The sequence below is a fragment of the Battus philenor genome, unplaced genomic scaffold, assembly GCF_028537555.1.
Source record: "Battus philenor isolate CCGP_79_NKW_IND1 unplaced genomic scaffold, ilBatPhil1.0.hap1 SCAF_27, whole genome shotgun sequence".
NCBI lineage: Eukaryota > Metazoa > Arthropoda > Insecta > Lepidoptera > Papilionidae > Battus > Battus philenor.
Genome location: NW_027181690.1, coordinates 10,219,334 through 10,341,229, shown reverse-complemented (window position 1 = coordinate 10,341,229; position 121,896 = coordinate 10,219,334). Strand labels below are relative to the sequence as shown.

General features: G+C 34.0%; 7 protein-coding genes across 7 annotated transcripts; 4 read left to right on the top strand and 3 right to left on the bottom strand.

Annotated features, from left to right (window-relative positions):
• The first annotated feature begins 2,960 nt into the window (after window positions 1–2,960).
• blo (bloated) lies at window positions 2,961–71,708 on the top strand. The gene is made up of 9 exons (XM_068769229.1): window positions 2,961–3,195; window positions 33,598–36,365; window positions 36,434–36,564; window positions 37,095–37,256; window positions 38,880–39,051; window positions 66,699–66,869; window positions 68,359–68,921; window positions 70,316–70,419; window positions 71,161–71,708. Exons 1-9 carry the CDS (start codon window positions 3,045–3,047, stop codon window positions 71,706–71,708), a joined length of 4,770 nt encoding a protein of 1,589 aa, XP_068625330.1. The 5' UTR covers window positions 2,961–3,044.
• A 3,081-nt stretch (window positions 71,709–74,789) lies between these two features.
• On the bottom strand, window positions 74,790–75,534 carry LOC137925576 (protein lethal(2)essential for life-like). The gene has a single exon (XM_068769037.1). The coding sequence runs from the start codon at window positions 75,466–75,468 to the stop codon at window positions 74,884–74,886; it is 585 nt and encodes a 194-aa protein (XP_068625138.1). The 5' UTR covers window positions 75,469–75,534; the 3' UTR covers window positions 74,790–74,883.
• Window positions 75,535–84,470: 8,936 nt separating this feature from the next.
• LOC137925359 (NF-X1-type zinc finger protein NFXL1) lies at window positions 84,471–87,374 on the top strand. The gene has a single exon (XM_068768787.1). It carries the CDS (start codon window positions 84,575–84,577, stop codon window positions 87,047–87,049), a length of 2,475 nt encoding a protein of 824 aa, XP_068624888.1. The 5' UTR covers window positions 84,471–84,574; the 3' UTR covers window positions 87,050–87,374.
• A 3,219-nt stretch (window positions 87,375–90,593) lies between these two features.
• On the top strand, window positions 90,594–99,966 carry LOC137925361 (transmembrane protein 234 homolog). Its single transcript, XM_068768790.1, has 4 exons — window positions 90,594–90,688; window positions 96,783–96,925; window positions 98,463–98,625; window positions 99,800–99,966. Exons 1-4 carry the CDS (start codon window positions 90,673–90,675, stop codon window positions 99,865–99,867), a joined length of 390 nt encoding a protein of 129 aa, XP_068624891.1. The 5' UTR covers window positions 90,594–90,672; the 3' UTR covers window positions 99,868–99,966.
• On the top strand, window positions 90,596–92,832 carry LOC137925360 (three prime repair exonuclease 2-like). The gene has a single exon (XM_068768788.1). It carries the CDS (start codon window positions 90,722–90,724, stop codon window positions 91,601–91,603), a length of 882 nt encoding a protein of 293 aa, XP_068624889.1. The 5' UTR covers window positions 90,596–90,721; the 3' UTR covers window positions 91,604–92,832.
• A 7,453-nt stretch (window positions 99,967–107,419) lies between the features above and the next one.
• LOC137925760 (kinesin-related protein 4-like) lies at window positions 107,420–117,895 on the bottom strand. Its single transcript, XM_068769228.1, has 5 exons — window positions 117,865–117,895; window positions 111,676–114,069; window positions 110,186–110,437; window positions 108,757–109,392; window positions 107,420–107,625 (listed from the first exon to the last, which is right to left on the bottom strand). The coding sequence occupies exons 1-5, from the start codon at window positions 117,893–117,895 to the stop codon at window positions 107,420–107,422; spliced, it is 3,519 nt and encodes a 1,172-aa protein (XP_068625329.1).
• A 668-nt stretch (window positions 117,896–118,563) lies between these two features.
• Window positions 118,564–118,953, bottom strand: LOC137925759 (FUN14 domain-containing protein 1-like). The gene has a single exon (XM_068769227.1). It carries the CDS (start codon window positions 118,951–118,953, stop codon window positions 118,564–118,566), a length of 390 nt encoding a protein of 129 aa, XP_068625328.1.
• Between the last annotated feature and the right edge of the window lie 2,943 nt (window positions 118,954–121,896).

The window sequence follows — 121,896 nt, the reverse complement described above, 5'->3', positions numbered from 1 at the left end:
CCATGCCATCAAAACTCGGGGATTTTTTTTCTAACTAAAAATCAACGCAATTTGAACACAGTTTTATTTTCAATTTGTTTTGCTAATCTTAAGTGGTGTGTTGTGCTTTTTTTTAAAAGAGAATAATAAATTTATATAAATTTTTACGTGTTGTTTCTGGTTACAAAAGCTAAATATTATTCCAATTTATTTATTGGCTGAGTTATAATATTTTTGTTTCTTAAATGTTTACTTTATTCAATTTTATTTTTAGAATAGTAGTATTTTCGTGACCCTGGAACCTATCTTCGATTTTTACATGGTTTGCTATAGAAAATCTTAATTCACTTTGCGGCGTTTCAATTTGCATCGTATTTTTTGGAACGTAACCACGACGCAAAGTGAGGTATTGGTGTACTAACAATTTAACAGGATTCAGGGTAAAAATGGCACAAGATCATATTTTTATTAAATAGTATTCACATAGACGCAGCGGAGGTTGGCTACCTACTAGTTGGACCGACGATATAAGGTCGAGGGAAATCGATGAATGCTGGCAGCGCAGAAACGGTCATCCTGACGATCTTTGTAAAAGGCCTTTTTTGGTTTCGTGGGGTAAATTTTTCGGATGCTCAAGATGCCCTGCCTCAGGGTTGTTGTATGTTGGATTCCTGTCCACTAAAACCTTCTCGGTGATCACCCCATGGGGACCGCGGTATCTCCCGATCAGGTATCGCCAGGCAGTCTTCCCTCAAGCTGTGCTATTCTAGATAACCCGTCCCGGAGAAGGCGTGTATGGTTCACGCTACCCCCGAAACCTCATGGTGCTGTCACGATAGCTCGAGACCATATCGACCCATCGTCCATCCTCAGATTCGCTGAAGTTAAAGGGAGTTTAGACCTTCTAGCACCTCTAGGGTGAGGTCTATGACTTGAAGTGAGGTCCATCGGCTGATAAAAAGAATAGAAGAATATTCATAGATTTTCACCATAGCTTGCATTGCAATAATTTTATTCTTTATTATTTTTGACAGCTATAACATGTGATATGATATTCTTAATGGTATCGTTATAAATAACAAATTGTTATTTGGACATTATAAATAATGAAATACAGATAAAAAAGTGAGCGAATGTCAATAAAAAAACCTAAAATTATTCGATCGAATATTAACATTAGCAATCTATTAAAGCTTCAAGATTAACATCTCGATTGCATTGCAGAAACCACGCTATGCAGTCGTTTAGGTAACAGCGCAATGAAATTTGATTAATGTGTTATTTCCATCGCTAATAAAACCTAGTTGGATGGAACAAAAAGATAATTAATACGATTTATAATCTATGTTACTTGCAACACCATAGTTGTTATTTATCTGTGACGTTCAAGGCCGATTTGTAAATTGACTTATTGTTACGAATAGCGTATTATATTTTAATTTTACGTGTGAAAAATCGCTTTATATACAGGATGATTGATTGAAGAAATTAATGTATAGTGTACCATATCCAAAAATCATCGTCAAAAATAATAAACATGAAAGATATTTCCCATATTAATCATATTAATTTTGGGATTATAAATAGGTGTAAAACACTTTAAAATTTTTTGCCATTTGAACCCTGCATATAATAACTAGGAATAAATTCATTGTGAGTTTGAGGTGAAGGACCTCAACTTTTGATAAATATAGGCCTATCAAAAGGAAACACTTCTTTATTCATATGTTCTTAAACCAATATGGATAGGGTCTTTTAAAGTTTATTTTGGTTTAGATTTGTTAAGCAAATGTGCATTGTATTGCAGCGACACATCACAAAGGAGAAAATATTACCCACCACACCACACGATCAGTATTGTGGGCGAACAGCGTGGATGAACCAGGGAAGGATCCGGATCCCTCCTTGGTTCGCCATTACACTACTCACCTCTACTCGGGTAGAGCGGTCTTCTACGTGCAAACGTCATTGTTCATCTACACTACTGCCTAGGCAGAAATCTTTTGTAGTTCACAGACTCTTCCATTCCGTGAACTTAGTTCCGATAAAACTGTAAAAGCCCCTGGACTAACAGCATCAAAATCAACAGAAACTAATGTTAATTTTCATTCCGTTCTCTACTATACTATTAAATCTATAAATACATTTAAAAAAACTTTTAAGTTTAACGGTTTTTTTGATACCCATATAGTGGTGGTTGTGGAAAAATATGTACCTAGTCCGCCATATTGGAACAGCGTCCATCTTGAATTTTAAATTTTGACATAATCGTCGTGTTTTACTAGTGTAGCCCTTTCATTTGATACCCATATTGAGGGGGTTAAGGAAAAATATGTAATCCGCCATTTTGTATCGGCGGCCATCTTAGATTTATAATGTTATTGATTTTATTATATTGTATTGTCATCTAAATTAAATGTGTGTACCAAATTTCGGATCAATCTGACAACGGGAAGGTGCTTAAATTTCAATTTCAAATTTTGACCCAAATAAACAAATTCCGTACGGGTCGAACTAAATAAAACCGTTTAATAACCTTCAACTGTTTTTCTATTTGTTTCAGAACAAAATGCAGCCTGGTCGACGTCAGTATTAAAATCAACTTCACAAACAAACAAATGTTTATAAACAGCGTAAGGAGGTCAGTAAATCAACTCTAAATATCTCGATGCATTGCTTCTGAGAATAATAAGAGGATATTGTTGTACCGGTTCATAGTTTGATAAGATCAGTGGTCATTAAAATGCCGGCACACGAACCAGACACTTCCTAGTAATCACTTTAGCGCTGCTGAAATTGTTACCGAGGAGAACAATGGGCGATATTAATGTCTCAGTCTTTCGTACATTGTTATACAATTAGCATTTTGATATAAAAAAAAAACAATCGTTTCATAGATTAAATATCGATATTAGTTTTAATTCATAGTACCGTTTAGGCTTCTGTACTGATGTGACTCAGTCGAAACTATTTCCAGATAAACGATTCCATGATACCGAAACAGCCGAGTTGACTGTGCAAAACGAGAAACACGAGGTACCAACAATTGGGTACCTCACCATCCGATGTCAGATGAAATTGGTACGAAGGCAGACAACGCCACGGACGGCGACAAAGTAAATAAAGACGAGACGGACGATAACGAAACGAAGGAGCCGAAACAGACTAAACAGAGATCTGTTTCTTTTAACAGAGACGTACATGTGAAGCGATTCGGTGAGTTAGCTCGGTGTGGACGGAGAAATAACGATAATTGTAGACAATAAACAAAAATCACAAATAACATTAGCAAATGTAACATTAACACGTTTACTGCGGACCCAATTTTGAAGAACTTTCAGCTGGTGCGGCTGAGGTCGAATCAGCCTCAAGCTGAACTTCCTAGTAGTGCGGTTAAGGCCTTTTCTACCTCATGTTTCAATAATTTTTTTACAATATTGAGTCAATGCTTCGCAGACATAAAGAAAGCTATATTTGTCTTTGTCATACCTCATACGGTTGAGTGTAAACAGCCGCCGCACTAGAGAAAAAACACGAGTTTTACGCGCCGCACCAGTGCAAAGTCTACCATGAGGCTGAATCGGCCTCAAGCCGCAGTGAACTTGTTAAATGTAAATATGCTAAACATAATGATTATAGATACAAACGAAACAAACGAAACAGTGTTTTATAATCTACAAGAATTTCAATTTATTACAATTGTAGATTTTTCATATGTATCAATAACTCACTGATTTAATTATTTTAAATTCATACAATAAATCATAAGAATATGATATGTAAATTATCAAATTTATTTCTAAAACGAAAATAAAGTTTAAATGCTAGAATTATTGTCTACGATTGTATTCAAATAACTAAAATTTCACGTCCTAACCGTAGCTTTATTTTGGGTTATACAACTAAAAAGCATTGGACTCAAAATAACCAGTTCTTCGCTACACAACCAAAAAAAACAATATAATAAATATATTAAAAATGGTTGTTACGTAACTAACATATCTTCACGTACGGACAAATTCGTTCCAGTGGTTTATGCAAGTGTTTTTTGTTGATTTAACAGCCGTTCGTACAGTAGTTAACAACTTCTAGGTACCTTCAATTAATCACTTGTAATGACTAACTCTGACTGATGTGTATTGTCTAATTCTAACATAGAAATCTGTCTGTTTCTTACGTTTTCAATGTCACTTATGTATCGTGTTACGTGTGTGGCTGGCCGTGACCGAAATGTTGCCAATGCGTTTCTTTCTTCAGTTTCTATTTCCTCATTTAATGATGTTTTTATACCTTTTTTTTCTGCTTCATTGTCTATAGCTTGTGTATTTAGTTTAGTTAGAATGAAAATAATTTTATTTCTAGAAATTTCTAGCTCAAATGGTAACAATACGCAAATAATGTGTTTATAATCACAGCAATCGACATTTAGATGGAGACAATCGACTAATTTCGGCTTCGTAGAGCATTATCTCTGTCGCACGAAATACAACGACTGACAAAACGTCACATAGGTAGTGTGGGATAGAGATAGTGCTCTACGAAGCCGAAATTAACCGTTTTCTCTTTCCAAAGATCGATGTGCAATATTTATATCGCCGGGTACTGTAACAAGAAATATAAATACATAAAAGCGTTATACAGGCTGATTGAAAATTGGTATTAAAGCTATCAACGACTGAACGTATTCAAGATGGAAAAAAAAAAAAACCTTTTTATACTACATATTAAAATGAATATTCACTGTCATATTACAAAAAAATTTAACGTATTTAAAAATGTTCATTTTGGATCGAAATAATGTATCAAATTTTTTATTTATTTACGTGCATCTTATGTAAAATTACCCACGTGTTCTATTGCATAGAATTACATATGACAATAAACAAATGCTTCAACCAAAGGTCAAGATGGACACGATTCGATGAATGGTGGCATACAATAATAAAAAAAAAAAAAAAAAAAAACTATCATAAAAGTCGACTCCGAGCATTGTAGAAGGGATCAATGCCAACTTCTGATTGAAAGATTGATTCTATATATGGAGGCCATTGTTGTTATACGAAAGAGGTCCGAATCTTGAATTACAATTGAAGGAGAAAGAGTCCAAGGCACATCGCATACAGGTTTAATCTTGAATTTATTTTGAGTTTTTTCTCAGATCACTGTTTCGAATCTTCATGGCTTTAGCTTGTGATCGTAGGTCGTAAAAATAATCTAATATATAAAATTCTCGTGTCACGGTTTTCAAACTTGAACTCCTTCGAAACGGCTTGACCGATTTTTACCAAATTTTACATGCGTATTCAGTATGTCTGAGAATCGGCTACTATCTATTTTCCATACCCCTAAGTGATAAGGGTGGTCCACCCCTAAATTTTATTCTTAATTTTTTAGACAATTTTTTTGGTTTTTATTTTATTATTATACAGCATACAAAAATACATACAAACCTAAATTTTCACCCTCTACGATCAACCCTTATCTTTAATTTGTTAATTAAAAACTTTAATTTTTTTTGCAAAACAACGTTTGCGGGATCGGCTAGTTTATATCTAGAAATTTCTAGCTGCAATGGTAATAATACGCAAATCATGTCTTTATAATCACATTTGTACGTACAGTACCCGCAAATGTAAATATTGCACATCGACTTTTAGAAAGAGATAATCGGCTAATTTCGGCTTAGTAGAGCATTATCTCTGTCGCACGAAATACAACGACTGACAAAACGTCACATAGATGGACAGAGATAGGCAGAGAACTGTCTTCTGCGTACCAAAATACCACACTGCGACCGTCAACCTACCTGCAAAACGTGGCGATTCTGGTATATCTCCTTATATCTTTGGGAAAGGCCTATGACAACAATTATAGGGAAGATCTATTTGATTTTAGTTTCTACCAAATTTGACACGTTTGGCATTCTTTTTCATGACATATTCAAATAAATAACATCTCATTATTTACCAAAAATATGTTTTACTATACATATGTACATTCAAGAAGGTAAATCACCTATTACGCTTTTTATATTATATATAGTCGCCATTCTCTACATTAAAACGGTAGATACCTTGTACTACCTTACAGTTTTCTTTCTTTCTTTACTTCTTATATACTATATCAAATTACTTTACTCTAGCTCTCATGATTGTTTTATGTAGATCGTAATTTTAATATTATAATTACGCGTGCTAATAAATAGTATTTAGCGTGATGGTATAGCTTTGTTTGTTTTTTTTACTATTACCACACCTAACAACATCTATCAAAGTAGAAGATACTATTGCGCAATTGAGTACTCTTTTATAATAGACTATTTCGTTAAATCATTGAATTGTTATGCGATAAATTAAAAAAACAAGTTTCCTGAAGATGGATATGCCTTTCAGATGGCGTCCATCGGCTGAAAAGAAGCAAAAGGATTATAATATTGAAATAAGTGTTTTTTACATTCATTTAAGGGTTAAAATGTTGAAATAAATGCTCATTTGCCTTTATTTAAGGATTATAATATTGAAATAAATATTTTTTACATTCATTTAAAGATTATGATATTTAAATTAATGTTTTTTTACATTGATATAGGTATTATAATATTAAAATAAATATTTTTTTTCATTCATTTAAGGTTTATAATATAGAAATAAATGTTTTTAACGTTTATACGAAATGCTGAAGCAAACGAATTGAACTAAGAATTATTAGATCAAAATTAAGACATACATACGTTTTTTTTTGGACCGGACTGTCACCGCTGATCAAATGGCATTTGCAGATTACGTGGGTTTAAAAGGTCATGGGGCAAAGAGCGCCTTGCCTGAGACCTATTTTAAAGTAGCGAAACTCAAGATCTCTTGGGGGAGCATCAACCCAGGCTTTGGCGCTTTCGACGGACGCTTCATGGAGTGTCCATGTCTTTGTACTTCCACGAGGGTACATCGGCTTGAGCGTTTGAGATAAAGATATAATAGGTTATATAGAAATCGAACATATTGTATATTGTTGGCACATAAAATTTCATCATTGCAAATGTCTATTTTTACTATTAAGCCGCGAAGCCAAGTAATTTAAAAAAAAATTGAGGTCAATATCACTCAACGCACGCTAATCGATTTCGGGACAACGAAATTTAGCGAAACAAATTATAATGATTCTTACACCACTTATATATCGATTTGAAATCAAACACTAGTGGCGTTTGATATTGTATTTATTCGTAAGATGAAAACGAGATAAATTAATTCGAATTTACAATTCTGTGATATTGAAAAAATTATACATACAAATTGCGCAAAGAACAGAATACCAGCCATAGAGAGAGTTTATATATCTAAGTAAGAAAAGGACCAATATTTAGCCACTTCCGCACATGCAGTGGTAGTCGTGCAACAAATGTACCGCCCGCCAGCCCGCTGATAAATGCGTATGCGGCAAACAATACGAATCACACAACCGCCACCGCCAAATCACTCAACAAGTGTTTCACCCCTCCACGAGGCATCTTCAGGAGTTATGTTACACCGATTAGTGCCATACACAAACTTTCTGGTAAATATTGGTCCTTTTCTTACTTAAGATGGACTTCCGCAAGATAACGCCTGATTCCATTAAATAGTTTATATATCCCAAATGAAATTAAAGATCTTTATGTCAAGTAAATCAGATGACTATCTCATACGGAATCATTTATTTTCATAATAACACGGCTATTTATACATCTAAAGAATGAATAACAAGAAGAATTCCCACATATCAGCCAAGCACACCACCAACAAGCCACCTTGTGATGACGTTTATCAGCTCAAGCTCATGGACTAGAGCCGCCTCGATGAGCTGTGTACTTAGCTCACCTTCATCTGTCCAGCTAAGCAAGTCCAAATTTGAGAAAGATATCACCTGACGAATGCAACTCGAATGAGCAGCGTTTGGGAAACTCCGATACCTCATCTTGTCCAAAATACTGCAATATCTGAAGACGAAGGTCTGTGATCGATATGCGTTTCCAGTGATGATATACGGATCCGAGACGTGGTCACTTACGACAAGCCTCATAAAAAGGCGCAAAGTTTTCTAGAGACCAATAGAGAGTAAGTGTTGTCACTCTGTGTTTGGCACTAATCGGTGTAACATAACTCCTGAAGATGCCCCGTGGAGGGGTGAAACACGTGTTGAGTAATTCGGCGGTGGCGGTTGTGTGATTCGCATTGTTTGCCGCATACGCATTTATCAGCGGACAGGCGGGCGGTGCATTTGTTGCACGACTACCACTGCACGTGCGGAAGTGGCTAAATATTGGTCCTTTTCTTACTTAGGATGGACTTCCGCAAGGTAACGCCTGATTTCATTAAATAACCAATAGAATGGCTATACTCGGAGTTTCTACGAGATCGAATCAGAAATGAGAGGATTCACCAAAGAACCAAGATCACTGACATAGCTCCAAGAATTGTTCATCTGAAGGAGCAGTGGGCGGAGCAAATCGCTCGTGGAACCGGTTGCCGTTGGAACCGAAAGGTTTTCAAGTGGCAGCCACGTGCCGGTAGACGCGGTGTGGGTACGCCCCCCACTAGGTAGACTGTCGACTTGATGCGGGCAGCGCAGGGTCGGTCATCGTGACGACCTCAGAGCCTTTGAGAGTTTTTGAGACCTCTAGTTCCCTCAATCATGTATTTAGGACAAAGGCAGAGATTACAATTTTTTTTTATCTTTAGCATTTAATACACACTCCCTTTAGTCCATTACAGTTTCTTCGTTTTTCCTTCTTTCATCCTTCATATTTTTTATCATTCTCACAGCATTTGTTTGCATTTCATTCACGCATTGCATGTAAAATTGCAAGAAGTGTGGCAAAGCTATCCTTTGCCACACTTCTAGCAATTTTACATTTTTGACGTACTTTCTTTGTTTTTATTTTTATTTACATTCCGTCTAATCTTAAATCTAGTATTACTTCATATAATAAAATTTATATATGACACTTGGAGTCTTCTCCTTACTCTATTTTGTTTTATGGCGCTTTATTTCGTCGCTTACCACGTTGGTACAAAACCACAAGAAAATGCAACGGCTCTCATCTTCTAAGATGGACTGTTGTACTAGGCATTACCTGAAATGCATTGTCTGTGAAGACAATTATTATCTCTTTACTTAAAGTGTGGCAGGGACTCGCGGGTTAACATGTGTGGCTGCCACAACCTATTAGGTTTAAATCGAAAGTAAGACTGTGTTCTGATGGCTACTATACTAAACTTCAAGATAAATGATTTGACACAATAGAAATTGAAAATGATATATTCGTTTCCAGACAATTTTAATGTTTATATTTAAATTATATATTGTTCTGATGAATTTATCTCGCCTGTTCTATTTATTTCAACATCAAATGATGCGATCTATCCTATTCGATATCAGTTTAGCAACAAAGATTTTGAATATAAATTTGAAATATCAAAGAAATGTCTTCTAATTCACCCAAATGAACTTGATATATGTATTAATTAATACTAAATATATATGTTACAAAACTTTAAAACTGGTAACATCTAATATATGCGGTTGTAAATGAAACAAAATAGTCGTAAACTAGAAAACATGTTTATATTAAATACAGCAGGTTTTCCAGCGAAACGAAGGGGAAATCGCATAAAGATTAGATCATGGTTAGTGGAATATCTTCTCGCTGTTTATATAAACAGGGTCTGTTACTGTTTATATAGGTTGTTCAGCTTACCATAGTGCCGCGCTGTGTGCTTTAAGCTTGTACAGACACAATGGCTTCGTGTGCGTGTCTTTTGATTGTTGATCTGGCTTACACTGTTGTCAAAAAGGATTTTTCAGATTCCGCAGGTTCAGAGGGTGCTTAGAAGAAAGCCTCTGTTTACGAAGTAAAACTCAAGAGTTTTCCCAGAAATTGAAAATAATAAAACGGCAAAACTGTAAAATATAGAAAGATGGCATAATTTTTAACAAAACATAAGAATAATTAAAGTTAAATCGGATACCAACTGTGATAATATCTACAAATTAAATTAGTAAATATGTTTTAAGCACTAAATAGATTTTGATAAAAAATGATAATAAACTCAATACCTGTGATATTTTAGAAGTGAGATGAAGGATGAAAGGTGATGAAAAGGAGGAAACAATCATGTGAAGTATGCTAGAAGACCGAATGAATGATCATAAAAAGTCTTAAAGAGGAGTAAAGGTATAAAAAAAGGATGTAAAATATATATTTTAAAATTGTAAGTTTCCTGTCACTAAACGAGATAGGGGAGACTAAAATAAAAGAAAAAAAAAGACTTCCTAAACAGCTTTCACTGGGGTCGTTACATACTACAGTTACACCGAATCGGAAGACGGCAAAGCACAATCAAAACACACATATCGATCGAAAAACACACTTTGGAATGACTAGACTCATGGGGCCACTTAAAGGGGACCTTTTGTAGGGCCATCACTCATCGATAATACCCATAAGTGACATTAGGTATAGTCGAAGTACCCGCAAAACGAGCACGTGTTTCACAGACTACTTACATAATGAAAATATGTAAACTTACAGCACACATGGACCTGTGTTCAAAGATGATTTGACATATTTATTTGATTATTTATGTAATATTCTTTATTGTACATACTAGGTTACATTTAAATAATTTCATAATTATAATAAAAAAAGTACAATAAGCAGTGTTATCACACGAGGCAATATCTCACAGACGCTTGTCTGTCGGTGATGTTGACTGTACTTTTCTTGTCAAATAAATAAGTAAAAAACCATATTTAAATCACTTGACATAATAAATGAACTATTAAAAATGTAAGAAATTGAGGCATTTTTATCAGTATATAATATATTAAATGCTAAATATAACCTAGAGGCATAATTTAAAACAAATATACTTTCGTAACACTATTAACATTTGGTTAATGGATCATGGAAATCCACACCTAATTTAAAGTAGTGGATCAAGGTCAAACACCCTGAGGTAGGCTTTTGATATTCCTAAAAGACAGATGCAAAGGCGAGTCGATTTCAATCAGACGGTCAGACAATTCTAAAACGGATGTCGAGGGCGAATCTTAGCACATATATATGGATTCGGCAATGACCTGTGCGTCCATATTTGATAGACACTTTCAAATAATTTAGATCTGAACCACACCTATATCTATATTAGTTATATATGTAATTAATTGCTAATTTTCTGCCTATTATTGTAAAGATACACTCAATATAAAAATTAATAATGTCAGATTATAATAAAATTATAATAATATAACAAAAATTGTTCTCATAATTCAAATTAAGACGTATTGAAATTAATTATATTTCACTTTCTGTCTCTATCTGAATATCTGCACTAAAAGAAATATTTACCATATTTCAGAGTGATCACATTAAACACAGTGATTGAAAATATATATAAATTCTGTAAAGCTCATTACCTACAATTTCAATCAATATATATGTTAATAAGAAATGTTTGTGTGTATGTTTGTTCGATATACAAATAACATGTTGCTCATTTAAAACGATTATAGATGGTGACAATACGGTTATTGTAGAATTATACAACTTATAACGTTTTTCACTTGCCTTTTATACTCTATAAAGGTATACTATACATATATATATAAATATATATAAATATATATATATATATATACATAACAACTAGCGCCATCTGTCTACGCCAGTCGAAAGTACAGAGCCCCGACGTAGGTATATTTATACATATATGGAGCCCGAAAAGTAATGTATCTGTCGACATATTTTACAGAAAAACCGATTGATTTCTTACCGCTCCGGCATTGATTTGTATCACTAGATGGCGAAAGGTTGTTAATAACGAAGGTGATTATATTGTTGATTAGAAATAAAAACTTGTTAAAAATGTAGTCGTGTGAATTTAACTTAAGAAAGCGACATTACTGTCCGGTCCCCCTAATGTATATGTATAATATATGTATATCGGGACTCTGTACTTTCAGTCGGCGTCGACAGATGGCGCTAGTTGCTCGTAAACGTATAAAAGGGGCACCGCAGGGTAAAATCGTCATTAACAAAGAAGACTCGACAACGACATGACGTATATAATCATTATTATCCACACGTGAACGTCATGACCAGAATGTCAGAAGAGCTAAATTTTATTCAAACTGCAATCAGGGGAGTTTCCTTTCAACTATATAATAAACATAGACATCAAAATATACTACACATATGTATATACACATGTACATATCTATATATATTTTTACGTGGAAAAGGTATTACAATAAATACGAATAAACACAAATGCATACAAATGCTACACAATATCTTGTTTTAGAAGCCAAGGATCTTTGATCATCTTTGTAAAAGCTGACAGCGATTTAGCGCATCTTATTGCTTTTGGCAAATCATTCCATAACCTGTCAGTGACAACAGAGAAATATTTCACTATAAATATAACAGAATAAACAATATAATATATATATAGTAACCGTGATAAGAATAATACGATACGTAACAGCGTGGCTATACCGTTAAAAAATTGATAGCAAAAGAGTTAAAAGATTAACACTTAAACACGCCGCTAAAACACGATTTGCATTACTTTGTACAAATTATTGTGAAACATAATTGGCTTTACAGTAACATGTATATAGGCCAACATATCGATTCCTATAAAATGTCTTCGAAAGAAAAAATCACATTTTTCTCCAAGATCCGAATAGATGTCATACAATACGTCAAGCGACGCATCTGACGTAATTTTTTTTTTAATTTATTAGCTTTTGTATTTTGGATGCCCGAGCCCCGAGTTAAAAGAAGCTGTAAAAGCCAGAACAGCTGAATGCATCCAGCACCAATCGAATATACCCTGTAACCCAGAGGATTGACAATTTCTTTTATGGTCTCCAACTTTGAAGACCTCTTGTATTGACCTTTGTTTTTGAGATAGGGACTTTATTATACATGGTTTAAGTTTACTATTTTTAAAATCTATTTTTTTTTCATTCTCTATATATTCTTTTACACTTCTTCTTTTTTTTTCCTTCATAACATCTGTCATTCTTGATACATCTTTATATTTCTTTCAAACATCGCTTTACATGCCTCACCTTCGTCTCTGATCCCTCTCCGTTGCTCCTCGCCTTCTTATGAGGCCCGTCGTAAGTGACCACGTCTCGGAGCTGTATATCATCACCGACAACACACATTAGTCAAAGATCATCGTCTTCAAAGAAAGCCCTCTCAATTGCTTTCTGGGCGACCGTGAGCCTTCTTATAAGGCCCGTCGTAGTGACCGTGTTTTGAACCCGTATATCATCACCGGCATCACACATTGGTCAAATATCTTCTCCTATAAAAAAGCCCTCTCAATTGCTTTCCATTGCTCCTCGCCTTCTTGTGAGGTCCATCGTGAGTCACTACGTCTCGGATCCATACATCATCACTGGCAACACACAATGGTCAAAGATCTTCGTCTTCAAAAAACCCTCACAATTGCTTTCTGGGCAACCGTGTGATTATTAGGCCCGTCGTAAGCGACATCTCGGATCTGTATGTCAATGTATTTAATGTTAACACTAAAAATAGATATAAGCTATTTAGCTTATTATTTCATTCTCTAGGCTTCAGACGAGCGAATCTACTAGTTACGTGGTTGATGAATTAATAAATAAGAATCAATGAATTTACTTAAGTTATATAATATGTTAAACCCGATGTTGGCTAAAATTTAGTTGAATTATTGCCCTAAAAATATAAAATCAAGTCAAGTAATTAAACATGTTTTATTAACTCGATTCCAAGAAACGTAATAAAATCACATTTGTTTTCTGATGTTTTTATATAAGGAAAATCACTGACGATAGTAGCAATAGACTGATTATACAGGTTTATTGATTATATATGTAACAGTTATAAACGGGTAAATATATGTCATATGCTGTTAATTAATGTATTGTATATCTTATCTTAAAATTAATAGATTAAGAAATAAGAAATAACGTAATGATAATAATGAAAACGACTACTATATGCTAAAATTAAATATTATTTACTATTTATCTCTGCGGTACTCGTAGTGTAAGAAGTCATTGTGAAATCAATATAGTATATTTCAGAGTATTAATATTATACAGGATGTTAATTTTTATTTAATACTATTGCCCAAATCTTATTTTTGGGACAGGGATATATACCTTCATATTTTCACTCTGTCTCTCTCATCCTTCACAATTTCTCTCCTTCTTGCATCTTTCATACTTCATATCTTCTATCATTCGTACATCATTCACTCACATTACATTCACGCATCGCCTCCCATTCCTTGCCTCATTTATTTTTACACGATTTTGTTACGCTTATTTACATCACCCTACAACAAAACCACAAGAAAGTTTGATATACAGGGCGATTGGGATTAGCTTTAAAAGTTAACCCTTGTAAAGATTTTATACTTATAATCAATCACCCTGTTTATACGTGGCGTTAGGGCTATAAAATTCAAGTTAAATTTTCTATAACTGTCAGATAGAATTGTTAACAGGCGCTCGAATACGGAAATAAATTGTTTATGCCTTTACACAGTTACTTAGACCTAATACCTGAAATTATATTTATTTATCTATTATGTCTTTTGTAGTGACAGTGAAAAGGCTACGTAGTACGCAGAAGGACTAGCCGCTAAACTAGAAAATAAGTTTACTTTGATAATGTTATTATAATAGTATATAAAAAAACCGAATGTGCAATGTTTTTGTCAAAACTAAGAAATGGGGGAAAAGGATGAGGCGATGAACGAATGACAATTAGAAAGAGAAAGACAGATTGAATTATGGTATGAAAGAATAGAACGATAGACTTTGTGAAGGATGACAGATGAGAGTGAAGATAAAAAGACTGAAAAATTAGTAAAGTTAAAAAACAACCAAGTCCCAGATAGGAGTGGAAACATAGGTCCCCAATTATGGGAGAAATTATAAAAAATAAAGCAACTAGCCGCTGAACCCTTGAGGTCATGTGAAGACCACTGACTGCCAACAGGAGGCGGCCCCCTTATGGTCGTTGAAAGACGTTGTACACCGCGTCGGACCGATCGTATTGAAAATGCAGGTGACTTTAGTACAGCAGTGTACGTAACCACGACTAAAATGTTGATGACAACGACACTAATTGTCACAAAACGTACTATTTACTTCAAATAAAGTCGTATAATTTCAAGAAATTCATTTCGTCATCGGATTATTTTTTTATTTGTGCCTATGTTAAAGTCATTATCTTCATAGAGCCAAATTAATCGATTACAGACTTTAAATGCTATTGATATCGATACAATTTTTATTTTACATAAGAGAATTGTTATTTCAATCTATATATGAAAACTGAAGAATCTTTTAGAGAATAATTTTGCCGAATAAACTAAGAATATACGTATTTCACATACAACTATGTAAAGTTGCATATAAAATATGACAGTGCATATATGATAAACTCGTGTATACGTATAATATTAAGAAATACAATTCAAATAGCGATATATATAAGGTTAGCAAAAGAAATAGAGATAAGTATTATTATACATTTTTCTTAAGGCTTTATAAAATTGTAACTTTTTTGTGAACAATAGTGCAGTTTTACAGTACTCCTTTCTTATGTACGACCTCTGTTTTGGGACCTCTTGTTCACCTATCACTTTTTGGTACAGTCACTTTGATTTCACATAGTTTTTCAGTACAATTTTATGTATTTTTCTTCTTTCGTCCGTCACAATATTCAGCATTCTATTTTCTTCCTTCTTTCACATTTTCTTTCATTTTTACTGTTTTTATTTACATGCCTCTTATCCATCGCCTTCCATTCTTCGCCATATTTTTAACAATATATTTTATTTTATATCCTTATTTACATTTTCTTTTACAATTCTCATTTGATTTTATTTAAAAGCATTTATTTAAAATTATAATTTCCTTGAAATGTCTCAATTTTAATAAGTATATATATACATAAAACGCATAAAATGTAAATCACTGTGATCCTTTCACATTGTGAAAGTTGAAGTTATATCAGATCGAGCAGCTTTTGGAACCCTGGATGATATGGTAGTATGGGAGCTTAGTTTTATTGTAGTTTCCGATGATGTAAATTATTTTTAAAAAAATGAGACGTACGAAAAAAATAACGATTAAAATATTTAATAAAAAATCAACTCTATATATATGTATATATATAGAGTTGTAATTGCCAAATTTTACACTTTTAAAAACAAAAAAGGTTTAATAACTTTCAATTAAAATCTTAATCTTATTTTGATTTAAAAAACAAACTTGTTTTTGAAAACGTCACATATTTACATACAACAAATGCAATCTCGTGACTGACAGGAACGATAAATGTTGCCTTACATACGGTACAGTAAAGAAAGATTTATTCTGCGTCTCTATTTGCATATAATAGACCTCTCGTCCACATCTCAGAGTACAGTTTGTTATCTTAAATACGCAAATTGTTTATGAAATGTATATTATAAAATTACATTCGTTGTTCCGTATATTTATATTTATTTTAATATAATTTATGACTTTTTTCGATTTTAATAGTATTTCTTTTCGAACAAATATATTTTATTTCTTTTGGCCCCCCTATTGGGGACCTGTCGTTCCGGCCCCTAATTTGTTCGGAACAGCGTTTTGTTGGGGCAATAGTTTTTCAATTCTCTTTTTATTTTACAGTTTTTTTTCTTTTCTTCCGCTCTTTAACATTTGCTCTATTACATTTTCATTTATATTTATTCATTTTATTCATCACCTTCCATCCTAACCTCAGTCACTAAACTCTAGTTCTATTTTATTGTTACAATGTATTACATTTTTACTTAGATTATTTATATATACAATTCTACAGTTTTATCTTCAGTTTCTTTCATTTAGTATTTTATTTACATTTTGTTTTGTTTCCTTATTTTATTATTTATTCATATTTACATTAATATTGTTACACATATATTAGGAAGCGCATACGACGCATACGACATACGATATACATTTTCAGTATAGTGCTACCGAAACAGCTGTACCGCGCCTTAGGTAAGCGCGCATCGAGCTAGGGGAGTATCAGCCGCTTCGTTCCGACAGTTCGTCTTCAACAGTACAGTGGTGTCAATTTTCTTCTTTCTCAACCCCCACCTCGTGGCGCTTTCATTGGGAACGGTACAGCGGATTCGGTCATACCTCAGTTGACAAGGCTCGCATTTTTTTTTATTTTGATCTCCCGTTACATCAGTTCCAGTCCTTTATCTCTACTCATAAACTAAGTCCCTTATCTCTACTCATAAATTGAGGGCGGGAACTCCCCGCATGTTGTATTAAAGTGAGTTAGCGGCCAACGACGTTCATTACTTATTTTGACAACAAAAAGAGAAGTGAAGAATTAAATGTTCATCGTATATATCAATACGCCTGTTTAATTATCGCAGTATACATAATGTCCCATAAATCAACGTCAATTTTTTGTCAAACCAAATGTTGAAAATTATTACTATATCCAACCTTTAAATGACAGTGTTCAAAATATTTTTAACTTCAACTACACTTTGGATTTATGTTGATTTAAATACTGACAAACAAATGATTGTCGGCACGATGTCTACCGAGACGTAAGGTATTCTTATAATCTTTTAAAAACTGCATATCTCTAAACGTTTGCAACAGTGTTTGATGGCATTATGATATGACAATAATCCCACACGGAGGAATCCTTCACATTGACCTTTACAACTGGTTTTAATCTCGAACTAACAAACAACGTGTTATTTCTCATCAGAACAATACGACAGTAAAGTTTTTCCATCTTTACGAAAACATTGAATCGAATATGATTCTTACAGCTTCGGGTATAAGTGTCAAATTACTGTTTGAAATATCTAATGTTTTTTAGTACCTGTTACACGTTGTATTAGATCATAATGCAACATTAATTAGTTATGTTTTGTCTGTACAGTCGCGAACGAAAGTGTTATAGTTAAATGTTCACTTTTTTAACATTTCTGTAGTTTATTTTTTCATAACATTCATCTCAATATTATCAAACTTATTTTCATTCAAGGTACTCGATGACAATTATTATTTTTTTTTATTATTTTAGAACCTTCATGGTTTTAAAATAGTTTATTTTTTAGCAAAATATTCTCTATTCATTCATAAACATATACAATTTATTTAAGGTGACTAGACAATCTCAGAATTTTTGGGTCTCACGTAATAAAATACAGTGGCCAAAAAGTAAATTGAATTTATTCATAAAATGTAAATTCTTTATTTATTCTTCCGAATCATTTTCATACCCTGGAACATAAAACCCGTCCCATAAAACACACTTTTGCTAAAGCTTTTTCTAGACCGCAAAGATTCGGTTTTTACATACTCAATCGTGTCAAATGACATGTGTCACATAAAGCCGAATCAGGCGAATACGGTGGTTGAAGAACAATGTCAGTCGAGTTTTTGACGCTTTTTTAAACAAAAAATGAGCGATTTGGCCGAGTCTTCACACATTCGAGACACAAAACATCCTTCAAAATGATTTGAGCTGACGAAAATGATATTCAAACTTTTGACAAACAGACGCTTAGTAAATGTTATAGACACTCTGCCTGTCTTCATAATGCCCGGGAGATTAAAATGACAAATACACCGTAATTATTAATCACAGAAGAATGAGTGTCAGTTTTACTTACATACCTACTGATTCTATCTGAATTTAATTCCTAAATATAATATTTTGTAAGAGGTATACAGTATTAGTTTGGATATAAAAATTATTATTACCTTTCTTAAGGTTGACCTGACCTTAGCAATAAACTATTCTGGGCGTTTATTCACCTTCCTTAGCACTTTTGTTAAGCAAAAATCTTTTTTTTTTAATAAATGAATAAATGGTGTAACATAACAACGTTGTACGTGACTGTACGTAATTCTGAAATATTCGGCCACGAGTGTCCGCAGCTTCCGAATTACGGAAGCAGCCAAGGTTCTCCGGCGCTAACGAGAGAGTAACGTTTCATCTCCTGAACCGAGTTCCAGTTAGCGCTTCCCGAACTGTTTACATGCGGAGAATACAAGAAAGCTTTGTGCTGTAAGATCATTGACTGGGTAAAGGTGTGGTCACACTAATGCGTTTGCGCATCCCAACCGTTACTTTTATTTATTGAAAATATAATAATAGAAATGCCAATGAGGAATGAAAATGAAAAACAATACTCACTCTCATACTACTGTCCCTTTAATATATAGCAAGGATCCGAGGGCTTCCATGGTTTCCACTCTACATTTATTTACTTATCGACTACTAGAGTCATCTATTGGTGCTGTTTTTATCGCTTTAAATCATACCTTATAGCTCCCATCGAACACACTTCAATCACGCAATATAAAATATGACTAAATCAAGTTTTTTTATTTATCTATTTAGAATAGTCAACAGATAATATAATATCAACTACAAATATATTCAACTTTAACTTATGTTCTCTCTTTTCTTGCAATATCATGGGCTGGTTTCTGTAACCAAGGGTCTCTGTGTTCATTTTGCGTCGAGTTTAGCTTGAATCTGGTCATTCCAACTCAAGTAATCCCAGCAAACTCTTGATGTCGCTGATGACCTTGGGGAAGCCCCTGTATACTGAAGTAGTACGCTAGCAGCAGTTTTCTCTTCTCTACGCATAACTCTCGAAGTAAACAGATGTTTGTTAAGAAACCATGATCAGTTAAGATTCCTAGATCCAAATAAGATCCAAGGTCTTGGTCGTTTCAACCAGATATTGGAGAGCCGATTGCTTATGATAGAAATTGCTTCTTTAGCTCGACGTCATTCCTCGTATTTAGACGATTAGTTAGAAGACATGCTCACATTTTCTTCCCAACTGAAATCAAATATATAAAAAATATTAAATTATATTTAAATTAAGATATTCCATCTCGGTGTATAGAGTATGCAGTATAAATTTTAGTCAATACATATAAGTTAGGGCGTCGTTAAAAACAAACAAGACACCAATGATTTAAAAAATAGCACTTATAATTAGTTAACTTCAACTTAGATTTAAATAATTTACGATTTAAATTAGTTAACTTAGAAAACACTAAAATACAAATGCGTGAGCAAAAAAAAATTTTTTTTTCGGAAATAGAAAATGTAATAGTAAAACCAAACGTCTAAGGACTAAAGGTCCCACTTGAATAATAATCAATAAGTAAAAGCCTTCCAATTTATTGACAAGTAAGATCAAATAGAGACACATAAATTTAAAATTCAACAGTGTAGGACTTAATATTTTTTAAAAGTAAATTAATGGATAATCAATCGCCCCGCTGACACTCGCGCCCCACCCCATAGCCGATACATTATCCGTCAATAGACCGGAATACTGATCGGTTCGCGCCGACGTCACCGTTTCACAAGTCTCGTTTGCACAAGTGTGGTAATGCCTTAATTGTACGAGCGGTGCCTGATTCTGTCGCAAATATTCTGTTTTTGTCCCCGACTGTACATATACGTGCTCGTGTAATTGCTCTTCATATTTACGTAAGTGACTGTACCTTCAGTTTATTTTACTATATTTTTATCTTATTTCGTTAACTCGTCTTATTTGTAGTGTGTGTTTAGTGTTGTGTACGCTTCCTATCTTGATTATTTGTGCATGTGTGTGAGTTTGTATACAGAGTGATTGTTTATAGGTATAAACGTTTTAAAAGGGTGAATGAATATACACCTCTTTTTTCAACAAAAAAGGTTTACATAACACAATTTTTACACTTTTTAAAAATCAACCTGTATGAAGTGATCACTCTGAAATATTTCATATTTATTTGTTTTTCTATTAGAATACGACAGGCTAATGGCTTTTGACTGTACAAAATCTGCAGAGACATAAAGTAAACATTAATAAAATTTAATATAAGACAATTCTGTAAACCCTTTTTTCTTACCATACTAGTTTTATTTACTTTTTTTTTGTAACCTTTCAATTTTGGATAGTGTGTACCATCTTTTTAGCCCATAGAAGCCTGCGCATAGCATAGGTTTCCTCCGAAGATATGGGGTGATATATAATCTTGACGTTTGGCAGACGAATTGGCGATGGCAGTGTGGTATTACTGTTTGCAAAAGTCACTGCTGTCTATCATCTGGAAACTGTATTGTGAGCAGTGGCAATCCATTATAATTATTGCAAAATGTGTGAATTTTTATTAAACGGTTTTATTTAGTTCGACCCGTACGGAATTTATTTGTTTATTTGGGCCAAAATTAGAAATTGAAATTTAAGCTCCTTCCCGTTGTCAGATTGATCTGAAATTTGGTACACACATTTAATTTTGATGACAATACAATATAATAAAATCAATAACATTATAAATCTAAGATGGCCGCCGATACAATATGGCGGATTACATATTTTTCCTTAACCCCCTCAATATGGGTATCAAATGAAAGGGCTACACTAGTAAAACACGATGATTATGTCAAAATTTAAAATTCAAGATGAACGCCGTTCCAATATGGCGGACTAGGTACATATTTTTCCACAACTGAATTGAACTCGCGACCTACGATCAGAAGTCCCAGCCCTCTGCCGCTAGGTTGCCAATGCTCAAAAAAACTAATTAAATTCAGTAATAAGGGTATTGACCACTAAATCTGTTATATCGTATGGCCTAAACATATCACATAGTGTCACCCAACCGGATCCTAACTGTACCAGTGATTCATGTCACGTCATAGCGTCTGTGAATAATATTTACGTAATATGTTAATGATGTTAATATTTCTTTGAAATCTGAATTAATTAGTCGTTTATTTTTCATTTAAACACCTAACAACACCAAAAATATTAAAATCTTTTATATATATTAATTCTAGCACATATCTTTAGCGAGCGGGATATAAAAGTTATATTTGTATAGAATCCAAATATCACATTTATATATATATATATATATATATATATACGAGTATATATATATTAATATAATGGAATAGACGTTTATCTTCCATCTCACCTGATGGAAAGTGTAGATGAATACGTAGGTGGTACATGCCCATCTAAAAGAAATCTGTTCACTCTACTCGCCTCTACTTCAGAGTTCAAGTAATCAGAAAAAATAGATCCAGGCAGATCGTTCCAAATCTTAGCGACTCGCACCAAAAACGAGCTGCCAAACCGTTTAGTTCAACTTTTGGGTATATATATATATAAATTATGGAAGGGGTTTTAGGCGTAGTAAAAAAATTATTGACAGTTATATGTTTCATTTACGATTTTTTTTTCGACTAATTAGAAGAATATACAAGTAAAACACGACCAAAACTATATGTTTGTTTCTTATTTATTAACTTAAGTTAAACTTCTTTTTGGATCATTTATAGCGATCTTCTACGTCTTTGTTTCAGTCTATAGACGACCATTGCAAGGCAGAGGTCTACCCCATAGATATCTTTAGATAAATTTACAATAATCGCCACACTTGGTATGCGGGTTGGCCACTACATTTTCAGTTTCACCGGATTGGGAGACCACAAAGCTCTTAGATCGCGTATGTGCATCCTTTATGGAATATATAGACTCAAGGGACCATTCGAAAGAACCTATGCTAAGGCCATCGCTAATCGATAATACCCAAGTGACATTAGGTATAGTCGAAGTACCCAACAAAACAAACACGTTTCTCAGACGACGACTACTCACACAATGAAAACTAGCATATTTGCAATACACGCACACATAGTATTCTACATATACTAATATAAAAACCTGTCATATGGGAGATTATATTCGAAACTCCAGATCTATTACCTAATTCGTCGTCGTTTTAACTCATAGACGCCCAGATAAACATTGGCTCTCCCAAAGATATCTATGGGGGTATACCGTAATCACTAAGTTTGGCTTGCGGACCATCACAGTTTTGTAACTTTATTGTAAGATGTGACAATCCTATATAACCAACGCGTAAAGTGTGAATTATATAGGATTATATCTACAGGAATGACCTGACACCCAGGATCCCAAGTTTTAGTCATATACCGCTGAGCTACCATTGCTTGAATTATATTCACAGTGATCATCCTAATATAAAAAATTCAAATGAGAATAAAACTAGCATCAATTTAAGCTATCCTATAAAGGCATATTTAAACTTATAGGTAGTAGTGTTCCTAACGAGCCCTCATCACCGTTACAGATATACTTAATCATTCCCAGATATCATTACAGACATAAGATTTATTAACAAGTTTTTGTTTAAAAATCTTTTTAAATTCATCACCAAATATTGCATTTCACCTGATGATAGCAACAAGTGGCGTGTACAATGATGAAGGGTAAACTTCGTGTTTAATGGATCACGACCATCAATAAAGAGGATTGGAAACGAATGCTATATTTAGTCCAAAATTTTCAATGATTTTTAATCTATATAGTACTGTGATCAAAAAGTAAGATGAATTTATTTATAAAAATTAAATTCTTTATTTATTCTTACAAATTAATTTCATCCCCTTCAAAGTTCGTTCGATAAGAAGTAATTTTGTCAAAGCTTTTTCGAGTCCTCGAAACAGTCGAAATAGTCTTTTTCTGGTATAGCCTTTAAGACCTTCGATTTGGTTTTTATCTCCTGAATATAAAAAGGCACGGAGCCAAATCAGGCAAATTTGCTGGTTATGGAACGAATAGAAATCCAGTTTTTGAAACCAATGCAGTAGATCGACTTGACGCTTTTGAGATACAAAACATCCTACAAAATGGTTTGTGCTGACCCAAATGATATTCCGTCTTATGACAAACAGACACTTGGCAAATGTTATAAACAGTACTACCAACCTAAAAAAATTACCTGGCTTATTAATGCCTGGGAATTTTAAATGACAATTTCACATAACTTTTTGATCACAATACACCTATCCCCCGATTTACACGGTACTTGTTTTACACGTTTTCGCTTTTACACGGTTTTCAAAACAAGTTTTTTTTTTGGTTTTTATCGCACTCTACTAAATTCTACTGTGATTGAACACGTGTGCTGTGTAAACATATTACGGGGAATCCTGAGCTTATGTGCTGACTTGGCTCAATATGGAGAAGTTTACAAAGATCTTACAAAAAATTCAAAGCATTCGAAGAAAGAAATCACAACTGTTAAATAGCAAAATTATGCATTTTCTGCAAGCTTTTCGATTTACACGTTTTTCTCAGGAACGTATCTACCGTGTAAATCGGGGGTTAGGTGTATATAATATTAGGGGGACCGGAAAGTAATATTTCTGTCGACATATACTACAGAAAAATCGATTGATTTTTACCATTTTAGCATTGATATTGATGAATGAAATTTGTATATTGGATAGCAAAAGGTTGTTGATAACGAAGGTGAATTTATTAATAAGAAATATAAATACGTCTTGTGAATTTAACTTAAGAAAGCGACATTACTTTCCGGTGCCACAAATATAATTAATTACCTGTAGGTACTATTTTTGATAAGCAATAAATAATAAAAAATTTTAGACATTAAGTATGACGGAATGGCGGTGAATCAAGCAAGTGCTTACTCGTATCGGATGATCTCATGTCTGTGTCTTGACAATGACATTGCAAGAAGTATCTCTATTTATACCTATATCTAGATTACTTGTGTCGCGAAACCAGATAAGATCTGTAACGATGCTTTTAATGTTACTATATATATACTGTTACATCTGGCCTATTATACTGTACGGATGTGAGGCCTGGACCATAAAGGAAGTCCTTCGTAAGCGTATAGAGGCTTTCGAAATGTGGACATATAGACGCATGCTGTCCATAAGCTGGACTCAGAAGGTGACCAACGTCGAAGTTCTGAAACGAATCGGCCATATACACGCACTAATGCTCACAGTAAAACGAAGGAAATTCGCTTACTTGGGACACGTTCTTCGACACCAACGATACAATCTTCTTCAACTTATCATGATGGGAAAGTTCGCTGGTAAAAGGAAGGTTGGTAGGAGAAAGAAGTCGTGGCTTCGTAACATTAGAGAGTGGACCGGAATCGCCAGCGCTGCTGAGCTATAACGCAGAACCAAAAATAAGGAAGAGAGCAGGAAGCTGATAGCCAACCTCCACTAGTTGGAGAAGCACTTCAAGAAGAAGAAGATATATATACTGAGTGATAGCTTATAAGTGTAAAAGCTATAAAGGTCTTATGTAGCCCAATATATAATACAAACTATACATAAGTCGATAAATAACGTAATGATATATCTAATATATAAAATTTCCATGTCATAATGTTAGTTACCGTGCTCCTCCGAAACGACTTGACCGATTTTTACCAAATTTTATATGCGTATTCAGTAGGTCTGAGAATCGGCTATTATCTATTTTCCATACCCCTAAGTGATAAGGATTGTTCACCCTTAAATATTTTTTTAATTTTTGACGAAATTATTAGTTTTTATTTTTTTTATAATGTGGCATTAAAAAATACATACAACCCTTAATTTTTCATCCATCTACAGTCAGCTCTTATTTTTTATTTGTTAATTAAAAACTTTAATTTTTTTGCAAAACAACGTTTGCGGGTTCAGCTAGTGATATATATTAAGAAAAAGCGTTTTAAAAATTGGAATAAACTTAGATTATACTTTCGTTTAATTATTACTTTTTATCCTCTATCCCTTTCAGTTATTGTAAAATATATATAGAAACATTATATATCGTTTTTTATATATGCGTACGTTTTAAAAGATACAAGTATAACTCATATGCTACCCACTAACCCAAATGTAAAAATTAGAATAACTACATATTAAAATTAATTATTTTTTACCATCCGTCCTTGCAGACTTTATACTGCCAGAAGTTTTTATCCTGTTGCATTTCAACAGAAAAAATATTTTAATATAAAAATATTTTAATAATTATTTTAATGTAACACATTTCAGAGTGATTAATTTATTTTTTTGGTTTATCATAAATAATTGTAAAAGTTTTAGAGTTTTTCCTGACAAATGAGCATTCATTCCTTTGAATTCAAATTCAAAATATATTTATTCAAGTATGTAACATGCACTTTTCAATCGTCAATTATTTTAACATTATAAGTAATAACCTACCATGCGCTTGAAACGCTGATTTGTTGAGAAGATCCGGCCAGAAACTCAACAGTCGTTGCTCATATAAATGAAATTTAACAATTTTTCATATATACATTATAATGTCATGTAAATGAGGCAGCCTTCGCACGGCTCCATTCTGTATTGCAATCACGGAAACTGACTAGGAGAGTTAAGCTCAAAATATTCCGGTCCAATGTGAAAACTGTGTTGCTATATCGATGCGAGACGTGGAAGGTCATCAAAGATATATCGCGTCGGCTCCAAGTCTTCATTAACAACTGTCTTCGACGTATTCTTGGTATATACTGGCCTGAGAAATTCTCCAACGTCAACTGTCATCATCTCTGGAAACGTTGAGGTGAGATGTCGATCGATCAGCAGATCAAACGCCACAAGTGGAACTGGATAGGCCACACGCTCCGGAGGGACCCTGATCACATACCGAGTCAAGGACTATAATGGAATCTTCAAAACGAAGGCGTGGCCGCCCAAAGCAAACGTGGCGGCGGACGATCACTGCGGAAGTGAAGGCAGTTGGAATGACGTGGAGCGAAGTAAAGCGCCAGGCTCAAGACCGCACGTGATTGCGACGTAATGTGGACGCCCTCTGCCCCATCTTGGGGACATAGGAATAAATGAATGATGAAATGAGTCAACTAACCGAGTTCAGCAAATTTTAATCAACTGAAAACTCTTGAATGTTATAATCAGATTTAACAATATACTTTAAATTTTAGATTTAACACTAAGAAAAAGAAGGTTTAAGATACTATTTGAAACTGTTTTATATATATGTACACCAAGACACTTGAAGTAATTATAGCTTTTAAACCTATAATCAATCACCCTGTACATTTGTAGAAATCATTGAGAACGAAATCATGATTTTAAATTCAATGATACATCAGCTACTGTCCTCAGAACTAAGCTATCATTGCTTGTACTTCTGTTATAATATTATAATGAACAGGTTATAAATTGAAAAACAAAAAATGTTTCTTTCCTCCATCTAGAGGTCCAAAAAATACGAGAAAACAGTCAAAAAAAGTCCCCTAACGAGCTCAGTTTTCGAACATAACGAGGCAGCGTATTAAATCCAAATGGCACTAATTCCGAAAGGATCCTTAAAAAACTTGTAAGATGAGACAAAAAAAGAATGAAAACATCAACAAAAAATCTGGTTTCCGTCGAAACGCTGTGCCAAAAATAAAGTTGATTGAATAACAGTGACGTTTGCGTCGTGCTTTCACAGTATTGAGAGATTGTTTGTATGTAATGTTTACAAATATGATGCCATTAAAATGTATGATATCATTAAAATCTTTCAATGCATACGCGCTTGTCCTAATAACCTGTAATTGCTCGACTTAAACTTTCATTTATTTATTACTATTTGTCCCCCCATCCCCTTCTCTTATCGTAAAATATAGAGAGAAACATTACATTTTGTTTATATATGTGTAAAAGATTTAGAGGGATAAATGTAAAGATCACTTGCTGTCATTTAATGTATGGTACAGTCAACCGAAATTCAAAATTCGAATAACTACATATTAAAATTAATTATTGTTTATTATCTGTAACGGGCCTGTCGTATTCCAACAGAAAAAAAAATAATGCAACATATTTCCGAGTGACCACTTTACAGGAGTATGTGTTAAAGTTTTTTACTGACAAACAAGACATACATATCATTAAATATTTTACACCCGTGAGATATCATCCTGTATCTGTATACAGGTGACATCTTACGGGTTATCTTATTCAATTTTGTCGCAATATCATCTTAATTATTCAAACTCTGCCTATTATTGCAGTCGCTATTCGTTTTTTTGTAAAATTCCTTCTTTGTAATTTTTAACATACGAAAATAATGTATAGGCAAAGTTATAATCTAAAAAAACTAGCTGCTTCAAACCCCCCCCCCTGTGGATGGAATTTTATAAAATCTTTTCTTAGCTAACTTCCACACGACAAAAGAAAAAATTCTGCGAAATTTCAAGTTATTAAATCTTATGATTTTGAAGATATCGTGATGAGTCAGTGCGTAGCCACCATCGCACTGATATATCTGATATATCTGAACAACCATGATCATATCGTTGGACGGTACTTCTTACTCCATCTATCTCTCTAACTCTGCTAGGTATTTCAGATTCAGCGACGATTCCATGAGGAATCTTACCAGAACTCCTACCAGGTCTATTCGTCGCAAACCTGGAAACCGTACCATGGACATGTTTATCCATACCGTCTTTTTCCTTCTATCATATCAGAATGTAAGTTTCTTTTCTAGCATAAACAAAGTATGTGTGGTTGAGTGGTAACCTAATGAACCAATCTTTTTTTGATCCTTTTCTGGAGTCTCTCTTACCCCCTATCTTACACTACCAGGGTCTTTTTCTTTCAATTTTCTTTCATGTTTTATGAAATAGCTCTCATCTCAATTTCCTGTATATACTACTTACTCTCACGGCTTGCACTTGCATAATATTTATGCATAGTCTTACATCCATCGCCACATTTTTAGAGGGCGACCGCTCGCTCTATAACAGCGAACGCCGTGGGTAAAACCGAGGTCGAATCCGAATCCTTGTCGCCTGTGGTGCACGCTGCCAATTCGGGTAGAGCGGTTTACTACGTGCGAATCACTTCGTGCTACTAGGTCGCACCCGACCAACTTTCGTTTATTTTTAAATTTTTAAGTTCACGAACCCTTCCGCTCCGTGAACTCAGTTCCGATGAAGCTATAAAAGCCTCCGGGCTAACAGCATCAACTTCAACTCAGAATAAATAAGTCGCCACATTTCTCGCAATTTTAATTCAATTGATGAGATTCGTAACCGACACAGGTCAACCGGTTGGCATGTTGAAATGACAGTGGGCAAGCCCCACGCGTGGAGTACATGTGCCCGCTGGGTTATGAATGTTCTGGAATGAAGACCACGAACCAATAAACACAAGGTAAGACGCTCTCAAGAGGGACAGATGAGTTTATTAAGACTCGATACAGGCCGCTTCCAACCAGTCATGTTGGAAATCCATGCCTCTCCAGTAAGATGGAGACGAAGGCATATATTAAAATCAGGTTATATACATGAAATGGGATATATTAAACCTGTGTCCTTGTAATAGAAAGAAATTAGTTAATGATACATCTATGGTTAAAGAACTCTTTAAATTCTATTTATATGTTATTTCTTTATAATCAATTTTGTAAGTGAATGGGCATATAATATTAGTATCACGTACAGATGCAACGTGGTCAGTTCGATTGCGAATATTCTGGCAGCCATCTCGAACGCTGTTTCGACTTGCGTCAACCCGGAATCGGGCTTACGAAATAACTTAACCAGTGCATTAATTGAAATCTAGATCGAGCCTTCGAACTGTTTAAGCATGTTAATAGCTTGATATATGAATACAGGTTGTAGCTAAAAACCATAAGAAATCATTATAAAGTCAATAAAACGAAAACTATATAATCTGTGATAGAATGTAAAATAAATTTAATGTGATAGTAAGGAACGAGGTGAATAAAGTGAGGAGATAAATGAACGGTGAAAAGTGAATAAAAGAAAGATAGAAATTGTAGAATGTAAGTAGAAGAAAGATAGATCGTGTGAAGTATGACAGAAGAGCATGGAAAAAGAAAAGAAAAGAAAGTGAATCATTAAAAGATCAAAACGTCACTGTTCCATAAATAAGATGGGGGAATGAAAGGGAAAGAAAAATAGATTGATATACATGCTGCTATTAATATGGTTGAACTGAACTAGATATACATTATAGAGAAATGTTTTTTTTTAATTAATTTCATATGGAGATGAGACCATTGGTTGAAGAATTATACCTATATTTCTTACACCATAGTACGAAATATAAAACGCGTTTTGTATGATCATAAGAAAGAAAAGTGAAGTTTTGTTATAAGTGTAACATATTTAAAGAGGTGAATGTATGGCTCATTTACTCCAGTGTATGAGATATCACGAAAAAAGGTGTTCAAAATTCTGATTACTACATATTGTGACAACCGTGAGTTGGGGATATGGAAACGCAGACTTAACAAAAATACGCCTTTTTAAACGGTTTTATTTAGTTCGACCCGTACGGAATTTGTTTATTTATTTGTGTCAAAATTATAACTAATAAAACACGATGATTATGTCAAAATTTAAAATTCAAGATGGACGCCGTTCCAATATGGCGGACTAGGTACACATTTTTCCACAACCACCACAATATGGGTATCAAAAAACCGTTTAACTTAAAAGTTTTTTAAATGTATTTATAATGTTCAAAACTTCAGGTAACGAAACTGGCAGCGATTCTGCCCACAGCTGCACTTTCCCTGCGAATCCCACTATTATGAGGCTTCTTGTTTTTTCACTTCTCTTCAGGATGTAGACTGACCTATGCCTCCAGTATCAGCTTTTAGAGTCGTCAGCTATGTTAAATCGGGTGTTCTAGTATGTAATAATTTTGACATTTGAAAGTTTGAAATTGTCAATTTTCTTGCGAGCCAGCTGCAGTGTAAAACCACTGCAGTTACAAAACTATAATTTGGATACCCGTTCTAATGGATTTTAATCACACCAACTTCTTAAATCTTTTCTTAACATTTGAGTGACAACTATATTGACGTTTCCTGCTTTTGTGTCAATATTAAAATTAATTTTACAATCTCTCTCTGCAGACTTTGTACTACTAGAAGTAACCTATCCGGCGCTTTTCAATAAAAAAATAATTCATGTAAAACTTGCATAGTGATCTCTTTATACAGAATGATTGTAAATAGTTATAAACGCTTTAAAGATTTTTGATAATAATTGTGCTATGTATTCACCTCATTATCGATTTTACACCTATTGACAAACATCCTATATATACATAGTGTAATTTCTATGTTTCTATTAAACTTAAAAAAATTTTCTCTATTTTGACGAAATTCGTTCATTTATAAATGATCTAGTGGATATCACGTACCGACAATTGCAAAGAAGAACTTAAAGGTAAATAGACGATCTACGGGTGAGGCTCAAGCCCAGCTGTGGCCATCCTATCTGAATTGATGACTCTTAATAATCCTGGGAATGAATGATTGAACGATTGAATGATTGAATGACACCTGGAGTGTAAATTAAAGAACGAACGAACGACAGTTAAAAAAAAACATAGTGTACACAAAAAACGTTTGAAAAAAGTTTGGTAATCATCATCTCATGGCATTATGATTAATGTATCTTCACGAATTGTATCTTGTATGTACATTTTAATAATTCTCTATGCTTATGTTTTTTATATTTACAATGACGCAACGAGGTCATTGACCTGTATACACGGGATTTATTTATTTATTTTCGAAGCATCTGAACAAAATAAACAGTTACATTAGATTTATTTATATTAATAACTACCAATATCCGCGACTTTGCGTGTAATTTAACTAAAAAATTAAGTAGTTTTTTTTAAAGAATTTTTCAAAAATAAAAGCAGTTTAAGTTACTCCTTATTACATTAACTATCTGCCGGCGTATATCTCGTTTAGACTAATTCAACGATTTCAGATATTAAAATCTAAAAAGCCGGAACAAACGAACAGACAAAAATTTTAAAAAATGTAATTTTGATACGTACGTACGTACGTCATATATATTCACATACATGTAGTAAAAATTGGGTGTTTTAATATTACAAACAGGCACAGGCAAATGAAGAAAATTGGTTATTTATTTGTATAGATATACATGCACAACATTAGTATGAGTTTATTATCATTTGTAGTAATAAATATCAAAGGTTAACCACTTCCTCGTTACAATACATGGAAGCCCACTGCAAAGCATGAGAGTTTCACTTCCTTATTGACAAAATTTATACACAAACTCTTATAGACTCTTTTAGTAGTAAGTTTCGAGAAGAAAATTTTAACAGTATATAGTGTATATGAGCCGTGGTTGTTCATTGATAAATACCCGTACTAAGTGTTACGCCACTATTTTTCCAGTATAAACAGCCTAGGAGTTAAATAACCTATAGCTTTCGTTGTTTCCAGCCAACTATAACATTTTTTTAAATACTCTTTCCCCTTATCTTATTTTCAGGACAGGTATACACACCCCCCTACTTTCACCTTCTCTCTCACCCTTTACAATTTCTCTTTTTATTCCCTCTTTCGTCACATACATCATTCACCCACATTTACGCATCGCCTCACATACCTCCCCACACTTTGTATAACACGGTTTTGTTTTGCCTAATTACGTACATCACCCTGCAACAAAACCGCAATATAGGGTATCGGCTCTCAACTTCCATAAGCGAAGCTATGTTGTCGCAGCAATACTCCGACACATTTCCACTTTACAAGCCACTCTAAGCTGTCCAAATATGGGACAGCAAGTAATTGAATGCACCATGATCTGCTGCCAATTATAACTTGGGAGTCTTCAAATTAATAGTAAATAGGTTTCTTCTAGGCAATCTTGTAGTATCGTAGACCTCATCGCTTAACATTAGGCGAGACAAAGGTTAAATGTGTTGATTATAAACTATAGAAAAAACCTACGAAGTCTGAGAGGACACGTAACGTACATTAAAGTCATTAAAAATCGACTACATTTTTTGCATACACTTCAAAATAAAACAAGTAAAAATCATTGTTAATTTCATATCCGTTCAATGCACAAAACATTAAAAATATGAAACTAAATAGGAATATGATATTGTATTATTGTTTATCTATTTTTGATTTCTCTTACGTAAAACATTTACTTTGTCTGAGCTTAGAAGTGGCATCGTCTTAAATATGACTATGAGAGTTTCGTTATGAGTAACATACGTATTTGTCAAGATCACTTACTATCACACGCACTCTATTGCTACCACTTATATGTGCATACAGATTAGCCTCCTAGAGCCTTATAGTGCAAAACTATCACTTGAGAACTTATCTCCACTTTTAGTCTTTGTTCAACCTATATTTAACATATGTAATTAACGTTTCGTACAATTTAAAACTAATTATTAATGTTTAATCCTTATTTTAAGTACATTTATTGTTAAAAGCTTTTCCGTGGTTTCTAGATTTTTTTTAAAAATGTTGATTGTTTTAATTAAAGCTTTTTTTTCTAACTTTTAATTAATACTTCATATCATCAGTCTAATTAAAAATAATATTTTTTAATGTACGTACTGTAATACTAATTATTAAAATTTTGTCATGAAAAAGAAGTAAATAAACAGATGATTTAAAAATATGTTATTAAAATCGATTACCGTTATTCAAATTAAATCATATTTAACATTGATATTCAATGAATGATTAAATTATGTGACAAAATTTTAAGCAAACCTGATCGACTTCATCCAAAAAGTTTTAATACCATAAAACATAGTGTACCGCTAAAAACATTTATTCCAGAATAAAAAAGCACTATTTTAAAAGTAACATTTTTTTACAGGTAAACCCCGAGAACGGGGTACCTCTTCTGAACATCAACAACCATCTATACGAAAAGAACCATTTACTCATCTATCTGAACAAGAGTTGATAGAGGAAGCCAACAAAGTACTCGCACAAGCTAAAAGCGTCACTTGCACTGCCGATCATCCTCCAGAAAAATTCTTCTCTCTACCTCACAGAAGAAAGTTCAAAGAAGACAAATCAGGTAGGCGGAACAGTGACGATACAGGGTCGCCTGAAGGTACGATTAAATCACCTTTAGGTAGATCCACCAGTGATGTGACAGCTAAGAAAAGAAAAGAACGGACCTCTCTTTCTACACTGTTTAGGAGAGCTCAAAGAAATAAAAGTCCCGATGTGCCCGTAGTCGTCTCTAGAAAGCCCGTGGTCGTAGTGAAACGTAGTAAAAGTGACGTTTCAGATTTAAAATCAAATACAACTTTGAGTAGCCAAAACAAACCGATCCGAAAAAGGTCCGGAAGTGAAACTGAAGAATTCCTTAAATCTCTTAGAAATAAGAAGTCACAGTTATCACCCATTATTGAAAGTTCACCAAGAGAGGATTATTTCAAGAAAACACCGCCGCTTGACGTATTTCAGAGAGAAAAACTTAAACAGAAAATAACCAAATCCGAAGATCAAAAGCCACTGTCACTGACAGATATCAAAAAAGTCAATCCTGTAGAAAAACCTCCGAGATATAAAACTCCAGATAAACAAGAGACGAAGGAACTATCAAAAGTTAAAAGAGGGAAATCTGGTGAGAAAGAAAAAGAGACCTCTCCTCCTATAGCTGACACTCCAAAACGTAAAACAGATATAAAAAGAACAACTTTGTTTGATGAATCTAACACCACCAAAAGTAAAGGCACTAACCAACCAGAAATAAAGGACAAAATTAAAGAGACCATTAAAAAGGTTGAAGAAAATATCTATGGTGATAAGGAAATGAAACATAGTAGCCAGCAGCCACCACAGAAACCGCCATTAACAAGAGGACAAACCGTTGATCAATTGGTTAAAATTCTGAAAGAAGATCAAGATTCCCCACCTCCTAAAACACATTTAATTGCTCCATCTAACGGAAGTAATATTAACCAACCATTCTCTTACACTAAACCTAGTACGAGTCCTGATCCCAATCTCTTTGTAAGGACTACAAGTCCTGACAGAGTACCAACTCCAGTAAATCAGTCGGATAAAACGATTGTGTACGCTGAAGTTTTAAGAGATTCTAAAGATACAATGCCATCTTTTGGTAAAATTAAAAACTACTCCCCTGGAGTAGAGAAGTATGGTAACTACTCCGACGAAGACGAAGGTCTTGGATACGAAGAAAGGTATAAGTATTCCACTGATCGCAAGTATGATTATAAATATAGAAATAAAGATAATGAAAACTTTCGAAAATTTGATGAACATATTGAATCACCTGTGCGTTCCAAATATAGAGAGTACAAATTGATGAATTTCGAAGATTATGAACCTACTTATGCAAATGAATATCCAAGTAAAGAAGATACACAAAATAACTTTGATAGCTTTAGGGGACGAGGTGATGGTATGGACAATAAAAGAAAGCAAGCTGAACCAGAGATTACTAAATTAGATTTGGATTTTAACGAACTCAGCCATCGTCGTGAACTTTTAGAATCTCGCTTAAATGCTCGCCGTTTAGACCGAGCAAAAATAAACCTTGACGAGCCCATCACAAAATTCATTGTCGAAAATGATCCAATTTATGAAGCTGAGAAACGTATGAAAGCAACAGAAAAATACGTAAACGAGACAGCAAGATACTACCGCCATACACTAGAGAGAGATGGCTACGTGGAAAGCAACGTTACGGAAGATTTTAACAAGTATGATTCAGAAAATCTTAACGTTAAATACAATACAGAGAGTCGAACTTTTCAGAAAATCCATAAAAATGACGAAAGACGTATACGTAATTTGAGTCCAGAACCAAGATACAAGGAAGAAAGAAAAGTGTTTCCTCCGGAACCTGAATACGAACCACCAAGCTTAGAGTCCAACCCGCGTAAACCTATTCATTCGCCAAACGAGTACACAGAGAAGAAATACAAAGTGAAGAAACAGTTCACTTCTAGTCATGATCTTCTACAAAGTGGTCAGAAGTATAAAGGGAAAGACGATTGGTTCGGAAAAAGGAAAGGCCATTATGCATCCAATCCCGAGATTGCTCAGGAACGCGAAGATGACTATTCGAACCTCCGCTACAACGGCAAGCATTGTGATTCTTACCATAGCTCTTTACGACGCAATAAGAATAACAGACATTACAAAGAAGATTTTGGGATTAGTCGACACGATTCTGGAGACAGCCGTGATTACTACAGGGAAGAACGATCACCAAGGCGCTTCGACTTTGACAACAGACTTGTTGACTCTGGAATAGAAAATGACTTCCGTAAAGATTCTAGCGGTGAAATACATAGGACCAGGCATAGGCGCCACGAAAGCGATGACGACGTTCATAATACATCATTGTTCCTCGCGAGCGAAAGACGTCACACAGAAGATAACTATCCAGCCGAACAAATTTATGCGAACGGAGAATATCTTGCCACGTTCAAAGATTATAAACCAGATGAAAGAAAAGAATATGTTTCAAGAGAAAGGAGTACAGTAGACGGTTCCTTTGATACTAAACATAACAGATATGATAAAAGTCCGAGTAGGTACGACGAAAAAGTCAGTACAAAACCACCAAAAGCTACGAAAAAGCTTTCTGGACTCGAGAAAGTAAGTTTTATATCATCAATAATCGTTAAAAACTGATGTTTAAAAACTAATTGATCTTGCAATTTCAGATGAAACAATTGTTCTCTCGCGACTCTTCCAAGAAGAGCAAAAAAGAGAAAGAGATTGTCCAGCCAAAGACTCGCACCCGGGTACTCAAGAGCCCTGAACATCTTGCCAGGGATGATCCTGAGTATAGAAGGTACTGTTAACTATACTGTTTAGTAGATATTTCCCAAATATTCATTTAATTAAGAGAAACACAATAAGAGACTTAAAATATTGAACAGCCGATATTGCAACTAGAAATATCACATAGATTGAGGCTTGTTGTTTTCGAAAAAAAATTGACGGTATGTGTAGTGATGGTACCTAATACTTTAAATACCAGGCTCATAAATTATAAATCATATTTTTTTATATCAAAGTCACACTAATTTAAGTGAAATTAAGCATTGCATGGACTAGCTTTGTTTAAAAACGACACGAAAACAAGTCTGTAAGAAAAATTACAAAAAGAGAATACTTATTTTAACACTCTTTAACTAACGACTAAAACTTAAACAATTTAACATTAAAATAACATATTTCATAAATTAAAAGTAAACAAAAACAAACGCAAAAATAGTGACTTTTCCTTTTCATTCAATATATTATAATGTGACGTTTCACTCCGTACATATAAAGTAAAGTTTTAACTTACAATAATAATTTATAATTCTATTCCATCAGGTACACTGACCCTGAACCAAGTGACATTGACGTCAAGAAGAGAGATTACGATCCTAAAGAAGTGGAGAGAAAGTACAAGAGTTCCAGGGAAGATCTGAACAGATACACAAGCTCCGACTCACGAGATGTAAACGTGAAGAAGTATACAGAATACGATAGGAGGTAGGAGAAGTAATCAAAATAAATTTCTTCTAACCTTGAAATACATATATATATGTGTGTGTGTGTAGGTATATATGTTATAATTAAAAATGTAATACATTATAATAATAAAATAGATCTAGACTGTAGTGACAGGATAGGATGGAAGGTGATGGATAAAAGGAATAATGATAAATGAATAATGTAATACAGCAAATGTTAAATAGCGAAAGAAGAGAAAAAAAAACTGTAAAATAAAAACAGAACTGAAAAAATTATTGCCCCAACAAAACCCTGTTCCCAACAAAATAGGGGGTGGAACGAGAGGTCCAATAGCGGGGATCCTAAAAAATAATCATTAAAATAAAAGGAACGATTACGTAAGTTCTTAATGAAAAATATCTTAGGAAATTAATACCACATAGCTTGAAATTTGGTATATACCTATATCGTTTTGGATGGAATTCGACCACGAGACCGCAGTTCCATGCGCTGGACCTACAAGTTCGTATCAAACCACAGTAAAGACCACAGTAGCCGAAGCAATACACACCGCCAAAGATCATCTGCCAGATGACGTAACAGAGCACGACAAACTTTCCAATAAGGGTCACGTTCCTCAACATTGAGAGAAACGACACAAGGAAGATGATATTGCACAAAAGCAGACAAGATTGCATTATAAAACAACTATTTGTTTTATATTATTATATTGTTTACAATCATATATTAATTTAAGTTTAAATTGAAAAAGAAATTATGGCATTATATATGTATGTGCCACTTTAATTGGAATAAATAACCAATCAAAACTAATTTTTTGGGAAATTTCGTGATGCAATTAGATTTTTCAACAAGACCTATGTTTTAACATATATATCACAAGGATTTTATAGGAAAATAATTTTAGTTTTTATAATATCGCAATGAATAAGATTTAACAATTTTGTAACAGTTATTTAAATCTTCTAACTATCCATCTCAAACGATTTTGATATTGATTCTTTTACAAAAATTTTAATCACATTTTATCATATTTGCGAGTAGATATCGTTATACAAATCATAGACTTTAATTCACATATATTTTAATGTCATACTAAAACAATCAATGGTATTAAATGACATTTATCATTTCGCCGGTCACATGTCAGCGATATTCACATCAGTTGGACTTGTTACCAACGTCATGATAGTCCACGTGTCTAAAGAGATTATATCTGTTATACTTCAACCTTGTAAATAAACTATAAAGAATTATATTAAGAAAAGAACCAATATATAGCTACTTCCGCCATGCAGCTGTAGTTGTGCAATAAAGTGCACCGCCTGCCAGCCCGCTGATAAATGCTTATGCGGCAAACAATGCGAATTACACAACTACTACCGTTAAATCACTCAACACGTGTTTCACCCTTCCACGGGGCATCCTCAGGAGTAATGTTACACCGATTAGTGCCAAACACAGAGTCCCAGACTTTGGCATTTAACGGTGGTAGTTGTGTAATTCTCATTGTTTGCCGCATGTGCATTTATCAGCGGGCTGGTGGGCGATGCACTTCATTGCACGACTACTGCTGCATAGCGGAAGAAGCTATATATTAGTTCCTTTCTTACTAATGATAATTAATTATATTCAAAGCAGGTACGACAGGACACTGAAAGGAGAAAGAAGATATAAGAGTCACGAGGAAGAAAAAGGACGGTACAACTCTTCAGACAGGGACAGTGATCATCAATCAAGACCTTCTGATATCGAGAGTGATAGAAGAAAAACCAGATCAAGAACAGCCGGGCCTCTCGACTCGCCCGCTTTGGTGAGTACATTTACTTTTTTTAACCAGGTAATGAAGGAAGACCAGGAACGGTAGCGCGTGATTTCCCGGCTACTGCCAGATCATCAGATGCCGCTAATTAAGTTTGTATAAAATAACAGGAAAGATTAAAATAGTATAACATAAATAGATAAGAAATTAGTAGAGAAAATATCTAATGTTAACTTAATATAAAATAGGGCAAGAAATAATCAGTATTAAATTAATTAGATATAGATAAATAAAACAAAAAACAATCAAGCTTTACCATCATGCTAAATGCTATCTGTTAGACTAGGAATGAGCAACAATTAATTATTGTTTTCTATCTATCTCTACAGACTGCACTATCAGAAATACATACATATTTCAAATTAACCACTTTGTACATGCTGATCCGAAATAGGTGAATAAATTTCAAAGATTTTTGCTTAGTAATTAGCTATACATTTGTTGCGAAACAATCGCAATTGTCAAAATGCTTTCGTTTATCTGTCAATCTAACTGTCTACGCATGCGCAGAATTAAAGAATGCACGGCGCACGATCAGTAGGCAGTTGTCAAAACCGCGTCTCACGCCGAAAAATAAAATAAATCATAAGAATGTCGTACTGTTTAAAGTGACGTATGTATTGTTGTTTGAATTTGTAGTAAATCTTTAGCGGTGTGATAGAATAAGGAATTAAAGACTATCTTATATAAATTCTGAATCAATGTTCAATACGTACATCTGAACGGTGAGAGTTTTATATAAAAATGATTTCATTCGCATGACTTGTAATTTATTACGGCGTTGGTGTATCTGAAGTTGTAGGCGGATGACTTTTAAAATTAACTGTGTCTACCTTTTATACAAAGGTTTTTATTTTTGCGCTCCAGCTCGTTAGGTGTTGTCTCAAAAATTGCCTAATAAACCTATTAAACTCCTCACAGATTCATTTCTTTAAATCTCTTACACCTTCAACTTATCACCCTTATAATTTAGTTGCAGAAGGTTGTCTGAAGTTAGGTGAAAGAAACATTTAGTTTATAATTTCACGTTACAAGTAAAATAAGACAGATCTTTCGAACAACCTGTAGCTGAAGAGACTGGTTTCCGCAATTTTGCGTCGAATATGTAACAAAACATTTGCATCGATGATAGAGCTATAACAGTTTTTATGTTACTTCATCAATATTATCATGTTAAATCAAAACATCGTCTGTTGACTTCTTATTTTACGATTACCGGAAGTAACAGGATATAGTCTTGATTATGACCCGGTAATAAACAGTTACGCAATTCATGTTTGTAAATCATTACGTTCGATTTTGATTAAATATATTTAAATCTATATTTAATTATTCTAATTGATACTTTGATTAAAATAGATCACAAAAGCTATTGAATACGTCAACATTGTTAACATATTAGAAGTGTTTAACATATAATGTTCTCACAGCTGGAATAAAGTGCACTCTTTCTTTCTTTTAGTTTTACGTCTATTTTCGTACTTCTGTCTGTTTCACTCTTCCTCTCCTCCTCGGTCTTATTCTTATTTTTTTCTGATTCTTATTCACCCATCTGCTAATCTCTCTTTCAATTTTCCTCTTTTCTTTTTTATCTCTTCCTTTATAAAGTTAAGGAATAAAATAAAAAACAGAAAACGATTTTACTCTTTCTTTCTCTGCTGTCTTTATCTTTCTGGTTCTTCCTAGTCCGCCTTTTTCACTCCATCTCTACACGGCTTTCTCCCTCGCTCTTTATAGAGTGCTATAGCACAGAATTTGGGAAACTAAACAATAATACTTAGTCTTGCCATAAATATTGTTATAAAGAAAAGCACGATTTTTTTTTTATACGTAACATTTATTCCTTTCATAGTGAGTTAGTTTAATACATCAATATATAACTATTAAAAATATACAATGTTTATTCGAAGTGGTCTCCATTGGCTGCAATACAGTCTTTTAAACGTTGAGGCCAGTTATCAATAGCAGCACGAACTCTTTCTAGAGGAAAATTCTTCACTGCCAACCGAATGGATCGTTTTAGGGACTCCAAATTATCATGGCGTTTAGAGCAAGCCTTACTCTCTAAAACTGACCATAAATCATAATCCAATGGATTTAGGTCAGGACTTGACGACGGCCAGTTTTCAGTGCTGATAAAGTCCGGAACGTTAGTTTTCAACCAAGATTGGGTGGATCGAGCTCTATGACCCGGTGCCGAGTCTTGTTGAAAGCACCATTCTTTGTTATTGAACATGGTGTTAGTTAAAGGCTTAACTACCGTCTCAAGAATGGTATTTTGATAAACTTGTGCCGACGTTTTAATACCTTTTTCACAAAAATATGGCTCAGTCACCCCTTCATAGCTAACACCCCACCAAACCATCACTGAAGTGGGATAATGCCCACGTTGTACTCTGTTTACTAATTGCGAAGCTTCTTTAGAGCTTCCAGCATAAATACGGTCATTTTGTTTATTAAAATACTGCTCAATTGTAAAAATTTTCTCATCCGTAAACAAAATTTTTTTGTGACCTCCCTTTGCGTACCGCTTAAGTAGTTGTTTGGATTTTACCACCCTATTCTTCTTTAAATTATCAGTTAAGAAGTGACCAGTACGTCTCTTATAGGCTGCAAGTCCTAAGTCATCTTTTAATATACGCGACATGGTTCTAGGAGCTATCTTCATCTCCCGAGATAAAATCTTTTGCTTACGGACAGGATTTCTTCGAATTCTTTCCCTAACTGCTTTAATCACCTTTTTCACACGAACGGTACGTGGACGGCCAGATCTTTTTCTGTCACAAACAGAGGAGGTATCATTGTACCTATCAATAGCCCGGTAAACAAACATTTGACTAATACCAAGCGGGTGGAGGGTTTTAAAAATTGCACTTTTCTCCATACCTACTTTATGTAAGGCAATCACAGCGATTCGGTTCTCTTTATCACCCCACTCCATTTTAATATAACAAAATATTTAACAATATAATGGCGCGAAAATAAGAAAACACATCAAGCAATCATATAAAAATGACAGATTCCAAATTCAAACGTAATATTTTCTTTTTTTGAATAGTAACAGTATTTATGGCCAGACTAAGTATATATACAAATTTTGTGCAGAAATATTTAATTAAACATTAGATTATTTCCCTTTTGGTCTCTTCTGCCCTCACAGGGATGACTCATCGAAACAATTTTGCTATGATTTTGCTTGAAGATTGCTGCAGTTTCAATGAGTAAATAAAAAAATAGTAGTAAAATATTATCTCTTGGTGAAATAACTGTTCGTCGCGGTACTTAAACATGCGATAGATTATCTGAATCGTTCTACCGTTCGTATCTAGAGCAAGGAAACACTTGCGCGGGACAGTAAGAAACTGGTTAATAAATTAAACCTAAACTACTGCTTTATTTCCTAATGCCTTATTATATAAGGCTGCAGAAAAAGGTTCTATTTTATTTACACATAGTCCTATTATACTGTACCTATAATAAAGGCATTGCAATGTGGAATATGTGCTTATTATATGAATATTTATTATTTTGGCTCAACTAATATATATATATATATATATATATATATATATATATATATATATTCCAAGAATCTCACTCTAGTGACAGACCACAGTCAAACATTACACATCCCAGAACCTTTTTCCATAAGACATCAGCGCCTACTACAAGGCACAGGTTTCTCTTGAAAATATCTATGGGGGAATATACCATAATCGCCACGTTTGGCAGGTGGGTAAGCGATCGCAGTGTGGTATTGTGGTACGCAGAAGATGCTGCGACCTATCCTCTGGAAACTTCTTTTTTGAGCACTAGCAATCTTAAATAATTAATGCACAAAGTATTATTTAATATCGCAAGTTTAATTCCACTAGGAACTTGTCACTAGGCAATCGCTGTTTAAATTAGGAATTGCTTTGACGATTTACACCGGCATAATAAAGTCTTATAGGAATAAAATTTGCTTAAAAAACAAAATTACCAAAAAATATATTTATATATATTAATATATTACCACCCTCAAAAGGCAGTACAGGCAGGACCACGCGTATCGACCAGGAGACATCTAGTTTATATTAACTACACAATGTCTGAAATTAAGATTTACATGTATATATGCATGTGTATATATATAAATATTAACAATTACATATCAATTATATCTACATATAAATAAAGAAAAAACATTACGGAAATCAAATCAATCAATCATTTGTATCTATGTAAAATCTATTTTAATGTCATATCAAAGATGCAACGGTACACTGGAAAATGTCAATGTCACTATTGTTTTTGTGTATTTCAACTACACTTCTGGTTTCATTGGTAAGGTCCTTTTTACTTAACGAATCAAGCGTGCCATGGATAGGGTTATGCTCAATTTCTCTATGAGATCGAATTGGAAATGAGAAGATCCGTAGACTAACAAAAGTAAATGGTATAGTCCAGTGGATTGGCTAGTTGAAAAGGCAGTGAATAGGCACACGCAGAATAATTGACCTCTGGAACCTTAAAGTTCCTTTGGGATGTCCACCTATAATATACCTGGTTAAGGTTGAAATAAAACCACTTGATACTAGTCTCATTAGAAATATATGATGCAGCCCAATGTCCAACAGTGGACTTCCCAAAGCTGAATTGAATAAAAAATATGACTAGAGGATATTTTTACTATTGTTAATAATAATATTATTTATTATAAAAAACAAGCAATTGCATTATTAAATAAAGAATGTATTTATACATGCGTGTGTGTACGCGAGTGAGGAGAGAGAGCTCCTCTCCCCTCCCCTCTCCTCGTAGTGAGCGTAGAATACAATACAGAATAGTACACTACATCTGGGTGACGTATGAGTCTATTAGTCTATTACTTAAGTTTTATCGTGAATCAAATTCAATAACCAAAGTTTTATTTTTGATTTCGGGATCATGACAATAGCTGAATTTTATTATTTATTTTATTTATATAAATACTAATAATATATGTATGTATGTATATACATACATATTCCGTTTCCGGAAAGTAATGTCGCTTTCTTAAGTTAAATTCACACGACTACATTTTTAACGAGTTTTTATTTGTAATCAAAAATACATTTAACTTCGTCATCGACCACCTTTTGCCATCTAGTATATAAATCAAAAAACGGTGAAAATGAATCGGTTTTTTTTGTAAAATATATCGACAGAAACGACGTTACTTTCCGGTAAACCTATTATTTTTTCGTGTTTTATGATATTAACTTGTTTCACCTACCTTTATTACTTTATCTCTGCACCGCGCAGAAGGTAGAGAATGCCTTCGGTATTAAGTTCGCCGTTATACATTAAAATGTATAAAAAATATTTACATGAGCAAATAAATATTATAGTCCTGGAAAGACTTTTATAAATGTGCGATCCAAGGGATATCTAGAGATTTAAGTGTCACTTATCACAACATAAGTGAAAGTAGTCGCGGACGAGTTGCCGACCGACAGCGCAGTCTCAGTGCCTGCACCTCGACATAAGGCTTCGATTTCCGCATTGTTCTCGAAATGTCATTGTCAAAACTTAATTGTTTTTATTTTAAAACGCTCAAGACAGACTTGGCTCTGAATTGCTTTTGTCTACTCGTCAACAGATGTATTTTTAAACGGTTTTATTTAGTTCGACCCGTGCGGAATTTATTTGGATCAAAATTAAAAATTGAAATTTAAGCACCTTCCCGTTGTCAGATTGATCTGAAATTTGGTACACACATTTAATTTAGATGACAATACAATATAATAAAATCAATAACATTATAAATCTAAGATGGTCGCCGATACAAAATGGCGGATTACATATTTTTCCTTAACCCCCTCAATATGGGTATCAAATGAAGAGCTACACTAGTAAAATACGATGATTATGTCAAAATTTAAAATTCAAGATGGACGCCGTTCCAATATGGCAGACTAGTTACATATTTTTTCACAACCACCACAATATGGGTATCAAAAAACCGTTTCACTTAAAAGTTTTTTAATTGTATTTATTAGGTATGTTTATTATGTATATAAACATACCTAACCAATGAATATTTTTTAGGGAGACATGACGGATGACTTTTCATCTCCCCTTTTCCGTCAATCCATTTATGTCTCCTTACCTTTCTAAATTTATTTTATTAACATCATTTTATTTATTACAACACACACTCTTACACAAACAAATGAACTTTTACCAAAATTGCAGCCGTCCATATATCAAACCCACGTGTGTGATGATTTTGAAAATGAAACGTGATTTTCTCAACCGTTGAGTGGGTCGATTCCGAAATCGTGTATTGCTTATTGAGTGGATTTACACAAAAAAAATTGTTTTAACACCAAATTATGATCCTCAAGGCACTGTTTTTCATCCACGGTTTTTTTAAATGTAATTTACGTCGCTACTTATCTAACATATAACACAGTCGTTCGATATTGCTTGTTTATAACCATATCTATATCTATATATTTGTATGTGTATATATATATATAGATAGAGATATGTATGTATATATTTATATATATATATATATATATATATATATATATATATATATATATATAAATATATATATTTATATATATATATATAGAAGGGGTTGATTGTGATAATGTCTAAATTTCATCATCAAAAACCACCACTAGCATAAGATATCTTACACCTTCCTTTACTTACTTTTAAATCTAAGATTAAAATAATTATTATAGCATTCAAGAGGTTTTAGTTGATCGAAATGTGTGCAACTTGGTTTGTTGACTCAATTACATGAATGATATTATGTGTACACGTGGTACAGTAATTGCACATCGACCATTGGAAAGAGATAATCGGCTAATTCGGCTTCTTAGAGCGTTGTCTCTATCGCACACTACATATGTGACGTTTCGTCAGTCGTGCGTCAGGTCGATGTGCAATATTTATCGCCGGGTGCTGTACGCTTTTTAATCTTAGTACAGCAATTCGTTCCCAAGTCACATAAAATCCTATTACAGTATTAGGATATTTTACAGGATTTATGACAAGATTTTTTTTAAACGCTATGTTTCTAATTGACAAGTAACACGAAATGATGTTATCAGTGACAAATGAAATAAGATACAATAATAATGTAGCAGAATAAATAATGAAAATACAAAAATTTAAGCAAATTTTTTAAATTATAAAATCACATTATCGTCATTTTACCATAGGACGTAATAATAGGCTGTACAAAGATCTCCATGGATATTCAATACCGGCCCAGTTGGAACCAGCTTCTTCCTTACCTTAATAAGGTCTACTGTTCTCCTTGGAGGTGGACGTCGTATGCTTGCCAGTCCATGATCTTCTCTTAATATCCCAGAGGTCATCATAGGTTATCAGAGTCTGTATGTGTATGTATATGTAGCCTATCCACTGCCTCTTCATTTTGCCAATTCACTGGACTTTGTCAATCACTTTCGTTCGTAAAAGACGATCTCTTCACATAAAATTACATCAACATCATATCAGGTGATAGAAGGCAACTGTAATGATAATGATCACTGGTAGGTTTGGTCTTTTGCTACCCGCATCTAGAGGTTTGCGTCTTAACTATGGTATCAGACAAAATAGTACTACCCACGACGCGTCTAACCGCGTATAGTCGCCAATCAAGGACCTCAAAAAAAATTAATTTAAAATAATAAAATAGCATATAATACACAACTGATATATGTAGTAATAAATGATAAATCAAAAATTAATGAAGCATTCTCTCGTTTTAAATTAGCGCACCATTTTGCACAGACAATGATTTATAATCCGCACCCAAAACGTGATCAATGGTCACAGTTTATTTGTAACAAAGGATAATAATATATTCCTTAAACGGCTCACACATTCGTGGATCTTTGTCTAATGCTATTGACCCCAGTTTATTTTGACAGTAAAAAAAGTTTTAACTCGGATTAGAATTAAACGCGCCATAATTAATGATACAGATTATAAAAGCGCACACAGTATTTCTTTCGTTATCTGTATTTTTTGTATGAATTATTAATTATGAAAATACATTGTCAACATATATACCGATAATTACATTAAAAAAATACCGATGTATTATACATAAGATTAATAATAGAAAAAAATATAAAAAATAGTTTTAACTCGAATTAGGACTAAGCCCGCCAAAATTAATGACACAGATTATAAAAGCGCACACAGTATTTCTTTCGTTATCTGTATTTTTTGTATGAATTATTAATTATGAAAATACATTGTTAACATATATACCGATAATTACATTAGAAAAATACCGATGTATTGTACATAAGGTTAATAATAAAAAAATAAAAAAAGTTTTAACTCGGATTAGAATTAAGCCCGCCATAATTAATGATACACATTATAAAAGCGCATACAGAATTTCTTTCGTTGTCTGTATTTTTGTAGGAATTATTAATTATGGAAATATATTATCAATGTACATATATATAGGTAATAAACATAACAAGATACCGATGTACATAAGGTTAACAATAGAAAAAAATATAAAAAAAGTTTTGACTGGAATTAGAACCAAGTCCGCCAAAATTAATGACACAGATTATAAAAACGCAGACAGTATTTCTTTCGTTATTTGAATTTTTTGTATGAATTATTAATTATGAAAATATAGTGTCTATATATACCGTTAATTATATTATAAAATACCGATGTATTATACATTAGATTAATAATAGAAAAAATATAAAAAATAGTTTTAATTCAGATTAGAACTAAGCCCGCCAAAATTAATGACACAAATTATAACAGCGCATACAGAATTTCTTTCGTTATCTGTATTTTTTGTATGAGTTATTAACTATGAAAATATGTCGTCAATATATATACCGATACATTTTAAAACTACCTATGTATTGCACATAAGGTTAATAAAGAAACATATAAAAGTTTTACAATACACTACCGTGTAATGTCACTGAATTATCATGTAATAATTAAAAAAAGATGAATAAATAAAAATTCGTTTAAAATCTATTACAGTGTTAAAAGTTTTGTATATAATAAAGCCAGAGAATAGATTAATGTATATCTCTCTATAGATATCTTAGGCCTTGCAGTGGATATCTATGGATTGAAATGACGTCGACCACGATATTTAATTAAAAATATATATATTTCATGTTTTTTATTATAAACCGCGCCATCATCGATGTATCTTGGTTCAAATTATTCTAAACCGAATGACTAATAAATGCTCGAATCATATTAAAACAAATTTCATGCCAGTGTTACAATTCATTTAATTCTTTTGTACCAAAAATCAAAAGGTCATGCAAGAAAAACATATTATTTTTGATTATATATTATCAAAAAAGGATTTCAATTAACAATTAATCACGTTTTTATAATTAAATCTATTTATCGAATTTTTTCGACGCCATTTTGATTTGCGGTAATTTTTACGTGGTATCATGGCGGACTAATCTAATTTGCATTTTAATAACTAAATCTTTTCACATTTAAAATATATTAATTTGGTAAAACAGGAATATGAACACGTAAACAACGATAACTTTAAAAAAACGTGGGAAATCACAAATTAAGTGTAATTGTGTTACTTTAATTAATAATTTTAATATCCGAAATTGAAATGAGACGGGTCATTGACCTTACGATGATATGTTCGACCATTAACAATGAGAAGATACAATTATATTAGGAAATACAAGAAACCTTCAGGTTAAGTTTGTTGAAGGTCCTTCTCAGTTCAGGATAGAGTTGGAACTCTTGTAGCTTTAAATTCACCTGAAAGGGATCAAATACCGCTTCCCAAGAGTAGAGACGTCATTAAGGTTTTTCAAAGAGATCAAATCAGAAATGAGGATCTCCGTGGATAAAAGAAAATACAGTCAGTTCTCGAGTTACGACCATTCGCACTTACGACAAAAAAATATCGTACATTTTTTTCTAAATGATTTGTCAATTTTTGTTATATAATAGTTTTCATCATATATATATATATATATATATATATATATATATATATAAATAATCTTGCACGCTCCGGACGATTGATTTCGCGCTTCTGCAATCGATTGCGTCATACCTAGTTTTGTTGTGCAGTTAGTTACCCTTCGTATGCGTTTACGACAAGCCAAAATGCTTATATATATACTTATTTATATATATACTTATTTAATTAACCAACTAAAATAATTACAATTAAAAATCAGAAATAAAGCGCGCAGAACAGATGGCAGTTGGAGTTTTACGGTTTTGACCTAACCTAACCTACACACAAGTCATTGCAAGTTACTGAATGCATGCAGCTTCCAACCTTTGAAAGATTTGCAAATGTACTATACTCTGAAACGTTTATTTTTCCTATATACACCCATAACTGCCCTCTCCCTAATGTCTCTCATCTGCATCCAAAGGTTGTCTGGTAGAGATCGCCTCAAGCGATAAGACTGCTTCTTGTAGTACATAGTTTCTTTTTGTTTAGTTATCTAAGTTATTTTGTTACATTTACTTTTCGTTTTAATACGGTAAAGTATAAATAAATGAAATAAAAATCTTAGGTAGACATATATCCAACGGTTGAAATGATGATAAATCTTGCGCACGTTTAATTTTGTAATACTTTTTAATTGTTTTTTTAAAGTATAGTCAAAGATAACCGGCATAATAGACCGTTGGACATAGATAATGTAGAATTGCTTTACGTTTCCCTGTTCTATTTTCAAACTACCTTCCTCTAAGTAACGTTAAAAGAATATAAACGCTTGATTAGTAGTCTACTAAAGGAAACGCATCGTGCCTTTACTTACATTGGAACTAATTAATTAATCATTTTGTAATTAATTCATGTCCTCATTAATATTTACAACGAACGAACAGTAACTAAACGCTTTACGGAAGTAACTGTCATTTAAGTTCAAGTTATAGAAGCTTTAAAGCTATAGCACATGTTTTAACAAAAAATTTCGTAGCTTTCTACACCAATTTCCATGCTGTGTAACGTGATCGTTCTGAAATATGTTACATTAATATATTTTTGCAAGCCAATAACTTCTGGCTGTAAATCTGTGATATGTAGTTTAAAATAATAATTTTTAATATTTAGTATAACTTTTCACAAACTATAATACTGGTATTTGCAATTTTAATTCGTACATTCTGGAGCCTTTAAGAGTAAAGTGAACAGGTTTCTTTTGGATGGTCGTGTACCACCTTCGTCTTCATCTACACTTTCCATCAGGTGAGATGGAAGACAAACGCCTATTCCATTACAACTATATATAAAAAATACTATTTTATCAATAGCATATTTATTTTTTCTGTAACTATTAATTTTAAAATGGTTTGTACCATACATTAATTTCCAAAACAAAGCCTTATCTTATAACAAATCACTCTGTATAAGATACGTATGGTCGACCATTAGTGCTTGAAAATTTAATACAAAGTGAAAAGGACAAAAATAAATAAAAAAATATCAGTCCAGCAATATATTATTTATTTTATTTACTTTTGAATCTCTCTCTACATGATGTGCAACAATTTCTTTTTAAATATTAATATTAAATGTGAAGTAACAATTCTTAAAATGGTCCTTGCGGTATGCGTAGTAAAAAATAGTTCAGGGAGTCCATGTATTATTAAATAATGAAGTCCCTGAACAACATCGAAGGATCCACGTACTGTATTGTACTTAATAATAAAATTACCATATTTTATTTATTATTATTACAAAGAGAAAAATCAATAAAAAGAAAAGAAAATCGGAACATTTCAAGAAACTCTTTCATCCGCGTCGTCAATTTTTTTTAATTTTTTTTCTATTCTAGACAAATAAATAGCATATTCACTTGGGAGTTCGTGAGTAAATGTGACAATAAAATCAATTTCATTGATGAAAAGAGTAGAGGAAAGGAGAGAGAGAGAGAGTAAGAGAACTAATGATTTAAATCATTTATATAATAAAAAGGTTCTCCAATTGGAATACTTTATCGTGAAGCTATTTAATCTTAGCATGTATAATAAATCGAGCTTAATGAAAGAATTAAAAACAAATAAATGTATAACAGATTTTATAATTCGAACAATGATGTTCTTTACCGGTACGCGATACGGGGTTCACAGGAACACGTGTACGGTACGTGACCACAATACTCCTTTCTGTTGTATTTGGTACAGTTCGCGACATTGAAAACACATTAAATAAATAATATGGCCACACCACTCTCGGACGTCCAGATGTACCGGCTAGTCTGACAGGCCTGAGGAAATCAAAGGATAGGAAAGTATGGAGACTTTGTGATGATTTTCGTCAAGACATGGAAATAATAATGAATATTACGTTTTTGACTATAAATATTGCGATAAGATAACTGTTCTTAAATATCTCGTGTGCGTCTAGGCTATCTCGGCGTTTTTAGTCTCATGTCTCCGCATATGCTATAGTCGTCTCCTGTGATACAAGAGCAGCAGGGTATATAGACAAACTTCAAGCCATCTGTTCTCCCACATCTCATGTGCGTCTCAATGACTAGCGCTTCCGTGCACACTTTAGCAAAAGTTTTACTTTTCATCAACACTTTCTAAACCAAAATTTTGCTAAGTCATACGTATATGATAAAATTTTATTATACGTGCTTTAAACAGATACGAAATATATAACGTTAAGTAGAAAATGTTGCAAGTAACGCATATACAGCGGTAGCTTAATGGATAACGGCTAGCGTAGGATTCTATGCCGTGAGTTTGATTCTCAGCTGTGACTCTGTGGGAACTACTACCAACTGTGCAGAAAAAATAAAAAAACTGTGGAAATCATCATATCCTAAAACGACTGATACATTTCAAATTCAATTTAATTTCCATTATTCAAAAATTAAAATTAAACGTTTTATACTATACAGAGTGTTTAATTATAAGTGAAGCTTTAAAGTGAGGTATGTATAGCTCTTTTTCTGTCAATCAATGTATGGTATGCGATTTAATTTAGCGTGTTTTCAGAAATAATATAATGAATCACCCTGTAAGTACATTTCGTAGAAATAACCTAAACAAGTAAGAAAATGACCATTATTTAGTCACTTCCGCACATGTAGTGGTAGTCGTGCAACAAAGCGCACCGCCCGCCAGCCCGCTGATAAAGGTGTATGCGGCAAACAATGCGAATCACACAACTGCCACCGTTAAACCACCCAACACGTGTTTCACCCCTCCACGGGGCATCTTCAGGAGTTATGTTACACAGATTAGTGCCAAACACAGAGTGTGAGAGTGTAAGTCACTGCTTTGTTGCACGACTACCACTGCATGTGCGGAAGGGGCTAAATATTGGTCGTTTTCTTACTTAGGATGGACTCTCGCAAGGTAACGCCTAATTCCATTAAATATAACCTAAACAGTTATAAAAAGTATGATGTCAGCAACTCTGACTTCACCAATACAATTCTGATATTCGCAACATAAAAGATAACGATCTTTCTGAGAATGATTTAATATTTGACTAACTAATGCGTTAATAGATCCAAGCACTCTAGTGGTTTAAGTGGCAACGACTTCTTTGTAGTTTTGCCTTTATTTCTTCTTCAGATGTTCAAGATGAACTGTCTCTCGCTGCCATATATCATTGGTTCACCCAGTAGGAAGCCATTGCCACAATTTTGAGCTACGTCAGTGATGAAACTCCGAGCATATAGCCCTTTCCATTGCTTTCTAGGTGACTTCTCTTCTTATGAGCCTCGTAATTGACCACGCCTTGGGTCTGTATGTCATGACCGGCAACACATACTGAAACATCAAGACCTTCGTCTTCAAAAATAGGGGTGCCATTATTTATTTATCGCCATTTATTACATTAGAGATAACAACAGCGCAAGACGGGTCATTGTGGCAATCTTTGAGATGCACCTTGCAGTGGACTTCCATCAGCTGACACGTATAAATGTAAAACAATTGAAATTTATAATTAAATTTAACAAGTTCATGTTTATGGCGGCGACTGTACCAATATTATGATTCAAACGTCGTCCGAGTGTACATCGATACCGCTGGAATAGGTAGTGTTCAAAAGATAGCATTTGATCTTTGTTTAGGATTCCGCATTCGACTGAGTATACGGGTCATGTTTGCTTATTTATATTTAACTTAATATTCCAACTTAGATGCAATACAGTTCGACTCAATATATTATTGTATTTGATATTTTGTAAATATATATAAAATTCGGAATTTTTTACACCTGTCATACAAGACACTCTTTAAGTATTTATTATATTTATTAGAACTGCAACTAACAAAACTCTTATTAATAAAACGAAAACAAATGGCTATTTATATGTTTTCATATACACGAAGTAATTAATTATAAATGAAAAATGATATAAAGATGTGAATATATACCTTAGAAAGCTTTATAACTGACACCTATTTCCTTTTACAATACAATATAATAAAATCAATAACATTAAAAAGCTAAGATGGCCGCCGATACAAAATGGCGGATTACATATTTTTCCTTAACCCCCTCAATATGGGTATCAAATGAAAGGGCTACACTAGTAAAACACGATGATTATGTCAAAATTTAAAATTCAAGATGGACGCCGTTCCAATATGGCGGACTAGGTACATATTTTTCCACAACCACCACAATATGGATATCAAAAAACCGTTTAACTTAAAAGTTTTTAAAATGTATTTATTTTTTGTATAGGAATGCGGACCAATAACTTATGGTACTACAAAGTTTGCAGAGACAGATTTAGATATGTAGTAATTCTAATTTAGAAAACGTTTTTATGTTCTATATTAACTAGTTATTTATTATTTATAAAGCCTTAGATTTTTGACCACCACTATCACAAGATATCTTACACTTTTCTTGACTTAGTTTTAAATCTAGGATTAAAATAATTATTATAGCATTTAAGAGGTTTTAGTTGATCGAAATGTGTGCAACTTGGTTTGTTGACTCATTTACATGAATTTTATTATGTGTACACGTATATATACCCTTTCTACGCCTTTTACCAATCAGCCTGTATAATTAGTAAATTGACATATACAGAAATTGTTTTTGTTGGTTAAAAACAAAATAATATAACTAGACATTTCGAATCAATATTCCTTTGAGATATCTCATGTAGATTTTACAGTTGCCACCACATTTTTCCATTCTTTTACAATGACAAATATAATAAATATGTGGTCATGTAAAAAAAACTATTGTTAACTCCAAATTAATTTTCTTTTGTGTGTGTGGGAGAGGCGACGTGTGACGTCACCGTGTCAATACGATGACATTGACCTCGGAGGCTGTTGAACCGTTGGCTACAGGTTTTTTGCCATGTGTAACGTGATACGTTGCTTTTGCTTCTTTACACTGGCAACACTCGTTGACAGCGCTCTTCATAACACTGATGTCATCTGTTGTCGGGACAAAAACTCGGTGAGGTCTCGACTTCTTTTTTTTTAATTTATTTTGACAGTTCCTTTTTTCCATTGTCAACATATCATATAGAAAATTTTCTGTTCGTCTGTAACATAAATCAACACATGTTACTTCTTTAAAACTTGATATGCAGGTTATTCACTTTTTAGAGATAGTTCATTTGACTTTGGCTTTTCCTTGTGGTGCTCGCTATCATCAATCATCGACTCATACTCTAATAATATCAACTAATCAAACCATATTTCGACCCTGTAGACAACCTTCAAATCAAAATTCTAAACACATGTCAAACAGAAGCCGTAGTTTCCTCTCATAGGAACTTGCACTCAGTCTCTCCGTGCTGCAACCGTCAAAATGACATAGTTTTTGGTATCTTTCCAACCAGATGGAGTTAATAAAGACATAAATTACTTCAATAAAAGCAACCAGTTATATCAAGATAGTATATCCACGGAGAGCCTCACATTTAAACGCTACCATATCTAGTGACAAGCCAAGGAACCTTTGGTGCCTGGTCAATCCACACATCAGCTTATTTTAAGCAACTAACCGCTTAGCGATTGCAGGCCGTTCAAATAAGTAATGATGTAAATAAAGAAGCCGAAAGAAGAAGGATATTTAATGACCTAACTTCGATCCCAGATTTCCGAGGATGTCCTCGAGCTTAGTTTTAAAGTCTAGGGTAAGCACATTTAGCGCTTTGTCAAATCAAACTAGGAGAAATTGTTAATGCCAACAGAAGTAATAACACTAAAATAAACATCCATCGATCCAAAAATAACCGCCCAGTTACCGATAAGTTACCGACAGAAGAAGTAGCACTGGACAAAGACAAGGCACACAAAGCGTCCAGAACAAATCACCGCTGAGGCCTTAAGGTTTTAGAGTGGAGACAGACGATCTTGTTAAGGACGTTGGAAGACTCCAGATTCAGCATCCAACCGGTTCTATTGTGTTTTTCCCCGATGCTGTCTGAGCCTACTGCATGCTTCGCCGATTGGAGCTGTACACGGTCCTGTTCCAAATCTTCACGGGGCACGGGGAATTCGCGTTACACGTTGAGTACCAGTTTCGTTTACATGAAAGAATAATAAAAGAGAATATCGCCTCATTGGTAAGCAAAGAAGAAAGCCACCTTGGTTCCTTGGTTTACTGCCAGAAGGTAGTAAGTAGAGCTATTTAAGTCAAAAGAATGCAGTAAAAATTGAATAACTAAAAGGTAACGAAATATAACCAAGAAAATAAGTGATGATACTGTGATACAGACATTAGTCGAAACAAAAAATGTAAAGTAGTAAAAAAATATAATGTAGCAATCCGGGGGAACGGCAAAGGATAAGAGTCAAAGAATGAAAAATAAAAGAACGAATCAGAATGGAAGATATTGTGACGGTTAAAAGAAGAATGAATGAGAGATGCAAAGAAGGATATAAGAGAGAGATAATAAAAGTCGAAAATGAATAAATTATTAAGTAAAAACTGTCTCAGTTAACCCAAGACAGGGATTGTACGAGAGATCCACAATAACAGGGTTCATTTAGAGACGATTCTATTAGAAATTCTATGGTGAAGCCCATGTTCAGTTGTGGAGGAAGTCCACAAATATGGCTGAAATAATGATGATGAAATAGACAAATGATCAGTGGGTAATTACAATTCTCATTTTCAAATAAAAGATCCTAATTGATCGCAATGTACTCGGCTTCATTATTTATAATAGTTGCATAGATATATGGTTAGGATTCCGCTTTCATTTTTATTTGAAGTTTTAGAATGACATTCCAAATTTAAAATTTCTTTAGAGGATATAACATGACACATTAAACTCTGGTTAGATTCCCACGATGTATTCAAGTTCTTGATCATTGAACCTTCCAACCTAAATACAGAATACGTGAGACAGATTTGATCTGGCCTAGCAAATGTTCACATGATGTTACACCTTCATGTTGACAAGTAGCGATAGTACAGTTAATTTTATATTGAGATAGAAATAGAACAGGGACGAAGTACACGCAGACGAATACAGGGACGAAAACCACTTGTGGCTCCCTTAACATGTTTATGTGACAAGCTAAGCATTTCGAAAATTTTAATTTATTTTAATGATTTTCTCCGAACAATATATTATTATAAAATTAATTATAATAAAACGGTATTAAATACTAAACAGCAACAGTTTGTTTATGACAAGTTACTAACATAGCGACTTGTTAAACTCTCTGTGTTTGGCACTAATCGGTGTAACATTACTCCTGAAGATGCCCCGTGGAGGGGTGAAACACGTGTTGAGTGATTTAACGGCGGTAGTTGTGTAATTCGCATTGTTTGCCGCATACGCATTTATCAGCGAGCTGGCGGACGGTGCACTTTGTTCCACGACTACTACTGCATTGGCGAAAGTAGCTATATATTGGTCCTTTATTTACTTAGGATGGACTTCCGCAAGGTAACGCCTGATTCCATTAAATAAATAATGTACATATATACGTGGTACTGTATTCTGAGGGTCTTTAAAAAAAGCGCTAAGATATGACCTTCAGCGGGGCAGTGGTCCAGCGGTAAAGAACTGAAACTTGCGATCGTAGGTCGCGAGTTCAATATACAGTCTTATATAATTAAAACTATTTGCATTAATTATATGGGATTGCCATTGCTTACAAACAAAACTTCAGGAGGATGGGCAGAAGTGTCCTTATGCGTACCATAATACCACACTATGATCGTCTATCCGTCTGGCAAGCATAACGATTATGGTATATCGTACAATAAATATCTTTGAGAGAAGCCTAAACAGTTTTAATAATAAAATTACTTTCGTCATGAATTTTAACATTTATATCTTATACGCTAAGGATGTTGTACAAAAGAGAGTGGTGTTCAAATATACCATAACTGTGATCCAACCTCATACAAACATATACGGTATTAGTCCGCTTATCAATTAGAAGGAATATGATAATGACTTTAGAACAGTTATAAGGAGGTTATGTATTTTAGGGGTCCGTATATATTACCATAGTAAATAATTAAATCATTATAGTTCCGTATCGATTAATTCTTTAATATTATAATTCAATTAGGAAAATTCTAGAAAATCCTACCTGGCCTCCCCCAAAATAACTATAGGGGACATACTGCCATCGCCTTGCTTGGCACGCGGGTTGACGTTCACAGTGTGGTATATACGCAGTGGCTGCCTATCCTGTTGTAACTTGTGTGTTAGCAATGGCAATTATATATAATTAATGCATAAAGTGTAAATAATATAACATTTTATCTCGGAATTGAACTCGCGACCTACGATCACAATTCCTTTACCGCTGAGCTACCACTGCTTTACCAAAGATCAAAAAGAAAAACTGTTTATGGTATTTTTATGTACTTATAACTTCATGTCAATGTAACGTTACGAGAGATATATGGAGTATATATGTATATATATATATATATATATATATATATATATATATATATATATGGTATGTTTTACTACCATATATATATATGGTAGTAAAACATACACGAATTTTAAATGTTAGAGTATCAGAATAGTTTGTATAAAAGAATGGGCACAGTTTGGGGAGTGCCAGACCGAGTTCCACGACACTCTATTTGGTTTCGATAGATTCGAAATGCCAATTGATACCTTAATTTGGCTGTAATGCCTTATTTGAATCGGGACTCGAGTTAATTCGACCAAACGACGCAATAGATTGACATCAATGACGGTAATAGTCGTAATTACGCGGTAACCAAATAAAAATTACAGTTTTAATTGCTAAAGTGGTTGATAATGTTAAGTAAAGTTCAATATTTATTTTGCATTTAACGTGGTTTTGTATGAAAGCCCTTTTTAGTTCATTGCTAAATGTAATTTTTTACAAGTGGATAAGTTTTTAGTGTATTCAATTCTATATGTCCATTTTATTTTTGCTTCGTTTTGATTTGCGTTGACATTTAAAATTTTACTGTGTCACCAACGCTTTTTTCTCTTAATATTATAATGTAGAGGTATTGTATTGTTTAACGTATAAGCAGCATGATATAATTATTCTATAAAATATATATTTATACTTTTCCACCGAAATAAGACGTAGTATTTAAAAACCATATTTCGAATAGTTTCTATAAAAAATTGCCCTTCCGTTGTTTTACTCGTGATGTACATGGATTGGTCAAATTAACGGTGTCGTGCCGCTCTCTGATTGGTCAACGCGAATTGTTCAGACCAATCGCAGGAACCTAATTTAAATATGTCAAAATAAATGACAATGTAGAAGATCTTTATCAAATGTCAACGCGGCAATAGCTAATACGACTTACTTTTGAAATTATGTTTAAATAAATTCAAGATGATTTCGCATTGTCCCAATCATTAGTGATTAATCGTATACTTTATGAATTAATGTTAGGTTTTTTTTTAATTTAATTAATGTTAAGAGGACCACGCAAAGTCCTAATCAATCACTATATTCGAGCCTAAATGGTTAATAAATCGCATACTAAAACCAATTTATATAAACAGAAACAACCAGTCGAGCAATGGTTGCCCAGTTGCAAGGAGCGTCCACCGAAGCGATCTAAGCTCAATGACCTTCGATTCGGGTGAAATTCTAGTATATAGCGGCCGAGGCTTCCTAGGAAGCCTTCGAGTTTTGTTACCTTTAAAGAGGTTATAGCCTAAGCGCCATAAGCGCTCTGTCCCATCACACCCGCAGAACCAGCAAATGACATTTGGATAGCAGAGCAAGTCAGATAAAAAAACTGATAATCATGCAGTAGGAGACTGGCACTTGCATTCGCAGGTTGCAGGTCTGATTTCCTGCGTACAATCTTATATTATTCACACTTTGTGTATTAATTATATAGAATTGCCACTATTTACAAACATGTATCAAAGAGGCAGCAACGCCCTCTACGTACCATTCAGGCACATTGCAATCGCCAATCCACCTGCCAGGCGGGGAGATTATATTTAATGGAATCAGGCGTTACCTTGCGGAAGTCCGTCCTAAGTAAGAAAAAGACCAATGTTTAGCCACTTCCGCACATGCAGTGGTAGTCGCAACAAAGTGCACCGCCCGCCAGCCCGCTGATAAATGCGTATGCGGCAAACAATGCGAATTACACAACTGCCACCCCTAATTCACTCAACACGTGTTTCACCCCTCCACGGGGCATCTTCAGGAGTTATGTTACACTGATTAGTGCTAAACACGGGGAGATTATGGTATATTCCCCTATATATATCTTTGGGGAAAACCTATGGAAATAAACAAATACAATAAATATAAAAACAACACACAAATGCATTCAACCTTTCATTATACAACAGATTTTATTACCAGAACGAGGATGATGTCAGCGATTGAAAAGGAATAATAATTTAAATAGCTAATAAGTATTAATCTGCGAATCCTTTTATCGCAGTTCATTTATTTATTTATATGATAATCTACTTTGTAAAGAACACGATCAGGCACGCGAAGCGCCGGACGTACGCCCACATGGTGGAAAGACCTTATTATGGGACTTGGAAGACATTACACAGTTATATATACTATATAAGATCTATATATATACACCTATACCTCGCTTTGCGTCGTTTCGTTTTGCGTTTTTTCCGAAATTGCGTCGCTGCTTAATTAGTACTAACTTTCACTGTGTGTCGTTAGATTTTCGAGGTTGCGTTGTTTTAGGTTCGAGTCTTTAATTTTTTTTTTTTACATTTCCTTTTTTTTGGCAACACTTTTGTTTCTAATTGCACCATGCCATCAAAACTCGGGGATTCCCTTTCTAACTAAAAATGAACGCAATTCGAATACAGTTTTATTTTCACATTGTTTTGCTAATTTTAAGAGTTCAGTTTCTGTAAGTTAAAAGAGTATAATAAATTTTCCGTGATGTTTCTGGTTACAAAAAAGGAAATATTAGTACAATTTATTCATTAGCAGAGTTATATTATTTTTTTTTAAATGTTTACTTTGTTCAATTTTCTTTTTGAAAAGTAGTGTTTTCGTGACCCTGGAACCTATCTTCGATCTTTACATGATTTGCTATAGAAAATTTTATTTCACTTTGCGGCGTTTCAATTTGTGACGTGTTTTTTTGGAACGTAACCACGACACAAAGTGAGATATTGGTGTACTATAAGTCTACGAAAAACATCAAACATTGCATACATATAATGGTTTATTAGCACACCCTTGATATTATTATTGAAATAGATTCTTCATTTCAACCAATAGACGCCTAACGCAAGGCAAGGCCTACTTCAAAGATAGCCACGACGACATAAACAACTTCGTAAAAAAAATATCGAAACAGATTCATTAAATTTAATTGTCAACCAAACTCCAAGGTGATGGTTGGAAAACGCTGGAAAACGCTGGACGCAAACCGCTTTCCACTAGTCCTATTAGGAATCTGTGATATATATAATATTGCCCCTAACAAACCTACGAGGGTTCCAAACACGTTGTAATCTTAAGAGCAAACAAACTCAGTAGAATTTTTTATGATTACTTTAACCATCACCTTTACAGTATTTACAGCAATTCGTTACTATGCTGTATTATCACATTTATTTTAAATATTAAGTTGGGATTAAGTTTTGAAATTGAACAGACTAAGTGAAGTGTGACCGGAAGTGTGGGTCGAACACGAGGCCGTCGAGTCCGCAAGTGACCTCCGCAACCTTACTCCGCACCGAGTGACATACGAAGGTTTGCAAATAATGAATAAACGGAATGGCCTCACGCCTACGTTTTACTCTAGTTTCTACAGATACACTGCAATAAAATAAATATAAATTCTATTAATTGCTAGATACAACATATGCAATTTATTTAGAAAAAAATTTAAAGTGAAATTTAAAAATAAAACGTTTTGGATCTGAAATTATATTTAATTATATATTTATAATAGTTAAAGGATCGGCAAAAGATTTAAAAGGACGAATGTTAACCAAACCAAAACCAAACCAAAAATTAATAATCGAATCTAACATAATAATGATATAGTAAAAGAACGGTTTTAAATTTCGAATTACTTCATATTAAAATGAATTTTTGTTTACTATCTGTTCCCTTAGACTTTGTCCTGCCAGAAATTATTGACATGTCGATAATTTAATAGAAAAAAAATTAATGTCACATATTTCAGAGTAATCTCTTTGTACAGATTAATTTGGAGTACATGTTAAAGGTTTTCAGCTTCTTACAATTGGACCATACATTCATATCTTTAAAGATTTTTAACCAATCACCGTGTAAAGAGACAAACATTCAATTTATCTGTCCTTGCAGATACTTACTCCCCGAAGTTACAGGCCTTTCGCATTTCAATATACAGATATATTTTACGTTATATATTGCTCTCTTTCTATCTTATGATTGGAATATAAAAAAATTAACAGTTTTTGCTGATATATGAGATATACATCAAAACTTTTATATCTATAACTAATGACTGCGTAATAATGATTTTTAAGGACATTCTTAGACATAAAAAGCACACTAAATATATTTATATGGTGTTTTGACTTATTACTTTTACCTTTGTATATAACATGATTTAATACTAACAAAATGGAGTTCCGAACTCTGACAGTTGATAGCGGCCATCTTGTTGAAGTAATATCTGTCAAATTTGACTGACGTTTTATCAAACTGGGTGTTCTTTTCTTTTGACCTTTGGAAAGAGACAATCGGTTAATTTCGGCTTCGTAGAGCACTATCTCTGTCCCATTCTACTTATGTGACGTTTTGTCAGTCGTTTTATTTCGTGTGACAGACATAACGCTCTGCCATATAATATAAAAAGATTACCATCTGTCCGTGTAGACTTTATACTACTAGACGTTATTGGTCTTTCGAAAAAGAAAAAATAATTAATATAATTTATTAGGGGAACCGGAAAGGACAGTACCCGGCGTCAAATATTAGATTATATGAGAGCATTATCTCTGTCGAACGAAATACAACGACTGACAAAACGTCACATAGGTAGTGTGGGACAGAGATAGTGCTCTACGAAGCCGAAATTAGCCGATTGTCTCTTCTAAAAGTCGATATGCAATATTTACCGCCGAGTACTGTACCGTATACATCGTCGATTTAAAGACCATTCATACAAATAAAAACTTTCGTTAACACCTCACATGTATATAATTTTACGTCATAAAACTTTTACTTTTTAAATTATTTAAGGCATTTCGAAAAAATAAATAGATTAGAAATATATGGGCCTCAATTATCAAAAGAACGAGATCCTTGAAACTGTTTGTGGACAGACTTATCGCGAAGCTCGTGGCATCGACCCGCGGTCGTGTTTGCTTAGTCCAAACCTGAGGGGTAACCGAAGAAGGTGCTTGACCTCTATGACATTGGTACCAAGCTATATATATGTGTGTATATATTGCCGTGGATAATGCCGATTTATCGAACTGGTCCGACTCATAAAACTCGTACGACCTTTACCGCATTTAATCGTGGGATTCCGTCGATTTATATTATAAAGGATGATTGATGATAGGTGTAAAATCTTTAAAGGGGTAAATGTATTTTTACTAATAAAAAAAAGATAAAGCCTTTACCCATTTACCTTTACGTTTTCTAATCATCCTGTATAAATTAATCACTCTGAAACTTTTTAAATGCGACGAGCCAAAATCTTCAGGCAATACAAAATCTGCACGGACATAAACAATGATTAATTTTAGTGTGTAGTAATATGAATGTAGAAAAAGCTTTTTCTTGCTATATTTTCATATTATCATTACGTAATTTGTTATTTCCGAAATTAATTTTTAGATAGGGTATGTCTCTGATTAATTGACAGCAACATTCGAGCCAAACATTCTTCCTTATAAGCTTTTGAACATATCAACCATCCTGTATGTTCAATGCTATGTGTCTGTGTGCACATATTAACACTTTTTATTAATTACTAGCTGTGACATGGACTTCGTCCGCATGGAATTTTAGATATATATATATATATATATATATATATATATATTCGTTAAGGAATTTTACTAAAATAAAAGTAGCCAAGTTACTCTTTATTACCGCAGTTTATTACAGCGTGCACCCTTATACAGAATGTATGACCTCAACAATTCATATGTTTGTGATATTGAGTACATACAATACAATTTAAACCATAATATAAAGATATAATATAAATATATAAACAAACATAATATAAATAAATAAACCATAATCTTTGATCCCTGTTTAGTAAAGTTTTTATTTGTTTTTTCATTGTTTGACTATAAATCATTATATGTTCTCAGTGTGATAGTTATAAAGTAAAAATTGTAACTAACTTTACATTTCAAAGCTTCTAAATTTGTACTTTTTTACTGCCTTTTGTTACTGTTTATCTCCAATAAAGTAAATAAAATAAAATAAAAGTTACCTGCCAGTATAAGTCCTGTCAAAATGGGTCTAGCCGTTTCAGAAATTAGTCAGAACATATATACAGACAGACAGAAAAAAAATTAACTTCTGTATATGTACCGTATTCTTTTCAAACTAGTAAAAAATCTATTATTTTAATATTACAAACAGACGCTTCAATTTTATTTATTTTTATAGATTGCTTTTTAGTATTACAATATTACAGTATACCTATTCCTCTATCAAGCTCCGGAATTAAATTCATCAATTAATTTGTTTTGACATTTGACATCTGTCACTGTCACTTCTTAAATTAAAAGTATGAGTAATGTTTTAAAATAAATAAACGCCACAACTTGTGTAATATTATTAAATAATATAGATTCATATTATTCTATTTTAGCGTCCTTATTTAACGGTGTGACAAAATCAATGACAAGCTTTTTCTATATTATCTTTCCTCTGCTTTCTTTAGGTCTTTCTTCAGATTTAGGTCATCGCCCACCAGGTATTTAACTTTTTTTTCTACTTTACCTAGAACCAGAAGTTATTCGAAGTTTGATTGCATTCGGGCAGTGTGGCCAAAACACCTTAATCTTGAGCTGATCGAGGATGTCTTTAATAGTGCTTACCGTTTATAGTATGCATATTAATTTAAATAATAAAATAAATGCCATCATAAAAAAACAAGCATCAAAATTCTCGTAATCGAGTAGATGTGTTTAATTCAATTTAAATATAGAATGTCGTCATTTTTTGCACGGTTAACGGCGTTTTCCTTATTACGAATCTGTCGAAATGAAATACGTCAAATGCCAAAGAGTGCGAGGTAATTGATGGGGCACGCGGTAAAAAATTCGCCAAAGCGACATCCGCCACATAATCCACGGGTTCAGTACGTGGAATTGTTGTGAAAAAATATGCCTTTTATTTATACTTCATTGTGACGTCATTATGACATTACTTTTTTTTTTTTACAAAGATTCCAGAGCTATTTAAAAAATAACGTAACGCTTTACTTACTGCTATTAACAATGCTATTACGCTATTGATATCGATAGTATATTATGTATATGGTTAGAGATGTAAAATCTCTAAGTAAAATCGGGTGAATGTAGATCATTTGCCGCTAATTTAAAAATCAATGGTTTTAAAAATAATAAATAACGTAATTCATTAAAAGCGTTTTCTAAAATCGGATACATATTCTTCTTCTTCTTCCTTCCCTTTTCCCTTTATTTGGGGTCGGGTCTCCTTATTAATTTGCGCCAGGCCATTCTATCCTGGGTTGTCTCTGCATCAAGTTGAAGGGTTTCCAGTTCCTTTTCGATATTAGACCACCACGTAGCTTTTGGACGCCCTCTCCCTCTTGGGCATTCTGGGAGGCTTAAGGCAGTTTTTATCACGTGGTTATCTGGTTTTCGTTGAATATGGCCATACCATCGCAATCTATTTTCCTGTAATTTGCTGGGGATCGGAGCTACCTTAAACGAACCTCTGATATATTCGTTTCGTATTCTGTCCATTCTAGTGACGCCACCCGACCATGTAAGCATCTTCGGAAATCGGAAAAATTAAAAATCGGATACGTATTAAAATTAATTATTTTTCTATCTGCTCTCAGACATTTGTCTTCACAAGGTAAGGTATTGGCCGGTAGAATTCCAATAGCAAAAAGTATGTAGCGCATTTAAGAGTGATAACTTTATATAGGTTGATTGGAAATGTGTGTAAGCTTTTGCAGAAACAATGTAGCAAAGGATGGAAAGAAATGCACAGAAGGTATTTAAATAAAAGCAATAAGAGTGAAAGAAAAGGTTGAGGAAGGGAGAAGATAGAATGCCGGATATTGTGACGGACGAAATAAGGAAAATAAATAAATCTACACAAAAAAGCTTATTGAAATCAAAGACCCTGTCCAAAAAAATGGTAGTGGAACTAGAGGTCCAAAAAATATGTTTTTGCAATGAGAAACCATTCTGCATATGTATATATGTACTTCAACTGTACAAGGGAACCCTAATTGTACAATTTATAATATTTACACCGCGAACTATGCCAACGTAAATATAAACACAACCTTAATGACTGTATTTAGTGGCAACGCTTCGGTCAGATCCCGGTTGCGATAACTTCTTGGAATTTTATCGATGTTTTTAATCGAAAACCGTTTATCATTTTAACACCTAATAAATTGTGTTAAGCAATGTTTAAAATGTTCCTCTATTTTATAATTACTCCATTTTATCACGAATACCGTATTTCCTAATGTCCATTAATTTACTATACTTAACGTTCAACGAGCCATGGAGATGTTCAGAGATGCTCTATGAGATTGAAATAGAGATAAAGAAATCCATAAACGAAAGATAGTATTTAATGGAATCAGGCGCTACTTTGCGGAAGTCCATCCTAAGTAAGAAAAGGACCAATATTTAGCCACTTCCGCACATGCAGTGGTAGTCATGCAATAAAATGCACCGCCCGCCAGCCCGCTGATAAATGCGTATGCGGCAAACAATGCGAATCACACAACCGCCACCGTGTTGAGTAATTTGGCTGCATGTGCGGAAGTGGCTAAATATTGGTCCTTTTCTTACGAAAGATAGTAATCGATATAACCCAGTACATACGCAAGCTAACTAATCTGATCATGGCACATAGCACGCAGTAGCGAATACCGCAAGGGGAGCGTAGAATCTCTTCACGAATCCAAAAAGTACCAGTTAGTTATTTATTAGTTAGTCTATTCATTATACTAATATTTGTTAAATATTTTCCAGGCTGAAAGGTACCGCGAGAGACGTCGCCTTGCAACCCCAAGTCCCACACCATCACCGCCACGACGCCAGGCTGCTCCTCAACCGCAGCCGACACCACAGCCCACCAGCGGCAATTGGTTGAAGTCACTTGACCGGCTCGGCAAGAAGAGAGAGAAAAGCATCAACAGTAGGGTAAGTTGGTTTGATCGTGTATTTGAAACTCACTTTTTTTTTGGATTTATTTCATAAATACTCATTGGATGTCCACCTCTATACACAGGCCTTATCCATAGATTTCCAATAACACCGGAAGCAACCTTCATTCAGATTCTTGCACCTCTAGCAAAGTCGTCTTTCCCCCTTGTTGGTGAACATCTTACGTGTACCTAATAAACTGCACATAAAATAACTAGTCAATTAATAATAGAAAAAATATAATAAGAAAAGTGTAGTAATGTATTAAGAAAACACAATCCAACAAATAAAACTGTAATAAAAAATAATATGTAAATAAAAAAATAAAGAATAAAAAAATGGTATCTAGCCACCTAAGAGTAATAAGATGATGGAAGGAAGGTGATGAAAGCAAGAAGGTATGAAAGAACAAAATGAAAGATACTGTGATGGAAATAAGGTAAGAATAAAAGAAATTGAGAAGTATGACAGTGAGTGAAGAATAAAGATGAAAAATCTGAAAAACTTATTTGTAAACAAAGACCCTGATCCCAACTAATTAGGGGTACGAGAGGCCTCCAATAGCGAGGGCCATAAAAAAAACATCCTACGTTGCGCTTGCTGATCCGTAATCTCCACTCCAAAACCTTGAAGCCATCTGTTCTATAGTTTCTGTTTTATAAACTTAATGACATAAAAAATACAATAGGCGGTCTTATTACTAGAAAGAATATCTCATAGACAGTCATAGTATGGAAAGAAAAGAACATGTAACGGGCTTGTATTCAAAATTAGCCCAAATGAAAAGACGACGATTGCATGATTGGCGGCATCCGAATTCAAATCATCGTTCGAATTTCAAATTTGAACGAAGAACAATTATTGTAAATAAAGTAATGTGGTCGTGGTGGCTAGGAATACGAAGCATGCAACAGTAGCAAATGTAATCGAACAATAAATAAAATACATCTAATCTGTTAAGATGAAGATCGCATTTATCTAAGAGATATGTATAATCAATTATCAATATTTTTTTTAATATTATATCGACTTTTACCGCCATAACTTTTCCTTGCGAAACTTTTCTTTAAGGAAGAATAAGAGATAGATGAATAATATTCTTCAAGTATTTTTGTATTATAGAGATGAATATATAGCTATATATTCATTCCTAAATCTTTCACTTTATATTAGTAAAATCATCACTCTGAAGTATGTCACATGAAATTGTTCTGGTCAGAACTTCTAGCCGCACAAAGTCTGCACGAACAGATAGTAAACAATAAATCATTTATGAAGTAATCCGAATTTTGATAACACTTTTGTTTACTATGTAAGTTTTACTTCATTTATTGTTCCTAACCACTACCTGAGATTTTCATTGATTTTTAAATTGGGTGTACCATATATTAACTGACAGCAAATTAACTATAAGTTAACATGTTTAATGCTTTTACAACTATTTTCAATCACCCTGTACATTTATTTATGAAATATTGAAATACAGGTCGAGAAGGACAGCATCATCACAACCGAAGATGAATCATCACGCCGCGTATGGTCCAAATCAAGCAAACCGCTTAACTCACCAGCCAAGAACCTTCGCTTCTTCGGTGACACCGACCAAGAGTCCGAGGGTAACGTTAAACAAACAGTCACAAAGTCCAAAAGCCACCCGCATTCGAAGAGTCACAGCACGCTGAGAAAAACCATCTCCAACTCGAGCACTGGCCTCGACGAGGTCGACCACAGCGAGCTATCCAACAAGAGCTACTCCATGTCGAACCTTTACCGGGACGAACAAAACGAATCGCCCCGAACGAAACAATACTACAAGAGAAACCTACAGAACATATCCGAAATACAGAGCAATTCTGAAACGGAGAGTCAGTTCGACAGGAAAACGAAAACAAAACCACCAATCAGTCCCTACGACAGATCCAGGAGTCATAGCAGCTCAAAAACCTTGAAAGGGAGCAAGAACGATATTAGAAGACATGCTAGAGGAGAAGAAAGAGGCAGCTCATCAGAACTAAGAAGCAGTAAACACGAATTGAGCAGAGATGGAAAGTAAGTATTGGTTTTAAATCTGCTCATACCTAATCATAACATCCGAATAAAATTGAATGGACCTAGGCCTCCGCCGTAGTGCGACTGGTTCCATGTGGTCTGCTTCCGTCTTCATCATAAGGTCATCGGTCCGTGGGCGGACGTATTACGTTACGCTTGCAGATACGTGGTCTCCACTCCAGAACTTTAAGACCCCATGGCCATGTGTTCTGTATCCTATGCGACCTTCCCCACACCAATTTCCACTTGCCTATCCACTGGGTTAAATCAATTACTTTCATTCGACTACGGATCTCCACATTTTTGATCACGTCGTGAAATTTCGAACATATGAATTAGATCTTTCTAATGAATAATTAAATTAAGTAAGAAAAAAGACTATTACAGTGTAAATAACACTTGTAACATAGTGTAGGGGCAACATTGCGTTATTGTCAGCGGCGCATCGAAAAAGGGAATTGGGATGAGCCCGACGTGATTTCTGTGGAATTCCCCTTTTCGATGCGCCGCTGACGATAACGTAATGTTGCCCCTACAATAGTAATACGTAACTGATTTACAAATAAAATTCTAATTTTGTCCTATTTCCATAGTCTCATATCTTGCAAACTTTTTCTATTACACAATTTCATACAAGTGATTGGCCATATACCAGCTTTAAAAGTATAGATGTAAATTCCTTTCTCAGTCCAAATCTTTAAAGCTTTCACGTCTATTTTGTATCACCTGTATAAATTTACTTCACGTCTTTCAACAGTCTTTTGCTGTGTTTCATCCCCACAGACATCTCCAATAGATTTGCAATAGGACCGATTGAAAGCGGCTTGCATCCAGCTTCTTCGAAGAATTTATTAATGTCATCGGTCGACCTAGTGGGCAAACTACTTCTCCAGAATCTCAACGCCCTGAGTCTGTCTATCCAGCGCGCTTTGTAGCCTGTCCACTACTACTTCAACTTATCAATTCGCTGGGCTTAGTCGGTTACTTTTATGGCTTCATTTACTTAGAATGAATTAGAACTTTTATTTTAGGTTAATTTTTTTGTTTAACATTAGATTCTCATTCACAGGCATTAATTTTAATATGTAGTAATTTGAATTTAGAAGTAAGAAAAGGACCATTATTTAGCCACTTCCGCACATGCAGTAGTAGTCGTGCAACAAAGTGCACCGCCTGCCAGCCCGCTGATAAATGCGTATGCGGCAAACAATGCGAATCACTCAACACGGGGCATTTTCAGAAGCTATGCTACACCGATTAGTGCGAAACACAGTCTTACGTCATTTATCATTTTTGAAGACATTGATTGACAGTAAATAATCTATGCATTCATCACTTTAAAGCTTTTATTTCGATAACCAATAACTCTGCACAACAAAACATTCTATTTCCAGGCTTCGACGTCGCACACCCGTGGCCAACTCCGGAGAGAGCAGTACAGAAGGAGACTCCAGCCACCAGAGCCAACGCAGCGTGGTATACTTACACGCGACCACAGGTGGGTGTTATTCATTTTCTTTTTCCACACCATCTATATTGTAATGCATTGGTTTGCTATACAATTTCTTTGTTGTTATAAATCCTGACAGTTTAATCACAGACCCTATATTTTGACATCTGACGTAGAGAATTTTTTTCTCTGGTTTCTAACACTAAAGAATTCTTTTTAAAAAGTACTATATTTATAAGAATAACTATCTACATATTTCCAATAATACTCCTACCTTCTTTCTTCTACCAACCTTCTTCCTAATACATACCTTTTTCTCATTAACGACTTTCTTCCTACTATTTTATCCCTATTCCTATTACTATCCTTACCTACCATCTGACTACCTCCATTAGCTTTGTAAAAAAAATTAGCAAAGATAAAAGGCGAACTTCAAAACTTTGAATCCGTATTATTGAATATATCTAAAAATATATGAGATTTTTCATTTAGTCAAAAAATTTAAATTTCGCTATGATTAGTAACGGCTAGTTTTAAACAAAGAGAATTTTCAAACTATATTGAGTTTCATTTCGTTTTTTTTATTCGCCTAAGATATCTAAATTTTAGTTTTCTTATAAGAGCGGTACCGCTATACAGAGGTAGCTAAAGGTTGTTTTTGGAACGATAGCAACCAAAGTCTAAAAGGAGGCATCATTAAATACATTTTAATGAAAAAATGATCAAATTTAATCAAAGTTATATATTTATCCATCGTTACTAATATTAAACATTCGCGTTTGAACGCAGTTGGCGATATCCCTGATCCTGGCCGGCTCACCAGAAACCGCTCCCGGGACGACGTATCCTCCGTCATGTCTTCCAACGTTCAAGTGCGAAGCACCACAAAGAGCTTCTCCCTATTCGCGCCCTGGACGCCGCGGCACTACGATCAGCAGGACGTTCACTACGCTCAAAAACCGAAAAAGACCAAACAGAAGGAGAGCGTGTTCAAGAAGTCACAGTCTAGAACGGATAGTCAGCCGACGCTGCAGAAAAACAAATCGTACAGCCAAACTACACTTGGACGACGGCCTCAAAGTCAAAGCCGACTCAGTAGTTCTAGCACTACCCTATACCGCCGGGACAAGAGGTCAGGGAGGGAAAACGGAGAGAGCACCATCTCGCGCAGAGGTCCAAGCGCCAAGAAAAGCCAGTCCAGCGAGGTTCTGAACCGTGACGAAAGGGACAGAGTATCCAGATCTATCTCCATGCCCAAAGACCAGAATAAAAAGGCCGGTTGGTTCAAGCTGTCGAATAAGAATAAAAAAACTGAGGTCAACACCCGCGTTCGCTGATTAATAAATATCATTAATATATATCAAACGTTTCATCATCATATCAGCCGAGAGACGCCCACTTCAAAGCATAGGTATCCCCCAAAGATCACGACGATGATTGGTCTTGTGCTGCCTTAACTATGTTGTTGGTTTATCGAATGTAGAGCCTACCTACCGCGTCTACCGGCACGCGATCGCCAATCGAGAACCTTTCAGCCCAAAAGCCTTCGGTTCACAAGTTCAGTTGCTATTTGATTTTTTAAATCTTCAACAAAAAATATATATTTATCAAAACGCCCTAAAGAATATATCAAGACTTCCGATAGATTGGGCCGAAAAATATAATCTTACAATCTAACTTATAAGTAAACTTATCAAAAGCGTTAAATTTGAGGACATTTAAAATATATATTTCAGTGATGCCATTAATAAAACAAATTATTTGACATCTAAAAATACTAATACATTAAAAGCTATGCCTACAATAAAACCGTATAGTTTCGTTTAGCTTATAGCTTTCTTATAATTTTAATTTCTTGAATATAGGCCATGTTAATAATAGTAGAATTTAAAAATTTAACATGGTCGATGTTAAATTTTTCAATAATAAATAAATTAAAATTGTCGAATGTAAATAATCAGCAATAATTTAGAAATGATATACTTATACCAAGATAAGTTTTTAATAATAATAACTTTTTTATACAAATGTCCTATTAACTAATACGTCATATTAACAACTTCAAAATTATTGCCATATCAATCACTATTTGACATGTGTTGCTATACGTGAAAATTATTTAATGACGTTTATTTTTTTAAACTGTTAAATGTTTAACAGAGAATAAAATATGGCGATAAGTAATAAAATGAGAGGGACAAATAAATTTATGATAAATTTAAAGGTATGTAATGTGCAGAGATCGAATAATCAGATGCAGATTTGTCTAGATATTTTTTCGACTAGAACTATTTTTTTTTTTTGGAGACTCACTTTGCAAAGAGGTTGCATTCGTCTATTTTAATCTCAAGATGGACATGAAAGCTTTTTTAATAATTAGCTTAAATTTATCTAAACTTGCATTCGAATATTCGATCTCTGATAATGTGCCATTTATAAATTGTTTATATCAATGTTACCACGTTTAGTGATTTAGCAATTATATATTATCTGTTGTAATGTAACGCTTTACACTAATAGGAAAAATCGATTTTTACTCGATACAATCTCGTTCGTAAGATCTCCGAGTACCAGAGTAATTAATATGTCTATTTTAAGTTAATAAGTGTTATTCGGGGTAGATTTTCGAATGTAATAACGAATAATTATAAATAAATCATCTAATTATGTATATTTCTTTCATTTATACAATTATTTGTCAAAACTAAATGTAAATATTAAAGATTTTTGGGTTACGAAGCATAGTAATTAAAAATCAACACAGCTAGACATATACTACAACCATTGTATAATTATATAATCCTTAACGAAATATATCATAAATTGCAAAAAAACAAAACAATTTTAGAAGCGGTAGTCAATCATTATAAAATAGAAAAGGAAAGAATCAAAGCAAAAACGCTCATTGCTAGTCGACACGACGAAACATCTAGAAAGTTCTATCAATTAAAAAAATATTAACCCATTTCATGCCATCCAGAATATTATATTCAGTAAATGTTTTCATTCTTAGTTACTTATTTTTATTAATCACAGTTAATACAACTTAATTTATTGTTTTCAACTTAATTTATTGAATTAGTGTATTTTTTAATGTTTTCGTTACCTTTTTAAAAATATTCGTCATTAAAAATTATAACTTTGAAAAATTTGTATTTACTTCATTAATTCAATAAGTAGATTAGTTGTAAAGTAAACGCTTTAAAGAAGTGAATGTATAGCATATTTATTTATTTATTCATTAATGATAATATAGTAAGAAAAAGGGTTAACAAAATTCTGATAACTACATTAAAATTGGATATTATTATTTATACTTTGTTGTGCCAGAAGTTATTGGCATAAACCATTAAAATAAATGTTACATATTTCAGAGTGATCACTTTATACAAGGTGGTCTATAATGGGCATTAATTCTTTAAAGATTCTGTTAAGAAATGAGCTATATAGCCAATCACCCTTTTAAAGATATAGAAGATTTTAAACATATACATAATAAATAATAATTGCCACACTATTTACAATCGCATAGTCAGCCAGCGATCCTTAGCCTAAAATGCTGTAAGTGAAGAGAGCACAACCGTCTTGTTCAACATGCGACTCGCGATTAAAAATGCTGCCGCAACATACGACGCATTTCGACAACGTATTGACAGATGGCGCCACTGTGCACCTAACACGCCGCGCTATTTATATTTACGTAAACTTATATTTACCCATCTAAACTTTATTTGTTAACTTCAGAAAGGATTAATATGTATATATTTTTTTTCTTATAGCCTTATTTATTACCTCTATTATTATATTCTATTACTACTATTTTTTATCTTTTATTTACTATTATTTTTTTTTTCATTTTTCTTATTTTTTTTCATTCTCTTCGTTCATTCGTCACAATATCTAATCTTCCACTCTAATTACCTTTTATCCATCCTCAATCACTGCAGTTAGGTCTATTTACAATTTGCAATACCTCAGATTTTTTATTTAATTTGTATATTTTTAACCTCAGCTTATAAAAACCATCCAGTGTTCTATCGAAAACTACAATGTTGTCAATTATTCAACCTCAGTGATTCCACGAAAATTGTCCATCCATATTTTTTTTCCGAATCTTCGGCCATAAAAGATACAAATAATTAGGTCCTTTACTGAAAATCTCTGACACATTTATGTCTTCCCTGTATTTATTTTAAGCATATGTACTCGTGTTATACTTGCAAGTGTATAAATAGCCATGTAATTTTGTCTTCATAACCTAACGGCCAGAAATTTTAACTTCAATAGATTTAATGGATCAATAAATGTATTTCGGATGGTACTACAGTTTTTCATTTCAAATAGGATAAAAAATCTATACTCCTAGAGTACTTTCAAGAGAATCGCAGAATATGTGGGTGTTAGAAATGAAACAATGATTTAATATTGAAGAATTTTATTTAAAATCAGTCTTTACACAAATTAAATATCCAAATAATAAATCTTACATGCCAAACAAAAATTAATTATGATTTATAATTCACATTTTTCATTACCAGTGCAAGATTCCTTCGATTTCTCACTGGACTCCATACGAACTGGTCCCGTTTTAGTAATTGGTACAACTCTCTCACCTTTAGAGTCGACTTCCTTACGGGGAGCTGTTATAGTAAGAACACCATCGCTTGAGAGTTCTGAAACAACGTTCTCAGACTCTGCGCCTTTAGGCAAAGCGTATCGACGTACGAACTGCCTCGAAACATACCCATGTTCATCCTTCTTCTCTTCATGCTTTGCTTCAATAACAACATATCCGTCCGAAGTCTTCACGACAATCTCCTCCGGCGCGAAATGCTGAACGTCTAGATTGATCTGGAATTTATCCTTTTCAGTTTTAATTGTCGATCCCAGGTCTCGAGTGAGTGACTCCAAATATCCCCAAGGTCTGAAGTAAGGGAACATCCACGGGCTGACCATAGACGTCAATATATCGTTAGCAGTCAATCCCATTCCGAAATCCTGGTCAGAAATTTTACTGTTCTTTTGCTGACATTCTGTGTCGCCGTAAACGTTCATAGCCATTGCTAATGCAATAAATGAAATTGAAAAAAGCTTCATTGTTACACTTCTGAATTCAATTACTTCAAATCGCACACTTTGCAGCGAATCCTGCTCGCTTCGAAGTACACTTCACGAATAACGCAACTGACGGGAAATCGCCGGTTTATATACTTAACTGACATCTAGTGGCTAGTAGCAATTTCTAGAAACATTGACGTATTGTCAGTGTATTATTTATAGACGAGAATGCAAGTTTGAGTAAAATCAATAAATTTAAGCCCTTCTAGAAGTTTCAGTACCCTGTAATCTTTTACGGGAAACGTACATTTAAAGATTATATTACTAAATTATAAAAATTTCTGGGAAAAAACAGCGACATCTAGTGACGAAGAACTTTTGTTAAAGAACTCGTATGTTCTCGTCGTTTTGTTCTGGCAAAATCTAGAAAGTACGGTGTATTGTTCCCATCAATTTTTAAAAAAAATCCGGACACAAGAAAATGTATTTATTCATTTATAACAATTTTTAGGAAGAAATCGTTAAAAAATATTTTAAAATTACAAAGTCATTTGTTAATGTCGTAGATGATGAATAGTTACGGAAGTTTTACTTGATTCTACTACTAATGTACTAGTAAAATCCAGGTGACGTAATTAACAGTTAAACATTTTTAAGCGATTCAACATTATTCTTTACGAGTTAATTTTAAAAGTACAACTGTAACATCATACAAGAATTAACTATAAGCGTTGTCTTTGCTTATACTTTCTATATCAAAGGGTATTATTTAACAATAATTCAGAATAATTTCTTGGCAATTGTTACACATTTGCATTTACTAAAAATCTGAAATCCGTCAAATCTTGGTATTTGATTAACAAATCGAAAAACTAAAAAAAATAATTTATCGAAAAACTGTGCCCATTGCTTAGTCAGGAATGAATCTGAAGGTATACAATTTCTATGTTCATATATTACAAGACAGAAGTTAACCTTTTAAAATTATTTAAATTTAAGTCCTTCCAGCGGTCAAAGTAACTGTTATAATTTAACGGTAAAATAATTACTATAATCACTGCATCATTTAGCAAGATTATGTAACACAAAAGCCTTATTTAATAATATTAAAAAAATGTCCTTTAAACTTATTTTCAAAGTATAATATTACAGGTTTATGTATGTTGTTAATGTTTCTGTTTGTTTAGTGATATCTTAATCTTGTATAATAACAATATTTTAAAATTTTCTTTTATTAAAAACTGTAAGCGTTAATTTGATCGATATTATAAAATTAATTAATTTTTTCCTTACTTTTCATATTGCATGGTCATCCTACACCGGTGCACGCATATTTTTATTGGGTTCGATAAACATGAACTAAATGCATAAAGGCAAACGTAATACTGTGTTTGTTATTTTTAATTTATCAGTTAGATATAAATAGATAAAGGCTTAATATAATAAGCTGTTAAAACGGTAAAAAGATTTATTTATAGTAATATCCGTAGATAGTTATTACATAAATATTAAATTTGAAATATATTTATCTAATAAGAGATTTATTACATTACCCAAGTAAATACAATGCTATTATTAGAAAAATAAATGTCTTGAGTATATCCTTGATCTTAGTACGCGCAATTTTTTGGAGCGCGATGGTGAAATATATTCATTATTGACAATTGTCATAAGTAACAGTGATCCTGTTCTGTTTTGAATAAATAGATTTGTAAAAAAATCGATTAATTTTGTACTATATAACAGCAAAGTGGTGGAGTAGTCTTGTTTAAAAATAAAGCACCAGATAAATAAAATTAAAAAAATTACTGTTCAAAGCTAAGACTTGCTCTAATTATATTTTTACTTAACAAAACTGGACTGTAAACAAGCAACTAGGCGACTTCTTTTCTCATTCCATTCCATTTCTTATCATCATCTTTTCATCACATTCTTATCATCATACATTTCTCATACATTTCCATGACGTTACAATAACACTTTCCCTGATTGACAAAAGAAGTTGCTTGCTTCAGTCCTATCTTCTTACATGGTTCCATTAGTCTGGATCAGTGATTCCTAAAGAGGTCTATATCGACCCCTAGGGGTCTATGACAAAGTCAGCGAAAAAAAAAATTTTAATGTTACGTATATTTTACATAACAGATACAAAATTTTATTCTGAGTAGTTTTAATTTAAATTCAATTAATAAATGTATAAATTAACATGTGTTTTTACTTTAAGTATTTAACACTAAACTTCACTACAGTTAGAAATTTACAGAAAATCAATATCAGGTAAGTAGGGGGTCTACCCAACACGGAAAAACATGCCAAGGGGTCTATGACACAAAAAAGTTTGGGGAACTCTGGTCTAGATCAACTGATCCTATGAAAAGGTTTTTCGGACATTGAGAGTGTCGTCATGCACCATTTCTCTTAGATAGTAATGTCTCAGACGAATGTTTTTTTTTTCCTTTTAAGAACATTAGGATTTTGTGCTTGTCTGATTGCAACTCCATTCTCTTCTCTCAATGATGGCATATCTCCTACATTATTTTTCACTTTCTATTCCTAATTCTTCAACATCACGGAAATTCTCGGAGTCATGAAAGAGATCTGATATCATAGTAGGTTTGTCAGTCATAGCTGCTGCAAGTTCTCCTTCTAGAGCACTTTCAAATTGAGAGTTAAGCTGTTCTAGCTGTGTGGAAGACTCACTTTCATGAAGTTCATTTTCTTCTAATAACAGGTTGTCAAATATCTCCCTTCCGCTTTTTTGCTCTTTATTCAATGCTTTATAAAAAGTGTTACAGTGATCGGATTTAGTTCAAATATGCGCCGTTTTGTTCGATAATCTGTTTCCATCTAGACGGCAACTTCATAATACCTCCCTCGTAGAAGCCCCCCTCCTTATTTGCGAAGAACTCGGACAGTCACTTTTCACAAACCTCTTTTGAGTTTAACTTTACACCACCAAGGGCGTTCGCGTACCGTACGTATTATTATTTCTACCTCTGCTCCATGACTAGTTATATTTTGGTGTATCTCCTTTAACTTCTCAACAAAGGAAATCTGAAGAAATCTGCCGTTTCGCGTTCGCGTCTTCTGGACGAAAATTCAAATTCAAATCAAAAATTCAAATCTCTGGACCTTTCAGTTAGTTTTCTATTCCCAAATTTAAAGTCATTATCGTTTTTGTGGGCAATAAGTCTTGCTTTTACAGGATGTCTATTTAGTTTCTTCCGTTTTTCTTCCAGAATTTGGTACTAGCATTCACTACCTAGAACATCTTAGGCTTTTTGCCGTGCCACAGCTCTTACAGCACTTTTCCTGTGATTCTTGTAGGTACTGTAAGATTTAGAAAATATGCAGCAATATTTATAAATTCTGTCTACAGGCCCACGACTACCAGTTCCCACCAATATTCTGGTTACTCCTTGGACTTGGTAAGACATTTTCAACCGCTGAAAAATTCCAAGTCTGTGTAATATGTCATGGACGGTTTTATATTTCACTTCTCCACCGTTGTCGCTCAGTCATATATAAATGACGTTCCCTTCATTATTGGCTTCATTAATAAATTGCAGCAGTTTATCCTTTACATCGCTTTTATTTTTAACATCGATTTAATTTTTTACAACGATTTTTTTTACATCGATTTTGTTTTTTACATCGACTTTATTTTTTATAAAGTATACATAGCGATACTTTCTGAAAGAGTCCGCACACGTCTGCATGAATAAGCTCTACTGGTACTGACGCTCGGTCTCTCAAAATATAAAATTTTTGACCCCATGCTTTTCCATAAATGCACGCTTCATTGTTTTTCTATTATCAACATACCAATTTTTGAGATCTTTTTCTTCTAAGCAATGTTCTGAACTTGTTCCTACTCAGAAGATTCTGTCGTATTTTTCGGTTTGCTATCATGAATCCACTTTCTACAGTTCTTGATTCTCTGTACTTTCAGCGAACGCCATCTACATATCAAATTATCATCTTTATTTTTTTATTTAATCTGTACTATTGCGCTAAAGTTAACCACTTCTTGGTTTACGTTCTTTTGCCCTTACTTAGCTCTCTCATAACCAGAATTGTGATATTAATATTTCAATTGTTCGCTCTTTCTTATTTAACAGCACCCAACTTGAATTTAAACTAAAATAGTTATCATCAAGAGAATCTTAATTCTTACGTATCAAGAATAGTTCTGATAGCTTTATGGCAGGGTCAATCTTTCAGAATTTCGATTTTAAAATTATTCCAAATGATAAATTTAGACATCATCGTAAAGAGGTCACGTCAACAATTGTTCTTTCTACCTGTCCATGAAAAAACGATGATGCCCCCTCCACATTTCGTGAGCAGATTCACACCACATTATACAATATTTCTTCAGGCATGTTACTTGCCAGGATGAGCAGAGCTTTGCCATCTGCCTTCTCATGGTGCCGAAGCTCTGTTTTATAACCCATTAGTGCGCCAGCCTTTGTTCCCTGTGTAGGTTTCCTGAGTATACCTTCAACTACCTCCATGGCACGGTCTGATAGTTTAAACAGGACCACTCCTGTTTAAAGTATCAGATATATAACACACATATATAAGTAGCAATTGACAATAAATAATAATTAATGTACAAAACTATATGTCACACATTCTTATTTTATATTCACTTAACAAAATAGAACTGTAACCTTGTTATAAACACAGCAGACGGCTTATTGTAGATAATGCGCAAAATAAGGAAGAGATAAATTCTATTTCTTAGACTTCTCTTTGACGAGTAAGTTGTCTGGAAGACTGTTTAAACATCCGTCATCCCCTCTTAGAAAAACTAGTGAACAAGGGGAAGGACATCGGATGGTAGTAGAGGCAGCTCTAGGTTAGGCTCCGTGGGAGTCGCTGCTCACCAGAGTAATAGCTCAGACTCACAGCGTCCCAAAAACGACTCTTAATAAGTTAAATAGAAATCGTGATGTATATAACCTTATAAAAAAGAAGTCTCAAAATAATGAAATTTGACTACCTAGCAATTAATATATAAATTGACTAGCTGATCCCGCAAACGTTGTTTTGCAAAAAAAAATTTAATTAACAAATAAAAAATAACGGTTTATCGTAGAGGGGTAAAAATTTAGGGTTGTATGTATTTTTGTATGCTGTATGATAAATAAATAAAAAAATAAAAATTCGTCAAAAAATTAAAAAAAAAATTTTAAGGGTGAACAACCCTTATCACTTAGGGATATGGAAAATAGATAGTAGCCATTCTCAGACCTGCTGAATACGAATATAAAATTTGGTAAAAATCGGTGGAGCCGTTTCGGAGGAGTTCAAGTTCGAACACCGTGACACGAGAATTTTATATATTAGATTATTTTTACACATTCCAGAAAAAATATTAGTTTAATAGTAACAATTACTTGTCACAATAAAACACATATAGTACCAGGTGATAAATATACCACATCGAGCTTTGGAAAGAGACAATCAGCTAATTTCGGCTACGTAGAGCTTTATCTCTGTCGCACGAAATACAAATAGTTCGTTACCTATTAGGAGCTGTACAACAAGTATAAATGATTCATCTTTTGATATTTATCTTTATTATTTGTATAAAATACACCAAAAACAATACATTAAAGCAGTGGGGAAAAATATTTAAAAAATTAAAAAAAAAGGAAATGCTACAGTAAAGTGTTAATATTATCCGAAAAATTTAAAAAAAAAAAAACGTATCTCGATTACTACAGCACTAACTTTAAATTTAAAACTGCACATTAAGTGAAAATATCCCACTAACTTTTTAAGATTGAAATGTTTAATTTAGTTTCGAAGTATAGGCGATATTTTGGTTTGAAACGTACGTTGTATTTTTTAAACTTTTAGCGTAGCGTAATTAATGTTAGCATCCATGACAGAAAAGACTTAATTGTATTTTATGGAGTCATGCATTATGCAGGGTATGGTGAACTGCGCCTCAGGCCTAGGCGAACTAACATTTGGGTTTATCTGCCCAAAAAACAGTTGATTTTGTGATGACAGTATTTACAAAATGGCTGCCTGACTTGCGTTTTAAATTTACAAAATGATGTTGCAATTTTATGAGATGATTTTTTTATTTTTCTCCATGTTACTAAATACACTACAACAGAACTATTCTGCTGCTACAAAATAATCGATAATTAACATGAAAATTAATATTAGAGTGACCGTAAAGTAATGTCGATTTCTTAAGTGAAATTCACACGACTACATTTTTAACATGTTTTTATTTCTAATATATAATACATTCAAATTCGTTATCAACAACCTTTTGCCATCTAGTTTACAATTTTTCATTGCCGGATTGGTAAAAATCAATCGATTTTTCTTTAAAATATGTCGTCATAAACGACATTACTTTCCGGTTCCCCTAATAAATGCTCAAAAATAACTAATTTCGGTTTGCACTTAAGAATTCGCGTAAATAAATATTTAACAAATGTTAATGAGTAAAGCAACAAAAACGAAACATAAAATCAAGTCAAATGTCTGATACAAGATGGCCTACTCGAATGCAAATTGTTGCAAATGACGAATAAATAACGCCACTAATATAACGCCTATAGATGTAAGGCCGGTTTAAAACGAATTAAACCAATCGGTTTAAAACGAAAAAAACCGTTTAAAACCGAAAAATCCCATTTTTTTCGATTTTAAACGTTTAGTGTTGACGACTATGTTTTTCTTAAATATAAACACATTATCTATTCCAAGCGTAGACATTACCTAGCTAAGTTGAAAAACTATTACCTAGTTAACTATATTGGTTATTTTGAAAAGATTTGTCAATCAGTTTCATTCGGTTTAAAACCAAACTCACACACTTGCACTTCTCACGCGGAGAGACGTCAAGATGCAACGTTGCCAGCTCGCCTACTCCACACCACACACACACATACATAGCGTGTTGCGTGCGGACATGTCAGTGTTGCCAGTATTGTAAAAAAATGTACAAATTTGCAATTCAATATAAAGGTACTTGTACCAAATATGCCAAACATTACTAAATTACTAAAATGTAATGAACTGTTATAAAATTAGATTATTAGGTACCCGACTTTTTCTTGAAAGTAATAAAAAAATTGGCTAATCTTACACAGTCCACTCAACAACATGATGATCATACAGTCAAGAAAGTCATGAAAATTTATGAGGCGCCACTATCTTTGTAAAACTGACTGACATTTCTGTCCTAAAATTAAATATGGCAACACTTTATTTCTTTTCATGACTTTCTTGACAGACTGTGTGTGTGCATAGCAGTCGGCGGTGGCTCTCTGTCGGCAAACTCTTTGAACAGAAATTGAGGAGTGGACCTTTGAGTAGACCTTAAGTACTTGGAAATAAAGGTCAAAACTCCTATCCACAACTTCTTTATGATTTAGGTACATATTTTAATCTATTCTATGTAATTGTTTCTTTATAATTATAGTACTTTATATGTAATATACTTACCTACATAGGTAACTAACACAAGACCAATTATTGTCGATAATGATGTGTAAAAACACTGTTCTTATATTTTAGTAGGCGAGTTTTAAACCGTTTAAAAAGATTTATTTGGGGTTTTAAACCGCCACTTTTGGTTTTAAACGTTTTAAATCGGCTTTTTTACATTTATAATAACGCCAATAATATGACGTTTTGCACACAACTTTCACTTAACTCCCGATCTATAAACGAATAATGTTTAAAAAAATAATGATACCGTCGTGTCGTGGCTCGGTGAAGCAAAATTTTCCCGACGGATGGTTGCAACCGTGCCAGGACTGCTGAATCCACGAAGAACGTTGTCGATGAGATGGGCGTAGGAAATTGCCACGACCTGTTTAGATGTGGAATGATTCTGCACATGTACGATGCACGCGACTACGCCGTCGATGGCTGCATGTTGTTCGATGGTCTTAAATCACATCGGGATCACCAATATACGCATTTAGCGGGTGGTTGGAAACTACCACCTGTTCACGTTTTTACTGCATAACTACCGGCGTCCGTATTCAAATGTCCGATCGAATTTGAATTCGAAAACGTGAGAATTATTTTAAACAATGTACTGTCGCCGTAGTAGCCAGTAATATGATGCAATAAGAACGAAACTACTAGACCTGTAAAAAATTAAATTAAGTAGCAATTAAAATCAATTAAAAGTTTAGATTACATTACATAAAAATTTTTGAACATAATTTGCGGCTTAGCTTTAATAACTTTTTATTTTATATTATGTAATATATTGATTGTTAATTAAAACATTATATTTTATATTTTGTGTTAAATTGTATTACATATATGTTATTGGTGACATTTTGTATAAAAAAAAGTTTTGGAAAACTTCATATAATTTAAGCTTTCATATTTGAGTGGTCTCAGTGAGTAAAAACTAAACCAAATACTAAGGTTTTCTTTTATTTAGATTTTTTATTTCATATTCTGTTATTCATACTTAATTATTTGAATAAATTTTAAATTATATTAAAATAAAATAGAACGATACAGCAATTTTTGTTCACATTAAGTAACAATAATTTTAAAAGTAATTTATATTAGTTTTTTTTTTATTATACATCTGTTTTGTGCGTCGAATAAAAATAGAAACTGCATATTCTAATTAATAGTCTTATTTTGATGTAAACGACGCCGCGACAAAATTTTTGTGAAATAGTTTGTCCCTTTGACGTAAATAGATAACAACTGCCTAAACAAAATACAAATGTCAGGAAAATATTTCAATAAACTGAAAATTGGCTCCCTATAAAATAAATGAAAGCGGTTGGCGAAAATATATTACAAAGAACAGAGAAAATGCCATGGCAAAATGTTTATATTTATAATAACATATCGCATTTCACTGTCTTTAATAATCTTTATTAAATTTGACTAGGTAAATTAGTTAAATTGTTTTTACTTTTGATTATTAAAAAACGATTATTAAAAATCGATTATAAGAAAATAACCGAATTTGCAAAGCGATTATTTTTACATCCCCAATTAAACGTAGTGCTGACTGAATGCCGACTTGGAGTATATTATGTCAAATAGCATCGATTTCAAAGATAATAATGTAAAATATAGTGCCAGATCTATTCGTTGCCCTTAGTTATTAGACAAAATTAAAGCAATGGCTCGCCGATATCGTGACGCGGCTGCAAAAATGCAACAAAATGTACAAAAACATTTAAAGGAAATGAAAGACCTTTCATCATCGGAAGATGAAGAACCATTCGAAGTCAGCGTATTGGATGGCGTATTACAGAGTTACTGCAGAGGCGGAGGTGATACTCAATTGCTAAACAGAACAAAAAACCTCTTGGAGGAAGCAATAAGCGGCCGAAACATAACGTGTCTCATATGTATAGGCTCAATTAAAAGAGCCCACGCCATTTGGAATTGCGATCACTGTTATTCATATTTTCATATTTCCTGCATACAAAAGTGGGCAAACGACTGTGTGACCCTAAAAAGCGACGATAACCATGGCGTGGTTACTGTTTTCTTACCAAAAAAAATCCAATGGTGTTGCCCAAAATGCAGATATTCATACAAGAAGGAAGAGATTCCACATAAATATCTCTGTTTTTGTCGTAAAACCGATAACCCTCCATTACACCCCTGGTTAATACCTCATTCATGTGGAGAAGTTTGTGGAAAAAGACTATCAGCTGGTCTCCATTGTAACCACAAGTGCCTCTTGCTGTGTCACCCTGGACCTTGCCCACCTTGCCCTCAAACAGTCAATGAAGTTTGCTACTGTAGAAAAGTTAGTAAAAGAGTTAGATGTAGTGCTGGGAAATGGTCCTGTGGACAGATGTGTGATAAAACATTGCAGTGCAAGACACACAGATGTGAAACTGTATGTCATGATGGTTTTTGTCCCCCCTGTGGATACACTAGTGTCCAATCCTGCCGATGTGGTGCTGAAAAGGTAAATCGCCCTTGCAATGACCTAAATTGGCAATGCAAGAATAAATGTAACCAGCCTTTTTCATGTGGCTATCATAAATGTGAAAAGGTGTGTCATTCAGATGACTGTGGTTTATGTCCTAATTCCGGATTAAAGTCATGTCCATGTGGAGCAAATCAGCGTTATGTGCAATGTCCTAATGTGATGGAGACCTGCATGGGTACTTGCAACAAGAAACATAGGCAATGTGACCATAATTGTCCTGAAAAATGTCATAAAGGACCTTGCCCACCTTGCCAGGTCATGGTAGAAAAGTTTTGTCAATGTAAAGCAAACACTAAATCTCTGCCATGCAGTAAAGAATTTAGGTGTGATTCTAAATGTAGAGGTACCCGTCTGTGCGGAAAACATACATGTGGACGTAGATGCTGCAATGGTAACTGTCCACAGTGTGAAAAGATCTGTGACAAACCATTAAATTGCGGTAGACACAAATGTACTTCAATTTGTCATCAAGGCCCTTGCTATCCCTGTCCACTTGAGTCTAGAATAAGATGTAGATGCAAGGAAACATTCATTACAGTACCATGTGGAAGAGAAAGGAATATCAAACCACCAAAATGCAACCAACCTTGCAAAATTAAGTATAAGTGTGGTCATGTCGATGAAAATCATCATACATGCCATTTCGGTGACTGCCCACCTTGTAAGGCAATATGTTTTAAGAGTTACGATAAGTGCAGTCATCAGTGTAAGGCCATTTGCCATAAATTTGTGACGGTTGTGTTCAAGGCTGTAGAGAAACCCGCCACACCTTGGGAGATACAGCCACCAAAGTCTAAGGTAATGACTTTGGACTGCCCTCCATGTGAGGAACCTGTTCCTGTTGCTTGTTTTGGTGAGCATGAGGTAGAAAACCAACCATGCCACTCAGCATCTCAAAGACCATGCGGTAGAGAATGTGGACGGCCACTAGATTGCACTAACCATTCATGCTCTCTTCTTTGCCATTTTTACAGTTATAATCCTGGTTTTCCAAATGTACCTTATGCATGCCGACCTTGTGATAAAGATTGTTTATTAGTCCGACCAGAAAAGTGCACACATAAATGTGCAAAACGCAGTTGTCACCCAGGGCCTTGTCCCCCATGTGACATTTTAGAAAGAATACGCTGTCATTGTAATGTAACTGAACTTTATTTAAGATGTAGAGAGCTTGTGATAGCAATGGAGGAAATGTTGTCGTGCCAGCAGCAGTGCCCTAAAATGTTAGAATGTGGTCATAGATGTAAGAAGTTATGTCACCCAAATAGTTGTAAAGAAAACCAAATTTGCTTAAAGAAAACTAAAGTCTATTGTGGATGTGGTAACTTGAAGAAAGAAGCACCATGCAATGCAGTAAGAGAAAAAGAAGTAACACTAGTTTGTGATAAAACCTGTGAAGAGAAACAAGCAGCTGCCAAAGTTGAGAAAGAGAAAGAAGAGAGGAGGCTTAAAGAAATGGAGGAAGAGAGAAACCGCAAGGAGTTGGCAGAATATGAGTGGAAGTTGAGTGGTAAGAAGAAGAAGTATAAAGAAAAGAAGATAGTATTAGATAAAAATGAGAAGAATTGGTTTCAAAAGTATTGGATAGTAATACTATCATTGATAATTGGTATAGTTGCATTTTTATATTATGTTTTCTATATTTAAAGGCAGCTGGAAACCATATTTAATTATTTAATAAAAATTCATGTAATTAAGAAAGTTATTTAGATGGTAAAAGTCTAAAGTAAAATTAGTCAATATTTATTCAAAATATTTAGTAGATTTATGGATTATTGTAGTGTAATTAGAGGAAGCATTCATAATTTCACCAAACATACAATTTTATACATGATAATTTCATATACAATATACATGTAACATAATAATAATAACATATAAATTATTTTACACAGGAATATTTATTTGTGTGGCATACAGGATGATTGGTTATAGGTATAAAGACTTTATAGCAAATTTTTATTTGTTAACAAAAAACTATGAAATATAATACAATTTTTTTTTTTTTTTGGAATGCTACTGGCCAATAACATCTAAACAAATAGTTAACAATAATTAATTTTGTTATATAGTAATTTAAATTTTGAAAACACCTATACATTATGACTATTTTGTTTGTTATTTCTGAAACTATTGATCTTTGGATAGGGTGTAGCATTCATTATTTGACTGCAAATTAACTTTACATTCATTCTAAAGCTTTTACATCTAGAACCAATCACCCTGTAGGATGATTGCTTTGTGCAATGCTCACTCAGATGTCAGCCAATGCCCACTGCTGGGCAAATTCATACATAGTTCACTAGGTTATAAATTTTAAAAGACATTTTTAGAGATTATGGTGTTTTAATATTATTAAATAGAGGAATATATGTGCTGATATAAGTGATATTCATTTATGCTGAAAATCAAAGATTTTGTAAAAGAAAAATAGATTGTGAAATTGTTATAATAAAACTGTAGTTGGATTTAAAGGATTGATTTATTTTAAATTTCAAGGACAGTATAGTATGTAGCTGACAAGGGTAGCCTATTACTGATGAGCTGGTATGATTAATAAAGTTGAACAGAGCTTAGATATTTGTTACTGTACTTGTGCAGAATATACAAGAGTAACAATGGAAGTCCTTAAGAGAAATAAGTCAACTATATTAACCGCACTATACATGGTGCATATATGGTGCACATACATATGGTCAATACATCACTAATCGATCAGCAAAAAGCTTAAGCTCTAATACATATTTCCAATCACCCTGTATATAGTGATCATTCTTAACAAACTGACTGTCAACTAAACTTTTAGATTGTGTTCTTTTCTAGGATGTCATCTATGAGTTATCTCATCCTGTGTTTACTTGCCATTTTTGTGCAGCTATGATCATACTTGAAATATATCAGTGCTAATTGATAGTCAGCTTCCAGAAAAATAACAAACTATCAATGCTGGCTTGCAAATATTGAAAAATGAACAAGAAATATAGTAATAAAATGAGATTTTTTATGCCTTTTGATACTTATGCATTAGAAATAGAGATTTTAATAATATAATGTTACTAAATTAAATTTGACATTTTAGGACAGATTTCTGAAAATTGCCAGGGCTGTCAACATGTTAAATATTCTACATATTTTTTTTCTATTGGAATGCGACAGGTAAACACCTTCTGGCAAAGTTTGCAGCAAAGATAGTAAACAGTGAATAGTTTTATATATTTTCTGGTAGCATATGGAGCTTTTACAAATATAAACTAACAAATAATCATAAATAATTTAAGTAAGCTGTGGATATTTTTTATATGACCCAATAGCAGGTATTGGGGACCTCTCATTCTATCTTACTTTAGGGACAGTACTATTATCAATAATTATTTCATTTTGCATTGTTATTTTTATACTGTCTTTACTTTACAATTTCTCTCATTCTTACAGCATTCATTTACATTACTAATTATTGTTCACATTTTTATTTATTTTCCTTCAATATTTCTTTTAATGTCATTTTATACAATTTTTTTTTCTAGTTTTTTATGTCTTACTCAGTCTTCTTTTTATTTAGTTTTGTTTGATCTTGACCATGTGACTAAACCGCAGAAAATTTGGCGGCTCTGCTCGTTTTCGAAAAGAGAAGTGATGTTCCTGTTATTTTTAATTTATTGAAATATAAATTATAATAGGGGGACCGGAAAAAAATATCGCTTTCTTAAGTTAAATTCACAAGACTACATTTTTAACAAATTTGTATTTCTAATCAACAATATGTTCACCTTCGTTATCAACAACCTTTTGCCATCGAGTATACAAATTAATGCCGGTGCGGTAAAAATCAATTGGTTTTTCTGTAAAATATATTCTCGGACACGACATTACATTCCGGTCTTCATAATAAATTTATCTCACCCATTTCCATTTCAGTAGACATTCTCAATTCTACGTTTACAGGATAGCAAAGCTCTGGATATTATAAGTTTTCTAGAGGACTTTCAATTTATATTTTAAAAAATTAGATTTACTAAGTAAATGAAACAAAGAGTAAAAGGATTAAGTCATTTGGCACAGTTTCAGACAGAAGTTTTTAGGAGTAGAGAGCTTAGCCGGGTGTGGAGAGCTTTTTTTGTAAAGGGTCCTCTACTGTTATGCATAGTTTATACATCTGCGGAATAATGTCATTAATGGTTCCCACAGTCGCGCGGTATATGAGTTGGTTTACTGCAATTAAGCCCTTACTCGAAGTGACCTGTGGCATCGGTTCGGACGCAAGTTAGCATTAAGTGATAATATATTTATTAAAAACATTTCACGAGAGGTTGGAATGACAGTTGAAACCGAGGTATCCCGCAAGGATCCATGACTAAGGTCACTAAGTAGCGATCACCTGATTTACGAGGTCCTAACCTTATTCCCAAGAAAATTCAAACGCTACGGTAAATAACTTAAGGATTTTAGTGCTGGGCTACTTGCCGGAAAATCTGTAAATATTTTGTGACAGTAAACAGTGACCATCTGTCACGAATAAAAATAATTCAGACTTGGGTAAGTTATGATATCCGTGAGTGCACATTTCGCTGAAATATCAAAAAGCAAAGACCGACCTCACTGTAATTTCTGTTTACACATTATACAGAATAGTTGCTCTACTAGCGTGATTAGGTTATCAACATTTATCGTCGTTGTTGCTGTTCTCACTATAAAAATAAAATTATCGTTGTTCTTTACGCATGTATTATTGCTAATGATACTTATTATACAAATATAAAATAAAGCTACTGTAAAAAGATGCATTCCGCGCTTCCACTTTTTTTAAAAACAAATTACTGGTAATCCATAAATTGATTGAAATAGTCACTACAATCCAATTTTCATATAATCAGATGTGTAAAATTTACTGTGTAAAGTATTTATATTACGATAAAATAACTTGTAGCTATATGATGACTTAAGTGGCAGCTACATCCCTAAATATTCATATACAACAAAGCGTCAAAATAACAAAATACAGCAAAACGTACGCAGTTTGTTTTTATTTGATCACAGGAATTGTCATAGTGGTTTATTAGAGGAGTTCTAAAAGTAATTTTCTATAAATGATTAAAAAGTATATGTATTTTGTGGCTTAAAGTCCCTGATACCAAGCCGTATAAAAAAATATTGCAGTCAAACTTGTCAAAACATGTATTTCCAGTACGTTGAAGTTTGATAATATTATATCTACTGTCATTTACTCATTATCAAACATTATTTAATGATTCACTAATAGTGTCATTTTCGAAATGTTGGAGAGCTTAGGTAAGGATAGCAGTCATTTACTACACTTTAACGATGGCAGTAGCAACGTATGTATTCGTGGACTTAGAAACGACGGGCTTGCCTTCTGAGGAGATAAATCGTACAAAAATAACAGAACTGAGCATGGTGGCTGTTAAACGTGAGCACTTACTGGACACAAAGGCCGGTGCCACGCCCAGAGTCCAGAACAAACTCACTTTATGTTTCAATCCTTGTAGGTTGGTACAGCCAGGTAGCACCCAAACTACTGGACTGTGCAACGATCTTCTGGAACATGAAACAAGGTTTAACCTGGACGCGTACGGGGTAATTATTTCCTTTCTTAAAGTTCTCGCAAAACCGGTGTGTTTAATCGCGCAAAATGGGCACAGGTTCGATTTTCCGATTATTAAGAATCATTTAGAGAAATTACATGTTAGTTTCCCTAGTGATCTTTTATGCGCGGACTCTTTGTATGCGTTTTTTGATATATTAGAAACTAATTCATCAAGAACAAATCTAGATGAAGATAAAACCAAACAACACAGTGATACGAAAAAAAAAGAAAGTGTTTCTGAAGATGTGAACAATCAATTAACAATGCAAGAAATCAATGAAACAACTCCAAAGCATCAAAAAATTGTGAAAAGTGACGTTCAGAAATTTATTGAAAGGAGGAAGTTATCTAAAGTTCGGCGAAAGTGCCTTTGGGGTGACAATAAGTCGAAGCCAAAGCACAGTTACAAGTTAAAGAATATTTACGAAAGAGTGCTGAAACGTTCCTGCATTGAAGCTCATCGAGCAGAAAATGACTGCATCATGACACTGGAAGTTTCCACGGCAATGGCTGATAAATTTGTGAAATGGGTTGATAACAATCATTGTTTTTTTACGGAAGTAAAACCTATGACTATTGGTATTCCTCTAGGAGAGTAACAAGATATTTAAAAACTTTAAAGATCACTTAATTGCATAATACTGTTGATGGTTACCAAGTTGAAATGGTAGTGAAAATTTTATAGATGAAACATTATTTTTTTTATTTGAATTTACATAATTATATTGAATGTTGGTAAATGTGGGTATATACATTGTTTGATAAATCAATGATAAGCTAAATCAGAAAGAGCAGGTAATTGATAATTAAAAAATTGGTCAGTTAAAATTAGAGATAGCTGACATATTTTCAAAATCAAGCCATTGTAGTATGAATTTCTGTTGACAAAAAGGTTACTTATTTTATATTAAAAAAAATTGCAAAAGTAAATATATAATCATAGTTATATGAAGATGGAGGCTAGATTGATGTTGTTGAGTGTACACTGATTTTCCTCATTCTATACCCCTAAAGGCATCTAATAGGGCGACCTGAAAGTAATGTCACTTAAGTTAAATTCACACGACTACATTTTACAAGTTTTTATTGCTAATCAACAATATATACACTGCCGTCATCTTTTGTCAATTAGTATATAAACTTTCAATGCCGGAGCAGTAAAACTCAATTGGTTTTTCTGTAAAATATGTCAACAGAAATGACATTACTTTCCCTTGTCTTTTCTTGTCTCTTTGTCACTTGTCCCCCTCATATAACTACACCAAGTAACTAAGCTTGGTGCAAAGGTATATGAACTTCATTAACAGACTCTTCATTTGCTTTGTATGTAAATCAAAATATTCTTTATTTGAATATATATACTATTACAAGCCATATACCTATTGCTATAAATGATTTATTTAAATTTTGAAGATACATGCTAGGAGTATAAATCTTATTTTTATTGCTTGTACTAACAAACATCCAAAGCATTCATGTTATAAATGGCTCATAATTTTTTTTGTTACCAATATTGAGTCAGTGTTGCACCAGAGTAATATGCCACAGGACAATATGAAAGTAGTCAAAATAAATATGTCAGATTGTGTTAGCCTCTGTAAGCTGTCTGACTTTTTGAACAGTGAAGTATAGTACTGGCAAGAGAAGACATATGGGTGCTCCAATGAAGTTTCAAATCTTTGAGAAGTTTTTTTTTGAAGCTAGCCATTACCTGCTACTTGATTTTGGCTTACCATTGTATTTAAACAAATTTATTTAAACAATTTTAATATTATTTTTTTTTATATTTGAGTGCAATAAATTTAGGATTAAATTATAAATTTCGTAATTTGCATTCTTATTTAAATTTTGTATTATTACTTCATGAATTTAATAAATGATCATAAACAATGTACTTACAATTTTAAATGTATTTTAAAATAAAATAAAATATTACAATTTTAATTGTAATATTTTAGATTTTACATGTTTTTTATCTTCTCTGTTACAATTTTTTCATGTTATGCTATTTTTGGCTTGTGCCAGATCTCATTATACAACCTTTTCCAGATTTAAGCTATTATTGGAATTTCAAAAAAAAATCTTATTATTTCTTGTCATTGTCTTTCAAGAATAATGTGATTAAATTATGTTAATATATTTAAATTTAAAATTTTTAGATTCTAAAAATTAATTTAAAAACTAAACATTATTCTTTTTCTAAAGGTTTGTTTAAGTGAATTTTAAAAATTAAGGTGTACTTATTAATTTTATACATTTTAGTACAATTTTTATAATTTTAATATATTACTCTCTTTAATGTCAAACCAAAGTTACATATTTAAACCAAATTATTGAATATTTTTTTAGGTTATTATGCAGTTTTGTGAATTGTAATTTTTACTTCCATAATACTCTAAGATGCTGATATTTGAATGTATATTAATTGTTAATAAATCTTTTCACCCAGCCATAAGTCACGGGTTTAATTCACAGGATTCAATCTTATATAATTACCACTTAGTGCATTAATTCCATCAGCGTCCTGTACATATCACAGCCATTGCCAACCTGCATGTAAAGCATAGCTATTATGGTATACCCCTCTACAGATATTTTTCGAGGAGGGTTATGCATTGTAGTGGATGTCTATGGGCTAAAATATCAATTAAAATAATTAATATTATAATGTAAATTCTAATATCATTAGAAAAGCTGTATACACAGTCGTAATTCGGTTAATGACTTGAAAATATTTGTAAATGCATTTAATAATATTATTAAAATAAAGGGTGATTAGTAAGTAATGTATAGCTGTGTTAGCTGTCAATTATTGTACGGTACACCCTATCCAAAAATCAATTATTTCAAGATTAATGCTGTGATATTATAATAAGAAAGTCTTTTATAAATTTGTATTGCTAGAAGTTATTGGTTTGTCACATTCTAATATAAAAAATAAATTAAATTTACTTTATACAGGTTGATTAACATTCTCTGCCAATGCAGTCAGTGCTGACCGACAAATCTGTTTAAAATTTACTAAATTGTTTTTGCTTATATGCTTTTATCTTTTGCTCAAATGTTACTCGGTTATATAGTTATATATAAAAGTCTATTTGAGCCATTATTTATGGAAATAACGTCGGGCAGGCAACATTGACCGACAGGTCTGAACAGGAAACTGCGTTTTTTTTTGTGCATAGAAAGTTTTAAAAACAAGTGAAAAACTAAAACAACTTTTTAAAGTTTTTACATCTATAATTAACCGCCCTGTATAGAGCATGCATGTTAAATGTCTTGTTTTTAATAATTAATTTTTGATATCCATTTTAATTTTTGATTTTTGTTTATACATGTTCATATAACTAAAAATGTAATATACAATAGATTTACAATCTAATATTGCATTAAATAATTTTTCTGATAGCTTTATGGTGCTAAATATAATAATAAAAATATTTTAATGTATGTATGTTTTATTTTACCCACATTAATATGTGTAAAGATAACAACTCAACTTTGGTGTGGTGTTTTTTGTGTGCTTCATCATTATATTAGCCGATTGACAGCCACTACAAGGGATTGGTCTTCTCCAAGGATCATGATGACCAGTTTTGCGCTTACATCATCCAGCAACCTAAACTACATCGTCGGTCTACCTAGGGAAGTATACGCTGCGTCTGCGATGAATGGTGCTCCCCTACCATAAACGGGGCCTTCGGAGTCGCGGGAGTTTAGGGTGGGGGCCCTAAACTCCCACTAGCTTCGGCGACTCTGAGGCGGACGATGGTTCGACCTGGTCTCGAACCATCGTGATAGCACCCCGGGACGGGCTATCGAAAAATAGCATGGCGCAAGGGAAGACCGCGTGGCGATCCCTGACCGGGAGATACCGCGGTCCCCCGTTTAGCGCAGAGGGCGACCACCGGGAGGGGTTTTAGTGGGTAGGAATCCCACATACCTCTGTCCTCCCCCCAGAGGCAGGGCATCTTGAATGCCGGAAGATTTCCTCCACCAAAAAAAAAAGCATATACTGCGTCGACCAGGTCGTAGTCACTGTGTGCGTGTGGGTACATAAACATAATTTTGCATTTTGTTTCTGATGCGATGTCGTTCTAGTAATACTTACTATTTGGTGTGCTGTTATTGTATTAAAAATGATTACCCATAGTTGCTAACACTGAACGTTTTTTATTTGACCTGGATTACACTGATGATGGAACTTGGAAATTCCTCTAGTTCGAGGTATTTGGGCGCAGAGAGCGCTTATCTTAAAACCTCTTTTAAGGTAGGGAAACTAGTTGACTCCTTGGTCAGTATCGACTCAGGCTGCTATGTCTGTTTACTACAATTTTATTGGATTGGAAGGCCGTGGAGCTATAAGGTTATTTAGGTGCACACTCCAATGTGACTAGACTCAAGGACCCCCCCTGGGGAACCTAATTTTGTTAGTTGTCGATAATATCCGTTTAGCATTCCGACTCAATGGCGTACAAGAGAGCCGAACCTCATATAGTCTGTTACAATTATACAACATAACAAAGAGTCCATTTCTTTCTCACGAAAGCAAATTTAAAGAATAAAAATTAGGCCTATGTTAGTGGGACGGGGAAGTAATGTGGCATTGTTAAGTTAAATTCACACGACTACATTTTCAATGAGTTTTTGTATTTTTAATCAACAATATGTTCACCTTCGTTATCAACTTTTTGCCATTTAGTATATAAAATCAATGCCGGGGCGATAACAAATCAATCGGTTTTTCTGTAATATATATCGACAGAAACGTACATTACTTTTCGGTCCATCTAATATTTAATTTTATGTAGATAAAATTAAAAAAAAATACATGGGTATAGATACCTATATAAGACCAATCTCTTACAACTACAACAAATACTAAATTTTAAATTTTTAAATCATTCGGGACAGAAACGATATCACTTTCTGGTACCCCTGATATATTGTCTATACGTGAGCCAAATTTCATTGTAATTCGTCAAACCGTTTCTGATGAATACATTTGTTAAAAGAAAAAAAACTTAATATCTGCTGTTGAGTTTCGCGCTTAACAACACTTTGTCTACCTCCTTCCCTACCTTCTTTGTCTTCTCTACTCTACCCTACCTTCCTCCTCTTCTCCTCAGACTTCGCTCTATCAGATTATTACTTGTTCACCTTAAAAAAATTTCTCCAAGTTAAATCTTTTAAGTTAATAAGTCAAAAAACGCATCTAAATGAATATTTTGCAAATAGGCTTTCAATAATATTAGAAAGGATGTAGTAGTAACATTACATCAACGAAAAGGGGAATTCCAAAGAAATAAAATTGTTTATATACCTCGGTATAAATACGGGCGAAGCTCAAATGAATATATACAATTCTATTTCGGACATCGTTTTGTTATTTCAAGAAGAGTCCCACAAGAGCATAAATAAGGATTTACGAAATCTATTTGCTAGAAATACGGTTATAGAATACATCATATATAACATAATAAAACTACCTTAAAGAATAGAAATAGTTTATTAATTCCGCATCAAAATAAGGAAGAAACTTATGGGACAGCCCAATAGAGTAAACAAAATGTGTACAAATTTAGTGCCTCAAAGAGAACGCGCGATGCTCACTCGACCACTGCAACATTGTGAATGAGAAATCCGGACGATTAGTGATTCCGACTACCCTCCCACCTCGCTGTGCGTTCCTTTTTTAAAATATCCATATTAAAAAATAAATCTGATACCAGAGATCTTGTAGGTAGGTATCGTTTTTTACACAACGTTTAATTTCAGGATTATTGGTGATGACTGGAGTTCTCTGGGGATGCACAAATCCGTTCATCAAACAGGGTACAAAAGGATTGCGATCCGTTAAGTCAGAGACTTATCTGGGCCAGGCTTACGCGGAGATTGTTTTCCTCTTGACTAACTGGAGGGTAGGTGTAAATTTTTGATACATTTAATATTTGTTTAGCTTACTGCATAAATAAGCAGTTGGCGCCCAGAGGACTGAGACTTCCGATATTCTTGGGTTCGATTCCTGGGATACAATTTTATATAATTTACATTTGTGCATTAATTATATAGGGTTGCCAACTACTTACTTTTTATGTTTTTTATTTATTAAGTAACTAAAGACACTTTTTGTTACTTATTCTATAACCATATAAAACATGTAATAGTAAAAGGTTTTAATGTATACAGGATGGTTGATTATAGGTGTCATTGTTTCGTAGGCAATTCTTTATAAATAATGCACAAAGTGTGAATTAATTAAGACAGTATTCCGGTAATTGAATCCGCGACCTGCGATCGCAAGTCTCAGTCTTGTGCCGCTGAGCTATCACGACTATATTAAATGTGTGAATGTAAAATCTTTTTTTATTAATTCTATGTGTAGTTTTTGTTAGCAAAAAGCATTTAAAGCTATTAAACCAGTTTCCAATCAAAGCGTACAAAGTGATCAGTCTGAAATATGTTACATTATTATTATTTTTAAACGGTTTTACTTAGTTCGGAACTTGTTTATTTTGGTCAAAATTAAAAATTGAAATTTTAGCACCTTCCCGTTGTCAGATTGATCTGAAATTTGGTACACACATTTAATTTAGATGACAATACAATATAATAAAATCAATAACATTATAAATCTAAGATGGCCGCCGATACAAAATGGCGGATTCCATATTTTATTAACCCCCTCAATATTGGTATCAAATGAAAGGGCTACACTAGTAAAACACGATGATTATGTCAAAATAATAATTCAAGATTGACGCCGTTCCAATATGGCGGACTAGGAACATATTTTTCCACAACCACCACAATATGGGTATCAAAAAACCGTTTAACTTAAAAGTTTTTTAAATGTATTTATTTCTATTGGACCAGATAGAAAACAATAATTAATTTTAATATGTAGTAATTCGAATTGTGGTCCGAAATTATCAGAAAGGCTCTCGAGTTGCGACCATTTGCCGGTAAAAGAAGCGTGGGTAAGCCCTCCACTAAACGAACAGATGACGTAGTTGAAGTCTCAGGAAGTCGCTGGGTATGGGCAGGACCTGTCATCATGACGATCTTTGTGGAAGGCCTAGGCCTTACACTGGGCTCCCATCAGCTTTAAAGGAAGATTAAGTATCAGATTAATTAAAAAAAGTTTTTTCTTACCATATTTACAATAAGTTATTTATTACTGACACTTGATTTTTTGATGATATGTAACATGATTATTTAAAGTGATGATAAGAGTGCTAGAAGAGCTCAACTTGATTGAAACTTGAATCAGTTTGAACTTCCCCCTTTAAGGGGTATTTCAACTCAAATCTATGAGGACTACAAACGCGATGGTCTTGGAATATCCCACAATAAACTCCTATTTGGTTTATACCTACAACCAATACCCCTGTAGATAAAGTTGTTTGTACAATTATTAATGAATGTATCTATTTTCATTTTCTACGTTGTTTGTAGTACGTGGTGCCTTTTCTGGTGAACCAATGCGGTTCGCTGATGTATCTACTGGTGGTACAGCGTGCTCCGCTGTCGCTGGCCGTACCCGCTACCAACGGCTTGGCTTTCGCCTTCACTGCCATCACGGGCGCTGCAGTGGGAACTGAGGAACCTCTCGATCGTGGTAATAATCTCACACATCGTCTAACTGCTTATCCACGGGCTCCACCACTTTACCCTTACAGCAAAAAATATAACCACCATCATTATCGCAATAGTGGTATAGTTAGATGTTCAGTTGTTTCCAGGAGTGTGGCATCGGCAGTCTAAGGCATCATTCCAGTCTTTAAGGAATGACAGTATACAACCTTGGTGAACTGGAAGGCATATGCCTCCCCGTGTTTACTGGCTCGAAATCATCAAATCAAAATCAATTATTATTTAATATCTATACTTGCTTATTTTATTCGCCAGAAGTTATTGATCTAAATATCAGAAATCGGTGTAAAAACTTTAAAGCATTTATGTTTACAAATAAGCTATATAAGAAAGGGACAAATATATAGTTACTTCCGCTATGCAGCAGTAGTCGTGCAATGTAGCGCACCGCCCGCTGATAAATGCGCGTGCGGTAAACAATTCGAAACACAACTACCATCGTTAATCTAATCTACATGTGTTTCACCCTTCCGCAAAGTAACGAATGAATCTATTAGATGAATAAGCTGTACACAATGTATATAGATAATCCTTTATAATTTATATTAAAGGCAGTCTCAATTTTTATTTAATGTAAAAATGTTAGTAAAAAAAATTTTGAATTTGTGGGCGGCTTACTCACGTCATGTTCACCGGCTGGTGGTATAAAAACTTTGACCACAGCGGCCATCGATTGTACCAATGATGTCCCTTGTCCACTGTTACTACAGAAGAACAATTCTTCGAGTTATGTCTGTGACCTTAGTTCTTTTGCAGATTCAATTCTGTTTTCATCACGCATGGTTGCACTGTATATGTGAACATACAGTATATATATTTACTCCGTTAACCCTTTCTACACCAAGGCTGTTATGTAGCATCGATAAAATTTAATTGAATTATAGTATCTTGCGATTCTAGAATATGTTTCATTCATTCGTGATTCAAACATTTTAGTAACAAAAATCTTTCCCGTTTTAAAATTTTCCACAAAAAGAAGTATTACACCATGTCGAGTATCACTCGACAGTGGAGCTTGTGGAACAAAATCAGTGTCGAGTGACACTCGACATTGGAGTGGAAAGGGGTGGGCTTTTACCTATAACTAAACACCCTGAATATTAAGGAAACCACATTTAACTACGATGGTATTTTCCCAGGTTCGATTCTCGGCGTGGCGTTTATTGTGATCGGCACTGCATTGTGTTGTTGGGATAAAACACAATGATCTGGGCAATTTAACTTAAAATTATTTTTAACTTGACACAGCTGAATTCTTGAATAAGATCAGCATAGTTATAAGTATCATTTTCAGTATTAATATCATTAGTAAATATATGTGTAAATTTACATTTATAGATATTTTATGTACCATTGCTAGTTTGACAATCAGCTATCGACTTTGCGCGATAGCTTCTGTTTTTATTTATACATCTCAAAATTAAAATGATTTATTTTACATTTAATCAATAAATAAATTAAATAAGTTACATTTCTTATTTTTTTTATTATAAAGAAGTCTGTCCTGATTAGTAAAATTATGTCAAATATTATTGTCTGTGGTATATGCTTATAGTTTGTTATAATCTGTGGGATCAATTAGAATGTCGTTTAACTTATTTAATTTTAAAAATTTTACATGTACTAAAGATTTATGTCAAAAACTTGTGTTTTATTATTCTTTATACTTGTATGACTGTAAGTAACGTAGTTACAGTAATACCCCGCTTTACGCGACCCCGTTATACGCGGTTTCACTATAACGCGAATTGCAAATTTCGCGCTCAAATGCCTCGAATTACGCGAAAGAGTGCGTATAAATATAATGTAGTCATCAACTTCTCTATGGTGTCTTGACCATCTGTCAAACAATTAAAAACAGTGTTGGGTGTTATGAACGTATTTTACAAGGACGTAAACAAAACGTTACCCAAAAGACAATAGATGTATTTTTCCGTAAAAAATAATTGTATGTATTGCATAAAGTGTTCCTAGATTTAAAGTGATTGTTTAAAATGATTTGTATTTTTTTGTAATAATTTTTGACTATGTTTAATCATAAACCTCGTTATACGCGAATTTCAGTTAACGCGATTTTTTTTGGAACGTATCCCTCGCGTAAAGCGGGGTATTACTGTATAGAATTTGTTTTTAATATTAAGTGCAGAAATAAAGTTTCAGCCATCAGGTGCTCACAGCTGGACATAATCTTTTCTATAGAATTCCAATAAGACATGTTAGAAGCGGCCATCATCCTGCTTCTTCAGTCAACATTTGTTCATCTAAATCCTTAGTACCCATAGTGGTTCAGTTTTTTTTTCGTATGGCACACTATTGGGGACCTCTCGTAAAACCATTGCCTTAGATATACAGACATTTTTAATAAAAAATCTTCAGACCTTACTTTCGTATTCATCTTTTACTCTTCACAATATCTTTTATACGTCCCATTATCTATTACACCTTTCCATACTCTATTTTCTTTTCTAACTTCGCATTCATCCCCAGAATACTACTATAGTGGTCCAGGTGGACCTGTGCAGCTTCACGGGACACTCGACAAGGGTCTACGTGTCTGATATAAAAATTAAGGTTCACGATTCCTAAACGGGGTCCACAAAAATTTATCTCTTTTCGATAATGAAGAACTAAAATGTTGACCTAACTACACCTATCTATTTGTAAATTTATTGATTATACTGCCTAGTTTCCCAATCGTTTGGTTACACAAATGGAGAAAGTTTATCTGCCTAAGAACAGGTACCTTTTTACGGTAGGTTTGCCTCTACCGTCTCTAACAGTTTTTAGGTGATTGCTTCGTATGTGGACACACTACTTGACTCTCTGAGGTGATGAAATTATAACCTTCTTTACGTCTCCAAGAACCCACTAGCGATTCCATCGTCGTTGGATGTCAGATAAGCTGGCTGCCGTATTGTTTGAGCATGATATCAATGTTGGGCACACTCTCCACAATAATAAATCCGTTTTTGATAACGAAAACCCAAAATGTTGTCTTGATTTCACCTATCAAAGATAGGACCTTATCTGCCTATTCGTAAATTTATTGATTAGACTGTCCCCAAAGTTCACCACCGCTTTGTTATAAAAATGGGGAAAATATATCTTACTGGGGAAAGGACCTATTTACAGTAGGTCTTGACTCTACCCACTAAGACAGCTTTAATTTAAGTGTTCCGTGCCCTAACATCCTACCTGACTCTCTAAGGTGATGAAGTTGTAGGTCCCGTACGTCACCGAGGACGCCTTGATCCAATCCTTGCTCAGGACGCCTGATAAGCAGGCTCCCGTATTATTCAAACATGATATCATTGTTGAACACACTCCGATTCCCATCAAAGAATCTAGTCTAAGCTAAACCCAGCTGCTGTGGGTATTCTAGCATATACCTCTTGCTGAACAAGCAAGTATCTGAACTGCGATCACCCACCATGCGGCTTTTTCGCAAGATCTGCGAAGACGACCAGACTAGCCAAACGAACATATGCCACACCAGTGGTAAGTACCTACCGCTCACGCAGTACAAGATTTACTAGTGGTCAAAATTCACCGGGGAAAATATCGGTATTTTTTGTCGATTTTTTTTGGTTCAACGCAACAAAAACAGTGTTCGGGGATGCCCGATCTGTAACCCGAGCTCTGTATCTGTTATTGTTTTTATTTTATATCAATAAAATCAATTCAACAATATATGGTTGCTTTAAAATACTTCGACATAATTTGAGAGTGAGTTGAAGTTTTGAGCATATATGAACACTTTTGGAACAGTATAATTATCTTTAGTTTATACGCGGATATTAGTTACACGAGTCGACGCGACGGAGGTGTGGGAACGACTGACGACATTCCGTCCACCTCACGCGTCGCTAAGTATGCTGATTCCATAAAATGTAGGTATCCCTACATCAACCCCCCCCCCCCATTTTCAAAATTTAGGCACAAATTTTCATCAATTACATAAAAAAAACAATTAATAGAATAAATACATTTAAAAAACTTTTAAGTTAAACGGTTTTTTGATACTTATATTGTGGTGGTTGTGGAAAAATATGTACCTAGTCCGCCATATTGGAACGGCATCCATCTTGAATTTTAAATTTTGACATAATCATCATGTTTTACTAGTGTAGCCCTTTCATTCGATACCCATATTGAGGGGGTTAAGGAAAAATATGTAATCCGCCATTTTGTATCGGCGGCCATCTTAGATTTATAATGTTATTGATTTTGTTATATTGTATTGTCATCTAAATTAAATGTGTGTACCAAATTTCAGATCAATCTGACAACGGAAAGGTGCTTAAATTTCAATTTCTAATTTTGACCCAAATAAATAAACAAATAAATTCCGTACGGGTCGAACTAAATAAAACCGTTTAAATATGTCATGTCGCAATACGTTCAGACGCGACATGTAAACATTCGTCCACTCACAACTTCGCGTTACTCGTACTCTAGGCGGCGACGTATTGCTGCTACATGTGTTACAACAATTCTACATACTAGTGTGACCGGAAAGTAATGTCGCTTTCTTAAGTTAAATTCACACGACTACATTTTAAACGTGTTTTTATTTCTGATCAACAATATATTCACCTTCGTTATCAACAACCTTTTGCCATCTAGTATACAAATCAATGTAGTAGCGGTAAAAATCAATCAGTTTTTCTGTAAAACATGTCGATAGAAACTTTACTTTCCGGTCTCACTAATATATAATCTTTCAAATTAGATAGTGTTTTAATAAATAGTGTTGAAATCGGTTAAAATGTTTCACTCCAGGGTATATTTCAACTTGATGGCTGCTTCGAATTATATAAAGAGCAGAAATTTGTATCAAATGCTCATAGTTCGCAAGGCGCGAATTAGGTCAACAACCTTGCTTGCACACTAAAAACTTTTAACCTCCACCACAGCCAAGTATCCGATTATTCGAGAGAAGTATCTTTTTAACAATAGCAGCAGTTCAAGGTTAAATTCTAAATAACAGTATCATGGACCAAATATCTAAGTGGTCTATAATTGGGTTTGTTAAATACGCGGCTTTCAATGGCAATCTTGCTAAAAATCAGCCATCATTTGAAGATAATTTTTTCACTGTAGCCATTTTTTTCAATTAACTGTTCTTAATGAAGGCAGTGATATATCTAGGAAAGATTATTTCACAGGATATTTTTTAGTAGCTTTTGACCTCATCTCGGGTTGACTGACTCAAGTCACTGTAATTTTATCTGGCGTTGTAATGTAAGTGTTTAATGTTCCAATGTTTAGTGGGTAGGAAAATATTTCATATCACCACTAATTTTATTGGACAACCGTCGTTTTGAATAAACGGACATTTGCCGTGCGGCTTCCTGCGCAAGAGCATCGCTACGAACGTTTCTTAGAAATGTGCTAATTAGGTGCTTTTATTGGTTTGACACATTGAGAGCCGTGCTATTCGAGTGTTGTACTTTGAGACATTTGGCAATATATTTGCCCGTTTCGCCGTTCAGAAGAAAGAGTCACTCCCACCGCGTCACGTCGTACCTCGCTGCTGCTTTCCAGCCTGTTCTTCCACCTTCCCAGGGTGACTGTTGTCGAAAGGTTAGTGAAGTCTTTTCTCTCATCAAGCTGGGTAGGGATTTTCAAACATATCGCTAATTTATTAAACACAGTAGAGATATATATCTTTGCAAAATATATAATCACGCTCCAACTCGCGTGTGTTTCAATTGTATCTCTATATCTTAATGCTTAAGACTCAATTTTTGTGGTGAGTTACAGCTCGTGCAGAGTTAGAGAGAAAGTGATGGGCTTATATAGCAATTCACACATAGAAAAGAGAGACGGATAGCTATTGCATGTTTATATTAAGTATGTAAACTACGGATTTTCGGAACGACAGCTTTTTTGTGTTTTATGACGAAGACATAAAATGCTTAATAGGAAGTAAATTTAACCAAAAGTTCACTAATTCACCATAATTATCAAGATTCCATTATTTCAATTTTACACGTTTTATTCCGCCGTACTGATTTCTAAGTCTGAGCTAAAAGAGCCGAAGATATAAAGGATATATTTTTAGTGTTAGCTGCCTTATTCTCTCTCTGCGCCGTGTTGAGTTCAACAAGTTAAAGATATAAAAAAGTTATATATATATATCCCAAGATCGAAATTATATAAATCACTCTTCTCTTGTTAGCGATACATTTTGCCCATCTCTATTTTATAGTAAGATAAGAAGTTCGTTTCCAATCAACTCTCTCGTATTGTATATGCCTTTCATAATGTTATTGAGATATATAAGAAACATAATTTAACCGTTGACTATGGCAGCTAGAAATATGTTGTAGTATTCAGTAGATAGAAATAGCAGAAGTAAATATAGTCAAATTGATAGATTTACATTTTTTTAAGAAGAATTTAATTTTTAAACCAGGATTTCAATAAAAAATCGTTTAAAGTTTTAAATGTTTTATTACATTTATTGCAACTATGGAGACATAATTAGAGATCGTATATTTGGGTATATAACCTCAAATTTTAGTTTGTTACATTAAAAAGACTCTTGGATGCAAATGCCACAGATAACCATCTGTATATAAGCAGGTATACTTTGAAATAGATTTCTCTTGATAATTTATCATAGATTACCAGGTAAACCCATCCGAATATTCGATCTCTATATAACACATATACAAATTAACGTTCGCTGAAAAATATAAGCATTTTATATTCTCTGCAAAATATAAAAAAATATATTTAAGTACATTATTTTCCTTAAAGGAGAACAGATTATAAAATACAATGTCGAATGCTTATCTATTATTTAATCTGGAACAAAATTAAAATCTAATGTAAAATTATATTCATTTATATACATTGTTAATTTTTCGTTAAGATATTACGTTTTATTACACATGGTGGGAAAACATAGGTTTTCAATGTGCATTTTCTTACGACTAATTTTACGACTAGACCATCAGTGGACTAGAATACATAGTATAATCTCAATTGACAGACTGAATTGTTACATTTTAAAAATGCCCGTTTTAATATCAGTATTAGTTTACACAATTATATTTTTGATTCTATACATCCTTATATAGATATGTAATAGAATATATTCCAGTGTATTGTATTGTTTAAATATTTATATGAAGTGAGGAAATATGTTCAATTACAATTTAATATTTCGTCGTTGTCAATCCAACATCTGAGCTTGACTTTTCTAACCAAATAAATAAAAATACTATTTTGACTCAAAGAAAATGTTAAATATGACAGTTATAATATGTGTAGGTACTAGAACTTGAAACTACAAACAAACACTCAAATGATAATCCGGAGTCCCGACATTTTCTGACAAGAGAACAATTGTGTTATTGACGCACGATGTACTTCGAGTGCTTGTTTACATGCTTAAAATATAACAGGGCACTTTATTCACATAGACGAGACTGTAGGAATTCTTTTTGATACAATCTCTGCAATGTAAACAGCTATGTATCTTTGGCAGTACAGGGATCCCATTGGAACTGAAACACGGCTTAATTCAAATATATATATTTCATTTGTCAGAATAGAATACCCTTTTAAATCATAAGATACTCCTAAATATGTATGTTAGCCCAGCCGTGGGACTTGCGATCGTGAGTCGCGGGTTCGATTCCCGGGATACAATCGTATATAATTCACACTTTGTGCATCAATTATATAGGATAGATAGTAGCGTCCTCTGCGTACCATAATACCACACAGCGATCGTCAACCTGTCCGCCAACCGTGGCGATTGTCATATCCCCCATAGACATCTTCAGGGGAGGCCTATACCTTACAGAGGGTGTCTATGTGCTGGATCGAGGATGTATCGTGTATTTCAAATAATACAGGAAATTTCATTTGTATAAATTATAATTGTTATAATAAATACCAAATAAATAAAAACACTGCTTACGTGGTTTGTGTATGTGATTAAACTGTGAAGAATGTAGCTTATAACATTGACGAATATATATATATATATATATATATATCTTCACGTAAGCCGTAAGAAGTCCACGAACTTGCCAGGCTCTTCTTGGTTCCCTTTCGGAACCTGGCTGTAGTACAAAAAAAACTTAAAACCAATAACACGCCATCAACGCTTGCGGTGACGCTGAAGCTCTTTTTTCCTCAGACCCTACCTCGTCCTTCCCAAAGGTACGGTACGATGCTTTTGATAGCACAGGTATTAGTAAGGCTAACTTTGATATTGGTTTGACAACGATGATTTAACAGCATATTGACAGTGTCTATGAGGTTTTTTTTTTTTCAATAAGGTTTAACAATGGTTCCACAAGTGGTCCAGGTGGACCCTCACAGAAGACTCCACGAGGGTGTAGTTAGTGTGACAAAACATGCAGGTTCACCATTCACGAGCAGGGGTTCAATAAAATTGATCTGATTTCGATAGTGAAGAACTAGAATGTTGGCTTGACCTTACAAGAATGGGGCGCAGGTAAAACTTTAAGTAGCTCAACGAATATTTCTTGCATAAGCTTCGATTTTCAGTTTAATGTGCCGATTTTTCAGGAGTGTAAACGGAGTTAATACAACCTCCGGTGTGTGTGCTTACAAACTTTTAATTTTTGGTTGGAACCCAGCCGCAATGCATAGATAGATCTAATTTTCACATTTTTGTCGAGTTTTGAAATATCGAAGAAAGGTGTGGGGTCCACCAGAACCAGGTAAATTTTGAAAGTAGTCTATGAGAAAATAGTCTGGGAACATATGGACTAGCACTTCTTGATAAAGTCTACAGCTGTGTAAAGCCTGTGGAGGGAGTGGGAAACTCGAGCCTCCTCAGACGCCAGATTGTGCCTCTCAGCAAGGAGTGCCCGTGCACGTTCAGCGTCTCTTGCCGCCGTCCGAGTGATGTGAGCAGCTTCCACACGCAGCGCCGTGTTGCGCCGCTGCAACTCCGCTATCTCTTTCTTACGACCTGAAATCATTTCATTTATTCATATTATTAATCATATTCGAGGCTCAAAAGTTCTCAAGTGTCGATCACGAGCCGTGTGACCCAGCGTGGGTTGGCTCTCCCTAACCCTCTTGCTCGAGATCTCTATAATAGGCCTAAGGTATCTCCTGCTAGCCGTAAGAGGCAACTAAAATGGGTTCGCGGACGTTGAGAGCGTAGCTTTTATCGTTCACTCAATGCAAACCCGAAAATGGCAGCAACACGTAGTGGTCTCGTGTTGCTGCGGTACAGTGCGAATGCCGGGGGGGGGGGATTAGTCCCCCCCCCCAGAATGTGCGACTTCTGCCGGCTCCTCCAAAGGTACTTAAACGACTAACAAGGGGGAATCTCATATAACCCTATCCTTCCCCCAGAGGGCAGGGTATCTTGAATCCATTCAGAAGATTTCCCCCTGATACCAAAAAAGGCCCCCTACTGAGTGGATCAACGACATAGTCAAGGTGCCGGAAGACGCTGGATGCGGGCAGCGCAAGGCCAGTCATCATGATGATCTTCGAACGAGGCCTTGCAATGGGCGTACGACCATTTATAGTGACCATTTTTGTGCGTCATGGGAAGAATGTCAAAGGAGCCCAATTAGGTATTAACTAAAATCAAACTGAACTATAATGGCATTCTTCAACTTGAAGCAACTAGGGTTCCAAACTCACTTTAATTTGAGAAAGGCTCCCAACAAAAATAAATGGGTTTTCATTCAATTCGTTGATCAACGATGTTATCGCGATAAAACCAGTTCCAAAAATATTTCGACTAGCGTTGTAAAATAATGCAACCTTTGTGGATTCCGAAGACATTAATGTTAGATGGTAATAGTTTGACATCTGTCATGTTTGTCATCAAATTAGTTCTGCTGTAATATAGCTAGCATAGCGATTATCTTGTTGGTTTGTTGAACACCTTGTGAATTCTCCCTGGTTACATCTGTTCAATACGACAGATGGGAATGTCGGATAACATGATACAACATGTCACCACTACTTTCATCATTATTTCAGCCATATATAGTCCACTGCTGAACTTTGGCCACTTCCAAATATTTTCTTAGTAGCGGAATAAAAATAGTGTAGATAATGATATGAATAAATTACTCACCAATTTCAAACTCTCTGTAATTATTAATGGCGGCTTCAATTCCGGGCCAACATTTGATGTGATCCACCTGACAGCCAAAGTCCTGGACCTTATCAGAGTTCCCATTGAACATCTCCCGCACACCCGCTGCCGAGTTTTGTGGCTCGTCCATCGAAGTAGCTTGAGAGGTCATCATCATTGTAGGATCTAAATTACTCTTTAACGAGATTATCTTTGATATATTAGGTATGTTTATATTAGGGTAGTTTTGAAACGGTTGTTCTAACTTTAGCACTGGTTTTTGAATGTTTTCGCTGTCGAAACCGGGGTTGAGATCTCTCTTTCTCGTGTCTTGTCCGCTGAAGTGTTTCACGCTGTTGTCTGCCATCTTAGACAGTCGATTCAGCTCTGAGAAGTTCTTTTCCGCCAGAACTCGTATGCTGTCGCCGTCCTCGCAAGATGAGTCCAGCCTTTTCTTTATCAGATTGTTATTATCATTGACGTGCTTCTTGATCTCTGTCAGCATCTGTAGCTGATCGTTTGGATCCAGTTGTGGTTCGCTCCGTAATTTCGGCTGTTTAAGAATTTCTTCCAGGTTGTTAGTGCCGTAACGGCGTTTTCTGTCTTTTATTATTTCAAGCCACGCTCTTTCGTATCCTGTAATTTAATTGTTAAATTTTAGTTTTCTTGACAGCCTTCAAAATTTAGCCTGTCGCTAATATGTATGTACGAATAAAAGGTAATTCATAGTGATTATTTTATATATGAATTCAGACAAAATAGTAAATAACGAACAACATTTGCTTTTATTGATTCGATTTGTTTCACAGTTAAGGATAGACATTTTAAATTACTCTATGATTTATGCAACAAAAGAAGTGGTGCTTTTATTGAGAACCTTTCTCGTGGAGGCAAAAACATGGAAGCCAAGGTAAATCAGGAATTAGGGGAGTTGCCGACTAGTTTTGCGCAGAAATTTTTTTTATATAGAAAGTTACGTTTCAGTTCTTTTAGGCATGTTACGCTCAGAGTTTTGAGACACTAAATTCTTCTTAGAGTGAGAATGTAGGCTAGAACCTGGACCTAGTACGAGTTGTTTGTTGGATATTTTTCATCATCATCATCATCATTTTAGTCGCAGAATGTCCACTGCTGGACATAGATCTCCCGAAATTTCTAACAGGACCAGACCGAAAAGTAATGTTAAATTCACAAGACTACATTTTTAACAAGTTTTTATTTCTAATCAACAATGTATTCACCTTCGTTATCAACAACCTTTTGCTTCCTATACAAATCAATGCCGGAGCGGTAAAAATCAATCGGTTTTTTTGTAAAAACATGTTTACGGAAACGAGATTACTTTCCGGTGCCCTTGTAAACGTTTGATTATATATAAGGATAAGAATTGGTAAATATTTCAACTGACCACATGTTATATATTGCCTACCTTCTTTATATTTAGGTGTGACTTTCACTAGACTTAACTGCGAAAGAAAGGTTTGCTTTCGCTGTCGAGATGGTTCGTTTTCCATAGTTTTCCAATCCACGTGTGTTTCTGATATTGTTACTGAGATTCGTGACTTAGTTACTGTGGGTTGACTGTTCTCATTGAAGATGCGGTCTAATCGTCCGGCCGCAATATAAGCTGCGGCTATGGAATCTCTCTTTAAAATCCTCTCCATGCGTTCCAATTCTTTCTCTGGGGAATAAACAATAATATTTCACAGATAAAAGATGGTGATATTTGTTGTAGACATTTCAAGAATACTAATTTATACATGATGGCATTGCAAAATCTGCGTAGTCGTTAAAAATTTTATTACTAGTAGGGTAGACATACATTTTATCAGCACTAGTTTATTATTAAAAAGAAGTGGTGGTAACACAAGAGAATGAGTTGCAGACCACAGAAGCGTTTGGATCACTAAAGGAGTTGGTTTTTGTAACTGTGTTATATTGAAAATGTATACACGCTTTATAAAGAAACTAATATATATATTTAGTTCTGACTTGCATACGACTTCCATATAACGGGTCCAAATGCCACACAGCCAACGAAATACTGCAGTTTGTTGCAAACTATATCTTTAGATCGCATTGTCGTAATGATCATCAGATTTAATGTCATGATCACTTTTGTACGGCTATGTTAAAGGAAGAGCCTAATTGAAACCAGTTAAATAGATTGCAAACTTCAAATTCACAATCCATGATGGACTTCACGATATGGATTTGCTCTTTTGTCAAAATGCGTTCAAAAATTGTTATTGTTACAAAGCACGTGTTACAGAACCCTCTAAACAATAAACACGGAATCCTAGGATCAAGAAGTGTCGTGAACACGCGTGATATTGAAGTTATTCATGGATTATTGTGTACGGTTCTCGGAAATTTTAATCAAGTACTATCGCGAACTTACTAGAACTCGAACTTACTAGAACCTTCTCCGTGATATAAATAGGTGTACTTCCCATGTCGATAGTTCATTGTTATTATTCGAGTTATTAGTGACTATTGGGTAAGTTATTTGGACAGCGATTTCTAGAGCGATTTGGAAGCTAAGCTTGGACTAGGCAAAAATATACTTAGTGTTAAAGTAGGGTGACCATTTGATTTGTAAATAAAGGACTCCTTGTGAACCATTGATGTTTCATTTGGAGTCAGAACGCACGGTACGTAATATCATAAACGACTAATTTTTCATGTTCCTATATCTGTATTTTTCTAATATCGCATGATCTTTGTAGACATTTGATGTAGTTTTACATGTTTTCCGAATTGCACTAAAAAGTACTAAATCTAACTCCTTTTTTTCACTTAAAAGTTTGTTATAAATTGTTTATTTAATTCTTATTTCAGTTACAAGAGTTTTGTAAATGAAATAAGAATTGAAGTTGAAGAAATACGATTGTGTAATATTCGAACAATCTAATTTACCTTTGTAAGCGTTCTTTGTGGCTAGATCGAAGCCGGCGAGGAAATCGATTTTTTCACATTCAGTATTATTTGGTTTGGTTTCGTAATCTTTGATTATGGAGTTGTATTCTCTCAGAGCATCTTCGTCGTAGTCGCTGTCCGCGTCGGAGCTGTCGTCTACCACTTTGACTCTTGTATTAGTAAATTCTTTGTATATCTCCGCTTTCATTTTGTCTGGGGTGATAATATTTTTTTGACTATCCTGATTTTTCTTCTGATCTTGTTTTTGCGTGTCTTTGCCATCTCGATTAGATAGATATTTCATCCTGCGCATCCGTTTTTTCTTTTCGTATAAATCTAATGAGCTCACCTCGTCGGGTGTTGATATTTTTGGTCTTAGATTAGTTATGACAATTTTCGGTTGCAACTTCGAATCCATTTGGTACGGACACGCTATAAATAATTTCTCATTTGTTTTAGGTGGTTCGTACGGCTTTTGGAATTCACTTTTGCTCTGAACGGGCGATTTCGAATGGTCTTTATTAACAAAAGGTGGATTCATTTTTTTCTCAGAATCCACTAGCATAGGGACTTGATATACTATTTGAGAATTCATAATAACTTTCTGACTTGGTGCTTGAAATACGATATCTTGTTTAGTTTTGTTAGGAGTAGATTGTAAGATGTTGTTTGATTTAAGGAGTTGAGCCTCTTTACTGACAACTACACTTTGAGTGTTTGTGACTTTTACTGGACTTTCTACGCTGCTTGTAGTACATATAGTTTCAATAGGCTTATTTTCACTAGATGTAGTTTTGTTCGCTTTGGCGACATCATTGCCGGGTTTATTGTTTTTTATCATCATCACGTTTGCTGGAAACTGTACGTTACTCAAGTATAAAAAATTTGGTTGCAGTACAACGTTTTTCGAATCTGCTTGGGAAGGTTTTTCTAATGTTTTCTTACTTTTAATGTCTTGTTCCTGCAATGTCCCTTGAGACTTCTCCTTCACGACGATCTTGTTGCCGTAAATTTGATTTTCGGTTATTAAATTCTCAAAGTCATTCTCGTCACAGTTCTCTTGATGTAGACGTTTAAGTGCAACAACTTTAGACGATGATCCGTTGTCATTGAGAATGTCCTCTTTACATTTTTTTCCTTGGCCGGACAGCCGTGAAGGAGCAGGCGAGTTTTTTGGATCGAAGGTCGATCTCTGCACTAGAACTTGGGGGTTTTGTTGTTGTATGGTGACCAGCATTTTTGAGTTTGTTGAATTTTTATTTTGTATAAAAACAATTTGATTTTTTTGTTCATTACTATTGCTGTCGTGTTGTTTGCTTATGAAATTTGATTTATTTGTTTCTATGTTGGGGTTGAACAGGGATCGGGATGATGCGGTAGATACTTGCGGTACGAACTGTACTTCTTGACATTCGTTTGTGTTCTCGATTTTCTGTTGCATTTGGTCATCAGTTTTGTTTATCATTTCAGCTGCATTTATTAAAGTGCTGATGCTGTTGGTCGCCGCGGGTGCAATCATCTTCAACTCCTTCGTTTCTGAGTCTTTAGGTGCGCTTTTAATTACAATATTACTTTGGATCTCTACTCGTGGTCCATTTTCAGGTTTTTGGTTCGAAAATGTAGAGTTAAAAGTAGGTTTCTTGATAACAGCTTGAAAAACATCCGAAGGGTTAGGAACGCATTTCATATCAATTTTGCTGATGGGAATGCTGGTTTTTAAGCTGAACCTTTCGTTTGTTTTCTTTTTTATTTCCTTCTGTTGTATTGGTATCGTCACAGTCGCTCCGGAGCCCTGGCCGAGTGACGTTATGTTCATTTTGGATTCGGTACCTTGATTTTTATTCTCCTCAAAAGTAGGATTCGTTGGAATTATAGCTGGTGTGAATTTTTCTTCATAATCCGTTTGAGTTTTGTGTTTCTCTATTATCTGAGGCTGAGGTTCAACAATTTTAGTTTCACTTATTTTTTCTTCAACATTAGAAGCTAAAGCAGTGTCTTTATTTGGGATAACTGGGAATGGAACGTATTCGGAAGTGGCAGGTTCCGAGTGTGGCAACGCAGCTTGGGACGGTTGAACTACACCCGGGTAAGAGACTGGTTGAAAAGCCGAATATCCCGGAATAGAGTAGATATAGCCTCCGTAATTGGGATAGCCCGGTTCCACTTGCTTTGTTGTAGTCACGCTTGGATTTGGATTAGGTATAGACGAAGGTGATATTTTTGGAGAGTGTGGTATTGGTTTAGGAGGTAAAAAAGCTGGAGTATCTAGAAATGGAGGGGGTTCATCTGTAGGCTTGAAAGGTTCTAATGGTTTAGTTGTTGGAACTGTTTCTTGTGCTACAGAAGGTCTCTCGTCTTGTTCGGATCCTATTGAACCCACTGGTTTCTGCCTGGCTGTGGAAATAGAAAGTTTATATTAAATAATGAAATATATTGCTTAGTTATCAAGAAACGCTAGCACGGCTATTAAACGTATTGTACAGTGAAAATCTATTTATATGAATGTCAAGTCAACTTTTGTTCTGTATCATTATGTCATAGTTTTAGTAAAGCAAGTTTTGCTTAGAAAAAAACAGATATGATTTCTAAAAATACGTAGTACGTAGTACAGAATACATTCAGTGGAAATTAAAAGCGTTAATAAATAATCAAGCGTATAACGCATCTAATAAGCTTTTCTATAAGCAACTCAGAATTATAAATGTTACAAGCAAGCATACAGAGTAAGGTAAGCGAACAAATTACACATTTTATCAAATTTAAAGGCTTCTTAATGCAACTGGGTGTTACTTGCTAACATATGCCGTGGATTTTATTTATAACCATCTACCCCTGCAGACTTTTTACTATCAGAATGTACTACTCAGTCACATTAAAGTATAAAATATAAATTAATGTAACTTATTTCAGAGCGCTCTTTTTATACAGTATGATTAGAAAATTATTATTGTTTACTTTGTTCCTACAGACTTTTGTACTGTTAAAAGTTATTATCTTATTGTATTTCAAGAAAAATAAAAAAAATAATTTTGTGATTCATAAATACTGAACAGCTGATTAACGACAATATATATTTGCAGCGTTTAAACTGTCAAACGCATGAAATTTACAGAGGACAGTCAAATGCTTAGCATAATCTTATATTGTATAAATGTGAACAAAATTCTTTAAATTATTTTCCATAAAAACCACCTATAAAGTATTAGAAAACCTATGAAAAAGTTGAATGAAGTTGAAGTCTTTCTCAAGGAAGACATGACAAAGGGAAACATGGTTTCGGTTTTATACGTAGATATTCCAGAGTGTTCACGTCATCATGAAAAAACTGGTACGAATGTCCGCGGAATATTTGCCACAAATATTGTCATTTTAATATCCAACATCGGGATAGCATATATTTTAATTTTATGTACAATTTATTGTATGAAGTATATACATTGGATGGACTTTGGCTATTACCAATTGGATGAAATTTGGCTATTTTCATTGGTTGGACTTTTGCTATTGCAATTGGATGAAATTTGGCTATTTCCATTGAATGGATTTTCGCTATTGCAGTTGGATGGACTTTGGCTATTGTTATTGAATGGATTTTGCCTATTGTCATTTAATGGTCTTCGGCTATTGTCAATTTCAAGTTAAAGAATGCAAGTTTTTGGAGCACGAATATCCACTACTTGTTCGTTGAAATTTAAGACATTACCGGGTTTAGCTTACACCTATTTAAGCACTCTCTGAGGAGCCTCGGCACGGACCGCTATCCTATATATTCTTTGTTCAAAGTTTCGAGAGGTCGGCAGGCTCGAAGGTCCCTTACGGAAATACTGACTGAGCGTCTTGAGAAAGAAAATCCCTTTATTTTCTTTTTATTATTATCCATTTAGGATAATTTACAGCGATTACTTGTATACATAATGAGAAAGCTAGAAGAGCCCAATTGAATTGAAAATAGAATTATATTGAGTTCTCCAAAAAGCATTCTTCAATTTATAGCTATGAAGGTTGCAAAGGCACCATGATTTGAGAGGAGTCTGAGCTGATTTTCCGATTGAAGATTATCCGAGATATTTGGACTAGAGAGATTGGTTATAGACGTAAAAGCTTTAAGGAGATGAATGTACAGCACATTCAAACTGACAAATGTGCTTTATTCTTAACTCTTCAGAGCTTTCACATGAATCATCCTGTATATTTATGCACGGAAATTATGAGTAATATTTCGATTAAAAGAGTTAGTCATCACAGTTTATTTAATAATCAAACAATACGGCTTCTATCTAACTTTGTATATTTATTTCTTCATCTATCACATCTTATAACAATAAAATTAAATAAATTGATATAGTAATGAGGTTATATAAAGCCTTGAAATCAAAATCGCACTGTAATTTCATATAACAGTGGCTTATTTTATATTTGCCGCACAGGCATACAAGAACGTTTTGCAAGAGAACAGCACGTGGAAGACCATCGCCCTTCCGCTTCGTGAACTCAGTTCCGATGAAGCTGTAAAAGCCTCCGGGCTATCAGCATCGACATCAACGTCAAGTAATAGTAGTAGCGACAGTCGGCAGCGACATTTGCACATGCATATTTTATCGCCCAATTATTAATCTACGAGACCTGAGTGTTGTCACACTTTCATCAAAAAAAGAACACATAACTTATTCACCTCTTTAGACTTCAATGTCAGAAGTGTTTTTTTTTATTAATTCTAATTTGTATCGCTAGTGTTTTTTTTCATAATATTTTTTTTCGCTTTAACTAAACGCAGACAGTTGGGAGAGGGTTGCTGCTATTTGATACGGATCTTTCTTCTCCCAGCTGCGAGGCACGAAAGCGTTTTATAATTTTTTAAATTTTTCTTACACAATTTTCTCTTATGGGTAAATACAGCTAAAATTTATACATTTTAACAATACAATTTGGAATACTAAATTATATATTAGTTGCTACATTATTTTATTTCAAGTCGCTCGGGTTGGGACCTCTATACGAATTTTTTTCTACAGATGAATTAGTATCATTCTATATGAGCGTTCAGTATGAAATGCTCTCGTGGTTCAGAAAGTCTTTCATTTTATTTAGGATAAATAAGCTTTCTATTTTTAAAACTTTATTTCCGTAGGTGTAATGTTGTCATATTTTTATACCTAAATAATGTTTATACTATTAAATTGTTATAAATACTTATTGTTATCCAAGTTATAAAGTAATACATTGGAAGTAATTATTTAAAAGAACAAGGTGGACCTTTTAGTAAACGCAGTGCGTTCGTAACAGGATAATAGTTAAATCAAGGTTTATTCTTTCATCAAACTTAATTAAGATTTTACTCCTAAGTGTTATTTATTTGCAATAAATATTATATTTATTGTGACGCTGTGCGGTTTTTATTTCCAAGACCTCTTTCTGAACCTCCAGACATTACACAGTATAAAATATCAATATAATTATTTAATGAAATCAGGCGTTATTTTGCAGAAGTCCATCCTAAGTAAGAAAAGGACCAATATTTAGCCATTTCCGCACATGCAGTGGTAGTGTGCAACAAAGTGTACAGAGTGACTCTGTGTTTGGCACTAATCGGTGTAACATAACTCCTGAAGATGCCCCGTGGAGGGGTGAAACACGTGTTGAGTGATTTAACGGTGGTAGTTGTGTAATTCGCATAGTTTGCCGCATGCGCATTTACTAGCGGGCTGGCGGGCGGTGCACTTTGTTGCACGACTACCACTGCATGTGCGGAAGTGGCTTAATATTGGTCCTTTTCTTAATTAACATAACTGCCATATAGTTTTGTCAATACAACCATTCCGTATGGAACAACTATGCAGTTAACTTCGATATAGACCACCTTTCTCCTAAGAACTATTTTTTCTATGATGTATAACCTACACGAAGCAAAACGCACACAAATAATTAGTGATCGAAGCATCGAAACCTTCATGTGTTTGGGTGAACCTATATATAATAAAGTCCCACAAGATATCTTAGACGTTTCGTTTCTTATTTTTAAATTTTAAATTAAGTAAAAGTAAAGTTTTTGGCCGGCTCTTTTTAACAGATCAGTGTTTTAAAGCCCCTTGTAGCTTTCTATTTATAATTTCGATATAATTGCGTGCGAATGTATATTTGTAATATAGATATTTTAAATTTCGAATGCATCTGAATTTTTAACGTATATACCTTCCATGCCGAGGTCTGTTCTTAAAGGCATTTGTGCCTATGCATCATCTGCAACCTAGCAGTCTCGGAAATCATTGATTTACCAGCTGGAGGTCCCCAGGACTCTCCTCCTTAGTCTAGCAAAACGGTCTGACATTAAGCGTAAACATTAGTTTCAGCTACCTTAGAATCTATGAGGCTATGTATCCAGGCATCTTATAATATTCTTAAAAGCAATTCTCTGGTTTTATTATTACTTAAAACATCTTTCATGTTATAATAGGATTTTTACAAGCTTTCGTGATCTAACTACAATCAATAACTTAGGTTAAAATATCATTTAAAACTCTCGGGAATTATAAAGGCAGGTATTTTTTTTGCCAAGCGTCTATATGTCAAAAGGTCTAATTATCTATATAATTATTTGTGCTTTTATCAAATAACTACTTGCTCCAATAGGTAAGTACTGCAAGGAATCTCAATGGATGCTTTGTATTTTTACAATTCTTTACATTTGCCTCTAGTTTTAGCGCCATTTTGGGCTTGCACAAAACAGATCTATAGACACACGGTACAAAGATAGTAAGTGATGTACTCTATTGTTATTTTTCTTTTTAAATTGACTCCTTTACCAGTTAGTTACGTTAGAAGTGATTTTTGAATGAATGAACGCAAATTTTCTTTTTCAGTTTTATTAAATAATAAACATAAAGCGATATGTTAAGTAGACGCCACTCCGAAGAAGAATCCGCCGATGAAACCGACGGACAGGCAGTTGTTTTTCTTCACAAAACGCAGGAACTTCTCCATTGCCTGCTGGCAGTGGCCGATGCCTTCACGCACCTTGTCCCAGTTAACGTGGATGTAGCCGAGGTCACAGGCAAAGTGCAGTAGAATCACTCCGCCTCCAAGACCGAAAGCAGCTATTTTACCTATCCTAGCAACCCCAACACCCGTTACCCATCCGGCAAAAGTACCTACTAACAAGTTCGTGCTAGAAGAACGCTTACTGATTTTATTTATCGTGACGTCGAACACTGAATCTTCTTTAGGCTTAGATGCAAATTTAGAAAGCTCGGACAGATTGAGGTCCGGGATCGGCTTTGCCATCCGGTGGCATCGTCTCATAAGCTCACCCTGAAGGTTTGTGCAGAGAATTGTTACAACGCTTTGTTTGACCGCTGAATATTATGTTGTGACAGTTGATTTCAAATGTCTATGGAAGAATTGCGTAGAACACATCATAGATTTTTATGGTTTTATAAATTTAACAAAAATCATATGAAAGAATATATTATCTAATAAGTAAAGTCATAAAATTGTAATCAATCATTTGAAACAATAAAAAAATTCTGTTCATATATCTGTTATATATATCGACTTCTATACTTTAAAAGGAAAATTTTTTTCGAAAGATTTGAATATAATTATATTTATAATGTACCAGTCGCGTAGAGTTTTCTAATAGATATAATGTTGTTGCAGTGGCGTAGCTATGATATTTGGGGCCTGGGGCAGATTGGGGCTTGGTGCCCCCCCCCCCCCCCCTAAAGAGTCTAAATAATTTCAAAATTCAGAACAGAATGTAGTTAATATATTTTTTTTTGGTTCAAAATAATAATAAATATGTATAAAATAACATTAGATCTTAATAAAATTTATTGGGAAAATTTAAAAACGAACATTTCTCGCTTTTTGGCTTGCAAAGTCATTAGTCACATTTTCAAAATCAATAGTGTCGACTAGTTCGAAACACAGATATGTGTTTTTGTAATTTAGGGCCCTTTTAAAAAACACTGTGTTTTGCGAATGAAAGGCTTAAACACTATGTATATTATAATTTGTAACCGTTTACTTTTTTTTATGCTCATATTATTTAACAACTTTTTTGGCACAAAAATAGTAAAATTCGATATTCCTTTTATGTTATTTACTTTAAATTATGGTTTTCATTTTTCTTTTAACATTTCATTATTCATCATCCAAAAAAAAAATTCAAAAAAATTATTTTCAACTTTGGTGCCCCCCCCCCCTGCTTGTGGTGCCCGGTGCGGCCGCCCCGCTCGCCACCCCCTAGCTACGCCACTGTGTTGTTGAAATCACTGTATCTCGCATGTTAACATGGTTCAAGTTTCATAGTCATTTGTACCTTTTAATAATTCGACAAGTTATAAGGTCTCCTTACAATAAGAAGTATGTCTTTTCAAAGCATTTATTTACATAATTTTTAATTTTGAGTCTACTACTTTCGAAATAGTATAAGTGGGTCGAAAATGGCGCTCTTTGGTACACCGGAAGACGTGTGACCGCTCTCCACTTACCAGGAATCCATATAAACAGAAACTAACTATAGCCTTTTACCAAAGTTTTTAAATAACAAAAATTATGTGTAATATGATGTTACTACTGATCGAAAGTTTTTCACCGTGGTGTTTGAAGACAAAGGTTTTAAACTGAAACATTGTCGTTTACGGTGGACTTTATAAGACTCGAGGTCACCCAGAGACCCATGCTCGAAATTTCGCTTCGAGATCGTTATCTTCATAACGCCTTTTTATACCACGCAATTATTTGTTTAATTAGTGCCTCCATTCCCTCATAACGCGGTAATTCCCACTTATATTTCTGTGTTGTTCTTAATTTCATTTTAATAAAACGAAAATATTACGTTCATAATACAAGAAAGTAAGTAAGAATAGTTTGTACATAACGCGTTATACAGGAATGCTAGTAAAACGTAGTTTCCTTATAACGAAATTTAAAATAAAGGTGAATTATTGTATTGGTAGTAACGATAGTCGTGATTTTAGCCGAAAAACGTGAACTGGTGGATATAGGCCTGCTTTACAGATTTTAAGTCGGATCTGTTGGAAAGGGACAGCAAAGGATTAGTGTCACAAAGAAACATTTTAAACGAATATTTGATTGCGTTCCTCACACAGACAAATTTACTATAGTATTGTTATAATAATAGTATATATAACAGCATTTTAGTGTCAAGTCAATTTGCTTTTAATATAAACAGTCCAATAATGTGATATATACGAAAATACCACCCATTTACATTTATATTTATTACATACATCTATGTACAGGTTGTTTCATAATGGGTGTAAAAGATTCAACTTCCGGCACTACAAAGTTACCTGTGTATGTAGTAATTTCAATTTTAAAAACACCTTTTCTTATATCATCATAAAGTTATTTATGAAACTTTAGATTTTTGGAAAGAGGTACCATATTTATAGCAATACACAAAAATGGACCCGACTCTTAAGCTTTCACATCTTTAACCAATAATCCTGTATAGTTAAGAGCACTAATCAATCTTCTAGGACAAACCAATTTCCTTTGTATAATATGGTATCTATTTATTTCTAACCATATGATGCTATATAAAAATTACCACCCATTTTGTTTGATGTACGTTGCATATATATATATGGAGGTGATTTTTTATCTCTTTCTTTTCGATAGACACCCACTGCGTAACATAGTCCTCTCCCAAATGTCGCCACGTTACCAGCGACTTATGTGACCCTATGTGGTTCATCTACCTAGTGAGGACCTACCCACGCTGCGTCTGCCGGCTCGTGGTCGCGTCTTGAGAACCTTTCTACCCTAATGTCTATTCGTTGCAAGATATGTTCCGTCGAGATATGTCTAAAGTGGCAGTACCACTTCAGACATATCTCATTTCAGATTCGGTCTCGTAGCGAAAAATCTCTCTCGCTCCAAGAACAGCCGTCCCCTTTGTTCTTTCGGTAACCTGGAGTCTGAGGCCCATCATCAGGGATCGCGTCTCGTATCCCTATTTAATGGAGTCAGGCGTTACTTCGCGGAAGCCCATCCTTGAACACAGAGTTGAGTTGAGATTGACTCTGTGTTTGGCACTAATACGGTGTAACATAACTCCTGAAGATGCCCCGTGGAGGGGTGAAACACGTGTTGAGTAATTTGGTGGTGGCAGTTGTGTGATTCGCATTGTTTGCCGCATACGCATTTATCAGCGGGCTACGCCACTACCACTGCATGTGCGGAAGTGGCTGAATA

What these genes read in the sequence shown, in the direction of transcription:
- blo (XM_068769229.1), top strand. Translation starts at nt 3,045, where the DNA reads ATGTCAGATGAAATTGGTACGAAGGCAGACAACGCCACGGACGGCGAC. An exon ending in CTCTCGACTCGCCCGCTTTG is followed by an intron (nt 39,052 to 66,698) that starts GTGAGTACATTT and finishes AATATTTTCCAG; the next exon opens with GCTGAAAGGTACCGCGAGAG. An exon ending in GAATTGAGCAGAGATGGAAA is followed by an intron (nt 68,922 to 70,315) that starts GTAAGTATTGGT and finishes TTCTATTTCCAG; the next exon opens with GCTTCGACGTCGCACACCCG.
- LOC137925576 (XM_068769037.1), bottom strand. Translation starts at nt 75,468, where the DNA reads ATGAAGCTTTTTTCAATTTCATTTATTGCATTAGCAATGGCTATGAAC.
- LOC137925359 (XM_068768787.1), top strand. Translation starts at nt 84,575, where the DNA reads ATGGCTCGCCGATATCGTGACGCGGCTGCAAAAATGCAACAAAATGTA.
- LOC137925361 (XM_068768790.1), top strand. An exon ending in TCCTCTTGACTAACTGGAGG is followed by an intron (nt 96,926 to 98,462) that starts GTAGGTGTAAAT and finishes CGTTGTTTGTAG; the next exon opens with TACGTGGTGCCTTTTCTGGT. An exon ending in TGAGGAACCTCTCGATCGTG is followed by an intron (nt 98,626 to 99,799) that starts GTAATAATCTCA and finishes GTATTTTCCCAG; the next exon opens with GTTCGATTCTCGGCGTGGCG.
- LOC137925360 (XM_068768788.1), top strand. Translation starts at nt 90,722, where the DNA reads ATGGCAGTAGCAACGTATGTATTCGTGGACTTAGAAACGACGGGCTTG.
- LOC137925760 (XM_068769228.1), bottom strand. Translation starts at nt 117,895, where the DNA reads ATGCCTTTAAGAACAGACCTCGGCATGGAAG. An exon ending in AACAGACCTCGGCATGGAAG is followed by an intron (nt 114,070 to 117,864) that starts GTATATACGTTA and finishes CTATTTCCACAG; the next exon opens with CCAGGCAGAAACCAGTGGGT. An exon ending in CACAAAGAACGCTTACAAAG is followed by an intron (nt 110,438 to 111,675) that starts GTAAATTAGATT and finishes TTTATTCCCCAG; the next exon opens with AGAAAGAATTGGAACGCATG.
- LOC137925759 (XM_068769227.1), bottom strand. Translation starts at nt 118,953, where the DNA reads ATGGCAAAGCCGATCCCGGACCTCAATCTGTCCGAGCTTTCTAAATTT.